This window comes from Gordionus sp. m RMFG-2023, chromosome 5 (genome assembly GCF_954871325.1).
Source record: "Gordionus sp. m RMFG-2023 chromosome 5, tfGorSpeb1-WG-v2, whole genome shotgun sequence".
NCBI lineage: Eukaryota > Metazoa > Nematomorpha > Gordioida > Chordodea > Parachordodidae > Gordionus > Gordionus sp. m RMFG-2023.
Genome location: NC_088779.1, coordinates 25,383,117 through 25,527,295, shown reverse-complemented (window position 1 = coordinate 25,527,295; position 144,179 = coordinate 25,383,117). Strand labels below are relative to the sequence as shown.

The following is a 144,179-nucleotide window of genomic DNA, read 5'->3' as shown; positions in this document are numbered from 1 at the left end:
GAATTTGATAATAACCAGTTTTTTATGCATAAAGTCTTTCTTATGGTTTCTACCTTCAAAGACATTCTATTTTTCGTTATCATATTTGTCCCCTGAAAATAACGGCTCACATGAAGCTGAAGATCCTTGAATGGACAATATATCAATTGCCATTTTCGACAACACGGGAAAATGATCCCCATGCAATCTCCACCATTCTAGGGGGCTCTTATTAGAAGTAATTCTTAATTCATTAAGATAAGTTTGAACTCGCATATTGGTAAGATGATATTTTGTTTAAGGATTCTATCTATATTTGACTATTATTGCGTTATCTGATGTTGTATTTATAGTGTATTTCACTTTGCGTTGTATACATCCTTGAATTTTTGTAATAGATTTATTGTATCTATTTTATATGATGTTGGTAATTGTTGAAAAAATTCTAATTTTAGTCTTGGATCTAATATCGTTGATATTATTGTTTCAATATTTGTTAACTTGTAATAGTTTTCTATTTTCTCAATCGCATTGAGGGTGTTTATAAAAGTGTGGTCAAATGAGTTTAAATGTTCAATTAACGAAAAATAAAATGGGATCACAAGATTTAAGGTGGGATATGTGTTACCACAGATATCTTCAGTAAAATCAAAAAAAGTCTTTAATTTTTCTTGTATATTTATCAAAGACATCCAATTATTCTGGTAAAAAATAAAAATAGTAAATAAACCAATTAAAATACTTCACTCAGTTGTCTTCTATATCATCATATATCTGAGTCACAACTTCATCGATGATTAGTGCAGAGGTGATTTTTTTCTTACACATTATTTCTACCTTGCAGATTTTACATTTGGCAGTTTCTACTTTAGAATCATAAAGATAATGATTCCATATTAAGGAATTTTTCCGCCTTGCATTAATGGGTTCAGCTTGATCAGATATTGATTGGATAGATATATCTAGAACTAGTTGAGGATTGGCTTTGTCCATCACCACCTCCTCCATCAAGATTTTCAAATTGATATAAATATATTTAAAATTATATAAAATCTAAGTTTACCATCCTTCCGGAAACAGATCGTTGATATATTAGCAGCTGAAAGAAAAAATATTTAAAACAACTTAAGAAACATAAATTAATTAAATCTTCCGAACATTAGTAATTTTTTTAACCCTTCACTACACAGGTGGGGTAAATACAATATAATCTTTGTAATACAAAACCTAGTAGATATTCTGACCTGATTTTTACATTAGTTTAATATTTGTAACAAGGAATACAACTTCCAAATTTCATGATTATTGATTTGACAGTTTTTGAGATATATGTAATTTGTCGAACTCTGGGTAAAATATTCCCCACACCACATGTGTAATTACATTCTTTTTTGTTACTAATTATGATTATATATGGCAGGTTAATATATAAAATTGAATTTTTTTTATTTATTTCTATATTTTGATTAATATACATGACTTAAATTTAACATATGATTTATAATTTAATTATTCTAATGAAAGTAATTCTATAGGTAATAGATTTTGAATCAAGTGATGATTACTTTTTATTAGATAGCAATCACAATTCGGAGATTGAGGAATCACAGAGATATGTTTGATAATTTTAATGAAAACTGTAATAACTCTTATAGTGTTGGACAATATGTTGCAATTGATGAAATGCTTCCATCTTTTAGAAGGAAAATCCCTTTAAGCAATACATGCCAAATAAGCCTTCAAAATAATTCATGCCCTAATGGATTCAAGAATATTTTAATCTTTATAAATAAAATTATATACTGGCAATTTTAAATTGAGTAATAAACCTTTTGATGTGCTTGAAATACTAATTCAACCAATTTCTAAGACTAATATATATGTCATCACAGATAACTAGTTTACCAGATATGAACTTGCTAAACATTTGTTATTGTTAAATTCCCATTCATTAACTATAGTAGAAACCCTTAAGAAAAAATAAAAAGCAGATTCCAACATCATTTAATCTTTAAAAAGAAAGATATTTATTCAAGCTTATTTGCCTTTCAAGATAATATGACATTAGTGTCTTACACATACCAAAAAAGTATAAGCATGTTATTATGCTTTCTACCCTTCACAAAGGATTTTTTTTTGAGCAACTTTAGTAAAAATATCATAACTTTATCGAAATATAGAAATTTTATATTTATTATCTCTAAAAATTTTACATTGTTTAAAATTTTAGGTCTTAAATTTTATTATTATCTGAGATCAGCGTTGTGCATTTGACAGGTCAAATAAGATTCGGTCAATTGACCGATATTTGACCGGTCAAATATGGTCAAATTCAAATAGTAAAATGTATGGATATTAAATTATTTTCTAATTTCTATAATGAATTCGCTCTTTATGGCTGAGCAGTGGCGTAGCTAGAAATTTTCCTTAGAGGGGGTCCATACATATAAAAGCACTGGGGGCTTCGCCCCCAGACCCCTTTTAACGGGCCTTCGGCCCTTTTGCCCATAACCATATCTTCGATAATATATAATAAATATATTTTTAAATGCATCAATAATTTGTTTTATAATTTAGTAGATTATTCTCAATGACTTTATAATAATACTATCCAGAATAATTTCAATAGTAATATAATATCCTTCCACAAACATCAAAACCAGAAAAATATAAATATTATTGATATTTATTTGATATAAAGTCACCACTTATAAGTCTTTAACGTATAATCTAAAAATAAATTTTTGCTCTGGGAGGGGTCCAAACCCGAAAACCACCCCCGTAGCTACGCCACTGTGGCTGAGCCTTATTCTAATTTATATTCAATTTTATCATTTTCTTTAACATTTTTGAATCTTAGGTTATGAGATACTCCTACCAACTTCTGGTTGTCGAGATCAGTGTTGTTAAACACTACTTTTAAAAGTAGCGCGCTACCGCTATCGTATATTTCTTTTTCACAAATATATAAATAAAATTAATTAAAATAATTTACTTTGTTGGGGCATCAAACAAAATATAACATATGATTAGGGAAAAAATAAAGTAAAATGAAATGGAATGCACTAGGAAAATTTAATTTTATTTATTATTTACTTACGATTTACGAATATTAACGAAAAAATAAAATATTTACGAAAAATTATGAATATTTACGAATATTTATAAATAATTTTGAATAATAAGAATAATTTCGATTAATACGAATATTTACGATTAATACGAATAATTTCGAATAACACGAATAATTTCGAATCGAATAATAAAAATTTACTATTCGACGAATACTTTTTCTAAATATTCATTTCGAATCGAATAATTGTGATATTCGTATTCGTAAAATACGAATCGAAACGAATTGAATCGAATTTCGAATAACAAATAATTCGTTTTAGGCGTAAGTGTAAACATGTTTAATTGAACTATCAGATAATATATAATCATAAAAGTGATGATGATAGTTATTAAACCTTTTCTTTTGCGGTAAATAGTTAAAAATATATATCGTTAACATGATCAATATTAATGAAGACGTAAAATAATAAAGTGAGAATTGTTATATTCATTATTTATTAAATTTAAACGTAAAATAGAACTGATGATGTATAAAAATATATATTGTAAACCAGGCTGTAGTAAGAGGTCACCATCTTCATTTAAATTAGTGCTACAGATCCAATTTTTTAAAATAATATGGGCTTAGCATTTTAGAATTTCGTAAAAGTAATGTTTTACTAATCTACAATAACACACCCTTTAGGAGTAATAAGGTAAAAATCAAATTTAATCATAAATCCCAATTTTTAAATATTGTTATAATTAAAAGAAATCAAAATAAGCCTCACAATAAAGATAATTTCTAACACAAAGATATATATGCTAATTTATAATTGATAAATCTTTTTTAATGATTTACATATATAACACTCTGAAAATTTCACCTCTCTTCTAGAATATATCTTTTGCCTAACCATTAATAGCAAAAGTAAATTCAAAATTATTTGTAAAACCTATGTCCTAACCCTAAATCTAAGTCCAATCATTACATTGCAATTGATCATTATAATAGAATTTGAACTGTTAATAAATTTTATTCGAATCTATATAAGAGTATTCGAACCTTTAAAAATTTGTTTTGATTATTAAATATGTTATGAAATCTTAGGGAGATATTATTATTTTTATTTCTTTTATCGATTTTTTGGATTGTTATTATTTTTATTTTCTTTTATCGATTTTTTTGAATTGTGACTAATTTATTTTGACCAATTCTTGGAATTGTATTTTTTTGAAAAAGATTTTGTTTTTTTGCTTGGAAAATGAAAATAAAAAGTTGTATGAAAAATAATAAAATTGAAGAAAGAAAATTCATTCAGTATTAAGGAAATCTAACATTATTTAAGATTACATAAATCTCGACTTAGAAATTCGGCGACTTAGAAATTCAACAAATAAGGAATCTAACACTGGCGACGAACAGAGGAAATAACTAAAATTCGATATAAAAGTATCTAAGATGACACCATCGAATCCCATAGGGTGATCCTTTCTCAACATTTCATATTAAATTAGAGGCGTATTTCATATTGAACGATATATCTGACAACGAGAAAAAAAGGGCAGCACTCGTATCTGTATCGTCCACCTACGACTTAAATAAAGTAATTTTAAAATTCTCTCCCAAATCTATTAATAAAATTTAATATGACGATATATTAGATTCTTTGATAGCTAACGAAAAAAAAATAGGACCATTGGAAAGTTTCCAATTTGTTAAACGTACCCAAAGAGAGGGATAAACTAATTTGAAATTTTTAAATTCGTTAAAGGCTTTAGCATTGAAATGCAACTTCAAAATTTAAAAATGCAGATAATCAACGGATTGGAGAGATAAGAGATCAAAACAAAGTTATTATTAGAAGAGGACATGGGAGTAGAGGAAATCGAAAATATCCTCCGAACTATGGATTTGATAGAGGAAAAAGAAAAAGCAAAAGATATATTTTATTGTCAAGATGGAAATGATCGAGGCGAAGATAAAATAGAAAGTAATAAAAAAAATTATATACAAGATAATCAAAAGCTCAATAGTAATAATAATAGCCAGGAACGATATAGTGACAATTATCCTTACAAGACAAGATTGGATAATAGATTTATTAGATATAATTATTATAACAACTCGAAGTATGGAAGGCATAATAATGATAACCCGCAGTACAATTATAATAATAATGATAACAATTATAATAATAATGATAACAATTATAATAATAATGTTAACAAATATAGTAATAATGATAACAAATACTATCGATATAATTGGTAAGATAACAATGAATTTTATCATAAAACCAAATATCAATATTCTGATAAGATTAGGGGAAAGTACAGCACTAACAATAATAACTATAAATACAATGACAATCAATTTTACCAGACAAAAAAAACTTGCTTCAAATGCGGTAGTAACAAACATTTGATTAAATCTTGCGATCAAAAAACAACGAGGAAGATATATCCTATATATACTCGATGGATATCAAATCTTGTAAGGAAAAATTCAAAGTCAATCTAAGTATAGAGGGTAAGAAAATAAACATGATCCTAGATACAGGAGCATCAGTATCAATTATTTCGTTGAAGACTTGGAATACTATCAACTCCGATAAAATGATTCATGATTCGGGCACAAAATTAAGGACGTACGAAGGTAACGAAATAGCCATTATAGGTAGCGTGGACATGAAAGTTCAAATAAAAGATATCATAAAAAATCTACCTTTGGTTATAGTGAAATCTGATGGACCATCATTGGTAGGCATTAACTGGCTGAAGGAATTTAGAGAATTGATATGGAAAGAATCATATTAGGAGGGACCGAAGTGGACGATAATAATATAATAATATATATTACGTGGGACAAGAATTGAAAGCAATAACGGAAAAATACATAACAATATTCGATAAAAAGTTAGGAAAATTGAACAATATGGAAGTCCATCTGAATATAAAAGACAATGCGACCCCAAATTTTTGTGCCCCTAGGAAAATTTCATATGCTTTAGAAGAAAAGGTTGATGAGGAACTAACAAAATGGATCGAAAACGACGTAATAGAACCTATAAAGTATTCGGAATGTGCCAATCGTCTGATAATTAAGCCCAACGGGAGTATAAGGCTTTGCGTAGACTACAAAATAACTATAAATCTATGGATGATAGCGGATATATACCCTATCCCTAGAATACAGGAAATATTTAATAAATTAAGAAAAGGGGAAAAGTTTTCAACCATTGACTTTTCAAATGCATACCACCAAATAGTAATAGATTCTGATTCGAGGAAGTATTTAGCTATTAACACTCATAAAGGTCTGTTTCAATTCAAAAGAATGTTATTTGGAATAACTCCGGCGTCAGCAATCCAAATGACTATGGACCTAATTTTTGGGAAAATGATAGGAGTAGCATACTATATTGACGATTTAATAATCACAGGTTCTTCGGATGAAGATCATCTAAATAATCTAGAAAAAGTATTCCAACGAATGTCGGAATTCGGTCTAATTATGAAAAGAGTAAATTTCTTAAAGAAAAAGTAAAATATCAAGGTCACATCATATCCAGTAGAGGTCTTATGCCCTCAGAGGAGAAACTAGAAGCCATAAAGTATGCAACTCGGAGCCAGTTAATAAATTGCAGTCGTTATTAGGCCTTATGAATTATTACCATCGATTCATAAAAAAAATTTCAACGATTGCGCCACCCCTCTATGATTTATTAAAGAAAGGTAACACTTTCCTATGGACGGAAGAATGCAGATCAAGTATGGAAATTGTAAAGAAATGTTTGACCAATCCTCCAATAATCGTTCATTTTGATCCAGATAAAGAGATCCAACTCACTACGGATGCATCTATAAAAGATGTAGGAGCCGTACTATCTCATACCGAAAAATGCATCCGAGAATCCCATAGGTTTTGCTTCACGGACACTATCAATAGCAGAAAAAAACTACTCAACTATCGAAAGGGAAGCATTAGGGCTCGTATTCGGAATAAATAAATTTTATGAATATTTAGTAGGTCAAACTTTTACAATATGGACTGACCATAAACCACTTATATATATATATTCGGTAGCAAAAGTTCGGCAAATATAACGTCACCACGATTGCTCAAATGGTCTACTAATGCTAGGAGGGTACAATTGCGAGATAAAATACAAGGCTGACAAGGAAAACAAAGTGGCAAACGGACTCTCAAGATGCCCAATGGAAGATAATACCAAAGATCATAATGAAGTAGTATATTTTATAAACGAGTATTCTATATCAGCAGATTCGGAAAAAACTAGAAAACGAACGTTAAAAAAGTTAAAGGAAAGTATAAAAACTCAATTCAAGGTAAAAAATGACAATATACTCAAACAATATGAAATGTGCAAAAACAATTTATGGGAACAGATGGATGTTTATATAAAGGGGAAAGAATAATAATTCCAACAGAATTGCGGGAAAAAAATACTAAACAAATTACATAGTGGTCATCAAGGAATCGTCAGAATGAAAAGCTTAGCCAGGCAATATGTATGGTGGCCCGGAATTGACCGTGAAATAGAATAACTATGCCTTCAATGCGAATCGTGTAATACATGGGCAAACAATCCTCCAAAACAAGATCACCATTGAGAGAAAACGACAAGACCGTGGCAAAGAGTCAATATAGATTTCGCAGGACCGTTCAAAAACACCATGTGGCTAATATTGGTAGACGCTTTTACCAAATGGGTTGAGGTAAAAGGAATGACGACCACCACATAAGAGAGAACCATGGGGGTATTAGGTGAAATATTTCCTAGATGGGGATATCCGGAATCGTTAGTATCGGATAACGGACAGCAATACTAGTCGTCATTCGAAGAATATTGCAAGAGACATAGAATAAACCACATACTGACCCCTCCTTATCACCCGAGCTCCAACGGAGAGGCGGAACGGATGGTGAGAACAGTTAAAACTGCCATGGAGAAAAATGCAACCAATAACAAGTACAATAATTTAAACGAATTCTTCTTTTTAGCTTATAGAAACACCCAGCATACGACTACGGGACAAATCCCCGCACAGATGATATTTGGACGGAATGCTCGGAATCATCTCGAAATGATTAAAGAAACACATTTGAGCAAACGAGACGATACGCACGCAGATCAAAGAGGTTCATTTTTCATGATAGCACAATCAGTATGGACGAAAACTTATAGTGACAAAGTAAAGTGGATCAAGGGGACTATAGTGGGCCGATCGGGGAAGTTCCTATATACTGTGGATACCGCTAAGGGCCAGTGGAAGAGACATAAGGATCAAATTAGAAAATCTTTTTAAAAAAGGGAGATGTTTAGAGAGATATTATTATTTTTATTTCTTTTATCAATTTTTTGGATTGTTATTATTTTTATTTTCTTTTATCGATTTTTTTAAACTGTGACTAATTTTTTTTGACCAATTCTTGGAATTGTATTTTTTTAAGAAAGATTTTGTTTTTTTTTCTTGGAAAATGAAAATAAAAAGTTGTATGTAAAATAATAAAATTGAAGAAAGAAAATCCATTCAGCATTAAGGAACTAACATTATTTACGTAATTCTCGACTTAGAAAGTCGGCAACTTAGAAATTCAACAAATAAGGAATCTAACAAAATATAAATAACTATTATATAGCTATTTTTAGTGATAACAACACATACCCAAGTTGTATAGAAATGTTCTCAGTCATAAAATTTATTTTATCTTATTTTCTAAATATTTATAATAATAATCTGTTTAAAAAATTATATTTTGAGAAGATCGATAATGTTACAACATTTTTTAATGTTCCTAGTCTTACCTTAACAACTTTATTTTGTGCTTCATTAATTGTCATTTCAAAAAGTATTCCTTAATTTTGTGATAACTTCATTAAAATCATATCATTTATTGAAATAAGACAATATATTTGCAGAGTTTAATAACTGAATAATTCAAAATCTTATATAAATAATGGAAGAGATTTAATTATTGTTTTATCAATCAGTTGTAAAGAGATATAGACGTTGATTTATAAAATATTTTCGATAAACAGGAGTTTATCTAATATCAAGGTATTGATTATAATATATGGTTTACATTATGATTATTGATTTTCATTTTTGTATTTTTATATTTTGAAGAATCAAATATTATTTTTGATTATAGAAAATTATATTGCTTAATTTAATATTAAAAAATAGAATAATTATATGAACCCAAAAATGGTTTTTAAGAAGAAAATAAATTTATAAAAATATTACAGTAAATATTCAAAAATATTATACATATTTTTTAATTACCCCTAATCTATTTTGCTGATTATATTTCTTTAGGCTCTTACAATTAATAATGATAACCTAAATTAGTCTTTTGTTTGGAACTATGTAGCTTAGTTAAATCAATTTGATTGCTATTCTACTTTTTTCCTTTCGTTTAAATATTTACCGACCCGTGGTAGCAGAGTTAATACTTTTAAACTGCTCGGTTAAATTCACGATGAATATTGAGAAAAACACACATGGTGAGCCATCGAAATACAATAAAAAGGACGATATTAAGCCAGCTAAACGTAAACGTTCCTCTAATGTTAAATATGTTGAAAAGGAGCCAGAAATACATACAAAAAAATGCGAAAAAACAGGCTGTAAAGTTCAAGTTCCAATATGCTTTGTTAGAGCTTCAGAGAAGTTTATTTAAACCCATGTACACTCTGTTTAATTCTTATATTCAGATGCGCTTTAAATGGGAATACTTCTCGATGGTATCATATATCATCTGGAGAGCATTTTTGCAATGAATGCTTTGAACATTTTTATCGAAAGTATGAAATTAAATGTTTTATTTTTAATAAAAAGTTGTCATTTATATATTATATATATAGATGATAACGAGGAATAATATTTATTTTATTTCAAATTTATTTGATTATATAATAATGAAAACATAACTTTTATAATCAACTTAATTTAAAGAATTTTCAATAATGCTTTGTCTATATTTTAATTATTTTTGCAAAGAAAATAATTTTATATGGATGGGTTTTAATTAAACATAACTTTAATCAATTTATTTTATTTGTAATATAGTACTAAATCAGGTCATTCTTTATACAATACATGGAAAGAAAAGTGGGTATCTAATGCATTAACCCAACCATCTATTCGAGCTTACATGGCAGATCAGATGCTTCCATATTGGATTCAATGTACATCTAATAATTGTCTCAAATGGAGACAAATATCAAGAGATTACAAAGTTACAAGTGACTTTATAAAAAATTACAAATGCGGATCTCACATACCTGTTAACAATAAGAAATTTATAGATCATTGTGCCACCCAAGAAGATAAAGTATGAATCTTAAAAAAAATTTATTAATCAAGTAGGTTCTAAAATTTTTTAAAAACAAAATTAATAAGGTTATCTTATTAAGCAATAGATGTGTACCCTTGAATTTTCCCTATTTTAATCTAGCCAGTTCTATTAAAATATTAGTTCATTTTTAAATTTAAACATATTTACTTAAATTATAAATTTAATGGGAGATTAATAAACATAGTATTCACTACACAAAAAAAAAGAAAATTGTATATTTTTTTTATAAATCTGAGAATTACAATTTCTATGCTTTTTAAGCTTAAGTTTGTATCTTGGTAAAATAATTTAGTTCACTTTTGTACCAATGTTTAAAAAAATGAATCTAATATTTTTAAAACAATGGGCATGGGGTGGTCAGGTACATTTGAAATATTGATTGAAAATGAGCACAACAATATTTTTCAAAATTTATTGCATATTTTATAAGTTTGCATGAAAATAAAATAAATAAAGAATCAAACCAACCAATAAAATAATTTTTCAACGCAGGTGGTTAAACAAAATTTTAATATCAATAAGTATGTGAGTGGGTGAATTTAAAAAAAACCATGCACAAGTGGGTGAGCAGGTTAAATCTTTTAAACGGGTGATAGTTTGGGTTAAGAACCCACCCATATTATACACATCGAATTAAATATAATGTCTTAATTACATTAAATTTTTGAAAAAAGATTATTATAAATAGGTAGAAAAGTAAGGCCATACAAACTGCAATAATTTTCAATAAATATTTATTTCCATTATTTTGCCATTGTTAAAGTACCACCTTACTATGTCCAAAATATAGATTGGTAATATCATCGTGGTCCTATACATTTTACATATCGATAACAAAAATATTAATATTTTTTGATCTTTATCTTGCATAATAGTTTATTTTCTAATTCGCCAAAACATTGTCCATGTTTTAAATGTGATGACCAAATTTTTTGAGAATAAAAAAATCAAAATATGCTTGATTAATACTCCAAATATCACCATGGTTAGATGGAAAATTTCATTACTTCATGTTTAGTACATTGTTTACAGTTAATTATTTTATTTATATAATTAGTCCAAGATATATGGTTGTCTGTTAAAATTAAATAATAGTATTTAGTATTGATCTTAACTTTTAAATATCTAGATATATAATTGTCACTAATTTATTCAATGGTATATTCTTTACAATAATATTTACCTAAAGGTATTTTTTGTACCTATATTAATCCAGTGCATGATTTTATAATGTGAATGCTTGGTCATATAAATTTTGTTATGGAGGTATTTAAAACATATTATTTTGCAAATATACCAACAATTTATATATATTCTGCTTATCATCCAAATTAATAAACCACTCCAAAACATTGTCCATGTTTTAAATGTGATGACCAAATTTTTTGAGAATAAAAAAATCAAAATATGCTTGATTAATACTCCAAATATCACCATGGTTAGATGGAAAATTTCATTACTTCATGTTTAGTACATTGTTTACAGTTAATTATTTTATTTATATAATTAGTCCAAGATATATGGTTGTCTGTTAAAATTAAATAATAGTATTTAGTATTGATCTTAACTTTTAAATATCTAGATATATAATTGTCACTAATTTATTCAATGGTATATTCTTTACAATAATATTTACCTAAAGGTATTTTTTGTACCTATATTAATCCAGTGCATGATTTTATAATGTGAATGCTTGGTCATATAAATTTTGTTATGGAGGTATTTAAAACATATTATTTTGCAAATATACCAACAATTTATATATATTCTGCTTATCATCCAAATTAATAAACCACTCTATGATATTCATCATCATATCCCATAAACTATTTATTCGATGACACAACTAGTAGATGGAAGGCTGACACATCTCCAAACACTCCTTTTCAATCAATCATCACCCACAAAAACCTTTTCACACCTTTAATATTCAATCAGTCCACATTTAGACTGTACTCAATTTCTCAAGTCAGAAGGCAGATTTGGTGATCACGAATAGCTAGACACACCACTTAGTCGTAATCTTAGTAATCTCTTATTAGATGAACAAAACCACCATCGTATTACGCCTTGGGTGTCAACCTTATACTTGTGTTTATACTCTAAATTAAAAATTAATTTTTAAAAGAAAGAGGTGATATCCAAGATGGATTAGGATCTATCGGAATAAATTTGCTGAACCCTCGGTATCTTAATATATGATTTTACTTGTGTCTAACTATTTCCTTCTACACCCAACATAAATTTCTTAATTTAAACTGAAACAAAAAAAGATTGAAAAAAAAATAGTCACCTCCACATACGGACATTTTTCGCCTAAAACTTTAAATTTTAAAAACCATCATCCACAAAATCAGACATTTTATCAACGAGGCTATGGAATTTCTTTTTATCCGACAAATAATTCAATTTGAAATATTCCGACACGTCTCCATTTTGGGAACGCAAATAATCTATATTTTTAATGAATTATTTTATAATATATTATTTTAAAATAAAATTTTCTGAGTAGATTGATTTCTAAGACTTTTTTTGTACTACAAGAGGAAAAAACCGCAAAGAAGCATGCCCGAGAACAAGCTGTTACGGCATTTTTGGATCTGGAAGAGCTTATTTGGAATGCCCTCTAGAGAAATATTAAAAAGGTCTGGATCTGATGTTTCATATAAAGCAGATACATTATTAGATTCAATACAATAGCCCATTTTTTTTTGCATTGGGATATACTAATAAATTATTTATTTAACCACAATTTTATGAATTTGGTTTTTTTCAAAAGATATTAATATTTCTGAAGGCCTATTAATTTCAGAATTTAAATCTTGGTATGAAAGATTGATTTTAGTAGATAATCCTCCAAAAATAGTAATATTTTAGAGTTTGTTTTTCCAAATATATTAAAATTACTATATATTTGCAACAATACCAATTATTACAAATTCAAATGAGGATCTTTATTTCATTGCGGCAAATAAAAACCTATCCCGAAAGTTCATCTTAAAATCAATTGAATGGACTAGCTTTACTTAATATACATAGGGATTTAATCTCCTTTTAGAACAAATTATTAAAAAATAGGCGCAATCGCATAGAAGGTTAAATTTCCATTTATGAACGATATTTTGTTTACTTTTTAAATCATCATAATTTTATAATTTACTGTGTAAACTATTTTAGCAATATTATATTCGTTCTTGAGTATTTTGTATTTTTCAATATTTTATTATCTGTATTCGAAATTTTTATTTTTAATATAATTGGTTATTATAAATTTTATATTGATTAGTTCTTATAAATTTTTAATGTTTCAAAAAAAAATATCCCCTATCTCCCCTTATATAAAATTCCTGGCTACGTTTCTGAAATAAAGATAGATAAAAATAAATGCTAGACCAACCATTGTATTTATATTTATTGTTACTAAAAAATATGATTGGGTGGATATTGGTGTAAAGAATACCAATGGATAAATATTGGGGTCAAAAATTTAATGACGATTATATTTCTAGATACTTACAAATTAAGATCACTACTTAATATTATTATTAGATTTTAACAGTCAAACAAGTTTTTATCAAAGGACACTTTCTCCTATATGAAATTTATTTAGCTATATGGAATACGCGTTCAGCTAGTAAGATAGAAGGAATATCATATTTAATAAAGAATTTGTTAAATATTGGGGAAATTATTAATTTGAATATACCCGTATTTGTTAATATCGATGAAATTTAAATAAACGTTTCTATCATTATATTTATACATATATATAGAATACAAATGAGGAAAATATACTTGTTTCGGTACCGTTGAACCCTTTTTTAATTTGTCGTTATCATTTTCTATATAAATTATCTTTAACAACTCTTTTTTTTTTCATATTAAAATTTTTTTATTCTACGAAAAATAGAGGGTAAGTGAAGCCATAGAAAGCTCTTGGTGGTCTACATTGAATACATTGTCATTGCTTAAAGACTGTCCTTCAGCCCCTTACCTTATGTCCTATTTTCCTGATGGAGTTGGGTTGAGTCCTCTTAGTAAAAATACTATTCCATCAGAGCAAAGTTTGATTTTTATTTTTTTTTACAAAAAACTTTTATATTACATTTTTTTTTTTTTAAAATTAATAATCACTTTAGTCATAATATATAAATTGAATTTTTGGTATTATCTTTTTTTTCAAGTTTAACTGTACTTCATTTTTTCATATTATTAGGAATATAAATTATGATTTCTAATAAAAATTCCTGAATTAGCAACTGATTTTTTAAAATATATATTTATTATTGTTTAGAGCCTGAGGTATTTGAAAATCCCTATTTTAAACCCTTCTACAATCCCAACGAAATGGCAAGGGCTCTTTGTGTTAGGCCTGACATTATGGAATACGACGAAGCTAAAGAATTTCCGCAATTTGTTAGGTATATAAATTATAATTATTTCCGTTAAATTATCGCTTTTTAAAATATTTAAAATTCTTCAGTTTCCCATCAACCTCTTTCTGATTTAATTTACCCACAATTTCCGATATGATTCGCTAAGCTTTTAATTATTGCAAATTTTTTATCCTATCAAATTTATACTAATTTTTGGTTAGTATAGGGAAATAGTCTATTTTTGTTTTTTTTTGATTATCGTGAAAAAGCCTTTCGAATAATCTTCAGCAAAATATATTTTTAACAACTATTACCTATATGTATGTATATCCTAAGGTTATCTAGCATGTATTAGCTGATGCCGTTGGTAGATACCGCTGAACAGCGGTTTAGAAAAATTTGATATATTAAGCTATCCCTTACTTCCTATTTAGATAAAAAAACAAAAGCTAAGCTTATACAATTTTATTATTTTTTTGGCGTTAAAATTGGTTTCTGTTTTAAAATTCTTTAATTGTTCTTAAGTTTTTTATAAAATAAAATGAAAAAAATTTTTGAAACAACTTTTACCCTGTATTCATAGTTAGCATGAATTCACATATTAGTATGCAAAATATGCTGTATTTTTATATACTTCGCTGCGAATTCGCGTTAACTGTTAGTGGAGGTTTAGACTGAAGCCTGTCATTATTTTTATTAACAAAAATTAGACTTATTAATTTTTAAATTTGAACTAGATTTCAATCATTTTCTAACATATAATCTTTCGAACCATAATAATTTGCGCGAAAAAAAGAATACAAAATAACCATAAAAATAATTGCAAATAAAAATAAATTAATTTTTGTGAATAAAAAAAACAATAATTACATGCTTCCCGCTTAATGATTGTTCAACTTAAATAGAATTAAATTATTCCTATACTTCTTGCTGATTGACACCACAATAATATCAAAATTTGAGTCATTTTCAAGGCCAATCTATTAGCCCAGCCCATCATCATTATAATATAGGCCTGGCCCATGGCCTGAAAATTAATAATGATATATGTGTGTCCTTCCTAAATTCTTCCCTTTTTGGCTTGATTGAATATTACAATTAAATGTATATACAAAAAGATAATATGGGAAATATTTACATTGCTATTAATTTCCGTCGTTAAATATAATAAAGTAGGAGTTTGAGATTTTCCTCTCGATGAGCTTTTGAAGAGTCTGTTCCTCCACTGGCCTGGCATGGATCTAAAAATACCATTTGATGTGGGCAGATTTGGGCCAAAGATGTTTAAGTTTGCGGGTCTCTAATTAGAATAATTATTCAGTGAAACTGGATTCCTTGATAGCTTAGACTAGGGCTATAAACCCAAATTATGGTTCAAAAATTTAAAATTAATTGGACATTTTGAGACCTCCGACCAAATGGTGACCCATTTATGGATAACTTATCTAACCATGGATGTGGATATGCGCTACAATTTAAAAAATTCAGGTTGTATTGGTCTCATACTTTTTTTTCCGTATCGACCAAAAAAAATAGTACCGAGAACTTTTGCTTATATAATTTTCATTATACTAATACCTAATTTGGGTTTAAGTTAACGTTTTTAAATATTTTGCCATTTTTTTTATTGTATAAGGGTGCCAGCTATTTACCTAGCTATAAGAAACCTACTTTTAGTGCTCTGGTATCGTGAACCAACTAAAGTTATTGTCTGGTCCGAGTTGTATACTCACGTGATTTGTAGAGGTCTGATGCGAGTTCATTTGGCGGGTCTTTCCTGTCGCATTTTGGAGTTCGCTACCCGAAAAGGACTCATAAATACGGGTTTACTGACCGCGGATAGGCCGTTGTTGAAGTTAGACGGGGTAAAATAAAATTCTTCATTAAATAGTTTTAATTTTTTTTTTCCCATTTTGAAAGATATATCTTCTTTATTAATTCAAATTAAATTAATCTTATTTTGAATCGGAACGCCTCTCCACTTTTTCTTATTTATTTATAGAAATTTATCATTATTACTACTACTACTTTGTGTGAGTTCAATTAAGAAAGAAGGACAGAAAGTACATTATTTGAGGTCAGCCTTAGCCTAAAAGCGTGCTCAGCTGGGAACCGGTAAATTTTTAGCAACCTATTTTAGCGCTCTGAGCTGAAAATCTTTTTCAAAAATTTGCTCTCGAACCGGTTGGGTGTCAAAATTAAGGACTACAAATCGTGCCCCATCCCCAACATATATTATTTTCCGATAGCTCGAAATTTATATATATTATATAAATATTTCAGAATGAACGTGTCGTCGTTATAGGGGCCGGTATTGCCGGACTAGCGGCCGCGCGTCAATTGCACAATTTTGGATACAAAGTTTAATGAAAAAAAATTATTTTTTCATTTTGCGATTCTGTTTTACACTTTAAGAATTAGAAATTCTTATTTTTTTAAAACGTGTCTTAAGTTCGACTTATTATTATATAGCCCGCTATTTAGTTAAAAAAGAAGAAGAAATTTTAAAAATAAAACGTCAATCACACCAATAAAACATGCAAACAAAATAGTGTCTTAGTTCAAAAAGTTTTTAGTCTATACTAAAAAAAATATTAAGTATTCAAATTAGGTCGAACCAGGACACGGCCTTAATGATTTTAGTTTGGCTTTGTTTTAAGAAGAATAAGAAGAAAAATTGGTTTAGAGAATGAAATTTAACATATCGTCTGCTGAATATTATATTATTCTATTCTTCCATATTTCACCAATAAATATAATTTTAGAATACTCCTTTATTTGTATTATAATGGTGCGATCTCATATCCATATCTATCTATTTAAAATACAAGAAATATATATTTTTTTGAATGCTCTCATGAAAAATTAATTTTTTTTATAGAACAATAATACTCAGACGATGTAGTGTTTTACCTTGAAAGTTCCAAAACTTTAAGTGTGCATCATTTTTAAATAATTAAATCGATAAAAATTGATACTCTTCAATTGTGAGTTAATATGGTCCAACTCAAGGAAAGTGTCGTTTAAATTTCTATTCGTCTATTAATTTACTTTATTAAAAACCATTTTTAATTACATCTTAACCCATATTCTTTCAAACCTTTAATTAACCCTAACCCCATATCTTATTTAACCTTTAATCCTACTCCTTACTTCAGATACTTATTTAAATATATTTTGTCCAATTAAAAAAATTTCCTATAGTTGAACATTCATTGAGTTGAGGTATTATCAAAATATACTTTATCCTAGGTAGAACTTTTAAAAAAAACTTTCTTCTTTTTTTAGGTTACGGTTTTGGAGGCGAGAGACTGTATCGGAGGAAGAATTTTGGACGATTCAAGCCTGACGCGAGATAAATCTATGCGTGAGTAGGATTCGATTTATTAATTTGTATAGTGAGGTGGAATATAAACATTTGCTTAAATGATCCTTGTATAAATATAAAAAAATTATCAATTTTTAAATGACAGCTGTAGTTTAGAAGATTAGATATCCGTTTACTGAGATTTAGCAGGATCTGGCGTTTATTTCCGGGAATACAATTTTTAATATTAGGGTAAGAAAGTTATAAAAGGCTGATATGGGGTTGGTTTAAATATATATTTTAAAAATGATTTTGTTAAGTAAATTTTTATATGTTGACCAACGCTATATATATCATTCATTACCCGTAAACATTAAAATTTCATTTAATTGATAAACTAATTAAATTTAGATATTAATTAAGCTGAGAAATTAATTAAATTACATTAAAAATTAACTATATAGAATTGTTTTATTGTAATCTTTAAAAAATCATACAAAAAAAATTGCATCATTTAATAATTAAACATAACAACCGTCTGATTTTTATACAAAATATTATAACTATTCAAATTTAAATTATAGAAAAACTTTATTTTAAAATGAATCAAAAAAAAAACTATAAACACTAAACTTTCAACAATAACTATTAAAATACAAATTATATAAAAAAAACTTTATTTTACAATATATAAAATAAGATAGACAATGACCCCTTGCCTTAGTTTTGCTAATATAAGTTCCTTATAATATGTCGAATAATATAATTAAAATTAACATTATAAATAGGTATAAACACAACTAATAATCAATTTCTACCCGAGAATAATTTTCCTGTTCCTATCAAATCCATATCATTTAACCGAGTACCATGTTGTTTATATGTTGCCGATTCCATATCAAACCAGTCAGTTACACCCATGGCATATTTATTGTTATCTCTTTCTATTGACTTGGCTATTTCTATAGTTTTCTCAGAAAGAACATTGCATCGATCTTGGATGGACTTGCTAGATTTAGCCATGTATTTCAAAAAATCAGAGGATCTAATTCCCTCTATTCTCCCACTGAACACAGACATACTACAAAGTTGTGAGGAAGAATCTGGTAAATATTTTGTTAAGCTGGCTCCCTCTCTTCCACTGAACACAGACATACTACTAAGTTGTGAGGAAGAATCTGATAAATATTTTCTAAAGCTGGCGCCGGATAAATTATAATAGTATTTATATGTGATAAGTTGAAATTTAAGTGTTGTTGCAGACCTATTCATTTCCCTAAAAGCTGGCCACATTTCGTTTCTGATATTCCAATTTTCAAAATGCGTTATTTGAGATAATATACTTAAATCTTCTTTGAAAGTTCCAAAAATTGAATGGAAAACCATTTGCTTCGCTACTTCAGCTTTCATATTACCATTTATTTTCCAATCAATTTTACATGCTTCTTTGTAAAACATAAATCCTCCATGCCCTGAAAAATTTACAAAATTGACCAGGTCTGTTGGTAAAGTTGGAAGTATTTCACCATTTTCTACTCTTGGATGCAAAAGGCAGCTAAATATATTTGGTGGAAAGAACATTCTTTTGGCTTTCCTTGTTGTTACTAAAAGTGAAAGGTCAGCCATGCAGGATATTAATTTCCAAACTTCTGTTGGGCGCTTTATCAAAACGGAAATAATAGCATCTATTTCTGGAAAATGAGCAAAATCCCTCTTAAAAGCTTTTTCCAACTCTTTAGAGTACTTTGCATCCGATCTCATATGACAAAGTAATCTGGTCATAGGTCCAATACTGTGAGCCATAGAACGCCTTTTTTCAGGTGGAAAAGTGGACATGATGACAACTTTTTAAACCATATTTTGAGACAGGAATGTATTTGTTTAATTCAGCTGTTTGACCTATTAGCATATTGCTTTGACCCATCCTCAGTTCTTTAAGTCTTAAGTCGAATCCTGCTAAAAAATCTAGGATAGGAGCGATTGTCCCATACCAATTGTCCTTGTCCCCTAGTTTAAAAGATTTGTATTCCAAACCAAAAAGACCTGCATTTCTCTTAACTTTGTCATTTATGATTTCTCGATATCATGGATTTGGGAGCCTATGCTTATATTACTCTTATCATATTCTTCTTTTAAGATAAGTAACCCAATAACTTGATGTATGGCAGCTATAAAATGAATGACTTTGATTTTCATCGCTTTATCCAAAGGTACATTAGCTTTTTTGTTTTCGGCCAGTTCCTCCATGTTATCAGGATCATAATCAAGATTTTTTCTTTCAACACTTTCTCCACTAGTTTGTGGTTTTAAATAATCATCAAGTTTATGTTTCTTAGCTTCTGGTTCAGACGAATTTTTTTCTCCAGGAATGGTAGACATTCTGTTCTATTTGATACTACGAATTATAAAAGTTAATAAATAAATTAAATTACACAAAATATTAACTATATAGAATTGTTTTAATGAAATTTTTAAAAATTAAAAAAAAAAATTTAAAATTATTACAAAAAAAAATATCATAACATAATTAAACATAATAATCGTCTGATTTTTTTAAAAAAAATTATCAATTTCTCATTGCATCATATAATAATTAAACATAAAAATCGTCTGATTACAAAAAATTATAACTATTCAAATTTAAATTATAAAAAAAAACTTTATTTTAAAATATCAAAAAAAACCAACAATAACTACTTTAAATATAAAAAACTATAAACAATGAACTCTCAGCACATTTCTTTCTCCAAAAGACGTCTTTTCGAAATAACGTTTTTTTAGAACACAATTATTAATTTGATCATTCTTAATTATATTATGGTATTTGTTAATCCCTCCTGTTGCCAAATTGATGGCAAAAAAAATATTCTAAGGGTTGGGAATTTGTCAGTAAAAGTATAAAGGCTCTAAGATACTCATTCTTAGATTCATTTTATCGTTTTGTTTACTTTGCGAAACCAAATTTAACATTTCTTGATTAATGAAATTTTATATTTGGAGTCTGGGTACTAAAATGGTTCCGGTTTCTACAATTTTTAAAATATGGTTCTATTTCCGGTTTATGAAGTTTTATCTAAAGGTTCAGGCTCAGGTTTCAAACCGTTAGCGAGCAATGAAAAAAGTTTCCAAGAATAAAAAAGAATTGAAAACAGATTTCTCCCGGGTTCAAGGATTCTGGTTTCAAACTCTTGATTTAGATAAATTTGATTTTTTAAAAAAATTAAAATCTTCTATCTAGTATTAAAAATTGAATTAATCGACTGTTGTTGTATTCCAGTGGAAAACCTATCTTAGATAGGGTTTCGTTAGATTCGAAAAATTTAGGTAATAACCCCCCCCCCCCTCCTATATTTTTTAAAAGCTATACAAACATAAAATTTTTAATTTTTATCTTAAAATATCATTTATGATTAGAATTATTTGAAATACCGAATTAATATATGATGATTCGTCCTTCGTTTAATTTTTCGTAATAAATAGGTTTATAATGTATTTATTGGCCAGACAATTTTAAGTATGGTAGACTATTTGCAATCCCGCAATTCAAATTAACCACCTTATATAATATAATATCTTAGATAAAATATCTACACGTAATATATATTTTTTTTTAAATTCCATTTGCTTTATCACCTTTAAACCGATATTTAAGTGGTCGCTAAAGGTGCTATGATTGTCACCGGTCTCGTGAATAACCCTTTCTCCCTCATGGCCCACCAACTGGGATCCGATATTGTTAGCTTCCATAAGATGGCTGAAAGATGCCAATTGCTCAAATCGTCTACCGATCATTCGGAGATGCTCTCAGAAAATTTGGAGAAAGAAGTGGAAAAGCATTTTAACTCCGTGTTAGAAGCGTTGTCGGAATGGAGGAAAGGGAAGGAAGGGATAGATCGCACGCAGGATATAAGTCTAATGGGTTTGTATGAATTTAAAGATTTTTATTCTGAATATTTTCTAACCTTCATATAAACAACCCACAATAAAAATTTTCCTTGCCTCATTTAAGGGTATAATCAGGCCACGGGAATTTGGAATCTCATAATTTAAACCATTTAATAAGGGTGATTTTTATGGGGAAAAAAAATATGATTAATAGGAAATGTATTTTTTTTAGCAAAAGAAAATCTTGATGGGTAATTTATTTAAAATTTATATATATTAAGTATAGTTCAAAAGTTTATAATAATATTGTCTGGAATTCATGGGGTAGGGCACTTTTCAACATGGCTGGAACATATTTTATTTCTTATAAATTCAGTTTTTTTGAAAATTTAACTCTTCCAAATCCCCCTCCGGAATCTCAAACGACATAAACACTATTGACAATTTTTATTTTATTTAAAATTGTTAGTATATTTTTTTTTGAAAAATTTTAAGCGATGACATATGATACTAACCTCTATCTGGACTGATGATTCATTTATTTAAAGGTGTACATTGGATTGAAGTCAGCTGTAAATAATGTCATAAGCTGAAATAGACCCAGTCGCCATTGTAACATTTCGTCTAAATGTCATTTCAATGGCGAACTTCACAATGTATATATCCACTTTTTAATGCATTTCAATGAATGAATCGTAAGTCTAGGTTTTTAGCAGAAAAAATATTGGTGACTGATTGGAAATATACTTACAAAAATTTAAGTCAAATAATTGATTCGTGTTTATATATAAATGGAATAATTCGTTCGAATAACAAATAATTTATTTTATATGTATGAGAGGTCTGTAATGGGAAAGTTTTTAACCCGAATACTTGCTAACCCATTTTTTAAAAAAAAGCCCGACTATTTTCAAAATTTTTTACCCGCCCTGCCCATTATAGGATAGTTCTGCTCGTTGTCCTGAATAATACCTCAAATTCATCCACCCATCCATTAATTTGAAAATATTTTTAATCCATCCACTAAACCATACAATGTTTAACATTTTTAGAGCCCCGGTTTATAGTGACAAGCGGGCTGGAGATTCGCCTGTTGATGAATAGCTAGCTGGCATTTTCATCTAGATTTTACCTTTGTTCAATATTTTTTTAAAACAACATTGTTAAAAAATAATTATTCCTTTTTAAAATAATTTTTTTAAAAAAAAGACAAACTCCTCCAAATTCATTCCAGCATTCTTTCTAACTCTTCTTCGCGTTCCCCTTCCACGAAAAGCACCAATCACTACGACCCAATACGCCAATCAATATTCGATTTTCACTTAAGGTTATATTAATATATAGAAAACACCTGAGATGTCATTTGACGTTTATTTTATTGGGAGGGGTGGGATGCGGGGTTTTAAAATTAGGTTTTTCAAAAATGATAAATACATTCTACATTTATTTTTGTTCTATTTAATAATTGCAACTCTGAACTCAGCTAAAAGTTTTAAATATTAGAAAGATGCCCAAACAGTTCTAATCACCCTCTTCTCTTCCTCATTTCTAATGCCACTGATATATAATAAAATGCATTTTATTGCTTAATAAAAGTTATTTAAATTAATGTAAGATAATAATATCGATTTTTGAACCTTAAAAATCTAGTAGTAGCCTTTGCCTTACAGACTTATTGAAATTATATATAAAGAGACACATTTTTTGAAATCACTCATAAAAACAAATAAACAGTATAAAAAAATGATTTATTTTAAATTGAATGGTATAAAGCCTTATCATATATTAAAAATTCAATAATACATTCTTAACGCAAAATCCGTATTAAGATTATTTATAAGTTTTTTTAGTTCCAAAACTATTTAAAGTGATTATAACGAAAGGTATAATAATGTGGTTTTAAAAAAAATATTTCTTGATTTTTTGAATCTCTGTTTGGATAATGAATTTCGGATGGGTTGCTGGCCACATAAACGTTAATACTTGTTAAATCTCAGGCTAATTCTCTGTCATTGAATGGGTATAATTTTTCCATCTGCTGAATTCCCTAAGTATTTCTAGCATGTGAACCCGCTTTGCTGATAATCTTACCTAATAGTTGTCATATTCTAAACTTTTACATAATATCTAAGTTCAAGATTAGTTTTATATTATATAAAAATTAATATTTTAGTTTTAATATATAAGAAATACTTTTATAACCTTTCAATATATTATGCAATTATTACCCTATTATATATGGTGAATTCCATTACAAACCAACATATTCAATCCGACTCCTAAGCTTTTTTAAATTTTTTTTACAAGTTTATAACTATAAAGAAAAGAAAATTTTAGCCTCCAACTATAAACAGCGACTGAGATACGGGCCTCTAGGGGTCAAAAAAATATGGAATTTTGGGCCAAATGCACTCTATGTTAAATTCACAATATAGCTATAAAAATAATGTATTAATTTTTGCATGTCTGATCCTTCTCCCTTTGCTGAATTTGCGATGGGCAGGATAATAGGCATTATACTTGGCTGTGGCTTAACATAAATTACAACGAAGGAGAAAACATTCGGACACTAAACGTAAACCTACAGATAGTCTGAATACCGCTGCGCTCAGATGAAGTTTCATATTCGTAATACAGATAACTTCAAGCTACTGAGCCATTTTTCAATCCGGTAAATACTAAATAGAACTCTTCGCTTCAGGTTGCAAGTTTATATTGAGAAGCAATGGAACGAGGAATTAAAGAAAGGTTTCAATATCCGAAACGCAACAAGTAATACATTATTAAGTAAGATTATCAAGTGGGTGTTTCATCTACACTAGAACCATGGAACTTAACTAATCAGATTTTAAAAAAACCAGTGGCATTGCACTTATTTATGCCATTCAAGGAAATCAGAGAATTAGCCTGTAATATCGGCTTTCTTCTACCGATTTTCTTCCAGATTCCATTATCCAAACGGAGATTTCATAAAAAAAACTAATTTCTTTTATTACCTTTCGTCACAACCATTTTAGGCGATTTTGGATTTGAATCAATAAATTTTTTAAAGATAAGGGTTGTAACATCTCATCGAAAACAGAATACCCCAACAAACGCCTTCATCATACACAACAAATATCCATAGCTACATTTAAATTCCAAAAATACTTCCTAAAAACGCAATTTTATTAACCTTTAAATATATGTTGTATTATTTATTTTTTTAAACTATAAGTAACTTGGAATATGCTTGTGGCTCAAACTTGCGGGGAGTATCGGGTCTTCAGTGGGATCAAAACGAGGCCTTCAGCCAATTGGAAGGCAGTAACGCTCTCATTTCACCCGGGTTTTTTTTAAAAAAGATATTACATCCTTAATATTCTTAATTTGTTCTTCTTCCTTCATCATTCTTCTTTTTTCTTTATTATTTTTTCGGTTTATTTCCTTTTTTCCTTATAACGCAATTGGATAAAAAATCCTGATATTTCTCTTCCTAGATTATTTAGCCATTTTATCTATTCCTCTTTTTGAATGTTGGATCAATGGAGGACAAGCATTCTAACCAATTAAATATATACAAGTTTTTTCGGACATGTGATCCATTTGTTTTTTGCTTTATTTCTCCTTTCTTTCTCTAATCGAATAATAAAATATTTCCGATTTTAACAATTTATATTATATTTTCGCGAAATATCCTAGGTACTCAACTATCGTCGATAAAATGGCCGAAGGAATCGATGTGTTGACGAATCACGTGGTTAGTACGACATTTTCTTTAAAGAATTTTTTTTAGGAATTGCACTCGTTTCTTCTTCTTTTTTTTGAGTTTTCGAGAAGTTTAAAAATTAAGTAATTTAAAAAATATGGAGAAATATAATGAGAGAAAATACAAGATTCCTTTCAATGTAGATATAAAATAGTTCTATTATATATTGGCAAACATACGGCTATTATAATTAATTAGCCAGGTGCCAACCGATTCGACTCATGGATTTAATAGAATCTATCTTGACTTGATCCAAATAAGCAATCATTCGAGGATTCGGGCTTGATATTTACAAGTAAATCCTCCAAATCTCGGCCTCTCGAAAACACTGTTACAGGCTTTATAATTTTGATTTTCTTATCTTGTATATATATATATAAAAGGTTAACAAAATAGATTATTCGAACAAATCTAAAATCGTGGTTCAGACACTCGCAGGTGAACGCTTCGAAGCCAATAAAGTATTATCCTTTTTTTTAATCTTTACTAAAATAAAAATTTTAAAAATGGCAAAATTAAACTGGAATATGCAAGATTGATGAAGAAATACATTTTTTCTATAAAATAAGGATCATTTTTATTGTCAGCTGTTCTTTGTAAACTATGGGTTTGATAAATCTTTTATGATCTCGCGAAATATTATAGCATGACAGATTTCTACATTATTTATTACTATTGATTTACCAGCCAGTCACTAAAGTTTTCTTCGGGTAATCGTTTTAATGTTTTAATAAATGACGTTCCATCGAACGATATTTTATCGACAATTTTTTTTGTTAAAGTTTAGTTTTAGCTGAGATAATCTAAAGATTTTTGTGCCCTAATTTTTTTTTAAATAAAGAAATTAAAATATAATCATTTACTGCCAGCTAAAATGTCTTGTTGGGATTCTGGATTAAGGCTTCCAGTTCGGAATGTTTCAAAATAATAAGTTTTGGTTCCCAAAAACACATATTTCATTTCCTGAATTTAGGACTTGATTCATAAAAATCTTAATATTACTTCTGGATTTGTCCCGATCACGAAGGCTTCCAAATTTCGAAATCAACCAACATAGTTTTTAATGGAAATTGGCAAAAAATATTATTTACTATTCAACATTTATTTTTTGGTTCTTTAATTAATACTGAAAAAGCGAGGATTTGATAAAAAATTATATTATATTTTACAAAAACTGTAAAACTAACTGACTTAAATTTTCAATTTAAAACACATAATTTGAATAATATAAAATAATAAAATTGTCAAGTTAATGAAATGAAAGTGAGGTTACTATAATTTTGAGTAAGTTATAATGAATGCATATCAACAAACGAATATTATATATTATTAAAAAAAATCATAGTATAGGATTTAGGCAATAGATCAAAACACTAAATATAACATAGCTGATAGTTTCAAAATACTTCAATGTCATATTTTTTTGTAAACAAAACAATAATTATTTTCTAGGTGCTCGTGGCGGTTCCGCTTTCCGTCCTGAAAGAAGAAAGCTTAGGTTTCGAGCCTCGTCTCGATGAGGTCAAGCGGAATGCTTTGGATCAATTAGGAAACGGAGTCATAGAAAAGGTTATTCTCGGAATAGTCATTTGTCAATTAGAATTATAACTAATGCGTTAACGATATTTTATATTTTATACACCAGAGCTGTACCGATATTATCGGATCGGCTCCGATATCGGACTTTTTAAAAAAATTTAGATCGATCGATTCTCTTCCTTATTGGAGGGTTTATAGGTTGGTTTCTTACCTTCTCTCGACAACGGCTGGAGGTTGATTAGATTACCCTCATAAGAGAAACTTATTGCCACATAAACTTGAGGCTCTTATCTTTACAAAGAAAAATGTTCAATATCATAATTTTAATTATTTTATTTTTCATTATTATTTTATTTAGGATTGTTAAAAAGCCACGTTTAGGTCGATTTTTAAAAGCGGCCCAATAAAGATTTTAGTCAAAATATTATGTAAGCCTAGAGATTTGGCAAATAGGGGTCTATACCTTTCTACGATTTTGGATAAAATCTTAATAGTGCCGTTTTTTAAAATAGACCTAAATCGGGCTTTTTAAACAACACTAATATTGATATTAATGATTTGTTTTTTTACTTTTATTTCAAATAAAGATAAATAGTTTCTTTGTGCTAGCATATATATTTATTCTCATTTGTATTAAGGCTAAAATAGTTAAGTGTAAATTCTGATCATCATTTAGATAATATGGAACTATACTATAAATAATATAAGACATTATTTATTATATATCTTATAAATAAAAAACCTTTCTACAAATTTAAAACATATTTTTAGAATTTTAAAGCTTTGAGATTTTTTTTGATTTTCGAGAGCTGGGATAAGTGAATTTTCTGATGAAAACGCCTTTAAAAAATAAATTTACACCGATTTTTATGAAAGAATTGGGAATCGATGCAGCCCTAATATTTCTAAGTCTAAATTGATTTATCCAACTATATTAAATTAGCACGAAATTAAAAATCTCAATTAAGATGGTTATTTCTCGTCAAATTTCGCTTATGATCTTTATTATTTTCTCTCGCCATTTTTTTTATTTACTACTGGCTATTATCTTTTACCTCATTTTTCTCCATTAAATAGAATATTTATCGTTTATTATCTGACTGACATCTCCACATTCTTTACTTCCGGTATAGAATTTGTCCAAAGGATCTCCATTAGATCTTTTGCTTTTCTTCTTCTCTCACTATGTATTAGAGGCCTGCAATAAATCCGGTTTTACCCAGTCCACTGTTTTTGAAAAGTTTTACCTTATTTCCCCTGAGGCCCGGATAATATATATCCCCCAAATACGTTCTCTACTAGCTTTTAGATATTTTTCCCAAATAGGATTTAAGATTTCTTCCATTATATTCTTTTTCCAATTTAATGATAACTAACACGTCCCTAGATACTGTAACTTCATGACATTGTTATCTACTGAAACTGTATGCTCATATCAATCACTATGTCCCTTCTCTCTATCCCTCATAGCTCTGACTAAACGCCCTTTTAATATTATCGGGCTAACCACCTTAACTTCTTCCAATTTTTTGCTCAATCCCTCAGCTTTTTTTAGGTTCAGCTCCTCCTCCAGGTCTTATCTGCATTCTCGAAAATTTATTCTTCCTATCTGTTTGGATGCAAACTTACTGTGAATATACCACAGGCCTCCTGATGTATTTGTCCAAGGAGGAAAACAAAGATTTAATATGTTCATCCAAATTGGGGAAATAGATCATACTGATCGTTAGTTTCAATTTGGAAATTTAATGTATAAGGAAGGATAACAGTTTTCTTGTGGGGGAATAGGATGGATATAGAGGGAGAATGAAGGGGGTGATACCTGGAAATTGTAGCCTAGATATTCCCAAAGTAAAAATGAGAAGATATCTTAAGTGAAAATATTTTTAAAAAAACAGGGAGCGATTGGTTGGACATTATAATGGAACCGGAAAGTTGGGGAAGATTAGAGTCCTGAAAGGGTCGGGCCGGTCAGGATAGGCTTTTAGCCCATAATGTTTTATTTCTTATTCTTTCCTTATTTGTCTGATTAAATATCACAATTATGAAAAAAATTTAAAGAAAATTATAAGATGAGAAATAATTACTATATATTTTCTCGTAATATTTTGTAATAAAATAGATAAACATCATTAAATTATAAGAAGTTATTGTTGAATATTTAAATTTAATGCATAACTTTAAAATAGAGAATTAAAGTAATATTTTGAATTTAAAATTTCTTTCTTATATTTTAATACGTGCCGGTCCTAGGTTGGATAGAATTGCCAAAGGACCGTGGGCCACCTTGGTCCAAAAAATATCGATTTGGCAAGTACCTAGAGGGGATAACGAATAAATGAGTTCACTGTAGGGGGAATGATGTGGGTAAAAATTTCTGGAGAGCGGTGAAATGGATGAAAAGGAGTGATTCTATAAGCGCGGGGAAGTAAGAAACTAAGGGGGACCTTAGAGATTATTTATTTTTAGTTATATTTTTTTCGTCATTTTATTTGAATTAACTTTATTTTTCAATTGTGATTTCAAATTCATGCTAATTTATTCTCTTTAAATCTAACGACAATTGAAATAAAATAGTTAATTAACCAAATTATTAATAAGTAAACTTAAACAAAATGATTAATCATTATAATACAAATCAGAAAAATTAAAATAAAATTTACAAAATAATTATATTATTATCCCCCGTATTTTTTGGAAATATTCATCAGAAAGAATGAATAATTTTTGTTGAGTTGCACTGCAGCCCGACCCCGATATTTTTTAAAAATTATTTTTAGTCCTTGCTCAGGCATTTAAAAAAATTTTTTTAGGCCCGGCTCTGTTATATTTTTTTTAAAACAGAGCCACTGCTCTTGTACTCGGACTTAGGGCCGCGCCTGCAGTTCTCTGATCTTTATAAACAATATATTTTGAATAATAGACTTTAATAACGTTCTATTTAATAAAAATAGATCGTCATAAATTTTCCTACCAAATTTTGGGCCAATAGAATAAAGGAACAACCCTGCTTCTTTGGTCGTGTCCGAAAATCCGACGAAAGTGATGCCGACGAAAGTAAGGATAGGGGTTTATTTTACGTTTTTTACGACATGTCCTCATCACCAGCTCCTAATTCCCGCTCATCTTTAAGTCGAACCCAAAGCGTAGATTCAAGTCGCGGTAATCGAGTGAAGAAGGATGTTAAAAATGTCGAAATAAATGAGAATGCCATGGAGGTAGACGAAACGATGGATATCGATGATAAAAAGGAGACGGTGGCAAAAAAAGACTCTTCAACAATCGCCAATCTTAATCAAACGGGTATGGCCAATGAACATAGTCTGACCGATATTGATAGTTCTTTCCCTGAGAATTATATTATTCTACAACCACTTTTTTGTCAAAAATTATTTTTTTTACATAGATTATTTTTAGTTATACTATTCTATTTACGCAAAAAAAATCGAAATATATATAAAATAAGTTAAATTATAGCCAATATAAAGTTATATATATCCTACTGAAAACAGTGGAAACTTAATTTTTAAAATTGCTCTTCTATAGAATTACAAAAAGTGAAGATGGGATGATCTAATTCTCAGGCGAAGAGTTATATAATCGCTTCTTAGATTTATATTTTTCATTGACTGACTTAAACCTATTTTTAACAAACGTTTTTGCATTTTATTCCAAAGAAGAAAAATGATAAATTAATTTTCAAAACTCTTCAGAGATAAATATTCGGTTTTGGACAGATGTACCAATACCAATAATGCTGGTATCCAGTATCGGCCGATACTTTGAATAGCTACTAGTCGATACCAATATATATTTTTTTAAAAAAATCGTTTATTTAAATTTTTTTTAAAATATATGTATAAATTTTCATTATTTAATTCTTTTGCTTTCTCAGATATCACAATAGATATCCTTATAATTTAGATTTATTTGTCTTGCTGCTGACATTTAATATTAACCATAACTGTTGATTTACTATACATATGTTGAAATCAGCTGATTTATTAGCTCTAGTAGGAGACACCGATTGATAGGCGTTTCGGCTAAATGTCTTTCAATTGGCGGAATTCAATTCATGCGTACTTTTTAATGTGCTTTAATGAATGACGCCAGTTGGCATCAATGTCATTGTCTGGCTGGTTCCAAGTGCTTACAAATATTTTAGTACACGTGTAAATCTTCTTTCTGATAATGTTGCCAAAATATTTTTAAAAATTTTTATACCTATTTCATTTATTTGACATAAATATATGTATAATATCGGTAACTCAAATTTCTTTTAGAAAATGAAGATCATTTATTGGTTTCTTTCGTCAGTGGTTCTGCCGTTGATGTTATAAACGATCCTGATATAAGTGAAGCATCCATACTTAAGATGTGTTTGCGAGAACTCAAGCTTATGTTTCCAGATGAAGTATTTTGCATTATTATAATATCTTTATTTACTTCTTTTTCTTAAAAAAAGAATAAATAAGAAAATATTTCTTTTTTTGAGTATCAGGGATTTCATTTTGTTGAATTTTGATTCAAAATTACATTTGAGATTATATATTTTATTATAGATAATTCCCGAACCAAAATCCTATTTCATAACTCATTGGCAAAAAGAGCCCCACATTAAAATGGCTTATAGCTACATTAAAGTGGGTGGTACGGGAAAGGCCTATGATACATTAGCAGAAGATATCGATGATCGAATATTTTTTGCTGGAGAAGTAATTCCAATTTTTTTGTCGTCGTTTATAGCTGCATTTTTAGTAAGCATTATTCCCTGTGAAATTATTCGCTAGCGAAAATGGCGGATTCATCACAGCGATGATACTTTTTGAAATATACTTGAACAGTTGTCGCGATTTCATGATTTTGCTAGTAGTATTTATTAGGACTCTACTTGTAACCCTCTAATTAATAAGCTACATTTTTTTTATGATTTAGATTAGAAAACATCGTATATTTTAAGGTGGTTGTATTTATTTATATTATTAAAAGTAACTCATCACTGAATCGAAGACTTAAACACTTAGATAGGTTTAACTCATCACTGAATCTAAGACTTAAAAAATAAGATAGGTTATCTATTATTCAAAATGTATATAATCGATTTCTCCACAAATCTGAATGTTTCTAAATAGAATTATTCCACTTTTGACATCATTTTAAAACTATTATTTTAATTTCATTTGTTATTTACCATTTGGCATACAGTGTACAAATAGACATTTTCCTCTTACAGTCACCGGAGCTTATCTTAGCGGAATATTACAGGCTAGTAGGATGGCATCACCTCCAGATATCATCTAATTTATAATTGAATTTCCCTATAATTACATTACCTTTTTTATAACCATTTTTCATGTTTCAATGTTGTTGATATATGTAATATTGTCAATTTTATTTGGAAAAAAAAACAATATTTTTTAATATATATTTAATATAGTATTAGTAAATAGTGTATAATCGCGAATAATAATTTCTCTTTTTAAAAATCTTGACCATTTTATTTATCGTAATAAATTATGAAGTATAATTTTTTATCATTTTGAAATTTTTTTTTATATCTTAATATGTTGGCACTGTGCAACTTTATATTATTCAAATACAAAAAAGGGCATGTTTAATAAAAATTCGAATAAATTGGAAATCATCCAAATTCGCCACCATTTTCTGGGTGGAAAAAATTCCCCGATATTTATCTCCCTACTCTCTAAAAAAAATTTTGTATCCTATCTCGTTGAACGACAACTCTCCTATAAAATATCTTGGGGTCAATACCGAATCTCCTCCAAAAAAAAAGAAATTTTACACTGCAATATTAATTTTAGATGCAAAAACTTTTATTCGATACTTTAAATTATAATTACCTATTAGACAAGATTGTGAAAATTAGTGATGTACCATTAAAGACATGTGTAATTAACGTTCATAAATAGTTATGCTCGGGAAAAATTAAATTATAAAAAAAAATCGTGAATTTTTCAGAAATAAATTTATACTAAAATATAGATTAAAAATTAAAATAAATTGGGAAAGTTTTAAATGATATAAATTTAATAAAATGTGGTTTAAGATTTATTTAAAAGGATAAATATGTGTAATTAAGGTGTAAGCAATAAAGTCAAAAGAAAAGTTAATATGGGATGTTGTTTCGGATTAAAAGATTTTAAAAAAAAGATAAATGGACTAGTATTAAATTATTTTAGAAAAACTTATGCAAATAAAAGAAGATAAAATCGGGGTTAAAATACTATAAAATAGACATTTTGAATAGAAAATTAAATGTTTTAAAAATAATAAAAGCAAGGTGTTTTATTTGTTCTAAATTAAATTGTTACAAAACATTTTAAAACTCGTAAATAGATAGATTACCATTAATAATTAATTAAGAATATCATTTTATATTTCAATAATATTAAAACAGTAAAAATAATTTTATACTCCAGAAGGCGTAAATATAGTTTATAAATATTTTATTATTAAAAAAAATAAAAATTAATTGACTAAAGGCCTAATAATTGTATACATTTGATATTAAAAAAAGGTGTAAGCATAAATTAAAAAAGTGTAAAGGAGAAAAAAACTGTTGTAAAGGTATAGGTATTAATACGTGGTGAGTAAATAATCACATATCGAATGATATAAATAACCTCATACAGCGTCTACCGCCAATTTATACAAGAACACTTAAGAAATGATGCAAGATCACATGTTCAACATTGTTCGGAGTACTTTGAGCTATAGGTTAAATATTCTATTAAATATTTGGAAAATTGAAAGTAGCAATGTCAGAAAATTTATTGGAGGCAAACCTTCTAAAAAAGTGATATTTCCACATATTAATTATAAGTTTTTAATTATAATTATAATCCTTTCTTATATTTACAAATAGTATATTAAATTATCAACATTCTACTATAAACTTTCAAAAAAATTAAAAAAATTTAATATGAATTAAATTAACCGCATAGTTTTATTCTCTAATTAATCGTACACACACCCCACCATCAGAGTTGTACAAAAGATCTTCTTTGAAGATTTTTGAGCGAGATCTAGCTCAAAAATTTGAGCAAAATCTTTGAAGATCGTAAAATTTGAAGATCCTTTATTTTTTAAAAATTTTGTGTAACGATCTTCAAAGATCTTCATGATATTTATTTTTTTACCCCTTTATTAAAAGCCCAGATGTTTTTCAATTTTCATCAAGGCAGGAGGAGAGGTATAAAACATAAAAGAAATATTATATTTAGTACAAACAATTTTAATATTAAGTAAATCCTATGCGTTTCAAAAAATTGCATATTTCAGTTTCTAAACCAACAACAAAATCTATGGGAATATATCTCTAAGATTATTCGGATGAAATAAATGTATTAAATTTAATATTATATGTTACAAAACATTTGTTTAGTTAAATATTATCCATAATAATGAATTAAATTTAAATTATAATGACTTTGATTTCCTTTTCAGGCAGTTAAGATTTTTTTGTCATATTAAACTTAGTAGCAACACACTAAACCAGCAAGATCCTTTTAGATAAGGATCATTATAAGTTATAACATTACGATATCAACATGCCAACTTTTGTTGAATTTATTAAATAAATCTGGGTCATTATCTAAACTAATTTGTAAAAAGATTTAATTATTATTAGGTATAATTTTGACCAAGTACTCGCGTAGAAAATTTATTCAGCCTAGGGATGCATATTTTGTAAGAGAAGCTAGCGCGTCTTTTAGACAGAAATTTTAAAAATAGTTGATTGTTAAAGTCAAATATAAATTTACTAAGTCCGAAATTTTATAAAAATAATCAGTGCAAATATATATTATTTTCTGATATTTTATTTTGGTGTAAGTGTATTCTGTTCTCCGGTATAGTTTCTTAAAACATCTTTGATTAAAATTTGTAAATCGTAAATATGATAAATTTTATTATATTAAATACAAAAAAAATGATTTTGTTATAATTTATTTATAATGTAATTGATTACTTTGGAAATATAACTATAACTAGTATCTAATTACATCTAAAAAAATGTAATATAGATTAACATTTTGTAGTTTTTAGCTGCAATTTTTATATAATATATATTTTCATAGTTTATTATAATTATTTTTTTGTATAATATTTACTTTATATAATTTCACTTAACAACTGCTTAGCTCATCAAATAGGATGAATATATAGATAAATTGATCTTTTATATGTAGTATTGTTAAAAAGCTTGATTTGCGTCCATTTATAAAAATGTAGATTATGATTTTTTATATAGCCAAGATAATATTACGTAAGTCTCGAGATTTGGGAAAGCTAAAAAAAATTGTTATCATTTAAAATGACTATTTATTTCTTTTGTGTCTGGACATCATCTTGCCATATCATAGTTATGCTACTGTTAACGTAAGGAAGCAAAGATAAATCTCGGCCCCCCTGAGAAATGTGCATGTTCTTGTGATGTGAATATCATTTTAGTTAATAGAAGATTCCCCTCCCTCATCTTCCATCCCCCAAATACAATATACTACTATAAATAATCCTTTGAGAGAAAAATAGATAAAGTTAATAATTTTATAAAATAATTACTATAATTGCAAACTTTCGGAAAAATCATTTTTATAAATAAAAAAAGTGAAAAAATGCAAAATAAATATTTACGTGATACGTGAGCGTTTTCGCCCTCTGGTTGTGGGTACAACAGAGCTACGCTAGGTTATCCTCAAAATCCATCAAACTGGATAGTTAATTAGGGGAAGAAAAATGAGGAGCCCTTCACACGTTTGTGGGCAAGGCGCACGTACTTGTAGGCGTAACATTTCGAAAAAAGTTGCTTAAACCTATATAGGCTTAGTAAAAAGGAATGGGGTAAAAAAAGAGCCTATACCCTAGAACTACAGTATAATTTAATTACTATAAAGGTGGGTGATGGCTGTTAAGTTCTTTAATGTAAGTTTTGATGATTACTATCACTATTGAGATTTCAAAATAAATATTTTAACTCTTAAAGTCCTGCGTGCTAGTTTGACCTCATCAACTTGCGTGTCATTTTATAAGCACTAAGAAGGCTAAATGATTTAATTTTACATTACAAAATAATTATATTATAATTTCACTCATATTTTATTAATTTTCAGTCTAACATAGGCATTTGCTTGTATTTCGTTTTAACTTTTCCTCATTTTTATGTTCCGATTATGGCAAATTATAAACATATTTCTTTTAGTTTTTATATCTTCTATTAATAGCGGATTACACATGGAATCATAATATTTACTATAATGCTAACTTTTTAGACCTCATTTATAGTAAATGCGTTATGTTCAAGCTTTGCTTTAACGCAGAGTTATTAAGGCCAATATAAATTATATAAAGCAATGAAAATTTGATAAACATATGGTTGTGATACCTTTAGAAAAAATATGTGATACGATTTTAAAAAATGATATCGATAAAAAGGTAAATGATAATTCTTAAATATTACATAAAATAATTAATATTTGGTTTTATCTTAAATAATCAAAACGGAATGAACTATAATAGTTCTAACACTTGAAGATAACGTGTTCAATATAGCGTTAAGAATATAATTTTTATATTTAGGTGCCCAGCCACATAGAATCATATTTTTTTGTATAAATATATTCAAAATAAATATAGAATTATTTTGAAAAAATTTTCTGACTTATTAAAATAAAGTTCAACTTGAAAGTGTTAAATATTCAATATAGTTAAAAGCTTGTGATAACCTTAAAAAGCTTAAATAAAATTTTTAGGGATAAACCAACCATTACTACCCCCTCCGCCTACCCCAAGAAAAATCCTAACGACATCATTATACCTATGCGTTGCGACAATACCCCCCTCACACCCCCCTCATACCCACCAGGCCTCTGTCCTCTATAGTGCCAACTGAAAATCTTTAGATAGGACTATATTCTCTTTTAATATATAAATGAAAGGTATAAAAAGAGTAACTAATCATAACCAAAATTGATAGGCATATTAAATAATTTCTATCATATGGTGAATGAATATCAAATTAAAAGTGTTGTGAAATGTTAGCCCAGTGATGTGAAATGATGGCTTTGACTCCATCAACGCATACTTCTGCTCACGTTATTCCTATAAATAGCCCTATATGCAGTATATGTCAAATTAATGAATCAGCTATCTGGAGAAAAATAAAAAATTATGGAATTATTTGTAATTCTTGTTATATCCTACAATATCTTGATAAACTGTCAAATAATCTAGCTCAGGATATAGCAAAAACATCATCTGGTATTTGCATTTTAAATAAATATATATAAATAAAAAAGATAGATAGCACAAATGTTAGAAAAAGTCAAAGAGTTAAAAATATGCAACAGAGAGTTTTATACCCTAATGCATTAAATAAAGGAAAGGGTCGAAGATCAATATTTTTCAAGCAAAACTCAGTATTATACATAATTTATTCTTATATAATATTTTTTAAATAGACAATTAAAACCTCTTCAGTTTTAAATAATATTAAGACCTCAAATTTTTTATACAACCAAGTATTAATAATTTTGAAAGACTTTATTAATATTTAAATTAGGGAATATTCTATCAAATTGGAGATATTGTTGCTTTGCTAGGAATGACTAATAAAACTTATTATGCTCAAATAAAGGGCTTTATGACAGATGCATACATGAACAAAAGTGCTTTGATACATTGGCTAATTCCGATTGAAGAATTGACATATAATGAGAAATTTGATCCATATAAATTTAAATTAGGTAGAGCTTTATATTTAGAACTAATAACTTAATGTAAACGTATTCATAATTTATATCAATATAAAAGATGATTGATAAAACTAACAAAAGAGTTCACATCAAAATTGTCTGAATTCACTATGTAGATACTCTATACACAATGGTATAGTCCTAAAATTTGCATTGGGGAAATGCTATTTAAAAAATAGAGCCCATATTTTTAACTACAATATTTTAATATTTATAATAATATTAATTGCTTCTTTCTTGATTTATTATTGTGTGCAGACTATGACTTGTCAGCCACTTTTTAATATATGGAGAAAAATTCCACTGCCTGAGAAGGGGTTCATTATTATATATCAATATATAATTTATTATAAAACTGGTAATCAAATCCGTTATAATGATCCATATGGTGAAAGCAGTGCTCAATACTATATGGAATTGTGTTAATTCAATTTTGAAATTCTTTCAAATCATGGGAGGCATTTATTACTTTTATTATTGTCATCAATATACTATTTATTGCAGATCCACAAGGATCAGTCAGAAATAAATTTGTTTATTTGATAAAAGTGGAATATCTAAATTCTTAGATGACAAAATATTAAATAAACATTCATTTTAAAATTATAAAAGAGATTTAGAACCTACCAGGCATAGTTTTTTGAATATGAATATTTTTGCTTTATTGATTTTTCAATGTTAAGTAAACTTTTTGCCTGTTAAAAACAGATTGGATAATTTAAATAGAATATCATCCATCAAAGCAAGATCTGATAATTATTGCTTTCTAACCTGGTGGACAGGCTGTTAAATTTTACACTGGTGCTAGAAATGGCTGAATTTTTGAAATGTATATACAAGATCTTACTCATAGTTTCCAATCTACCTTAACATTCGAAGACTTCTAGATGCCCATCATACATAAAGTTCCCTTCCAATCTTCAGCAACATGCCTAATTCAGATGCTATTTGATCCAACACCTTTTGATTTTTGCTAGACTGAATATATAAACTGTATAATGTGTCAATAAAAGACTTTAAAATGATTAACTGTAACATTACATTTGCCACAACCAATTCTAAAAGGTGATTTAAATGATGATAGAGTATGATCGTTGGATGCAGGTGCAAAGGCGCTTGCTACACAAGAGTTCTTTTCAGTCATGACATTGGCACAATTACTAACAGAGATCCATTTTTGTTAACACAGTGGATTTAAGATCCAAATGAACTATTTTCTCGACATCTTTTGATTCTAGTTCAATTAGGTCTAGAATTAAAAATAGGTTCTTCATCATAAGAGAACACCAATGCCTATTATACATAAATAATTGAGCTCGATTTATCTGACAACTTAGCAGATTTTTAATATCTTTCCAAATTGTAATATTATTTATAGTTATTATTTGTGTTTCCTTGGAATAAATTGTTAACTAGACAGAATATTTAGAATGTAAAATATGTCCCATATCTTAAATGTTGTGTTTTTGTAAATCTATCAGTGATTCAATCCATAAATGGATTGTTTGATTTGGCAAGATAGTATTCTTTATTAAATATTAACTTGGTTTTTTTATTAATGTTTTAAAACCATTTTTTATGCATACTCAATTTATTATAAAAATTTGTAATATTTTCATTTTTATTTAAACACATATGTGGCTAGTTAAAACTGATATAATGATATTCCCCTATTTCTATTGGATATTCCTTTTTAATAACATATTAAGATAGGGAAGGGTTCATTTTTAAAATTAAAAATGTGATTACATATACTACCATTTTTGTTTATAAAATATTTTATAATCATTATTTCAAAAATAATTAGAAAAATCTCCTCCCAGCCCTTACTTTTTGAACAATTCTGGCAGGGGCACTCTAAATTTTTTGAAATTTAAAAATCGGTCTAGGTGAATGATTTTAAAATGAGAGATTCCAAATCCCCATGAATTTCATATCCCAACACTTACATTTGAGATTACACTATAACTCAAAAGCCTCAGACTGTACCTGACTAAAAAAAACAAGGCTAGGCCTGATAATATGTGAGAAAATCTATCTTGGCAAGTCCTAAAAGAAAAAAATTGATAAGCCAGGCAAAAAAATATGTGGGCTGGATTATTGATAAATTCTGTTATTTGATAGAAGTGATAATCCATAAAGTGTAGTGTTTTTGTTTTAAACACTCCCCAATAATTGTTTATTTTGGTATTCAACTACATAAATTTTGGGCTATGCCTTGTATTTCAAAAGGCCAGGCCTGGCAAACAAAATTACAACTGGGCCAGGTCTGGAAATTTTGTAGCTCTATTACATATGTGGCATTCATACCCTGCCAATATAAATACAATGTATTCTCTAGCAGAGATTAAAAATATCAACAAATATAAAAACTTTAGTGATTTTATATTCTTGCCTTTGCTTTACCAATGGACTTTTCATGCACATCACCTTCAGTTTTCTAGCTCATAGAATAAAATTGCAAAAACTTGAACCTAAGGAATTCTTGTTCCTTGGGCAGAATATACAATTAAATATTTTTAAATTTAAGTATAGTTCCTTTTTAAAAACTCAATTATATTTTCAAATTATTTAAGTTCGTATTAAATATAATTTCATGCGATGTTATTTAGTTTTATACAACATGCTATATTTCTTATAAATATTAGAAACAAATATAAATAGAATAAAATAGATTACCACTATTTAAATTATCAAAGCTATGGCTGAATATTTAAATTAATACTTGATATTATAATAGAAAATAAAATAAATGTTAAGAGATTAAGTTCTTTATAAAATTTTTTTTAAAAAAAATTGGGTGATTTGTTTGTCACCAGGCTGTAAACGGGCTTGGGATATTTTTATCTTATTTTGCAGGACTCTAGCTCAAAGCCCACCTCTAAAACTGATGCTCATTATTATAATCATTAAATAGTTATTCTTAAATAGATTTATTTAAATAAATCTATTTGATTTTTATAAAATATACTTTCCCTAAAAATCAGAATCTGGTGCACCCTGGGCCAAATCCATAATTATAGAGTCAATATTAGTACTATTTACATTGTTTTCCATATTATTAAAATTATATATTTTAACCAGGGATGTAAACTTGGCAAAATTTTTGCCAGGATTGAGTTTAAGGATAAAAAAATAGGTGGGTTCTGTTCAGGGAAATATTTTTGATTGTGGGTTTGGTTCTGGGTTCAGCACGAATTTAACAATTTTTGAATTGATAAAAAAAATTCTATATTTAAATCATAATTGAAAAACTACACATAGATTTGGTATAAAAAATAAATTTTTTATTTTATTTATAGGCAAAATATAATTAAAAATACAAAGCATATTCATGTATCAATTTTAAAAATTTTATTTAGACGTATTTCTTTAAATTAACAATATCCAATATAAAAATTTTTACTTAGACTAGTTCTCTTTCATTTTCCTCTAATTAATAATCTTTGAGAATAGTTAAAAATTAAAAATAAATGGATTGTTTAAAATTTATTAATATTTCACTTTTTAATACAATTCACTGAACCCGGGCTCAGTTAAAATTCCTGGGTTTGGTTTGAAATTTTTTAAACAGGGTTCAGGTTTGGTTTCCCTGATTTTAACCAATCAATAGTTATTAAGAAAAAATTAAGATGCTAATAAAATTTAAATTATAATATATATTTATATTAATCAAAAACAAAAAGCTTACGAGGAAATCACACCAAGAAATATGAATTACATGGAATTTGTATGTAGATTACCTCCCAATTATTTTACCAGTTCTAGTCATAAGACATTAGATTTACATAATTTAACTAGCGCTGGCTACATTAATACAACTATACAAAATGTTTCTAAATATTCATATAATAATGCTACTATAAAATCTTCTGAAAATGAAATATTTTTAGGGATATAAAAATACTTGTAAAAATATTTATATTTTATGGATGTATTCGATTTATCACATATTTATTTTAAGATGCCTTAATAAAATAATTACAAGTTTTTTTATTAACCTGTGTTTTTATATATATCAAATATTTTAAACATTTTATGAGGGTAATAATTAGGTTAAGTTTATTTAGCATCTTTAAATTCCTTTTTTTAAAAATAAGCTTGTTTCCAAAATATCATTTAATATTATTAGCTTTTATGAATATAAATTATAATATAAACATCTACTTAAGTTAAATGTATGAATTTTGTAAATTTTATCTTTCATTTATTTTGCAAATTATTTAGGGAAATTGAAAAGAATAAAGATGTAGGATTTATATTATAATTTTAATTTTTCAACTGGTTAATTTTATATAATTTACATATGGGCCAGTTAAATTTTAACAAATGCAAGACCCATGGAAATATTTTTTTATAAACCTGAACCAGTTCAAAAAATTCAATTTATACGATTTTATGGCCATTCAGGGCTCTGATAAATCATTCAAATTTTGAAGTTATTTTAACTATTACATATAAGCCTTAATTGTTAGCATTATAAAACATGTATTTTTTAATGTTTTATTCTATATATATAAAAATAATTTATTCATATATTATATGAAACAATCATTATAAAATCCATATATACATAATAATTAAAATAAAATTATAAATTATTTAACCAATTTATTGCTTTAAGATTATCTAAAACAGGATCATTGTTTAATTCTACAAATTCAATTTTGTTTTTAATTTTATCGAATGAAAATATATCAGTATGTTTATAAAACAAGGCTCTAGGATGGCTTAAATTTCCTTGATTTGTCCTTTTTAGTATTTCAAATTCAGTTTCCAAAGTTGTTCTGATAGCTGTTGAATTTTTAGCAAGTGGTGAATCTTGTTTATGGCATATGATCAAAAAGGGGATTTGGTTAGTATAAATAACTTTATCATGAATAATATTGTACAAATAATTAGCAACATCTCTATAATTTTTAGAAAATTGTGAGCTATCAATAAAAAATATAACACCTAAAGCTGACGATTTGTATTTATCAATTAAGGGGTAAGTAATTGCTTCAAATCCAGGTATATCTATAATATCCAGTATTTGTTTGTTATTAGCGATATAAATTCCTTTATTTTCTTTAATGGATGTATAAGTGATCTTCTGCTTATTATGCAAAAGTAATGTAAAAAAATATGTCTTGCCTGCTCCACTAAGACCTAATAGCATTATAGATCGCCTTCTAATGGAATATCTTTTGATAATTGCATATAAAATAGGTATTAAAATTATAACAAAGGTTAATAATATAATTAAATAATTTTCTTGAAAATAATCAATCATGTTTGCAAACAACGTTTTAAAACGGTGTAACTAAACTGAGAATTAACAGGTAAACTGAGAATTGACAGGTAAACTGAGAATTGACAGGTAAAATTTATTTTTGTTTTATTGCCTATCAATTATTTTTAAATATATATATAAAATGTTTTTAAAGTAAAAATCAAATCTATCCAAAATTAAAATTATTTAAATATATAAATTAGAATATAGAAGATATTGTAGTCCATAAATTTATAATTTGTATAGAACAGATCTATTATATAGAAAATATAACACCAATAATATATTTTTTATATCATAATAAATATTCCGCTAGATGGCGTAATTTATTAAAATTTTTGTTTTTAATTAAAAATAATATGAATTATAGGAGCATAATTCTACGCTCTGGATTAATTGATTTGGTACCGACTTATATAAACATAAAATGAAAAAATTTTTAAGTTTCCATCATTATTTTTGGAGTTATGATGTGGATTCTCAGTTTAGTCAATTTTTTAATTTTTTTTAAAATTTTTGGGATTTTAAAAATATTTTATTTTTTTGACTCATTTGGTGTAAACTAACTTATATTAACATAAAATGAAAAAATTTTTAAGTTTCCATCATTATTTTTGGAGTTATGATGTGGATTCTCAGTTTAGTCAATTTTTTAATTTTTTTTTAGATTTTTGGGATTTTAAAAATATTTTATTTTTTTTGACTCATTTGATGTAAACTAACTTATATTAACATAAAATGAAAAAAATTTTAAGTTTCCATCATTATTTTTGGAGTTATGATGTGGATTCTCAGTTTAGTCAATTTTTTAATTTTTTTTAAAATTTTTGGGATTTTAAAAATATTTTATTTTTTTGACTCATTTGGTGTAAACTAACTTATATTAACATAAAATGAAAAAATTTTTAAGTTTCCATCATTATTTTTGGAGTTATGATGTGGATTCTCAGTTTAGTCAATTTTTTAATTTTTTTTTAGATTTTTGGGATTTTAAAAATATTTTATTTTTTTTGACTCATTTGATGTAAACTAACTTATATTAACATAAAATGAAAAAAATTTTAAGTTTCCATCATTATTTTTGGAGTTATGATGTGGATTCTCAGTTTAGTCAATTTTTTAATTTTTTTTAAAATTTTTGGGATTTTAAAAATATTTTATTTTTTTGACTCATTTGGTGTAAACTAACTTATATTAACATAAAATGAAAAAATTTTTAAGTTTCCATCATTATTTTTGGAGTTATGATGTGGATTCTCAGTTTAGTCAATTTTTTAATTTTTTTTTAGATTTTTGGGATTTTAAAAATATTTTATTTTTTTTGACTCATTTGATGTAAACTAACTTATATTAACATAAAATGAAAAAAATTTTAAGTTTCCATCATTATTTTTGGAGTTATGATGTGGATTCTCAGTTTAGTCAATTTTTTAATTTTTTTTAAAATTTTTGGGATTTTAAAAATATTTTATTTTTTTGACTCATTTGGTGTAAACTAACTTATATTAACATAAAATGAAAAAATTTTTAAGTTTCCATCATTATTTTTGGAGTTATGATGTGGATTCTCAGTTTAGTCAATTTTTTAATTTTTTTTTAGATTTTTGGGATTTTAAAAATATTTTATTTTTTTGACTCATTTGATGTAAACTAACTTATATTAACATAAAATGAAAAAAATTTTAAGTTTCCATCATTATTTTTGGAGTTATGATGTGGATTCTCAGTTTAGTCAATTTTTTAATTTTTTTTTAGATTTTTGGGATTTTAAAAATATTTTATTTTTTTGACTCATTTGGTGTAAACTAACTTATATTAACATAAAATGAAAAAATTTTTAAGTTTCCATCATTATTTTTGGAGTTATGATGTGGATTCTCAGTTTAGTCAATTTTTTAATTTTTTTTTAGATTTTTGGGATTTTAAAAATATTTTATTTTTTTTGACTCATTTGATGTAAACTAACTTATATTAACATAAAATGAAAAAAATTTTAAGTTTCCATCATTATTTTTGGAGTTATGATGTGGATTCTCAGTTTAGTCAATTTTTTAATTTTTTTTTAGATTTTTGGGATTTTAAAAATATTTTATTTTTTTTGACTCATTTGATGTAAACTAACTTATATTAACATAAAATGAAAAAAATTTTAAGTTTCCATCATTATTTTTGGAGTTATGATGTGGATTCTCAGTTTAGTCAATTTTTTAATTTTTTTTAAAATTTTTGGGATTTTAAAAATATTTTATTTTTTTGACTCATTTGGTGTAAACTAACTTATATTAACATAAAATGAAAAAATTTTTAAGTTTCCATCATTATTTTTGGAGTTATGATGTGGATTCTCAGTTTAGTCAATTTTTTAATTTTTTTTTAGATTTTTGGGATTTTAAAAATATTTTATTTTTTTTGACTCATTTGATGTAAACTAACTTATATTAACATAAAATGAAAAAAATTTTAAGTTTCCATCATTATTTTTGGAGTTATGATGTGGATTCTCAGTTTAGTCAATTTTTTAATTTTTTTTTAGATTTTTGGGATTTTAAAAATATTTTATTTTTTTTGACTCATTTGATGTAAACTAACTTATATTAACATAAAATGAAAAAAATTTTAAGTTTCCATCATTATTTTTGGAGTTATGATGTGGATTCTCAGTTTAGTCAATTTTTTAATTTTTTTTTAGATTTTTGGGATTTTAAAAATATTTTATTTTTTTTGACTCATTTGATGTAAACTAACTTATATTAACATAAAATGAAAAAAATCTTAAGTTTCCATCATTATTTTTGGAGTTATGACATATATTGTAAAACTAGTTTACTTCAATTAAAATTTATAGGCCCTTAAAAGGGCCGTTGGGTATTGGTCTTAAAAAAGACTGTTGGGTGTTGGTCTTAAAAAAGACTGTTGGGTATTGGTCTTAAAAAAAACTGTTGGGTGTTGGTCTTAAAAAAGACTGTTGGGCATTGGTCTTAAAAAAACTGTTGGGTGTTGGTCTTAAAAAAGACTGTTGGGCATTGGTCTTAAAAAAGATAGCTGGGTATTGGTCTTAAAAAAGACCGTTGGGTATTTATGTCATAAATAATCTAATAATCGTTTTAATAAAAGATTAAGGCTAACGAATTTTTTTCTTATTCACTCATTTTTTTCTTATTTATTCATTTTTTTATTATTTTGTATCTCTATAAATTTATATACAAAGTGTCGAACAAATCATTTTTTCTTCATACCTTCAAATGTTTTTGTATGAATCTTCCGGTCAAATTTAATTATTAATTTAGTTTAGATTAAACGACTTACATAATTATGTTGCACACCTGTGGTTATTAAATAAATTTAGTTGATAAATTAAACGTAAGTAGGACTTCAAGTTCAAATTTCAAAGTTTTAAAAAGAAAATTATTTTTATAAAATTAGTAAATATGTAATGTATATTACATAACACGGTACTCGAAATATCTTACATAAATAAAATATTATTCATAGCTTATAGATCTATTTTTTATTTTGAATTATTTATTAATTTCTATATAGAAAGATTTGAGACCGGTCAGAATTTTAAAAAAATTAGGGAATATTTTTAATTTATATTAAATTTTATAAAATATTATTCATAGCTTATAGATCTATTTTTTATTTTGAATTATTTATTAATTTCTATATAGAAAGATTTGAGACCGGTCAGAATTTTAAAAAAATTAGGGAATATTTTTAATTTATATTAAATTTTATAAAATATTATTCATAGCTTATAGATCTATTTTTTATTTTGAATTATTTATTAATTTCTATATAGAAAGATTTGAGACCGGTCAGAATTTTAAAAAAATTAGGGAATATTTTTAATTTATATTAAATTTTATAAAATATTATTCATAGCTTATAGATCTATTTTTTATTTTGAATTATTTATTAATTTCTATATAGAAAGATTTGAGACCGGTCAGAATTTTAAAAAAATTAGGGAATATTTTTAATTTATATTAAATTTTATAAAATATTATTCATAGCTTATAGATCTATTTTTTATTTTGAATTATTTATTAATTTCTATATAGAAAGATTTGAGACCGGTCAGAATTTTAAAAAAATTAGGGAATATTTTTAATTTATATTAAATTTTATAAAATATTATTCATAGCTTATAGATCTATTTTTTATTTTGAATTATTTATTAATTTCTATATAGAAAGATTTGAGACCGGTCAGAATTTTAAAAAAATTAGGGAATATTTTTAATTTATATTAAATTTTATAAAATATTATTCATAGCTTATAGATCTATTTTTTATTTTGAATTATTTATTAATTTCTATATAGAAAGATTTGAGACCGGTCAGAATTTTAAAAAAATTAGGGAATATTTTTAATTTATATTAAATTTTATAAAATATTATTCATAGCTTATAGATCTATTTTTTATTTTGAATTATTTATTAATTTCTATATAGAAAGATTTGAGACCGGTCAGAATTTTAAAAAAATTAGGGAATATTTTTAATTTATATTAAATTTTATAAAATATTATTCATAGCTTATAGATCTATTTTTTATTTTGAATTATTTATTAATTTCTATATAGAAAGATTTGAGACCGGTCAGAATTTTAAAAAAATTAGGGAATATTTTTAATTTATATTAAATTTTATAAAATATTATTCATAGCTTATAGATCTATTTTTTATTTTGAATTATTTATTAATTTCTATATAGAAAGATTTGAGACCGGTCAGAATTTTAAAAAAATTAGGGAATATTTTTAATTTATATTAAATTTTATAAAATATTATTCATAGCTTATAGATCTATTTTTTATTTTGAATTATTTATTAATTTCTTTATAGAAAGATTTGAGACCGGTTAAAATATATTTAAATTTATTAATTTTATGCTGAATTATTTATGTAAAATAAAAATATTTTATTTGTAGAAATAGACGACATATAAGATAATATATATTATTTTGAGTATAATTATAAAATTTAATTTCTATATTTAAATAAATTCGGGTAGGGCTGGCAAAACTCTTTTTAAAAAAATTTCGGGCCGTGCCTAGCTTGAAAAATTAGGCCAGTTGCAGATCACTACTATAAATATCAAGCTAAAATCTTTGTCGCCTTAAAAAAATAAAATTATACAATTAAATTTAATATATATTTATATTTATAATTCTGCACAATTTATATTAGTTATTATCCATGTCAGATATGTGTAATATTTGCAATGTGATTGTAGGAATGGACCAATCTGGGATTTTTTGCGATTTTTGTCGGAGATGGATTCATGCTAAATGCATCCCGAAATTAACTTCAAAGATGATGAAAGATTGGTCAGATTCTAATGATAATTATATATGTTCATTGTGTTATTTAATTGATGATGCTTTACCTAGGCTAATTAAGAATAGCAATATCAAAAACGCATTAAATGAGCTTAGATTTTTAGAAATTCATTATAAAGTTTCTGATAAATATTTAAAAAACAATTTAATAGGTAAGGAAGACATTATTTCATCTAAAATAATAAAAAATTTTCAACCCCAAATTTTAAATAATTACTCCCCGAGATTAGCCATTGGCGATGGTAACTGTTTCTATCGCTCAATGTCTTTAGCTCTTTATGGACACGAAGATGAACATTTATATATTCGTCTTCTAACAGCCATTGAAATCATAATAAATAAAAAATTTTATGATATAAATTCAAAATTTTATAATAATAATAAGACTATTATTGAAGAGCAAATTATATCTGGCAATTATGCAAAAATTTTGCGTGATGTTCTAAATATAAATGGATTTTCCCAGCTCTTGCATCTTTATGCAACGAGTGCAGCTTTAAAACTACCTTTCATGTCTTATTGCCCCCCAGGTGTTGGGATAGGATATAGTCCATACACCAAATTTATAAAAGGACATGATGTTAAACCATCTTCGAAGACTGATATTAATATCATGTGGACATGCATGACATACCCTAAGAATTTAGCAGCCTTTTTTCCAAATCATTTTTGTTATTTACAAAAGAAAACATCATCATCCAAATTTGAATATATAGATTTGGAAAGTCCAGTAAAATCTATAAATCTATCCTCTTCTAGAACACCTCATTCTTTAACACTTTCACATTCTCCACCTTCAGATCATATTTATAAACTGGAAAATAAAAACAAATCTCCCTCTAGAGCATTTCGTCTTTCTAGAACACCCTCTCCATCTAGAGTAATTTCTTTTTCTAGAAAATCTTCTCCCTCTAGAGCAATTTCTCTGTCTAGAACACCTTCTCCCTTTAAAACAAGTCCTCTGTCTAGAACACCTTCTCCCTTTAGAGAATTTCCTCTTTCTAGAACACCCTCTCCATCTAAAGTAATTTCTCTGTCTAGAACACCCTCTCCATCTAAAGTAATTTCTCTTTCTGGAACACCATCTCCATCTAGAGAATTTCCTCTTTCTAGAACACCCTCTCCCTCTAGAGAATTTCCTCTTTCTAGAACACCCTCTCCCTCTAGAGAATTTCCTCTTTCTAGAACACCCTCTCCCTCTAGAGAATTTCCTCTTTCTAGAACACCATCTCCATCTAGAGAATTTCCTCTTTCTAGAACACCCTCTCCATCTAAAGTAATTTCTCTGTCTGGAACACCATCTGCATCTAGAGTAATTTCTTTTTCTAGAAAATCTTCTCCATCTAGAGTAATTTCTTTTTCTAGAAAATCTTCTCCATCTAGAGTATTTCCTCTTTCTAGAACATCTTCTCCGTCTAGTGTATTTTCGCCTACTAATTTTGTATATGAAGAGTTAAAAAATCTAATCGAAGCCCAATCTAAATATTCTGACGAATATTTATATATACCCCTTTCTCCGTCCAATCAGCCTTCGACATCTATAGCACTTTATCCGTCTAAAATAGCTTTAGACATTAAAGCTACCACTATTCAAGAAGGTTCTATGGCAAGGGAAGGTTTTAATAATTTTGGTAAATATTTAACTACTGATGAATTAATGTCTTTATTCTTGCATCCTATAAAAGTATTAAATTTAATACCTACTGGGGTAAAAAATAATAAAGTCTTTGTAATTAATAATCAATTTAATATATTAAAAAATGTTGGCGTAAAATCAGCCTTTGAGGATGATTGCGGAGCCTGGACTGGAAAGCCAAGAGGATCGAATCATTCAATATACTGTTTCAAAAATTTTGATTTTTTTGGCCCATATATTCATAAAAATAATTTATTTTTTAAAAAAAAACAAATTAAAAATAATAAAAATTTAGAATTACTTGAGCCTCAGCCAAATATTGACGATATGGTAATTCTTCATCGTTACTATAGTGCGTTAAGAAATAGTGAAAAATATAAGAGAAGGATTTCTTATTTGGTTAATATGTCTTCATCAGTTAACCAATTACAAGATATTTTTATTGCCGAATATTTAGGTGAGTATCCTGGTAAAATAGCTCATGGCAATAAGAAAATATCTCAATCTATATATTCACGCACACCGCGTTGCGTTTACAAAACAATTGCTAATAAAGTAAAGTACCAAACACCTAGTAATATCTACCAAGAATTACTAATTGAAGATCTTGATATAATAGGACCTAGAAATGTAAAACAAATAGCTAATATTAAATATAATCTTTTAAGCAAAAATGAATCAGGATACTTGTCTAATTTTGCTGATCAAGCTCTTGATATTTTAAAAAACATGTATAAATACCCATTGGTACAAAAGGTTGATATCAGCCCCGATAAAGTAATATCTCTTATTTTATATACTCCCCTCCAGATAGATAACATTAAATATATCTGCTCAAATAATAATCCTAGCATTATAAGTATAGATAAAACTTATAATTTAGGAGAATTGTTTGTAACATGCATCGTTTTTAAACATAAATGTATAAAAACTCACCGTTTACACGATCATCCAATTTTCTTAGGACCTATATTTTTACACGGTAATTCGGATTATCAAACATTTAATAATTTTTTCTCTCACCTTGAATCAATTTTTAAAAAAAATCGTATACCCTTAAATAATTTAATTTTTGGGAGTGACGGAGAATTGGGGATGGTATCGGCCTTGCGTAGAAATTTTATAAATTCAACCCATCTTTTATGTACTAAACACATTAAAGAAAATGTAATTCATTTTTTAACTAATAACGAAGGAGTTGAAATAAAAATTAGAAACATAATTATAAATTTTATTTTCAATAAAGATGGAATAATATATTCATTAACCGATGAAATCTTTAAAAAAAATACAGATAATTTAAAAAAATTTTGCTTAAATAAAAATTATACAAAATTTGTAAAATATTTAGATAATCATTTGATAGATAAATTATATAATATGGTATATTTACCTTTAAAAAATAAAATAATTTTAACACCCTACACCAACAATAATTGTGAAAGTATAAATCATGTATTAAAAACAAAATTTGATTGGAAAAAAACTCCTTTACATATAATGATAAATAAAATAAATGATATAATTTTAATACAGGAAAAAGACTTCGAGAGAGCCATATGTGGGTTGGGCCCTTATTATCTAACAAAGGCATTAGATATATCATCCATGCATCAGAGCTGGGCTGAGATGACAGATGCTGAACATAAGGCAATTCTGTTGAAAATATTAAAAGAAAATAGTAATGGAAAACTAATTACATCAACATGTGGTCAATTAGCTATAGTGAAACCTTTAGGATCAAAAAAACCTAATCAAGCCAAAAGAGCCAAAGCGGAAAGAACGAAAACAATAAGGCCATAATTTATTTGTTTTTATGAGAAATATTTAATTTCCAACATTTAATATATATAATAATTAACTAAATAATCTATATTTTAAAAAAATAATTTATATATTTTTAACAATTACCGATCCTCTTGGCTTTTATAAATTTAATATTTGTAAGTTTAATTATGTGCTCTTATCTTCTTATGAAACTTTATAATGAGTTTCTATTTATTTTTCTTTATAAAATTATATATAATAAGATTTGAGGAATATTGCTATTTTTAATTGGTTTAAAGAATGATATTTACTATTAAATCTTTATTTATAAAAAATGTCTTTTTTAAGACATAAATACCCAACGGTCTTTTTTAAGACCAACGAATACCCAAAGGTCTTTTTTAAGACCAACGAATACCCAACGGCCCTTTTAAGGGCCCCTAAATTTTAATTGAAGTAAACTAGTTCTACACATGTCATAACTCAAAAAATAATGATGGAAACTTAAATTTTTTTTCATTTTATGTTTATATGAGTAAGTTTACACAAAATGAGTCAAAAAAAATAAAATATTTTTAAAATCCCAAAAATCTAAAAAAAAATTAAAAAATTGACTAAACTGAGAATCCACATCATAACTCCAAATATAATGATGGAAACTTATAAATTTTTTCATTTTATGTTAATATAAGTTAGTTTACACCAAATGAGTCAAAAAAATAAAATATTTTTAAAATCCCAAAAATCTAAAAAAAAATTAAAAAATTGACTAAACTGAGAATCCACATCATAACTCCAAAAATAATGATGGAAACTTAAAAATTTTTTCATTTTATGTTAATATAAGTTAGTTTACACCAAATGAGTCAAAAAAATAAAATATTTTTAAAATCCCAAAAATCTAAAAAAAAATTAAAAAATTGACTAAACTGAGAATCCACATCATAACTCCAAAAATAATGATGGAAACTTAAAATTTTTTTCATTTTATGTTAATATAAGTTAGTTTACATCAAATGAGTCAAAAAAAATAAAATATTTTTAAAATCCCAAAAATCTAAAAAAAAATTAAAAAATTGACTAAACTGAGAATCCACATCATAACTCCAAAAATAATGATGGAAACTTAAAATTTTTTTCATTTTATGTTAATATAAGTTAGTTTACATCAAATGAGTCAAAAAAAATAAAATATTTTTAAAATCCCAAAAATCTAAAAAAAAATTAAAAAATTGACTAAACTGAGAATCCACATCATAACTCCAAAAATAATGATGGAAACTTAAAATTTTTTTCATTTTATGTTAATATAAGTTAGTTTACATCAAATGAGTCAAAAAAAATAAAATATTTTTAAAATCCCAAAAATCTAAAAAAAAATTAAAAAATTGACTAAACTGAGAATCCACATCATAACTCCAAAAATAATGATGGAAACTTAAAAATTTTTTCATTTTATGTTAATATAAGTTAGTTTACACCAAATGAGTCAAAAAAATAAAATATTTTTAAAATCCCAAAAATCTAAAAAAAAATTAAAAAATTGACTAAACTGAGAATCCACATCATAACTCCAAAAATAATGATGGAAACTTAAAATTTTTTTCATTTTATGTTAATATAAGTTAGTTTACATCAAATGAGTCAAAAAAAATAAAATATTTTTAAAATCCCAAAAATCTAAAAAAAAATTAAAAAATTGACTAAACTGAGAATCCACATCATAACTCCAAAAATAATGATGGAAACTTAAAAATTTTTTCATTTTATGTTAATATAAGTTAGTTTACACCAAATGAGTCAAAAAAATAAAATATTTTTAAAATCCCAAAAATTTTAAAAAAAATTAAAAAATTGACTAAACTGAGAATCCACATCATAACTCCAAAAATAATGATGGAAACTTAAAATTTTTTTCATTTTATGTTAATATAAGTTAGTTTACATCAAATGAGTCAAAAAAAATAAAATATTTTTAAAATCCCAAAAATCTAAAAAAAAATTAAAAAATTGACTAAACTGAGAATCCACATCATAACTCCAAAAATAATGATGGAAACTTAAAAATTTTTTCATTTTATGTTAATATAAGTTAGTTTACACCAAATGAGTCAAAAAAATAAAATATTTTTAAAATCCCAAAAATTTTAAAAAAAATTAAAAAATTGACTAAACTGAGAATCCACATCATAACTCCAAAAATAATGATGGAAACTTAAAAATTTTTTCATTTTATGTTTATATAAGTCGGTACCAAATCAATTAATCCAGAGCGTAGAATTATGCTTATATAATTCATATTATTTTTAATTAAAAACTAAAATTTTAATAATTTACGCCATCTAGCGGAATTTATTTTATGATATATAAAATATTATGGGTGTTTTATTTTCTATATAATAGATCTGTTATACATATTATAAATTTCTAAACTACAATATCTTTTCTATTCTAATTTATATATTTAAATAATTTTAATTTTGGATAAATTAAATTTTTATAATAAAAACCTTTTTTTTTCAAGTTTTTAAAATATAATTGATAGGCCATAAATAAATTTTACCTGTTAATTCTCAGTTTACCTGTTAATTCTCAGTTTAGTTACACCCATTTAAAATTTTAAGTCGATTGATCGATTTTTAATGTAATGACAATTTTGCTACACGTCATGTTTATTGTTACTTTAAAATGTCGTTAAATGCTAGATTATGTTTGTCAAAATATCATTATCTAACCCTTAAGATATGGTAGATAACTTTGTATATACTGTTTATGGTATAATTTTGATATAACATAACTGTTTTAATATTTTTAACCTTGTACAAAAAAATATTATATTTATTGAGTAAATACATGTAGATGATTTAATATTACGATTAGTAGTTTTATTTCTTAAAATTTTTACCCTGCCTTGTCTTCTTTGGAAAAAATATTTATTTATTTAACTATTATTTAGAGTAAATTATTAGAAAAATATTTGCAAGTAGACAATATATCTGACAACCAAAATTAGAAGTAGACATTCCATGTCCCACATATAGACATAAAAAATAATAAAATTAAAAAAATGAAAATTAGCAATACATTCCTATTAAATGAATATAAATCTTTATATGAGAAGTTTTCAAGTTTGTATAAATAATAATTATTTTTTAAAAAAAGTATTTGTTTGCTCACGATCAATGGTTATTAGCAAGATCAAGAAAAAGATCTGTTGATTCAGTATTATATTTAAAACTGATCATGATAGTATAGTCATTGCTTCAAAATTTAAAAAATATAAAATAAAATTTGTTATGGATTGATTCTAAGTTTGGACAGTATTATCGTAAATCTTTTTGTAATTAGTAGAGCTAAGTATGTAGAAAATGTGCCATCTGTATATAGATATCTCTTTATGTATCTAGACACTATTTTAGAGGTATCTATATCTATTTTTAGGTACTTTTATTTTGATATATTATTTTATTTTACCTTTTTTATATTAAGAATAATATTTAAAATAAATTTATTCATTTTGTTCAAGTTTATTTCATTGTAAAAACAAATAGATTACGTAATGGATGACGACAATGGTAAATTTTTTTTACAAATTTATTTATATTACTTTAAAAAAATATATATCATAATTGGAATAAGCCTAGATTGGAGTGTTATTAAAAGGCCTGATTAAACCTGGAGATTTTGTTCACAGATGCCATAAAGATGTCCATTCAAAAAAGAAAGGTCCCAATAGGAAAAGTGTCAATCATAAAAGGAACAGAACATAAAAGTAAAAGTGCCAACCATGAAAGGAAAAGAGAGAAAAAAGTCCAATTAAAAAAGATAAAATGTCAATCAAAAAAGAAAAAGTTACCAAGCTTAGGAAAATGTCTTGGTCATTAAATATTATGTGGAAAAGATTCGACCTACATTGTGATAATAGTAGCTCTGTGTAAACTAAAACGGGAGTTTCCCGCTGATGAGGAAAGACTTTGCAACCCTGTCCACAACCCAATTAGCGTATTCTTAGCAAATCTCAATATTTGATTCTCTAACCCTTTTACTATACCTAAATTCAGATAGTAAACTTAATACCGTATTCTTTAATAATTTAACATAACATTTTTAAGAATTAATAAAATCAATTATACATTCTTCCTGCTTTTGATTTAGTTTTTTGCATGCATGTAAGCCTCCTCTAGATATTATATTTTTGTTCCCTTTTTGATTTAAGAGTTATAATTATCACAATTTATAGCTTACTTTACTTTCATAATCATATATTTTTAATCTATTAACGTGTCAATTATTAGAGCTTTTGTCGCACAATCAATATTTGTTACTATTATATCTTCACCATATTATTTTTTAATCACAAGAAAAGATTGAATGCTTAAATAAATACTAATTTTTAAAGATAGATATTATTATACTAATTTACTTATCGTTTGACATTATAGTTCAAATTTATTTTACTTTAAAAAGTATACACTATTACCAAACGATTAATATAATTGAGTAAATTGTAACAATTTCAATGTGTAGAAATTTTTTTTATTAGATAGAAAATTTTAAATTCAAAATTTATTTGATATATGTGGGCGCATTACAAAAATAATTTTCTTAAGAATAAAAATTATTAGCATTATAATAATTATTATTTGATTCAATATGCAATCAAATAGTAATAGTAAGTTAGAAAGTTTAACATAAAAAACTAAAAGAAATATAAACGTTTGTAATTTGGCAAAAATCGTAACATAAAAATGACGAAAAATAATAAAATATAAGCAAAATCCTATATTAAGCCCTGAGATTTAATTAAATAATATTGAATTTAATATCAAATTAAATCATTCCGCGTTCATGATGGTTATAAAATAGAAAGTTGATGATGTCAAATTAGCTCGCAGGACTATAAAGGGTTTAAAAAGAGATCGCCAAAAAGATAGAAATAAGAAAGAAAAATTGACAACAAAAGAAAATTAAATTTTTTTTAAAATATCTTAAAATACGATTTTCTTTTTTTGATCTTTTCCTCTTTTAACTGGACCGTTACCTTTTTTAAGAGGCACTTTTTCTTTCTGATTAGGCTTTAAGCTTTTGTTACTATTCTTGTTTTTGATTGACACTTTTCCTTTTTTAATCTAATCTTTTGATCTTATGATAGACACTTTTCCTTATTTGAATGTAAAACCCTGTAAGTTGTATATTATTTATCAATATTTATCAGAGACATGCAGAGAACCTTTGCAAGGCCGGGATTTTTAAAAAATAAATAAATTTCGGCCCGAATTATTTAAACCTTTAAATTATTTGGCCCTGACCGGGTTTTATATTTTCAGGCTCTGCGCGGCCCGGCCCGTATTATTTTTTATAAAAAAAAATCGGCCTGGCCTAAGTGTAAAATATATTTTATGAAATTAGGTTTTTTTAAAAAAACATTTCGAACCGATAAGATATATTAATTCGTCATTTTTATGATTCTTTTTCAGCTAATATAAATCATCTAATATCGAATAACTTTTAAAATTATCCTTATTCTAACAGTGTTATTAAACGGCTTAATTTTCAAAAAGGGCTAACTCAATATTTTAGATAAAAAAATATATAATGTAACCCTCAAGATTTCGTTTAGATATATTAACCTTTCTGCCATCTATGAGCAAATTTTCCAGGCATGCGCAACATTTTTTGGCTAAAATATCTGGTTAGTCGTTTATAAAAAATCTAGCCGTTTAACAACAATAGATTCTAAGATATATTATTTCCTAAATACCAAAAAAAAGAGTACATTTGTGTTCATTTTTGGGGAAATGTATTTTATTTTGTAATGTTGTATATTTGATTGTCTTAAAATAAAAAAAAATTATAAGGATTAGTCTCATAAATTAATTATAAAAATTTGCAATAGGCATAATTTTCATCAAATTTGCCAAATTTTTAATAAAGCAGAAAATATTATTGATTCAGGATTTATTATAGTGAAAATTAAGAGTCAATTCTAAGAATATTAATTAATTTTATAAAATTATTAAATAATTAGAGGTTGTAAAAAAACTATTGATTGGGGTTTTTGGTATATGTTTAAATGTATATTATTTACAGATAATGTGCATAATATAAGTTACTTTTATACAACTTGTTTTTAAGAGTTGAGCAGTAATTTCAGTCTGCCACAGTTATCCCCGTCAACTTTTAAACTGAAAATTAGTAAAATTTCCATGTAGTTAAAGGAACGGCAATAAAACCCTCTGTTAATAGTGAGGACCTTCGGTCTTTCTATACTAGATTTGAGGTGTTCTTGGCTACCGCCTCTTCGCTAATATCGTAGATAAAGATATCCTCCAGGTACACTGAGAATGCTGATTTCGATGCTGCCTTTGCGCAAAGATCCAATATATGACATTTTGTAAAGCGCGTAGAGAGAAGGATGCTCTGGTAGCTTTTTATAAAATATTTGTTGGATCCTATTATGAAGCTTGAGAACCTCTGACAGGAGACTGCGAGAGGGATTGCGCAAAAGGCGGATATATAATCAATCTTTCATCCCTATGACGAAATGGATAACTCGTCAGCGATGGAGAGAAATGAATATTAAAGCCCTTCAGAGGTCCCAATGCACGGCTTAGGATTTTATAAAAAAAATTCGGCCCGGCCCGGATTACATAAATTTTTATATTTTTAGGCCCGGCCAAGGCAAAATAGATTCTATAGAAAAAAATTTGGTCAGGCCCAGGGGTATAAAATATTTTTAATGTAATAGGTTTAATTTTGGCTCGATAAAATATACCAATTCCATATTTTGCAATTCGTTATTCAGCTAATATAAAGCATTTAATTTCTAATTTTAAAATTATCTTTATTCTAAAATGAAGATTATTGGCTAAAAATAAAAATTGTAATTTTTAGTCTCCTATAATCACTATTTTATTCACCTAATATACTAAGAATTATAATTATTACCCAAAAATAAAAATTATAATGATTAATGAAAAATTAGAAAGAAAATTTTAGTTTTCTCTTATTTACTATTAAAGTATTTTCTAACGAGAGACATATATGGTTTTGAAATGGAAATTAGAATATTAGAAGTGAATAAATGTGATATATCATTCTCTATACAATTTTTATATATAATATATTGTATTTAAACTATTTGGCCCGGTCCGGGTGTAAGGAAAAATAAAATTTCGGCCTGTTCAAGGTATTGAAAAAAAATTGCTTTGGTCCGGGCCTGCACTGCTAGTCTCTAATATATAGAGTATATTAATTATAAAGAACATTAATAATTTTTTTCTTTTATCAATCTCGCATTTCATCAAAGAGATGCAAGCCTGAGATAAATCCCAATCAGGTAGTTGAATGTTGACCTAAGACCCGTTCTTTAAGAATTCAAGTGAATAATGCGATACTCATCCTCCCATAATACCTTCGATTTTCTTTGCTAGGAAGTCGTCTAAACCTTATTACTCAGAATAAACATAAATGGTACTTATTCTGTCCCATTATAATTTTAATATTTTTGTTACTTCCCTAAACTCACTAAATTTTAGTAAAGAAATTTACGCAACATTATTAGAAAAATTCATGAAATTTTTATAATAATTCTCAAAATGTATTATATCAAAAATTTTTTAAATTTACAAAATTTTTGTAAATCTGAAAATATTAATGATTCAAAATTTGTAGGAAAGATTTAGTGTTAAATCCTTAAATTAAATTCCATTTTATCATATGATTCTCGTATAATTACCAAAAGGTGCGCATATTGGGCCAAAATATTTTAAGGATTATTATCAATCAATAATTTTGATTCTTCCTTATATAGATATTTATTTGATGGAAGAAAATCATTAAAATATTTGTACGGTGGCAATAGTAATTTTTTAGAAAAATAATCTAAATAATTATTTAAATAATATACTATTATATTTTTGAATCTCGACACCAATATTATTGTTATCTAAATAATTAAATTTCCTATTGAATGAGAATTCATCATCTTAAAATTTCTAGGAAAGCAAGATTTTTTTTCCCCAAAGGTAATTACTATTTCATTGTGAAATTGATCTTATTTATATTTTACTATAATTATAAATTTTTTAAATATATAATACGAAAAAAACAATTAAAGAATATGTTGCGGAGATTTCCAGAAAACATACCCAACCTGAATGATTTGATTAACCATCAGAACAAATTTCACAATGCATTTAAAAAAGTAGATATGGTTATTTATTGCGGCATATGGAAAAATTTGATTCCCACCGACAGGCGTCTTAAAATTATTTTTATATGCTTATCTCCTGTCCTGCTTATTATAAGCATAATAGGTAATGGGACAGGATTGTATGCTGCGTTGAAAAACAAACATTTATACATTACGGTACAATTGAGCAGAGCATTTTATGCAATCAACATCGTAAATTGCTTTTTTATGCTTCTCTACCCTATCTTGGATACTGTGGCAGAATTTCATATGGCTACATTTTGGTTAGAGAGACCTTGGAAAGAATACCTGTCAAGTTATCATTTTCCATTGGCGAAAACCTTTGTAAATTTTTCCTTTATGATATACCTTTTTCTCGCCTTATCGCAGATGATGGTCACCGTGTATCCACATTTATTTAGACGTTATTTTACTGTATTTAGAGTGAGAGTACTATTGTGCATGAGCTTTTCTTATCTCCTGCTTTGGTTTTTACCTTCAGGATGGTGGTTTGATAATATTAAGATCAATTATATTTGCGAACCCCACAATTTCACAATCTACACTAGGCAATTTGCATTTTACACTCCTGCCGCCAAATGGCGCTGGATTAAATATGGATTTATTCGAGAATTTTTTACCAAATTCATACCCGTTTGTACGATAATAATTTTTAGTTACTATTCTCTCAAGCGCCAAAAGTCCTTATCAAATTGGAGAATGAGAATGGTTAATTCGCCTTCTCTTCCGACTGTATCAAATACAACAAGAGTGGTAGCTGTTAACGCAATAAAAAGTGATAATGCTGTACAAAAAGAATTAAAGGCTTCTGAAATTATGGAATTATATTCGCCTAACATTCAAAATAAAAATAAAATGATGACTATATCCAAACTAATCAACACACATTTGGTATACAATTTAATTCTTCAAGCACAATTGCCTTACAACTCTATTACGAGTAAGTTAGAAAAGAAACGCAAAGATATCAACATAGGTCTTAACCTGCTGTTTATTTTGGTGCTGGAATTTGTTATTTTTTTGCTACCGGTTTCGATCTATATAACAACTGTAGACTTATATGATCATTTATTCTCAACTATAGATTTTGATATCGCTTTCGCTGCCTGTACACTCTTAGAGTATATGTATGTATCTTTAGCCTTCTACCTTAACGTAATAATAAATCCTGTTTATAAGGAAGAAGTGATTAAGGTTTTAAAACGCTCCCTACTATATAAATATCTTTGTAAACTTGTAAAAAAATTTGTCCCCAATAATAGAACTTCACCATGAACAAATGGAAATTTTTTTTAAATGTAAACATAGTATAATATATTTTAATTTGTATAATTAATTTTATGTTAAATGTTGTATTAATTAGAAAATAAATGTTGTAAATCTCTAAATTTTTTTACTGTCTCATGTCTATAATTAAATAAATAGCGTATACATATTACTAAATGTTTTTATATAAGATAAACCAATGAAAATAATAATATAACATGAGGGTTGTTACTAATATTTTATAAATGATATAGATATTTTATAGATATAAAAATATTGTTGTCAAAGGGGCAAAAAATTTAATAAACTATTCATAAAAACATTTAGCTATCTTATTGATCTTGGCTTACATAAAAAACGAGATGCTTAATTTAGAAAACACATAATACAATCATGTCCATAATTTTATAATTTACCAACCTAAAGAAAAAATATTAAAGATAAGTTTGAAAAAGAAAACAATCCAAATACATGTGCTGTCACTGCACTGCTGATTATTTATTGGATTCCCAATATAAGAGGAGCATCTTACTTTAGTTTGATGAAGCAAATGACATAATACAAAAATTAGTCGTTTCATAGAGAGATGATCATCAAAATATTTTAAGTGATACCATAAATTTCAGAAGTAAAAGTGTCGTATTTAATAGCCAAAATATGTGGAAACCAGTAACTTTCATAAAAAACAATCAGATTTCGGGCTCAAGTTGTTGGAATGGGCTTTGTTCACCTTGAATATTAAGAGAAGTGACTAAGAAATCTGATTGAAGATCTCGATAACCAAAAAATTGGTAGGAGTATATTATAATCTAAGATCCATTAAAAAATGTTAAAGAAAATGATAAGATTGAATAAATTAGCACAAGGCTCTGCCATGGAGAACGAAACATTAATTATAGAATTTAGAAAATAATTTAATATTGAATGAGTGGTAAGTATAAACCAAAAGATGTTACTCGTTGAGTAAAAAAAATATTTTACATTTTCTTTCAATCGGCATCCAAAATCTCTATTTTAAACTTTTGGAAATTTTGCTCAGCCGCTTGTAACTAGTCTATTCATTTTATTCTGTCAAATTATATCTCTGAGGAGAAAAAATAAAGTTTATGATTGAGTATACTTTCATATGTTAAATTGGAGAGCTGTGGCATCTTCATATAGCAATACACAAACATATCTAAATATGGCTACTGATATTACACCAGTCAATATATGAAGTTTTAATCAGTTTTCACGGACCTTTTTAAATGACTGACGCAGTTCGGGTGACAAGATTTTTGATACTTCAAAGTCTTAGTTCTATAAATAATGACGGTTATTACCGATTTTTTAGATTCGGTTGTTTATCTATCTCGTCTTAAATTCCTAATGACAAATATAATCAGTTTTTATTCTATAAAACTTTATGTTATCTGATAGAAGGCGGTTTAAGCCCTTTCATTTATAATTTATGTATCTCAACTTAACTTTGAGAAAACAAAATTAAAGAAATGTTAAGAAATTTTCTGCTGAAGTTTAGGGTTAAAAAAAGGAATAAAATATTTTGATCATGCATCCCCATCAAAGTTATCTATATTTGCGACAAAATTTTACTCTCTAAAATTTAGTATTTTTTAAATAAAATAGAGTGTTCTGACGTACCCATGTTCCGTTTTGCCCCGGCCTCCTCTCCTCTATATTAGCTGGAAAAAATTCTTTAAAAATAATTTTCAAAAACTGAAAAATATGTGCTATATAAGATTTAGGTTTGAATTTTATAAATCCCTAGATTACGTATCACATCTTTTTAAAATTATATTTCTTACTTTCTAAAATAAAGTTCACCCCAGGTTAGGAAAATTTTGGCTGTGAACAATTTTAGAAAAAAGGGTGGCGAGTGTGCTTGATTTTTAATTTTATTAGAAGAGATGGGTGGGAGGGGGATGTAATAATATTTATTAAAAGCGATTTAAAACTTCCCTAGTTACTATTGGCAAAATTTTTATAAATAAATTTTAATAAATTCAAAAATTTTTAGCAAAATCCACAAAAATAAAATTTTCTAAATTTTTGTAAATCAATATTTATGTTTATAATGATTATTTAGTAATTATTTAATATTAATGATACGATTCCATTTTATAACTTATTATTCCATGTAACTTTTTATTTACCTATTAAAATGAAAACCCAATAATTCAAATGGTTTTAACCATTAAATTACTTAATCTAAACTATACTAAACCGTATTTTAAAAAAATCACTAGAACCTCTAAAAAGTAAGCATATCAATAACCTTTACTATCAATCAATTTTTGATTGGACAATAACAATCATTATTTTAGATAGTTCTGAGTTTAGATACAATACTTGACGATGCCAGCTATCCTTTTTTATCATGTTCAAGTTTTTTCAACAATAAAGTTTCTTTCTCCATTTACTTATAATTTGATAAAAAACCATCTTGGAGTAATTTTTTTGAAAATAATTTAAAATATTTATATTGTATAAAATCTGATTTTTTGGAGCGCGACACCAATATTATTGTTATTTCAATAATTACATTTCCTATTTTTATTGAAAATTTATTTGACAATATATTAAAATAAAATCTAAAGGGAAATCAAGATTTTTTTTTCTCAAGGTTATAAAATATTTCATTGTTGAAATTAATATTTATATTTTTACCATAATTTTAATTTTAATTAAAATTATATAACGATATAATATCAAAATACAATTAAACAATATGTTGTTGAGATTTTCTACAAATATTTGCCAAAATGATTTTTAGCCTAACAACTTTCACAATGTGTTAAGAAGGAAATATCGATATTAATTGCACCATGCCATGTGCAAGATTTGACTTTTACTGATAAGCGACTTTTATATTTAAATGTGCATCTTCAATCCTGCGCAAATTATAAGCATAGACTAATCCTTTGAATATCACAGTATAGTTTACATTCACGCAAGCAATTTAAGTTTCAAAAATTCATTAGGACTTGTGACTATAAAATATAGGCGATTTCTAATAAACAAATTCAAATATAAAATTTAAAAAATTAAATGTATATATTCTGCTCATGAATCCCTATAAAATAAATGTCTCGTAGAGGAACTTTGTAAAAAAACATAAATTTTTTAAACATTTAAAATTTTATATAAATTTAAATTATATATAAGAAAAAATGAATGTTGGAAATATAGTTTAATTAATGCACAAAATTATTCTTAAGAATTATTGTATGTAAAACTTACAAAATATTCAAGAATAAATTAAGGTATATTAAGAAATGGGAAAATAATAATTAAGAAGCATAATAGAATGCGAAATTTAATCTTCTTTGGGACTAAGCATTAGTGCTGGGTAAAACTTCCCTATGTACATTGAGGAGAGCCTCCCATACCCATTCAACCTATTTTCAAAGGAGGCCTATATGATGGTGGTTCACCAATTGCTACTGCCAAATTATATAAAACCTATAAATATTCTCAATTAGAAAACATTTTTTTACATTGTTACTTACCACATTAAGAAACTTGGTGAAGAAGCTATCCTCTTTTTAAAATCATTAGGTAAAAACTAAGGACAGTCCCTGGAAAGAGAATTTATACCTTAGACAAAGAATATCTCTTAAGATATGCAAATCCAATTTTATTTCCATCCTCGGTTCTATGCCACAAAATACAAGTTGATCTATTTTTGTTAAACTTAGCGATGGAGGCCATTAAATGAAGGCAGAATAAAAATAAGGAAAAAAGGTGATTAGAAAAGAAAAAAAAGAAGAAAAAAAAGGAAAGGAAAGAAATACAAGAATAGGAAAGAAAACAAGAAAAAACTAACTGAAGAATGCTGTAGGAGTTTTTTATGTTTAATGCAAGATTAAATGAAAAATATATTAAATTATCACACTACATAAAAATTTAAAGTTTTAATTCAATGTTTGTAACGTTTATTATTAGCTTGGAAACTTTGACAAGTATTAAAAAATATTTTTAAGTAGTTTGAAATATGCTTCTCTTCTTTTTCTTTTCTTTTCTTCTTCTCCTCTCTTCCTTTTTCTTTTATCATTAAAACATTTTATAATCATTTTTTATTATAATTCTTCAAAAAAAAAGAAAAATATTAGCCTCAACAAATTTACTGATATTATTTAATAAAAAATCCATCAATTTTTAAATAATATTTTGATATTATGATGACCTTACATTGACTTTTTCTCTTCTCTTTTTTTAGGTAAAATTAAATTTTTATAATATATATAAATTAATTTTTATTGTAGTAAACATATTTGTTGAGTTTAAATAAAAAATCAAAAGAAGTTGAGCGTACTAAATAAAATCATGTAATATAATAAAATAAAATATTTTCTTAATTTTTGCATGCGTTTTAATTGGTATCGCGTCATTACAGAGAAACCATTACAGAGAAAACAATTATAGAGAAACTTTTACAGAGATTATAGAGAATGTCGATTATAGAGAATGTCGATTATAGAGAATGTCGATTATAGAGAATGTCGATTATAGAGAATTATTTTATAGAGAATGTATTTTACAGAGAATTTTTTATAGAGAAAACAATTATAGAGAATTTCGTATATAGAGAATGATCTTACAGAGAATTATTTTATAGAGAATGATTTTATAGAGAATAATTTTATAGAGAATGATTTTACAGAGAATGATTTAATAGAGAATGATTTTATAGAGAATAGTTTTATAGAGATGATTTTACAGATAATGATTTTATAGAGAATTTATTATAAAGAATGTATTTTATAGAGAATTATTTTATAAAGGTATTTTTTATTTTATAAAGAATGTATTTTATTGAGAATTATTTTATAAAGAATTTTACTTAAAGATATGATTATTTTATAAAAAATGTTATATATAGTCATAGGAAAAAAAAATTACAGTATTTTACTTAATTTTAAATATTAGAATTACTTTATATAAGCGAGGTTTTTCCATTATTAGATGAATTAATGGTAGAATAAAATTTTGACATGATTTGTAAGGAATTTTACGAAATTTATTTTTAAAGATAAGTACATATAAAATAGATAGTGTTGTTAAAAGTTACTTTGGCAATGTAATGCAACTAGTTAAGTTAGTAGTTAAATTTGGGAAAATATAACAAGTTACAGTTAATAGATTTCTTTTTTTAAATATAACTAGCCACTAGTTACAATTATTTTTAGTGGATATTAGATTCAAGGCTAACCGGATCGATTAAATTACGTTAAATCGAATATATTTATATTAATATAAATTCATTGGCTAAGATTTAAATCATATAGTAAAAGAATATTAAAAAAATTTACAAATTTAAATTTATTATTTAATTATATTTATTGAAATATATATATAAATTAAGTAACCAGTTACTTTTGCGCGGATGCCTGTTTCATATGTCCTAATGCATATGGCGCATGGTTCAAAAAAATCCGCTAATTTGCAATGCCTACAAAACCGAAACAAATTTTGCTATGTACATTAAAATGTTAATGTCACTGGCATATGTACCAATTGAGGATGTAATTCATAGATTCGAGGAATTATGTGCCTCTAAATTTTATCAAGAAAATAGGGATATTCTCTCCCCCTTGATAGAATACTTGGAAGAGACGTGGATTAGAAAAATGATAGCGATGGAGAGGAAGTCGCTAATATTTAGCATTTCTCTATGAAATTGCCACGAATCGACACTATCTTGTGGACCGAATACAAATAATTCAGTAGAGGACTGGCATAGAAGTTTTTCGTCTCATATAAGTTCCCATCATCCAACGATCTGGAAATTTATAAAGAGAGTAATTATATTATATTATAAATTTTAGCATTTTAATTTTTAGCTCTCAAAGACGAAGATAGCCTGAATTGTTACAAAGTGGAACAATATTCTTTAGGACTATTGGCTCCGCTGTCAAAGAAAGAATATCGCAAAAGATCCAATAGGATTTTTCTAATTGTTGAAGATTTTTATTCAAGAACCATGCTGGATTATTTAAGGGCTTTATCCCATAATTTAAATTTAAATGTTTAATTTAATCATATAATTGTATTTTTTATATTGGTATATTATTTATACTATGTTTATTTGGATTTTTTATGAATAAAAATTTATTTGAAATTTCGAAATGAATATTGCTAAGCTCAGTATATTATCAATGTTTATCTTATAAAAACTTCATATACAAATAGTATTAAACATATTCTTTAAGTCACATTGCTAAAGTAACTTTTAACAACACTATATATTTTATTTTTGTATTCTTATCTTTAAAAATAAATTTAGTAAAATTTCTCATAGGAATGGATTATCGGTGTGTCCCCTCTATAATTGAAAATTTTTAGGAAGAATAATAATATAAGTAAGAACTAAATAAATTTTTCTGAAGATAAAAAAAGCTTATAAATAAAAATCTCTACATTAGTTTTGTCAAATTAAGTGGTTACCATTAACTAGCTACACTTTAGCTAAAAAATATTTATAACTAGTTACATTTACAAAATCGTAACTGTAGCTGGCTACATTTTTTAGAAAGTAACGGCCAAAAGTAACTAGTTACTTAATTTAAATAAATATAATTAAATAATAAATTTAAATTTGTAAAAAATTTTTATATTCTTTTACTATATGATTTTCCTTACAAATCATGTCAAAATTTTGTTCTACCATTAATTCATCTAATAATCGAAAAGCCTTGTGCAAAGAAAAACAAATAATTTTCTGTACCGATTGTAATAATTCAAAAACTACCCAATTATTCTTTTATATAAGGTAATTCTAATATATAATATTTTGTCAAATACTGTAATTTTTTTCCCTATGACTATATATAACATTTTTTATAAAATAATCATATTCTTAAATAAAATTCTTTATAAAATAATTCTCTATAAAATAATATTCTTTATAAAATAATGCTATAAAATACATTCATTATAAGATAATTCTCTATAAAATAATTCCCTATAAAATACATTCTTTATAAAATAATTCTATAAAATACATTCATTATAAAATATTCTCTATAAAATACATTTTCTATAAATTATTCTCTGTAAAATCATTCTCTGTAAAATCATTCTCTGTAAAATCATTCTCTATAAAATCATTCTCTATAAAATTATTCTCTAAAAAATTATTCTCTATAAAATTATTCTCTAAAAAATTATTCTCTATAAAATTATTCTCTATAAAATTATTCTCTATAAAATTATTCTCTATAAACGACATTCTCTACATTTGTTTTCTCTATAAGTGCATTCTCTATAAACGTCATTCTCTATATAAAACTTTCACTATAAAATTTTCTCTATAAACGATATTTTCTATAATTGTTTTCTCTATAAGTGCATTCTCTATTTTTGTTTTCTCTACAAAAGTTTCTCTGTAAAATACATTCTCTGTAATGGTTTCTCTGTAATGACGTGGAACAGTTTTAATTTATACCTAATATGATATGTAATGAATAATAATATTTTAATGAATATCATAAGGAGTTTTTTAAATTAGCCTTCCCATTTAATTCGATAGAATTTTTTATCAACTGGACACCTTGTTAGTTTGGACAAAATTAATTACTAGATCTAAGATTAAAGATATCTTAAATATGCCAATGGCTCTATGTACAGCAGAAGTTTTCCCCAGGTATAGTTCATTCCCCCAATTTTTCCCAAAAATATTCATATCATGTTAATGTATAATAACATAAAGCCAAAATATATTTATTTACAAGTGTATCAAAATTTGGAAGCCAAGGTGCGTGATAATTTGATTCATGCATAATATTTTTCTGGATAAAATATTGAATTACTAAAATCGCCTGAAATCGAACTGTTGAACACTGATTCCTGTGAGATAATGAGAATAATTGTATTAATTTCGAATTAATAATTTTTTAATAGAAGTGTATTGGAATTTCTGCATTAACAAAATTTTCGTGCGAAGGGTGGAAAGAGAGGACATCCCAAACTCAAATTTTTCTTTTACTCAGCCTTCGGTGATGTCAATCTTATATTAATTTTTAATAAGAGATTTTTTTTGAAAATATTTATTCATTTATTATTTTTATTCTGCTTTTTCGGAGGGGATGATAGTTATAATAAAACATACTTGTAAACGTTAAAATCATTAGTGGAAACGACAAGGATATCGACTATTATCTTGGCAATCTTTCTCATCATACGTATCTAGTGATATTAATTTATATTACATTGTATTTTAATCATTTTCATTTAATTTCTTAAATGTATTTTTTCCAAAATACTTTGATATCACATTCATAATGCAACTTCGAGATTGGATCCCATTTTTAAGTTAAATTTATAGATTGAACTATCTGTTTAGGCTTGACTTTGAAGTGTAATCCCCCTTCTATTTAAGCCTACCTTACAAAGTTTCTTTTTATGGCTTAAGCTCGTGGTTGAATCTTAATAATTTTGATAATAAATTTGTGGTTGAGATCCATTTTATTCTTAAAATTAAAAAAAAAAATTAAGCTCAGGCATTGTCTCTTAGTACATGTTTTATTCAAAATAAATTCGTTTTTCTCGAAAGGGCCTGTTAGGCACTATATTCATTTTATCTGCCTCCTGTATTTTTCCTGGTATGAGAGGTCATTGGCCTTACCGGTTTGCTAGCACCAATGGATTGCTAGCGTTAAAATTCTACGCCTTTCAGTGGCGGTGTCACAAATAACCATGCCTGAACCTTCTAGCATTCGCATGACGATTCTTTTGATATATTTTAATTCGTGGGGATTCCTTTCATTGGTTTTACATTTTGGTACTATAAGGTCACTCATTAATCACCTCCACAGATTCATTAATTTATAAACTTTTTGTGTGGGGTAAGCATTTGAGCTACCATTGGTTGGAGTTAGCGCTATTTGAAACCTGGCATGTGACATGGATGATGTACTTTCCAGTTCGCCATGGAGGAGACTTTCGTCACTTTCCGAGTCGGAGGAAATTGGGTGGTCCGTTGGTTCCGAGAGAGATGATCGCGATATAGAAACAGACCGAGGAAGGCAAGAGCGTCTAGTTGTTGCCTCGTTGTTTGATTTGTTTATTTACATTATATATACTCTTCGCTATTTTCTATATTGGTTTATTTATTAAAATCGGCGAAAACCACCATACCCGTTTAAGAATTTTTGAAATTAATAAATCTACATAAGAATATTATATGTTTCTAACCAATGGATCTAAATTTAATCAAAGTCAAAGCTTTAGTAACAGTCTTGAGAACTCGAACCCTTGAGATTTAACTGAACGTGAACCCTAACATGGTTCAGGAATTTTTAGCTGAACACTTTTATTTGGAACGACGGTCCACAGCCCTGCTTGATAAAATTTTCAAACTGCTCACCTAGAAAATATTACTCAAACCTAAAAATTTTGCTCATAGAAGGCACAAAGGCTTAAATGCTTGGTATAATATCAAAAATTTAGAGAAGCTTAAAATTTGAATATTATAAGAAAATGTTTTGGGAAGTGTTAAATTAGTAATAAAATGATATACAGCACAAGTTGTATATCAGAGTTGTTAAAGTAGCGCGCTACTTAGCGCGCTATCTTTTTTGGTAGCTATAGCTAATAGCCGCTACTTTTTTTAAAATTATTTAATTTTTTAGAGCGCTACTTCGCTACTTTTAAAAAATATAATGAATGTAAGTATAAACATGAAAATTTAAATATAATATCATAATTAATTATAATTTTTATAATTTATTATTTAATTTTGAAATTTAAATATATTTTCAATTTTTAATTTATATTTTCAATCTGTGTTAATAATCTAAAATGGCATCGCCCATGGATATCCAAGTCCTTGAAAGTGATTCAGACATGGAAGATTCAATGGAAGAAAATGTACTTAATAGCTCTAATAACGATTTCCCATTCCCTAGATTTGAAAAAATTTTTTAAATAAATATTAAAACAAAATGGATTCAAATTCCTGTGCTTAAAATGTAAAAAAAATATATCATCAAATCAATCGAGTAGCTATAACCTGAAGAAACACCTAAAGGTAAATTGTTATTTTTACATTATAATATTATTTATTTTATTAGACTGTTCACGCCAATTGCTATAAGGAAATAGAGAAACATATTAAAATTTTTGGTATAGGAGAATCTTCATTCAAAAAGACAAATACTATCCAAACCAAATTAACTGATAATAAACATGCCAATATTTCACAAAAATTGGCTGATGAAGTAATTGTTGATTTTATTATTGACACAGTTCAGCCATTGTCCTTGGTTGATAATCCATCATTTACTATGATGATTAAAACTTTATCCCCTGGCACAACAGTTTTATGTCTCCAGACACTTATGAATAAAATATCCGACAACTTCAAAGTGATGAAAGATGCTCTAATAGTAGAGTTATCAGATATATCTTATGTATGTACCACGGCAGATAGTTGGACACATAACAGAAGATAAAAACTTATTTATATTTATAAATTGCTCTGATTAAATATTTTTAGAGCTTATTTGGGAATCACAGGCCATTGGTTAGACCCTAGGACTTTAAAAAGAAGATCTGTAGCCTTAGCCCTTAAAAGGATTATAGGATGCCAGACATATGACGTACTTGCAAATAAAATTATTGACATCCACAAGTCTTTTAGGATTCATAATAAAGTTTGCAAGATGGTTACTGACAATGGGTCTAACTACCTGAAGGCATTTAGGTTATATCACAAATTTATTTATAATATTTATTTTAAGTTATGATTTTTTGGGCAGTAAATTAATCAGAATGGAATGGTTATTATTTAATCTATAAAATATTTAGTATTTTAATATTTCACATTATTTATAGAATTTTTATTAACTAAATACACACATATTTTAGTAATATTCTGATTATCATAATTTATATCAAATTATAAATAAAATTAGTGAAATTAACTAATAAAATATAAAACAGAGGTGGATTATTTCATTAATTTTTATTGTACAGTGTCATTGAGATAATCTAACATTTAATAAGATATGGTTATTGAATATTTCATGGATGATTAGATTTTTACTCTATTTATTTCTTATTGATTAATTGCCATCAATTTATATACAGTGGGAATTCATTCAATGTATTCATTTGATAAAATATTTTTGCTTAGTTACATTATAATTCCTGAGGTTCAAAATTTAGAATACTAAGAAATGATTTTTCCACTCCATTTTTGATAGATATTACTAGACATTTCTATTAAAACTGGATGAATAATTTAATTTGTCCTATTTAATATGAATATAGAAGATAATGCTGAAGATGAGATACAGAATGATAGTCAACATGTATTGGAAGAGGAGGAAATAGGTGTTGATGCCAATGATATTAATGAAATCTTAGAAGAAGGTTTAAATTATTTTATAATTCATGTTAATCTAATCAATATTATGTTACCCAGCCATCAGAGATGCTCCTATCATAATTTAAATTTGATAGCAACAGTAGATGCTGAAGGAGCTTTAAATGATGAAGATTTTAAAAGGGTGTCAAGATCGACATTTTATAAATGTCAAACTTTATGGACTAAGCAAAACAAATCTCCTAAAAGTTCTGACATGTTTAAAAAAATTAGGGAGGTATTTATTAACCCCTAATCGTACAAGATGGAATTCTGTATACCAAGCAATAAAACTTATCGCTTTTTTTCTGGAGGAAAGATAATTAGAGATTAATTATCTCTATCTTGTTGAAATTGAATATATTAACGATGAAGAGCATACTTTTATAAAAGAGTATACAGAAGTAATTCTAATTAATAATGATTCATTTCCATATCATTTTAATTTTTTAGGTTATGCAATATGTTGCTGTTTCCCTTGAAATTTTGGAAGGTGAGGATAATATGGAGATGGGGTATTATGTTCCAACTGTAAGTATCCTAAATACCAAATTAAAGAGATTGAATAATCTAATCTTATGCCAGCCCCTAGTAGACTCTCTGTTAAAAGGCATTGAGAGAAGGTAAATAAAATTTATATTGTTTTGATTTTGACTGAAGATTTATTCTAACTAAATGTTTAAAGCTAAAAAATTTATAAAATTTTATGATTAAGATATATTTAAAATACTCTATTTTTGTAACTTTTAGATTCCCAAACTTATACAATGATGACAATGTCTTAGCGGCAATGGTTCATCCAAAGTTTAAACTAAACTGGCCATATATAAATTCCGATGATGCCAAACATCAACGCGATAGGCTAATGGCGAAGCTGAATAATCTTACTCCAACAAACATAGATTGCCGAGTATCTACCACGAAGACATCCTCAAATAATTTTTTTGAAATTAAAGATGATTTAATAGAAAATCCAATTGATCTTTTTTTTCAATCAAAAAATATTGAAATGAATATTTTTGATAATTTTTCATATATTAAAAATTTATATATAAAATTAAATTCCCCCTTGCCCTCAAGTGCTAGTGTCGAGAGATTATTTAGTAAAGCAAAGCTTATACTTTCTGATCGTCGCTCTAGACTTGGGGATGATAATATTGAAATGATATTATTATTAAAATGCAACAAATTAAAATAAATATTTATTTATATTGCTTATTTTTTTATAATCTAAACTAACTATATTTTTATATTTATAAATGTTGATTTTTATATATTATTTATTATACATTTACATTATAAGCAAAAAATAAATAAAAAAGTAGCTAATAGCGCGCTACTTTTTTTGACAAATAGCGAAAGCGGTAGCGCGCTACTTTTAAAAATAGCGAAAGCGGTAGCGCGCTACTTTTAAAAATAGCGTTTAACAACTCTGATTTCGTCAATCTAATGGCGGATTTTTTATTTCGATATTAATTTAATTAAATTTTAAATCATTCAATGACAAATAATAATTTTTAGTATACAGTTTGAATTTATATACACTTGTTACTATTTTTTAGATTACGTTTTAACTAGTTTTGATTATCATCAACTAATGCTTATTTGCTATTCCTTGTTTAAATTAGGATTATTGTTTGAATTACGAATATTGTTCCTTGTGATAAGATTTGTTTACTATTATGAGTAGACGAATATAGCAGGTAAATGGCATGATAATTTTTCTAGAAGAATATGGGGGAGAAGAGTCTGCATCCAACAAATTCACTTTCATGATATCGCATCAATATATCTTGAGGGCTATCATCAGGCGCGTACGCAGGAATTTGGTCTGGGGGGGGGGGATAATAAATTTTTTTAAGAAATAATATTTTTAAAAAATACTAAGTATAAATTTATTAGGATTAATAACTTTTCTAATACACAATTTTAAACTAATGTGAATTAAAAAAATTATATATATAAACCGGCATTTAAATGTGAATCATAAAATATAAAGTGAATATAACCCACGATATGAATCACCTAAATGACCCAAAATTGAAATTTGAATTTTTTGAGCTTTTAAAATATAAAGTATAAAAAATTTAAATGTTGTAAATATAAATTAATACACAAAAAGTTTCTTAGGAATAATTGTATTTTGTATGTTTTGAGCTAATTTTTCAATTATCAATCCTTGCTTGGCGTTAAATGTCTATGAATATTCAAAAGATCCAAATCATTCAATCTACTTTCAGATGTTGTATTTCATAGGTATGTTTTTCACAGACTTGCAGGCCCGGCCCCTGAGCCGGACCGTATTTTAATTTTTTTAAATATACCCGGGCCGGGCTCGTAATTTTTTTTTTTAAAAACACCCGGGCTGGGCCTAAAAATTTTTTAAGAAAAAATATCCGAGCCGAGTTGTATATTCTAAAACCAAATATGAAATCGCCATTATTAGCTATAAATATCAAAAATAAATATAATTTATTTTAAAAAATTCGGGCTAAGCCAGCCGGACCGGGCCTGAAAATTTTTTTAAAAAAAACCCGGGCCGGAAAAAATTTTAAAATAAAATCTGGGCCTGGTCCTGCAAATGGTACCTCTGCAAGGCTCTGTTATTCTTCTTAAAAAAGTGAATGTTCTCTCATTAGTTTACTAAAGAGCTGCTAATATATATATAACCATTTTAATAATTGGGAGTATAATCTAAAATGTGTTTGAAATAAAAAGCATCCATAGCATTTTTTGGGACTGTATCAACCATAGTTAATCTTTTAATCATAGTTATTCAGCTAATAAGGCATCATAAGATATCTTAACATCTTCATGATAAAAATATAACAAATATTTATATTTTTTTTCTATCACCATATGAAAAAGGTTGGGAGAGGGGACATTTGTTTTATAATACTCTTCTACTGATCCTATATTAATGTTTTGATGATGAGCTTACTTGCTGCAAGTCGAGGGGGACAAATATTTAACATATAGCTCTGCTTTTGACTCAACAATAACATATAAAATATGAAATTCTTCAACAACACTAGCTCTATTTCCTTGAGTTCTAATAAAATGCTCTCCGCTATTCTCATCTTCTTAATCAAGTCAATGTTATGTTTTTAAAAGTATTACATAAAATAGTTGTATAATTAAATAATACATTCTAATGAGAAAAAAATTTGGAATAAGTATTGAATCCAATAATTTTCTTGCTTCTGAGGAAATATTTCTTTCAAGCCATTGTGATATTTCAGTAATAGCATTAATAATCAGCTCTTCTAACTCCAAAATAGCTGTTACTGTGGCGGAGACTCGATCTCGTTGGACAAGCTTGCAATTTTTTTCTCCCTGTTGGACAAGGAGTTTCAGAGATAATTATTATTATATTAGAAATTTAGATAAATATTACGCCACTAAAATTTGAAAATAATAGGTAAATTACGCCAAGGAAAACTTGAAATTGAAATTGATTGATAAAATAACTTAGTAGATGAATGTGATAAATAAAATATATATATATATATATATGTGTATATATGAGATAAGAATAAATATTAACAAATATAAATTAATATTAACAATAATATTTTTGAAAAATATAATCCGGCATCTGCATTTTTTGGCTTTGGGGGGGGGGGGGGATTTGTCCCCCTGTCCCCCCCCCCGCTGCGTACGCGCCTGGCTATCATTTAGATATTGTGATTTTTTTAAAAAAATTTAAAAATAATTTTGCGTTTAAATGAAAATTAAGTTTTGATTAATTTACATTTTTATACTTTATGTTACTGTATATAATTAGTAATAAATAGTTTGATAGCTGATCAGTAGTTAAATCCTTGATTGAGAATATGTTCAGATTTAAAACTTTAAATTATACATTTTTTGTGAAAATTTGATTTTATCTTCAAAATAAATATTTAAATATTTATCAGCTTCAAAAATGATAGAAGATGCCAAGTCATCTCTATCTTTGAATCTTTGATAACATTCACATTTAAAGCTATAAGAATGGCAACAATTGTAATTAAAGGCTTTTTGATTTAAATTCAGATAGATGGCATTTGGGTACAAAATAAAATGAAATAGAATAAGTCGAATGAGAATGAGAATATACAGTTATGAATGCAAAGATGAATGGACGCAGATCTTATTGACCTCTACAACATCTACTATATGACTGAAGGAAAGGGGGGATAGGAATGCCTCCAAAATATTCAAGGACGTTTAGTGGCATGTATTGTCAGAGGTAAGATATTAATTTGGGTAGTAGGATTGATTGGAGATGGGGGTGGGGGGGGGGGTATGTATTAAATTTGATTATGACTTTTTTTGTTAGTATAGCCCAAGAATTGTAATTATAATTAAGATAATTATAATCTTTTTAAATCTAATAATTGATAAGATAATAAAATATGATTTTTGTCGTTGATTTTTTTTCTAATATTGTTAAACGACTTAATTTAGTCAGTTAAGTCGACCTAAAAGATTCTTATTCTTATTATTCCTTAACCAATTTTTTGCAATTACAATGATATCTGCTTAAGTGACCGCTTAATAATGAGTAACCACTTTAAAAAGGTTTTCATTAATTTAAAAAAAAAATTTAATTAGATTTTCGGCGGTTTTTTTTTGTAATTATAACTCCTAAATTGCTCGATAAAGTAAGAGGTGACCATTTTGAATAATATTTTGTAGGGAAAAATTTATATTATATTTTAAGCTGATGTTTTTTTTTGTAAAGATAACTCCTGATTTCTGTATTGAGATAACGCAGCACTTGGCATGTGCTTATCTTTTTTTTTATAAAACGGATATGTTTATGAAATAAGATTACCCCGTTCAAAATTCCGAAAATAATGTCCAAATTTTTATCTAAGAAAGATATCGGCATTTTGTTTATTTGACATAGGCAAATCGCGACCCCGGCCCAAAGTTCGGGGTCTTTTTTTTCGACCTCTACCCGAGTTCAAGCCGAAAAAAACGATCTCGACCCAAAATATGGGTCTTTTTTTACGTCGCAGACTTGAAGTTTGGTCGTTTTTTTCGACTCAGACTTAAAGTTTGGTCATTTTTTTCGACTCAGACTTGAAGTTTATTTTTTAAGGCAAATATGTAAAAATATATTTTGCAAACATGTTAAATTAAAATTTCATTGAAGATGTACCATAGGAAAGTGACAATTGTCATAATCGTCATTTTTGAACTTTTTTGAATTTTTTTAAGGCAAATGGGTAAAAATTATTTTGTAAACTTGTTAAATTAAAATTTCATTGAAGATGTACCATAGGAAAGTGACAATTGTCATAATCGTCATTTTTGAACAATTTTGAATTTTTTTAAGGCAAATGGGTAAAAATATATTTTTAAACACGTTGAATTAAAATTTCATTGAAGATGTACCATAGGAAAGTGACAATTGTCATAATCGTCATTTTTGAACTTTTTTGAATTTAATTGAAGCAGATAGATAAAAATATATACTGTAAACATGTTAAATCAATTTTTCAATGATGGAAAATCTTGAAAAAATTATAATAGCCATGTTGATAATTTTTTTTTAATATTTTGAAGAAAATGATTAAAATATAAATTATAAACTAATAAATTAAAATTTTAATAAAAGCCATAGAAAAGTGATAAAAGTCAAAATTATTTTTAAACTATATTTAATCAAATAGTTAAAATCTTATTTGTAAAACATGTTATACTAATATTTTAGTGTAGAAGAACCCGAGAAAAAGATTCATGGTGGCAAACTATCTCATATAAATACTTATTTATTTTTGTAAAACTGATTTTATTTATAATTAGTATTTCGAAGCCTGTTTTTATAAGAGTGTCCGCTATTTTTTCAATAAAGTAGCGTCTTATTAACCACTTTTTACAATACTTCGAATTTTTTTTATTTTCTTCAAAATATTCCAAAAAAATTACCAACATGGCTATTTTAATTTTTTCAAGGTTTTTCATCACTGAAAAATTGATTTAACATGTTTACAGTATATATTTTTATCTATATGCTTCAATTAAATTCAAAAAAGTTCAAAAATGACGATTATGACAATTGTTACTTTCCTATGGTACATCTTCAATGAAATTTTAATTTAACATGTTTACTATATTTTTACCCATTTGCCTTAAAAAATTCAAAAAGTTCAAAAATGACGATTATGACAATTGTCACTTTCCTATGGTACATCTTCAATGAAATTTTAATTTCATGTTTACAAAATATATTTTTACTCATTTGCCTTAAAAAAATTCAAAAAAGTTCAAAAATAAATTATGACAATTGTCACTACTTTCCTATGGTACATCTTCAATGAAATTTTAATTTAACATGTTTACAAAATATATTTTTACCCATTTGCCTTAAAAAAATTCAAAAAAGTCCAAAAATGACGATTATGATAATTGTCACTTTCCTATGGTACATCTTCAACGAAATTTTATTTTAACTTGCTACCCATTTGTCTAAAAAAAATTAAAAAAAGTTCAAAAATGACGATTATGACAATTGTCACTTTCCTATGGTACATCTTCACTGAAATTTTAATTTAACATGTTTGCAAAATATATTTTTACACATTGGCCTTAAAAAATAAACTTCAAGTCTGAGTCGAAAAAAACAACCAAGCTTCAAGTCTGAGTCGAAAAAAACAACCAAACTTCAAGTCTGAGTCGAAAAAAACGACCCATATTTTGGGTCGAGGTCGTTTTTTTCGGCTTGAACTCGGGTCGAGGTCGAAAAAAACCCAAAATTTGGGTCAGCTCTGTTCGAGCCGACTCGGCTAAGCCAATTAACATCACTAGTTGTAACCAGGGCATTTTCCTTTAAAACTCTTTATTAATTTTCCACAGAAGTAAAAAAAAACATTAGTTGCTTGCAAAAGAGGACTTTGTAAATATTTCATCATAATTTGATTTTTTTATTGGTATAATTACTAATTAGAAAAGATTTAATACTAGATCATTTACTTATTAATTTTTAGGTTGGCCAGATTTATTATCATAAGATATAAATGAAGTGTTGTATGTTATTTGAAAGATAATGCACCCTAAAGCGAGTAGAAGGTTTCATTATGATTTATTTCCTCCATCCGATTTTTAACGACTACAAATATCATTACTTTGATAATATATTTTTTAAGATTAGTGGTCAGATTTGTTAAGGATGTCTATACCAAGACCGGAAACAAATATTTCAGCTGTTTATAAATGTTTAGGGGATATATTTAATCATAATAAATTTTTTGACATTACATTTAACAGGTTAATATAATTTCCTTCCATTGATTAATACCGGTTAAAAAATGATTATCTAAAATCCGTCCCCAAGGTCGTCGGAAAAATAGGGAACTTGCTCAAGCCTGGATAATTGAATATAAATTTACTTCTGCCAATTCTAATTTTAAGTGGGCATCTTTCAGATAAATATATTGATCCTTTGGAACACGTGATATATCATCAACCTGATTTAAAGAATCGATTCATATATTATAATTTAAACTGCGGGTTTAATTTAGTAATTAAAATTCAATAACAAAATTGTTTAATTAATTAAAGAACTCCCTAAATTTTGTTTATCACTTAGGTAAATGTACGAAATTTTTAGGTTGTTTTACTAAACTATTTTGTTGTTATATTTTTGTGTCATTATTACATATTTTATTTATTCATATCCTATGAGGTTAATTAAAATACATTTTTCTTTAAATTATTTAAAATCATTTACCAAATCTTAAATTGGTGGAAGACACAACTTTCCCAATTTAAGTGTTTGGGCTTTTGAAATCCTGGATATCCCTGCTTCCTCGGGTAGCAGCGAAAGAGCGCTTCCAGTGGCTAATAGGGCCTCGAAAGGGACTTGTTTAAAGCCTGATGATTCGATCCTCATTATTTATATATCTCAATTATTCACTATATTATACTAATGATAATGATATTGATATATCTTATTATATCATGCACATTAATTGCAATAATTTTTGAATTCGATTTGTATTTCAACTTTTTTAATATTTAAACTGAATTAGATGTATATGTTTCCAATTTTAATAAAATGCAACTTATATCGATTATATTATGGCTGTCAACTAAACTTTTGTTTAAGGTAGTACACCCAATTTTTGATTGTTTTTTGGATATTATAATTTTTACACTCAAATTTAAAAAAAATTAGTTGAGTTCGGGTGGGGTTGAAAAAAAAGTTTTAAATTCGGGCTCGGGCCGAGTTAGGATAAAAAAATTTATAATTCGGGCTCTAGCTGCGAAAAAATTATTTTCAGACCTCTAATAGAGGTCATTTATAAATATAAATTATTGTTTTTTTATACTAATTTCATATATAAAAGATTGATAGTTTTTACTAAAAATTTGTTTTGAAATAATATCCAAGGTCAAATAAACCAAAATTTCTGAAAAATAATAATATGTATATACAGTTTAGGTAAATAAAAGACAAAATCTAAAATAAAAATAGTCTAGCCTAATTTGTTATTGGATATGTAAAATTAATATAAGCAAAAAATATTTCTTAAATTTTATAGAATTTTTTTTTTTGAAAAAATATTATTTTATAAATTAATTATAATTCCTTAAAGGATCCAATTTAAAATGATGCAAATAGTACGATTAATATTTTGCCTATTCCTGGTGTTAATGCTAAATTATGGATCGCAAATTAATGGTAATAACTAGTAAAAAAACAATATAATATTGATATAAAATATTTTTAACCTATCATATAAATTTAATATTTAATTCTGTAAAATCAATATGATGAAAAATGGTTATTAATTTTGTAATTTATTTTTTGGCCCACTCCTCCATCATAGATAAATTGGCTTATAAATTTTTATTTATTTTCTTTGCAAAAATAAATTCGAGGTTTCCCAGCGTACGAAGATCAACCAAATGATGAACCAAATGATGATATCCTAGAGGATATAGTGGGTTTGTCCTTCTGCAAATATAATGCCACACTAAAGCGAGATATATGCAACAAGATATTTTGATTAGCAAATCAATAATTTAGATTTTTTTTTTCTAATAAAAATCAAATCTTGTAAGCAACATTTTTTATTAATATTATTCATTTTGTATTTGATTATTTTGTGATTTTTTTTTAAAAAATAACTATTAAATTATATTGTCAAAAAACTGAATTAAATTTGAAAGCAATCATTGGAATATATTTGGGGTTAGGTAAATGGGCTCGGGGTTTTTACTATTTTTTAAATTTAAATTATTTGTAGCGTGGAGCTTTTTTTTTTCAATTTTGAAAATATCCGTCGGGGTAATTTCTGAATTTCGAAAAATTCAAAATAAAATTTTTTTTTCCTGTATTTTTAATTTATGATAAATCTATATTATATAAAACGAAATATTGATTCCCTTTTTTTCGCTTAGCTTCTGATAAACTAGGTTTGTTTTTTAGGTGAACACTGAACAGCGTGAACCTTATTTATCATAAAATATATTATAAAAAATAAAGGGTTTAGTAAATTAAATAAAATTGATTTAAATCAACTCACAATTATGATTTAAAAATAATAGAGAATTAATGTCAGAATTTTAACGCGTTCTTTCTGTTTCAAGTAAAAAACATGACCATGCATGAGTTTAAAAAAATTTTTGACAATAATTTCTAAAAAAAAAGAAGAAGACGTTATATCTAATAGTTTTTTGGCTACTTATTACCATTCAGCTTCAATATTAGGAAAAAATCTTTAAAGATCTTGCTCTTTTGAAGATCAAAAAATGTGAAGATCTTTGAGCAAAATACTCCTATGATTTTCCCTGATCCCTTTTTTAAAAATATTTCCGAGATGTTTTTTTAAACAAAATAGCATACATCCAATTTTTTTGACCTTCAAATATCATTTAAAATTTTTTGTTAAACCCTGGTTAGTAGTAACTTTTTTTGTAAATTAATTAGAAATCAGGCCAGGTTACACCTGTTTTAAAAGTATGTTTTATTTTCATTTATTTCATTCGTTTTATATATTACTGCAGAAATTAAGAATTTACTCATGCCACACGTATAAATCAAAATTTATATTTAATAAGTTCTTTAGTTGGGTTTGACTTCCACTATCGGCTATGGAAAATAATCACCATTTCACTGAAAACTGAACCAGTTTAGGGTGATAAAATCTTTCCGGCTAATTTCCTAAAAAAAAATTTTTGTAGTTTCCTAATTAAGGAGAGAGAAAAAAAAACATGTATTTAAATATTCCTTAATTTTTACATGATATCCTTAAATTTTCACACTCAAAATCAGGACTATCCCCAAAGAAACAATATAATATTGCTCAATTTGACATGATATCGTCCTCAAATTTTTATACTAAAAATTAAGACTATTATCCTTAAAAGATCAAAAAGAGATAATTTATTAATACTTATTTTTTTTTATACAATCTTACATTTGAAAATATAAAATTATATTAGAAAAAAAAAATTGATTTTAATACAGTAAAACTGTCTATAATGGGCTTGATAATTCGGGCAATTCACTAATTTGACCAAAATTTGGACCCATCTTCTACAGCTAATATTAGAAAGTAAAAATTTCAGATAAATTAGACAACTGCCTTTAGGAAAATATCTTGGTCTTAACCCAAATTAGACATCTTTTACTGTATTTTTAAAATTTTTTGAGGTGGAAATGGGTATTTATTAATCCCTTCATTGGCTACAATCCTTCTAATTTTCAATAGCTTATTTGATAGAGGGAACAATTTTAAATTTAGGCCATTCTCATAAGAAATATAGGATAAATTTAAGAATAGCTATATCCCCCCCCCTTTCCCATCAAATAATTTCTGGCATATTTTTGAATTTATTTTACGAATGAATAAATGTTATTTAAAATAATAGTTATGATGTATTGAAGGACTAAGGTCTTTTTAGAGTGTGCTATTCAATCACGCTTCCTATATTGGTCTATCTTCTCATTAGGAAATGTAAAAATACTACACTCTTACAGCTATGTGTTGTTATGTGTTTTAATTTTTTAAAAATTGAGTACAACACGAGCAAGAGCTCATCACCCAATCTTTTTGACTGAAGCAAATTTCATTTACGTTTGATGCATAAATTGATCAAAATCCATGTTTTTGAAATTCTTCGGTGTGAATTTGCTTCATAATAATATGAAAGAAAGAATATGATCAAAAATGTGTAATGGTGCTTAGTGATAATAAAAAAATTAAATTTTTAATAAAAAAATAATGTTTTTTATTTATTACTTCTGTCCTAATATTTAAAACAGGGATGTGAATCCTTCAACAAAAAAACAGGTCCGGGTACAGTAATAAAATTTAAAAAGGGTCGGTGGGGGGGGGGAGTCCGGGTTCAGGGAACCTAAATAAAATGACTCAAAATAAGACTTTTTTTAAAATTCATTTATTTTAATATGGTCTTTAGCCATTTGTTTTTGTTCAATACTCAATAAAACTTGATATCGAGGGTCTAAATATATAGAAGCGTACAACACTATTTTGCAAATATTGTTGCTCTCGAATTTTCATGTTTTCTAATATTTCATATGAAAAAGGACTAGAAAATCTTTCTAAATCTAATAGGCATCTAATCCATATGCCATAAAAATCAGATAAACATTTGTTCTGCTGATTGTAATCTTAATGTTGTTATTTTTAGAACTAATACACTAGTAAGGTCTTATTTGGCACCAATCATCTTCCGACTAAATGACTTCACATGCTCCTATAATAAAATCATTACAGAAATCTTTCCAACTTAATCGTTCTAGCATCATACAAATTGAGGGCCAACGTGCTGTGCAATCTAATATTGCCATTGACCTTTTCATTGATTTAATATTTTTACAATTGTGGGAGTTCTTAAATATTTTGCAACATCCCTTGCTTTATCAATGATAGTTTTAGAGTGATTATTTTTTAGACAATCATTAATAGTCAATTGTAGAGTATGAGGTGCATATCTGATGCAATTAATAAATTTGTGGGGAAATCTTTTAAATTTATATAATAATTTATGATATCAATCACTAAATAAAATGGAAGTCCATTAAGAAAATCGAAAGAAAAACGCGAAGATAAAATAAATGATTCCACGAAAAAAATTAATAAAATTTAATTTATATTTTTTTATAAAAAATATTTTTATTTTTAAATTTTTTTATAACACCTAGAACCTCCACTTTCAAAAAGGGTCTGGGTACCGCCAAAATAAGAGAGTTCAGGGTCCGGGTTCACATCACTGATTTAAAACACTATAATATTAAAACACTAAAATTAAAAATATAATTTCATAAATTTGCTTTCAAAAAGGATTCATAACTATAACTTAAAATTCCTTTCTAAATTTTTTGAAATCAGTTAGGTTTTCCCGCACAGGTTCGAATCCTATCGATTGCGTCATTTTACTATAGTGAAAACAATGAATAATTTTATTATATCTTTGTAATTAATTTCGCCAGTTTATATATCTTTTAAAAATCAATATAAATATATCAATAAATCATAATACACAATTAACAAATATATTTGAATAACAATTAATCCTATTACCAATTGCCTTTATTTTCAAGGCTAATTGATCCTATTACAGTATTAAATACCTAACGTCGAAAACAAGTTTTTTTTTACTATTAATAAATTTTGTTTTTCATAAAGCAACCTTAAATTTTAATATTTATAAAATTTAATTATAAAATTTAATTACCACTTTGTTTAAAAAATATAAAAGCAAAGATGTTTATTTTTTAGAATTCAAATTTTCCGTGATTCATGCAAAATTCATATTCGCCCCTAAATCCCCCTCTATGGTTTTTTTTAAAAAAAAACCCCTAATCACGGATAAAAATTTATTCACAACCGCAAGGTGACCCATCACTTCAAGGGGATGGTCACGATCTGAACTCACCTCTAAGCGGTTATAACTAAAAAAAACAGAGATGCAGAAGCTCAATTTTAACGGTCTTTACATTAAATCTTAACTGATATTCTAAAATAACAACCTTATTCTGTTATGATATTAACCGGTTTTGTAAAATTTATAATGGTATCGCTTAGGATTTTTTTTCAATTTTCCTTGAAAATTTCTTTACTTATAACACCCCCCCCCCCCCCCACCCATATTCCTTTTTGGCTTTATATTTATTTCTACTCATTATAAATTTCATAAATGATAAATAAAATCTTTATTTTATTCTAGTATATAATAATTTAGGTGTCGGTTAAGCAAGGTAGAAATCTGCAAAAGCAGAGCTAACAAGCCGGTCTGGCCAAAAAATTATTAGACCGGGTTGGACAACTTGAGCAAAAATTCTTAGCGGACCGAAGTGGGTCGGGTTTTGCAGATATAAAACAAGAAGTATTTGAAAATCGAGATATTTACTTTTATAGCTTCTGCTATAATTTACATAAATAAATTTTTTGTCGATAAGGAGAGAATGCTGGGTATTGTTATAATTCATTAATCAAAATGATATTTGTTAAAATATGAAGAAAAATAAATTGCATTTGTTATGGGAGATTGCTCCTCCCCCAATATATTATTGCAATAATTTTTTTTTAAAAAAACAAGACGTTCACTCACTCAGAGACCGTATATACCTCTCAAATTTGAGAGCGAATTTGTGTCTCATATCGTATTATGATTTTTTTTCTCTAAAACACAATAATATAAATAAAAATTTATAATACAAAGTTTATAAGTGACGAATTTATACGATCAATACATTAAAATATTCATTATATTATATAATAAATTAATCAGAGGAGAGTGATTCTTTGTAGTAAGTTTCGAGTTTCTTGACATTGCTAATAAAATCGGTGTCGGTTGACTCGGTCTTGTCTATCATGTCTTGAACAAATCCTTCCCAATTATTGGCCCTTTCTTTCCTTCTTTGATTCAGCTTTTCTTTGTAACCACCGCCTTCTCTACCCAGTAATTTTAGACATTGCTGATTTACTAAATCAACTTTTTTTTTTAAAAAGAAAGTAATATTAACAACTTAACAAGTTATAAAAGCGATAGGTTCTATATCGCTAAAAAAAAAATTGGGAATTGCTTTTATCTCCTAGAAAATTTTTAAGTAAATTTGAAATTAATTTTTTAAAAAAATAAATGAAATACATAATTGTTCAGCGAGATTCTCAATTTTTAGCAATTTAGAACGGGGACCTTATAAAATGTGATGGAGGCGTAGATAAACTTTAAATTTTAATTGGGGATCGAGTCCTCAAGAGCCTCTTGTCACAGTTAGTGAGGATTTGAGTTTCAAATGTAATCAGGATTAGTCACGATTTATATATTATATTTATAAATTTCGATTTTTGTGAAATCATTCTGTATTTTGATTTTTGAGTTATTTGTATAGCTTTATTTTTGGTGATTGATTTTTCAGCATGATTTTTTTGTTTATAATTTTAAAGAAAAGTATTTTTAAATTGTTATTTTTTTACAATTAGTTTAATTATTTTGGATTCATATTTTGGAAATAATTGGAATTAATTTTGCGTTGAAATTTGATTGGCATTCCTTCTAGATAAATTTTATCTTCAAATAAGCGATTACTGATATATATTTTAAAAGGACGTTATTTGTATATTATATTATTATAACTTTCCAACATTTAATATTTATATTATCGAGGTTAATCAAATTGCATATATTTAGAAGTTAAATTGGATAATTATATAAATGTATATATACAGAAGAATTACAAATAAAATTCATTATTGTTTTTAAACAGTAATCGATATAATATTTGGCGACGAGGTAAAAAAAAGTCGCGCGGTTTTTCGGTCTTCGGTCAAGTTAAATGTTAAAAGTTATAAAAAAAAAATTCTGTTTATAAAAAAATAATAATAATAGATTTTAGAAATTATGGATAAAAGATATGAATGTTCTATTGACGACTATAGACACATAAAATATATACTAATAGATTTTAAAAATTATGGATAAAAGATGAATGTTCTATAGACGACTATAGAGACATAAAATATATACTAATAGATTTTAGAAATTATGGATAAAAGATGAATGTGACGACTATAGACACATAAAATATATACTAATAGATTTTAGAAATGGATAATAGATGAATGTTCTATTGAAGACTATAGACACATAAAATATATACTGAATATTAAAAATATTCCTCAATGACGACTAGACACAAAAATATATACTGAATGTTAAAAATATTCCTCAAACTGATCACTTAGAAAAAATTATTTATAGCTTATGGAGGAATAAATATTATAACTGATATAAAAAAAAATTACTCTTCCAAAAAAAATATGGACAGATATACAAAATTGCAAAACAACTTTATAAAGATGAAAGAACTGTTTTGGCATCTGCGGGCCCCTACTGTATGCGTAATGAGCTATTTAAAAAATATAAAGGAGCTAGCCCGAAGATGCGAATTTGAAGATAATGTAGAACTAAGAATTCGCGATCAATTAATCGCCGGACTAAAGATGTCACAACTAGATAAAGAACTACGTTTAAGATACCCAGATACTAAAGAGGAAGACCAACCGTTAAGCTTAAACAAAGTTGTAGAATAACGATGAAACGGGCTGACTTAGAAATAAATAACCAAAATGATTGATGCAGCCCTATTTAGATTTCCGTGGATTAGGCACTATCAAAATGAGTGATACAGCCTATTTGGATTTCCGTGGATTATAGAATTTGACCAACAAATGTAAATATCAATATGATCAATAATAGATATAAATATAATGATAATGGTAACGTAATAGATCCATCAACAACAAGAGTAACTGGAGTACTCCAATGGTAGTGGTACGTAGTGAAAGTCAACGGTCCGGTCTTATCGGTCTTAGACCGGGACCGATCTTTTTTGAGGACCGTGGTCCGGACCGGTCTTTTTATTTTTTACGGTCCGGACCGGTCTTTTATTATTATTAAAGTTTGCTTTACTATTCAATTAATATAATTTTTTTGTATATTTTATTTTATGATATTTTTCTAGATGAGTTATTTTAGATTTTGTTAATTTTTATTTTACAATATGAAAACCATAAGTTTGTCCAAGAAACATTTTACTTATAGTCCCAATAAAAAACATAAAGTATGTGTTCACTGCAGTACCAAATTTAATGTATCGTCAGCAACAAGTAACAAAATAATTGTTTATAATTTTTTAAGCAATAAATTAATCAAAATAAGCAGTATTATTATTAAAATATTTTGATTATTATTTATATAGTTCTATTTTTTCTTAAGAAACTGTCTGAATAATTCATTGTCAAATTAACTTAACCTTATTCTTAATAAAATAATTAGGTACATTAAGCAGACATCTGATAAAACATAAAATATATACTTCTAATGATGAAAATGAAAATATCTCAAAAACACAATATACTCTTAATATAAATATTCCCTCCACAAGCACAAAATCACTTTCTTCAATACCATTGGATAAATTTTATTGTTTATATAATACTCTTATATTTATTAAAACAAATTAAATTAGGTTAAAAAAAATATGTTTTTTAAACAAATAAAAAGATCGGTCCTGGACCGGTCTTTTTATTTAGGACCACGGTCTGAATCGATCTTTTTAATACTGTGGTCCGGTCCGAGGATATCGGTCCAGTCGGGACCAAAGACCGGACCGTGACCTTCACTAGTGGTAAGTAAAATACAGGTGAACTACGATTATGTGGAGATTTCAAAATCTCAAAGATGCATATCTACAAATAGCATTGACGATGAATCGCAAGAATTATAACCAAAGATACAGCAGTTTATTGTTATAAACACAGGGAAAAATGATAAAAAGATTAGTAGACGCCTTAACTTGGTGGGAAAGAAGATATGTTATATTTGAATATATATTTTAAAAGGACGTTATTTGTATATTATATTATTATAACTTTCCGACATTTAATATTATATTATCGAGGTTAATCAAATTGCATATTATTAGAAGTTAAATTGGATAATTATATAAATGTATCTATACAAAAGAATTACAAATAAAATTCATTATTGTTTTTCCCTCTCTCTAGTGAGACCACTGGAATATATATTTAGCAAATTATAGAAAAATAATTCCATGACTTGTAAATTTATAAGCAATTCATATTACATATTTCAAGGGGGAAGGGGGGGGGAGTGGTCAAGCGTGAATGTCGTTGTAAGAAGTGAAACGGGTTTTAAAATGGGGCGTATAAAAATGGGAGGCTAAATATAAAGGTAGCGGGAGGTTATAAAGGTATAAAATCAAGGTTTTCCAAATGAACCAAGAGAATATCATATTGTTTAAAAAAAGTACAAATAGAAACTCGTAAACAGAGAAGTAATAATCAAAGTTAATACTTTATAATAGTTAAAGGTGCCAAGATAGCAAGCTTCATTTCTATATCAGCTCATTCCCAAAGTTAAAAGAATCTTTTCTTTAATCTATAGTTAAATGAGAGAAATGATGAAATCATATTTACTATTAAAAAATTATATTATATATAACCAACCCCAAATCATATCAATTTTTTTTAAAAAAATTATATTTAAATATGCAATAAACTATTGAAAAATTAAAGGTGACTATAACTATTCAATTTGAGTAACTGTGGTAACTAGTTGCATTTTGAATATATAATTATGCTATTTACCTAGTTAAATTTTGGACAAGGTATCTTTTTAATATAATTAATTATTTGAGGAATGTTACTTTAACAGTACTTGGATTTAGTATGTTAGTTTTTGGCCCATTCCAAATGGGGTCTGAAGGTCTTTGACATTAAATATCATTAATCTGTCCAATAAAAACTTACATGATTAAATGTCAGAACATAAAATTTACAACAAAAAGGATGTCTGCATTTTTTTTTCTTTTATAGATTTCACCTTGTCAGGTTATATATAGGCTCCTATATTTTATATTGTTCATACAGTCCATTTTATCAAAATTATATTTTACGATATTGACTCAATTACTATTGAGCCCATTAGAGTTGGTCCACCTCTCTTCCATTTACCCCTCAATTATAAATATAACCATGATTCCTATTATTTTTTGGGAATTCTCATCATATGTTTATAGTACACATGTCTGTAGGCATTGATCTTTGGTTTAATGGGTACTATTTATCTGATTCTTTTTTGATATCACAGTTCTCTTCAGAATGACCATCATCATTGTCTTATTCCTTTCTTGCCATGTTGCCAAATTACATAAGATAATTGGCTATACTGTATATATTACCCTTTATATGGATGAATATATTTTCAAAAATCACTTTTATACAAAAGTTTTATAAAATAAAAAGAACTTTTCATAATGTGAAAAAAAAAACTTTTTATATTAAAAAAAATGAAACTCGTTCATATCCATAACAATTTGATTTTGATTAATTCCTTATACAATTTTGCCAGATGGCATAAACCAAAATTACTTTTAAAAATTATTAAGCAATGATTGAAGAAATAAATTTAATGCAATTTTGGGTTTGTTTTTATAAAAATAAAAAATTTATCTGAAGAAAAAAAATCCAAATAATAATTTTTAGAAAATAATTCCCTGGCATATTTTTCTAAATTATAATTAATATTAATTGTAGATACAATAATAAAAAATATTGAAATCTTGCCTTTGATAAATTTTTTTTATTTTAAATGAATAAAAAATATACATATTTTTTTATTTAAATATAAAAACCTTTATTATTTAATTCTGCCACCTCCAGATCATATTTGGGAACAAAATCCTCAATTTTAATCAATGACTGGTTAATTATATTGCCTACATTTGTTATAATTTTTTCTGTATTTTCCAAATCATGATTTTTCTAAAATTAAATTAAACATCAAATAAAAATTGATAAGTTTTACATCAAATTCTCTGATTAAATAAAGAATTTCTTGTTCAATTATATCTCTTTGATCATATATTTCATTGTGAATATTGGATATTTCTAAAATTATCATGTTTATATATTTATTAGAAAAATAAAATTTTGAATTTAAAGCATAAATTTTTTTTATTGAGATTTTGACATAATTGATAATAACTTTAAATGTTGTATGTATAAATATTTTGGCTAATCATTTATACCAATGTTTAGAAAAACATATAGCATATACAGACTAATGGTCTTCATAATAAAAAAATTCAATAAATATAATTGATCAATATTGTATAAGGAAAATATTTAAAAGGTATGCTTACTTTTTATTATAGAATTTATATTCATTTAAATATATTGTATCGATGCATAACCGATTCAAATTAAAGGGTGAAATGTTGACGTTGACATGAAGTTTAGATTTACTAATATGTCTTTTAATGAATCACAACTTTTAAAGTTTATATTATATTATTATAAATTTTCCTGGTTATCAATATGCAAGACTATACTATTAATATCAATAAGATTGGTTCCAATAAAACTTTTTTATGATAAATAAATTATAATTGCGTTGATATTTTTCGATTGGATTTAATGTTACTATTTTTTTCTAACACATGGAAGATCATATGTTAAAAGCTAAGGATTTTATAAATTTTGTTAATTCAAGTCCTTCCCCTTGGCATAGTAATAATATAAACGAATGCAATAAAAACAATCAATTTCAGCTGTTGATTCGACGATTAAAAAGCTAGTAAAATGTGGTTTTGAAGAAATTAAGAATAATGAAATATGGAATTTAAAAAGACTTGGAAAATATTATATAACCAAAAATAGATCCACAATAATTGCCTTTACTATAGGCAATAAATATAAATCTGGAAATGGATTCAGCATTATAGCAGCTCATACAGATAGTCCATCTTTAAGAGTCTAGAATATCTTTATAAACATTTTTAACCTTTTTTATAGCTGAAACCTGTTGCTAAAAAGTGTAAATTAAATTATCAACAATTAGGAGTTCAATTATATGGAGGTGGTATATGGTACACATGGTTTGATAGGGATCTAACATTGGCTGGCAGGGTTATAATTAAAGTTTGTATTATTTACTATTCTTAATATTAAGTACTTATTATTAGATTAACAATAACTTAGAACATAGACTATTTAATGCAGAAAGACCTCTACTTAAAATTCCGACAATAGCTATTCATCTGCATAATGAATATTTTGAAAAATTTGCAATTAACAAAGAAACCCATTTGTATATATTCTTGAAAAAATAAAAATGTTTTATTTATATTTAGGACACCAATTTTGGGATTAAAGCCTATAAATAATATAATTAATAAGGACACCAATAATAAAGACAAAGAGGACAATACAACAGAGACTGTTAATAAGAAATACTTTTCAGATGGCCATAATCAAGATTTGATGAAATTAATAGCTAATGACTTAAAACTACCATCAATTAATAATATAGTAGATATGGAATTATGTTTGGCAGATACTCAACCAGCAGTAATTTATAACAAATTATATAATTTATAATTCATACACAATCACTAATACCAAATAGTTTTATACCTATTTTTATCTTCACTTCTTTTTGTAAACTTATTTGCAATTATAAAAAATCCTTTAAAATAATTAGGTTGCAAGGAGGTTAATTAAGAAAAATAATTTACATAAGTTGGTGAAAAATGAATTTTTGCCCTTGTTTGTTATAAGGATGAAGTACAGCAACGTTGTTCAAATGATACATAAAGTTATGTTATATGACTATGCTATCATTTAGCAATGAATTATGCATTACTTGGGTTGTAGCTTGATATTTCATGCTTAATTTAAATAAGGCCTTATCATATCAATTGATTTTAGATCTATCACTTTGAAAATTCTATTGCTGAAGAATTTATGCCTAACTCCTTCTTTATTTATACTAACTGAAAATAATATGACATTGTTTTGCATTAAAAGATACTTCTTATGCTACTTTAAAATTTATGTATATATTTTCACAAATAAAAAATATTGGTATAAAAATATGACTATAATTTTTAATATATATATATAATTATTTTTTTTATTGAATTTCAATAATAATGACATTTTTTTTACTGTCATCCCCAAGTCTAGAGCGACAATCATTAAATATAAGTTTTACCATACTAATCGTTCATTACGATAAATTGAGAACAGTATTAAATTTAATATAAATATTTTTTTATATATAAGAAAATCATCAAAAATATACATTTTGAGTATTTTTAGATTTAAAAAATGCATCTATAATATTAAATCGGTAAAAATTTAAAAAATGATAATGAATTTTATTTGTAATTCTTTTGTATATATACATATATATAATTATCCAATTTAACTTCTAATAATATGCAATTTGATTAACCTCGATAATATAATATTACATATCGGAAAGTTATAATATAATATACAAATAACGACCTTTTAAAATAGATAACGTGACCTTTTAAAATTTATCTTAACCTTTACAATAATAAATATTCAGATGTAACATATAAGATTTTCAATAGTTTATTATTTATAAATTATCAATAGTAGGTGGCGTTTTTGATCTAGTTTGAGTATCCTGATTTGGTATAGTATTATTTGACGTTACTATTAGCTTATTAAGATGCCCATCGGATTCAATCAAATTATTATTTGGCCAATACTAGTCTTGTTAAACTGTCCGATTTGGGTCGATTTTAAAAAATGGCCCGATTAAGATTTTAGCCATAATAATATTATGTAAGACTGGAGATTTTGCTCATAGATAAGTTTGGATTTCTGTTTGTCAAATATCAAGACTCACATAACATTATTTTGGCCGGGCCTATTTTAAAAATAGGCAATCAAGCTGGCCCTTTAACAATACTAACCAATTCAATTTGAAACTAGAATATTCTATATCAGCTATGTTTAACATCCAGATAATAATTCATAAAAATTATTAAATAGACGAGTCTGATAATAAAATGACATGTTAATATTTTTATTGTAATTTTTAATTTACAATATAATACTAAATAATATCTTATGGCCAGTTGAAAATTACCATGTTTTTACTGGACCAGAAAAACGTAATCCCATCTAGCTCAAAAAATATTATAGACATAGATACTGCTTTGATTAAAATTTTATTTTAAAGAATAAGGATTAAGCTACTTATTGAATTTGTTAGACATATTACCTTTAAATGTTTTCTCAAGTTGAAGTTATTAGTCTTGTTTGATGATAAAACCTTCTGGCACATCTTACGACGAATTTTTTTACCCTATGTTAATTTTTTTTATCGAGATTAAAACATTTTGCGAATTCAGAAAAAGAAAATTCCATAATATCATCATCTTCCAGGGATATTACTAATGTGGATATTATCTATACAAAAATTATCTTCAATATCAATCTCTTTTGTCGACATTTTAAATTATTTTGGAAATTAAATTTATTATGCCTATTTTTAAATAAAAATTTCAATTTCAAAACTAAAAAAGATTATGATTTTAGAAAATTATAAATATATCTTAATAATTTTTATGTATTTATTATATAAAATTATAATTAGTAGCGAGTCTCTGCTATCGTTATTTTTTTTTAAATATAGTGCGCTAAAGCTACCGCTACTGAAAAAATAGCGAAACAAAATATATATACATTGCATTGCCTATAAAATGAAATTTATTAGATAAAATTTATTTAATCATGATTTGTAGACTTTAGGAGGCATCAATAATGAGTTCATATTTTCTCCCAGGCTCGATAATCTGTTGGGCTCTTTCACCGCTTTGGAAGTAAAATATTAACTTCTATGATTAATATTTTAACCATATTTCGCAGGGTTTTATTGAATCCTTAGATCTGAAATCAATTTCTGAAGAAAAAAATATCCGGGTTTTAGCGCTTTACGATAATGAAGAAGTTTTTTATAATTATTTTATCACTTCTTAAAAATTTGCATAAGAGATATCAAGATGAATGTTAATGAAATGAGTAAAAAATAATATTATCCTTTGAATTAGAGAGATATGACGATCCATTATCATTAATTTTTTCATCGATCGGAAATACATCTAAAATCGGCATACCTTCGTTTATAAATCTATCATAACTTATTCTCCGAACCAAACACTTTCGTTTTTTTTAACGGGTTCTAATTATTGTAGAAAGATTGAGTATTTTTAGAATTAAGAAGTGTATATATCTTATTGGGATATGGAATCCATATGGATTAGAAAGCAATTTTTAAATTTGTAAAGTTTGATTTGACCGGATTCTATTCTAGCATATGTAGAGTAAATTTTCTGAGTATTAGATAAATTTTTGCCATTAAATTTTATGTGTTTCAATCAAAATGAAGATAAATTAAGTGTGGCTCAAACGCCGCAAAATTGTTTGAAATTCGCAGCCAGTTCATACTCTATACGTACTGGAATACATTTCCGGTCAAATCACGTGTTTAAAATATAATAGTCGGCTTCTGTGATTCATTTAAAATCGAGATTCCGAATTCTCTCGGATTCCATATCTCAATACGGCATATACATATTTAACATTGTGACTTTTTACCCCTAAAATAAGAATAAATTGTAAATAAAATATTTTTTTTAAAGCAATCTGGCTACGTCCTAGCCTGTCATAATTTTTGCTTTTGATAGAACATTCCATTCAGAAAAATATTTAGGACACCTTATTTTTGGGTTTGTTAGTAGATTTTGACTCCAGGGATGCTTAAAAAAATACGATTAAAACATTCTATTCGGGGCTAGTTTGAATAGAGAAGAAAGATTTAATTTATTACGGTTATAACTTTTTTTATGTAAGTCTATTTAAAATTATCTCAGGTAGGCTCTCAAAGCACCCAAGGGGCTGCTTCGGCTTTCACGCATTCAATTCTGAAAAGGCTAGTTCATTTCCAATTTGAAAATGAATCATCAAACTTGGACGCCTTCGAAACGGCTATTGCCAACTCATTTTTGGTCAGCTCAGATCAAGCGCATGCTATTAATCCCAATTATTGGTAAATTAAAAAAAAATAAATCTAATTTTTTTAAAAAAACCCCATTTTCTGTTACAAAAAATTATAACTTAAATATTGCCCGAAAATTATATAATAATTTTAATTTTATTTTAAGAAGATCAATACAAATGTTTATATAAAAAAAATTTTTGTTAGTGAAAAACACGAAGAAAACCATCAAGTAAAACTGGATAAAGGATTCGTTATTAAACATAACGCCAATCAAAAGTACGCCACCACAGCTATCACTTCTGCTATCTTAAAGGAGATCGCACAAAAACAGGATATCCCTCTTCAAGTACTAATTATGAATTATTATACAATAAATTTAATTGAAATATTGTAAGGATTTAATTTTCCTTCATTTCTATATTGCTATTTAACTTCTTTTGTATTTTTTTTTGTTAAGACCAGTTTGAAATCCGCTTCAAAATGAATCTCCAAAGATATAGTCTCAAAAGATTTTTTTTAAGAATGCTCAGAATTAAATTTTACGTAAATTTCCGAAAAAATTATTTGTGAGAAAGTATTGTAATTTTTATGCATAAAAAATTTTTTTTTTAAACCTCTGGTTAAGTTATATAGTTTTATTTTTATATGAAAATAAAAATTTTAAAAATATAATTAGGAATTTGTTATAAGGAACGATTCTAGTTGCGGTAGTACTATAGGCCCAATTCAATCCGCCTTGCTGGGTATACAAACGGTCGACGTAGGGGGCCCTCAACTTTCGATGCATAGCATAAGGGAGACCTGCGCCGCCATCAGCGTCTCTCACGGAATACGACTGTTTAAGGTAACTATTAACATATTTTTGTTAATGAGCCGAGGCTAAAGAATTTGGTCAGATCGATTCTCTGAATTTGATTATTTGGGTAGAGGCAAAGTTTTTCTGACATACATTAACCGGGTAAAAACAGCTGTCAATTTAGATCGGATTAATTTAATTGAAAAAAAATAAAATAACTAAATTCCATTTGGTTTCATAACACATAATCTGTAGCTGCTGACTACTTTTTTAAATTTTTTTTATGGATTATTGGGCGATCTAAATCGAGGTTGTTTTCCGTTTATTTTAATATAAAAAAATTGACACTAATTAATAATTATTTTTTTTAGGCATTTTATGAAAATTTTTCAAAATTGGATTTGTCAAAACTTGTTTGAACGAAATGTCGAGATATTAATCAAATTAATAATATTAAATATTATTAATATCAACATTATGGAATCTAGAATTACATGTTATATTCTTTTATTTTATGTTATTTATTGACGTTTATCAATGTAGTATAAAAAAACACTGGAAATTTATATTCGTTTTGAAAAAAAAAGGTTTTATATATACTTATGCCAACCACAAACTATGCTAATTAATACCATTTAGGAAATTGACATTCCGCAATAGTTGTGAATTAATGTAATTTTTAGGCTTAATTGTGTTGGCCGTCAAAAGCAGCTTAATATCGCATAGTTTGAAGTAAATCTTAGGCAATATGGATGTGAGGTCTGCGAAGAACGAGTTTTTAGCGCTCCAAATCTACGGATAACCAGGCAAGCAAGTTCAAAAATTTAAGCATTAAACGAGTGAGCGGGCGAGTTAGAAAAAAGAATTATTTTATAACAGTGGCCGATGGAATTTGAAATATTTTTTGTGCGAAATATACAGAACAGATTTTTTTAAATTGAAAATTATTTTTATAATTTTAAGTAAAACAGGGATCCAAACCGAAACAAATATCGGTTCGGATAAAAATAACTGTTCAGGTTCAGTTCGTAATATAAATTTATCGGTTCGGTTCGAACCTCTAAAAACCGGTTTGAACATTTTTGTATTCAAATCTACATTCGAATTATATATAGGGAGGTATATTTTTTTATTTCATCATTAAAATGAAAAACATATACATAAAACCTTTATTTTTATTAATTGCAGATTATAAAATAATATTTTAATTATAAATAATACAAATAAATATCAATTTTAATGTGGGCAATATTTAACTGTGAATAATATTTAACTTTTTAAAATTAATATATTTTCAGATTCGCCTCACTCAAATTACATCTATAAAGAGATAGTATAAATTTAATTGTTGAAAAACACCTTTACACACTAACTTGGGTAGCTGGCAATGCCAGTATGATATCAAACAATTTACATAATTCTGGGCATCGATTACTCTGATTTCTACAATAGTTTAAAATATTCATAGTTTTATTTAACCTAGGTTATTTAGAAAAATTAACTACAATATTTATTTCTTTGATTATATTTTACCAAATACTTAAGGCTTATTCTGCAACATTAGATTGAATATTTTGAGATTTAATTTTACCCACGTCTTCTAATATAGGATCAAGAATTTTTTTAAAACCGTATCATCGATTAATTTGAATGGTCTGCCATTAAAAGTGACCAACTCAATTCAAGCATCGATTATTATTATTTTTTTATTTAATTTTACTGTTAGTTTGTTCTATTAATGCTTCTTCTATCGTCCGTTGGCTTGATGACATCTTATACTTTTTTATTGGCTTTTGTTGTGATATTTTGTTAATTTTATCTAATTCTAGATGGTAGTTTTTTTTTATGTGACGCTCAAGATTTATGATGGTCTCATATTTATTTGACAATCAGTAATATCACATTTTGATGTGTCATTTATAATACTATAAGTAAATTATTTATATATTGGATTTAATTTTCTCTAGGCATTATAATTTATGAACTTAAAATATTTAAAAAATGCTATAAAATGGCAATATACTAAAGTTTATAAAAATTATGACGGACACTTATCGATCAAGTGTGATTGATAATATAATTATAATTTTTGCAATATACTAATAACTTACATATTATTTTATAGGTATATTCATGAGGCTCGAACCGGTTCAAAGGCATTTTAGTGGTCCGGTTCAAATTAGGCTTGAAATTATTTTAGCGGTTTAGGTTCGATAAAAAAACCAGTTTTTAACGGTTCAGGTTCGGTTTGGATTCCTGGTAAAAATACATTTAAAAAAACCAAACCAACTTATAATTTTTTTAAACATTTAGCAGGTAGGTTTAACAATTTAAAATAAAATAAGCAGACGGTCTGGTAAACTTTTGAAAAAAAAACCATGGCGGGCGAGTTAATTCTTTTAAACAATGGGTGCATTTGGATTAAAAACCCGCCCCGGACTTTTAATATGGACGATATAAGCTATACATTTTTTTAAAAAAATAATGTTTACAAAAGAATTAAGACGGTTATATATATATACACAGATTGCAATTGACTAATTCTCTTGCCCGCTATTTGTTTTGGTTTTATTTATTTTAATGCATATATTTTTTAAGCTGTTAAAATGTGCATTACTATGGACTAGTGTTGAGCCCGATTCGAGTCTATTTTAAAAAACGACCCGATTGATTATAACCAAAATAACTTTAAGTATGCTTAAAGATTTTGCTCATAGCTGGCAGAAATGCTTAGACATCTATTTGCCAAATCTCAATATGAATTTAGCTAAAATCTTAATCGGGCTGTTTTGAAAATCGGTTTATTAAACACTATTCGAGCCTAACATATATTTTTTTAAATTGGGCTAGGTATGATATTCAATTTTGTGAAATGAATTGATATAATTTAGGCCAGAGATCTTCATAGGCCAGGTCCAGGCCCGCAGTAAAAAAAATTGGCCCAAGCCCGGCCCATATTTAATGTAAAAAACAATTCCCAAGCCCATAATAAGTTTCACAAAAATTTCCCAAGCCCATATACAAAAATTTAATTTTTTTTTTATTCAATTAAGATTAACAATATTTAAATATATTTAGGCAATCATTTTGACACTACTGAAATTTATTATTAGAAGAAAAAAGGGCAATATTTCATTAAATTAGCAAATTTTTTAAATCTAAATTTAACAATTTTAGGCCCAAGCCCATTAAAAAATTTTAAAAAAACCAGGCCCAGCCCAGACCCGCTTGAAAATGATATTAGGCCCACAGGCCGGCTCATGAAGGTCTCTGGTTCAGGCCGGACAAATTTTTTAAAATAAATTTAGGGCAAGACCGGGCTTGAAAAATAAGGTAGATGTAGATCACTCCTATGAAATAAAAAATAATCTCTTACCCATTCCGCCATTAAAATATTTAAAAATTCCCTGTACGTTTGTGCCCATCTGTAAGAGAATTTTATAGTAAATTTTCGAGCCTCAATTTGGGAAAAATTTTTCTGAAACCCACTTTCTCTTGCAGAAATCTTAGGAAAGAATGGAGTTAAAGGCCTATATAGTTTAGGGCTAATATTTAAAAAATTAGCCGATTTTGATCAATGAGTTAATTTATAATTAATTTTAAAACTGTGAGACTAATTATTTCAAAAAGACGCATTTAAACATACCCGTTCACTAATTGCTTAATTACTATGAAAACACTCGGTAAATCTCTGATACACATTCTAACTCCTAGTATAGATAATAGTAAATATCAGGGTCCATAACACTTAGAATGAAAATTTTTAAAAAATATGGATCAAATCAAAACATTTTTTCTATTCTTACACGTTATATTTTCTTTTTGAAACCATAAATAGATAAAAATTACGAATTAACAAATTTTACGATCCCGAATGCCAATCGTAATTTTTTTAAAGATAATTTCCCCCTCTCCTAAAAATAATTTGGAAAAAATTGTTCATGTAATTATTTTTAAGAAAAACTCTTGTATTTGAATTAGAGACGCGGTGTGCTTGTCGATATAATAGGTTAGAATATTAGTAAATGAGATAATAGGTGGTTTTCGAAATATTTGACGGGTGGGATGATAAGTTTGATACTGGAAAAGAGTAGATATTATCTGCATGGTTTTGTCCAAAAAACATTTCCTATTAATAGGCCAAGGTTAATGTGTGGAAAAATTTTGTTAGTTCTACCTATTATTATGCCATTAAAATTTTGGGACGTCAAATCCACCAAGTTTTTTATAACGGTACCTATCCAGGGTTAGGCGGCTGGTAACAACACTTACAAAAATAAGAGCATGTGGAGATAATTTTTTATAAATCATGGGAATTAGCCTGTTACACACTTCTAGACGATAATTTAAATCTTTTATATTTTGGATGAACTTTTAAAATTCTTAGACCAGACTCAGACCTAAGCAAAAAATGGTAAATTATTTTGTTTTCATGATGCTTCTACAAGTTTCATTTTTCTAGACAAAATAATATTATAAAAACAATTTAATCATCATTTTTTTCGTTTTCCGTCAAGAAATAGATGTAAAATTTTTAATAATTTTGTTTGTGTGATTGATTGGATTAAAATGTATTTTAAGTAGGACCTTCAAAAAATAATCCTGGCAGGTTGAATAAATATCATTCTAAGACCTGACTGGACCTTAAAAAAATAATTGGAATAACATTAATTTCTATATTGGAATTTGTTTCTCTTTGAATAGTAAATAAGTAAGTGAATATGAATGATTATTATTTTAAAAGGTGAAATAAAATTTTTATATTTATTCGTAAAATTTTTTATTGATTTTTTTTATAATGCATAAATATCGACTTAGAGTAACTAATTATCAAAAAAAGCCAATATAAAATTCAATCCACCGTACCATCATGAGCTAACAAGCCGGGATTGACTTCCCAAAAATCATCATTTATCAAATCAACGTGCAGAGCCAAAAACCCTTTGGTAATATCTTGTCCCGTATTATTTGCTTCAGAATTTTTCTTTTTATTTCTAATATCAAATGTATCCATGGCTTCGTGGGCGTTGCTATCGCTACCATCAAACTGTGCATAATAGTCGAAACGTTTATTACGCCCAGCTCCCTTAAACCTCTCCCAGATTCCTCCCTTGCCTATATTAGCTAAGTAAGATTGGCTGAGATCGGAAGCGCGAACTATAAGGGAACCTTTCCTATACATCTGAGGCTCATCATTATAGTTTATACCAAAACGAGAAAACATCAATTCGTGCTTGTCCGATGATAAGCTTCCTTCCAAAATTTCTTGTGCCTGGGTGTTTGAACAATTTCCTCGCTGAACTAAAGCCCAAAAAGCTGTATTGTAGAGGTTATTAATGTGGCAATCCACTTGTCTCCAACTTATGTAATCTCTTAGGTTATGATCGGTAGGATAAAGAACTACTCTTCCGTCGAAAGCGGGTAACATGCATTCAGTTGTTTGAGAGGGGGAACTTAATGAACTTGATAATATGGGAGCATCCTTTGGGCTAGAAATAGTTAAATCTCTGGGCATGAATCGGGGCCAGTATAGAACATAAGCAGAGGTAAATAGACTTACTATATGAGTAAGTATTTTGGAAGTCCGACGAGAGGCGTAACGAGTGGTGGAGGGTAAGAAAAAACTAAACTCATCGCTTTGACCATAAGCCATCTTGACATCGCCTACCAATTCCATCACAGCAATGGCTGCACGATTCATGAGCTTAAGGGCTCGAGAATCATTCGGTTTGGCGAAGGAGTGGATGTCAGAAAATTTGTGAAAGCTTTTTCCGTCTATCCGACAAACGATGTGACAGTTAGGCAACAGCCGGTCCTCGAGTTCAAAGGCACGAACGTAGTCATACTTTTTGTTGTAGAAAGAGTTTGTGCTAATAAGAGTGTTAGCTGAAAAATGGGATGATAATGATGTAATGTTTATGACTTGTTTAGGAGGTCTTATGTCTTTTTTGCAAGCAATTTGAGTTATTGGGGATCTATCATTGAATTCAGGTTCAAGCAAGCTTGTTTCTTTTTGTATTAAGGGAGAGGAATTCGTTTCGATAGTGTTAAAATCGGCAAAAAATGAGTTAGATGAAGGTGGAGAGCGCATACGAAACAAATGCTTAATAAGGCCAATTTTCAATTCTAATTGGGAAAATATTGCAGATATCAATAAATTATGGTAGATGATATTAATCTTGAAGTGTAGGGTTATATAATTGTTCAATAAAATATATGTTTGATAATTTAAAAAAAAGATAATTATGTGAATTTTTGTTGTTGAAATATTATTATTCTTTATCAGATGTTTGTGATGGGCCAAGTTTGCTCTCTAATTTTTCAGAAATAAATTGTAAATCTTTTTCAATGGAAATAGACCAATTTTCTATATCACCAATTTCCTACAAAAAAAATAATTACAAAACAAAAGTTTAAAAAATAAAAAATACTTTTAAAGATTTGTGAAAATTTTCCATTAAGCTAAGCCATTGATTGGTATTTTTAATATATTGATTTATTTGGATTTGTAATTTCTTTGAGGCATTTTCAATTTGTTTTTGGTTTATATATGCACGTGCTACACTAAATATTAGTAAAAAAAAATGATTTTAATTTAAATAGATCGGCCCATACAGGTTTTTCACAGATATTTTAAAATTTCAGGCAACGCAGGGTTGGGTTTAAATTTTTAAATATTATATTATTACATTTTGTCAAATAAATTGATATATTTTAAAATTCTTTCAAGAAACTAGGTGCTAATATTTTTTATTTGTAGAATATTTTACAATCATAAAATTAATTTTTATATAAATAAATTCGAGCAGGGCTTGGTGGACAAATAATTTTCATTTTGAGTGGGGCTTTTTGAAACAAATAAAAAAAAAATTTCCAGGCTGGTATTGAAAAATTAGTGTATAAATTTTGGAAATGAATGGGGGAGGGGGTTGGTGATAAATTTTTTTTAGTTGATTTACAAGAATTAGGAAATTTTCTAGGTAAACATCTACTGCAGAGCCAGTGGTAACATCTTCAATAAATATAGGGCCATGATTAAATATAAAATTAAAGTTTTTAAAAAAATTAGGTAAGGACTATTTACTATTCATTTTAATATCCTATTCTCTAAGGCTGTATAGATATTTTTGCATAAGCATTTTGGAATATGAATATAACCCAAAATTATTTAAAGTAAGTATTTAAAAATTTTTCAAAATTGTATCAGTTTTTTTGATCCAAAACATAGGCATATTTTATTTGCCTCTACAGCCCTTCCTTAATATATTTTCATTTGATAACATATTTTTAAGTGTAATTAAATTTCCAAGAAATATCTCTCAATTTTATGCCAATTTTAAAATATGCATATATATATATTTATATAACAAGGCCATTTTTATATCTGAAAAAAAATTGGTGAAGTCAAGCCCAATTATTTTTTATAAACAATTATCAAAGTTAATAACAAATATTTTAAGTCTATGCATAACAAAGTAAAGAATAAAATAACTTTTATGAGTTCTATATTTCTACCCTGTAAGGGTATTTAAAAATTTAGGCATCAGGCATATTCAAAAATTTATAATTTTGCAGCTCTCTATAAACCTGTCCCTTCCCATTTATGCCAATATTAAAAAAACTAGAATTAATGACCTGATGGACACACTTATTAATAGGTATCAAGAAAAAGTATTTTAGTCTACTGTATATTTTTATGGCAACCCTATATGTTTAAATTCAATGATAATTTAGCATGTCGGTTTTTATAAAAGTAAAAACATTATCTATTAATTAGGTTTATTATAAAATTAAAATAGGGCTATTTATAAATAAATAATTACCTTTCATTAACATTATCTACAATTGTGGAAACTAAATTTTTAGAAGCTTCTATGGCTTCAAGTTTTTTCTTGTCTATCATTTATAAACAAATATATATATCTAAAATAAATGCAATCTTACTACAATCTTCTTTATACTTATGAATTTCATTTTGATGTTCTTTTAGCAAATTAGATAACATTTACAGGTTTTCTTCACTACCATATGCAAAGTTAATCATATGTCATCGGTCACAGTCACGACATCTCAAAGATTGACATACAAAAAAAGAATGATATAAATAAATATATCTCCGCCACAGTTGGTGTCCCAGTGAAAAATAATTATTGGAGTCCTCTCTCGTTTCTATTACTAACAGAGAAGACACCATAGATTGTAAGATCATCAAGCATTGAAGATTATATAAATATTTTTTAGATATTTTGTAAATTGAAAGAAAAGTAAGATCTGCTAATTCTTTTTGAGGTTTCATATAAGTTTTTGTTTTATAAATCGTAATAATAAAATGTATAATCTTATTTACTAAATTACAAGAGTTATATATATTTTATAAAAGTATGGACTTTGGTATAAAACAAGTTTGTCTAAATTTTTTCGCATTTAACAATTTTAAAGAAATGAAATTTTGTTAATATTCAAAAATAAAAATAAAATACTTTTCTTAAGTATATATAAATGTTTTTTCTTGTTTGTATTTTTTTTAAAAAGTATTGTAATTATCAACAAATTAATAAATAAATAAATTCTTGAAAAAAATCTTATTTGGTAAAGATGGGGTTGGCGTTTGAGTTCAGTAAATTTCGAAGATTATAAGGGTTCGGTCTTAAACCCTGATTTTAACAACCAGGTTATCTATCTCTAAATGAGAATATTGTCGCAATTAGTAAGATTTTACAATAGTGTTCACTAGGGCTGGGAACCAATATTAAAAACCCAATATAAACAAAATATTGTATAGGTATTGGTTTAAACAATATTTTCTATTTCTTGTATTGGTATTGCTATTGGTATTGGTTTATATTGGTATATATTGGTTTATATTGGTATTGGTTTAAATTCAGATTACTAATTAAAAGAATAGAAATAGTGATTATAAAACTCTTAATTTCTAGTTTTAAATAAACATGGAAAAAAAAATCATGAAGCATTACCATAAAAACAAGGCTAAGAACCAACTCCCAAAATTTTACTAAATCCAAATTCTTTTTTTTAAACTAATATATTTTTGAAATCAACAAACCAATCAAATAATAAACGTATATTTTGAAACTTTTTATTTAGCACAAAGAATATAGCAAAATGAATACACTAAAAATGTAACATAATTGTCTATTTATATAAAATATAGTGCAAAAGATTGTAATATAAAGAAAAAAATTTATGTATTTAAGAAGAATCCTTCATGCGCATCCAACTTTTTAAGCACATGCAAGCTTGGATAGTATGCTCAGCTAGTGAACAACGTTGATCTGTTATAAGATACCTTTCTTCTGAAAAAGCCCTTTCAGAGCTAGATGAAGAAGCTGGAATTGCAAGATAATCTCTGGCAATTTTTGATAATATTGGATATCTATTTTTATTTAATTTCCACCAGTCTAATGGATTTGTATCATTATAAATTGTGGCTTCATCCACATATTTGCTTATTTTTAAGTTATTATTGTTGTGACTAGGTTTAACCTGATATATTTTGTCAAAAAAGGATAATTTTTTGTTATTTTGTGTTTCATTTGTAGGTTCAGCTGAATTGTAATTATTTGTTTTATAAATATTATATTCATTGGTTAGACATCCAATAAGAGTTTCTATAATATTATGCTTTAATAAGTGACTTGATAGTTTGGGTCAATCATTGTTGAAATAATATATAGGTGTTTATTAAAATTATAGTATTTATTAAGTTTTGTCAAGACAGCTAATGAAGCTGTCTTTAAAATAGCATTAGGATTATTATCATAACTCTCAACGTGCTCAAAAATACTGGAATATAAAAGAATGATTGTTGAAACTGATGGAGTATTAGCACATGAGGCCATCTCTGTAGCAAAATTAAATGGTTCTAAAAATTCTCGGTATATTTCAATATTATTCCAAGCTAAGGCACTAATATAATATTCTTCATTAGTATTTTGTTGATGATTGGTATATATTGTGAGATAAGGTTTGAGCAATATAGCCCTTTCGAGCATTTGGTACGTTGAATTCCAACGTGTTGGTATATCCAAAATAGGGTGAGGAAATTTTAAATTTGGATTTTTTTCAAGATATGTTTTTTCAAGTTTATTAAATTTAGATATAAAAAGTTTAAAAATTTTTAAAAAATTTCTTATTTTTTTTAAAGTTGGATTTATAGGTTCCAATGCAGCCATGACAGATAAATGGATAATATGGCAAAAACATTTGCACACATTATCAAAATTGTCTTTTAGTTTTAAAATTTTTAAAAATGCTAAATTATTACTAGCATTATCTAATGTAATACAAAAAAAATCAATTTCAAATTTTACTTTTAATACAGAATTAAAAATATTATAAATATTAATAGCATTATGTGCTGATTTAAAAGGAATAAAATCTAATAAATGATTAATTAATTTAAAATCATTATCAATATAATGAATGGTTATGCCCATAAAGGGTATTTTATTTGGAGAGGACCAAATGTCCATTGTTAAAGAAAATTTAGAAGTAATTTTAGAAAGTACAGATTTTAAATTGATAAAAGAACTATGATAATGTTTCATAATTTCTTTTTTGAGTGTTTTTCTAGAAATTAATGTTAATGAGGGGTTGCAAAAGCTTATTAAATTTTTAAATGACTCATTTTCAACCATTGAAAAGGCTAAATTATTTTGAATAAAAAAGTCCATAATTAAATTATTTAAATTAGCTTTATTATTTACATTATTAATTAAAAATGATTTTATGGTGTTAATTTTTTTACTGCCATTATTTATTTGTTCACATTTCTTATATAAAGTTGGGTGGATGGATTTAAGATGTGTCCATAATCCTGAGGTTCCAAAATTGGGAATAGATAATTCTTTTTTACATTTATTACAAATAGCCTTTTTTTTGTTATCACAACTAGTATAAAATTCCCAGATTTTTGCTGTATTTCGTCTTTTATTAGATATCGTTGATTCTTCTTGTTCATTATCGCTATTATTATTAGTATCAACATCATTATCTATATTTATTAACTCGATTTGGTTTTCATTCATTATAATATCCTAAATGAATTAATAGATAAAATTGATAGATATCATATAGAAAACTTACTTCCATAATAAAAATAAACTATAATTATAAATAACACCAATATTGATATCACAGGAATATTTGGAAGAAATAACAGATGTAATATGTTTATGAATGAAAGTAAAAAAATATACCACGATATAATTATCCACGATAAAACCAAATAATTTTATGTATTTATCTATTTTAAATTTTTAATATTGGTATTAGTATTGGTTAAAATTGTATTTAAACAATATTTCAAAACCAATATATTTAGGTAATTGGTATTGGTTGTAAAAACAATACCAATATTTAATTATATATTGGTTTATATTGGTATTGTAAACCAATATTATATTGGTATTGGTCCCACCCCTAGTGTTCACTATATTCGATAAGGTTTAATATTAATTTTGTTCACACACCAAGTTATTATATATGAGTTCAATTAACAGAAATAAAAATAAGGAAAAAAGAAACGAATTATATCTAATAAAAAATATTAATCTAAAATTTCTAGCTATATGATAAAATATTATTTATAATAAACTTTATATAATATCATTTTATTTGACTTATTTACTATCATTAAAAGAAGAATAAATATGCATTTTTTTAAATAATAAAAAAGTATAAATCACAAAATATTTTATGCGAATTTGAAACATTTAGTATTGGGTAAAATATATAGGCTAAATGTAACTCTATATAAATATTATTTATATAAAATCTTAATGTTTAAAATAAAACTAATAGGATTATAGCTTAATTTCTATGATCTATACCAAAAGTATATTTTACTAAATGGACCTCTTTTATTCCAGTGGTCGATTATCCTTATCTTGACAAAAATGAAGTCAACATTTTCGTACTCAGAAAAATCGAGCTCCAAAGAATTAATTAGAATATCGTTTTTAACTTCATAAACTGTCCATGATTTATTATGGCCCTTCATAAATGAATAGTGTATTTCGAAAGTTTTTAAACACGCAATTTTATTTTTATCCTCGTTATCGTATATCAAAAGATCCCATTTAAGAAGGAAAAAGAGCGATAATATAGGTTGAATGAAAATGTTGAACGGAACAATTGTATTGATTCTCCTAAATAACGGATTATAAAAGCAAACATGATAAAGAACTAGACCAGGGCAAGAATATCCTTCTGTTATGGTTAGATTTTTAAATATATAACGAAAAATTGAAGAAGAAATCTCTATATAATTATTTTCTTGTAACAATAATTTAGATAAGGATACTTTTTTTGTAACCAGTTTTATCCTCCGATGACCTTCCACTTTTCTTAATTCCGTGATTTGCTCATGACTAAGTACAGTTGGTCTCTGCATTTGCATCCAGGTTGAATAAGGGTTAGTTAAATTATCATTCACTACATAAATGGCTAGAGAAACATATAAAACGAGTTTTACTTGTGGTAGTATATACTCTCTAATGAATGGTAATTTATTTGAAGGTGTGTAACTCAATGCATTTGTGAGAATAGTGGACAAAATATGAAAAGGTTCATTTTGAAGGTAAACGTTGATAACGTCATGTTTTAAACAACCGTATAACAAGGCAATTTGAAATAAGATATTTTGTGATTGATTAGATTCATCAGAAACAAGGTAAACTGATATTGTTGGGAGAATAAAAAAATCATCCTTTTCATCTAACCTCGTAGCATGTTTTTTAAAGGAATAATTATAATTGATCATTTCAACTTCATTCAGATGTATGCCGTGAGATATTGCGTCCCATCCATGATTTAATGAGAAAGCGCTATTTGCACTTTCTGATATGGGTGGACTAAAGAATATAGTATTACCCAAATAAGATAACAAACAAAATGCTCCGTAAACTGGTTTCTTAATGAAAACTGGCATCGATATATTATTGCGAGAAATCTGATATTGGGCTATAAATCCAGCTAAGAGAGTTCTTTGTTCGAAATAAAATGGAGGCTGATTCAAGAAAGCGTTATCATTACTCAATAGTAAAAAATTTTTGAATGGTCCTCCATTTAATTTGGATTCTATAATCGCGATTATATGATCGTGGATGATCTAAGAAATATATTTTATTTATTACAACAAAAAAAAACATTGTAAGTAGAACATGTAAAAATTGAGTGATTATAACCAGGGTTACCAGATCTCCCACCCTTGGCGTAATTTCACGATTTTTTTTACTTTAGTTTACGCCCACGCCGTCTATTTATTTAAGCTTTCTCCCGTTTTTTACGCTTTTATCTCGATTTTCCTAAAAAAAATTAAATATTAAAAATAGCTCAACCACAAATTTACGCTACCATTTTTTATTTTACTTCAATCATACATTTTAAAAGGTATTTTGTTTTTGTTTATTTCATCCATATTTGAGATTGGAAAAAACAAAGAATTCTAAAAAAAAATAATAATATTATTTTCTATCTTCAATTTAAAATATATTAATATTTAATATCATTTAATTTTAAAATAAATTGCTATGATAAATCATATAATATTTACTTCCTTTGATTGTGATTCTAATTATAAAAATTATTCATATGTAAATGTGTAGTAAATATTTTGTATATTTTAGAAATCAATCTAAATAAAATAATATTTTATAAATAAGCAATTTATTATTTAATTTTAACAGTTTTATATAGCCTAATAATATTTTTTGATTAATTAAATAAAGTTTACTCTATTTCATTTTTTTTCAATTTTATTCCATTAATTTAAATTATATATAAATTACATTTTAAAGGCAGTTAACATCCAAAAAAAATGTAAATCGCAATATCAAAATAACTTGAATTCCATTTATCCATATATCAGAGAAGATAAAGAAGGTGGCTTTAATGCAATTTGTATAGTATGCAATAATCAGCTATGGATGAGTCCATGATGTAAAAAAGTATTTAACAAGGCAAAAACATATTTCTAATTTAAAAAATAAGGAATCATCAAATAGTATTCAACCATAATCCAAAAACAGTAATTTATGTGATGATAATACTGCAATAATCGAAGCGACAATTCATTTATCACAGGATAAAACATTCGCTTAGTTATTTATCTACCGATTGCGCTACAAACTTGCCCATACTATTTCCTGATTCAAAAATAGCTAAAAATATAAAATGTAGCAGAACAAAAACTTCAAAAATAGTTTTAAATACCCAAGGTCCTGAAACTAAAAAACACATCTTAGAGAATTTGAAGAATAATCATCCATTTTCTCTATTAACTGGTGCATTAAATAATGGAAATACTAAAACATTCCCAATAATGCTGTGATATTTTAATAAAAAAAGAGATATATCGAAAAATTTTCAACGGACTTGGAAATATCCAAGGATATTTTGTCTTTGCTGGTGCAGAGCCTTGAAAAATGTAACCTTTCACTATCAAATAAAACAACATTTTGTGCCGATAACTCAAGTAAAAATTTTGGAAAAAAACAAAGTGTAATGACTGAATTATTAGTTTTGAATTAAAATATTATCCCAATTGGTTGCCCGTGCCATATAATTCACAATGTAGGAAGAAAGGGGCTTGCTTCATTATAAATAGATATAGAAATAATTGCTATGAAATGTTATGCCTAATTCAGCAGATCCATAAACAAGGTACTGTTTTAAACAAAATTATGGGTATTTTTTGAAATGTGCTGGCCTAGGCTTATTTAAGTCTAAGACAAAATATTATAAAATGTGATAATCATGATAAAGTCATATCGTAATTGTGAAAAGCGCTATTTCAAAAAAAATCTATAATTAATGTGTTAATTTTATATTTGTTTTAATGAAGTTATATTCTAAAAAATATTTAATTTTAATTATCAAATTTATTTTTCTGCAAAATCATTTCCTGCATTTTACTTAAAAATTTTTTTTTAATAAATTGTTATATTTGTTATTTTTTTTACAATTATGAACTTCCCTATAAAAAGGTGAGCTAATTGATATGGTAAATTCATTATATCTTTTTAAATTGAAATTATTGTACGTTTTTATGTAGATGTCCATTTTAAATAAGTGACAACCAATTGTTTTATATTATTATATATTTCCTCCGCTTATTCTTTTTAATTCTTTTTTTTTATAAATTTTTAAAAACTTTTATTATTATTCCTAATGTTTTTTCTATCAAGTTTTCCTCATTCTTTATATATATTTTTTCTTTCTTTTAAAATAATTTATTTACATTATTTTCAATAATCTTGTTTTTTAATATAATTTTGATTATTTATTCTATCCACGTCATTTTTAAATATTTTCCTGCTAACTATGACGTGGGATACGTCGCGATGTAACAGCTGATTAGTGTTGTTAAACATCTCAATTTTTATAAGCTAACACAATATTTTCGCTAAAAAATAGTATGCAATCTGGAGATTTTGCTCATAGATGGCAGAAAGGTTTGATAAACAGTTTCAAAAATAAGTTGAACCAGGACACAGCCTAAATAAAAATAAAATTTAATTATTAATAAAGAAAAATTGATCTTATTAAAATAAAGCGATCAGATGGTTTCATAATAACAAAATGTAGCATAAAGCAGTGATGTCACGCTATATTTTGTTAAATGATAATATGCGGTGAGGCCAAATTTATATCATGCAGGAAAATAGAGCAATATGGCCCTCTTCGTGATTGATTAATTAATTTTAATATCTATTCGATATGAATAACGTTATTTTTCCGCTTTCTTGTGGATTTCAACCGCCCGTTAAACCGGTATTATTTATTGAACCTAAACGGTAAAAAAATTTTCACCCGAACCATGAATGTTAACTTTATCTGAACATAAATCTGAACCGATTAGTTACGGTTTAGATCCCTGGCTATTATAAATTTCTAAGACTCATTGTCAGTTTATTACAACTGTCCTCAATTTCGTTTTCTGATCGTAAATGATATCTTTAATCCAAGAATCATTTCAAATGCCAATCTATAAAAACGGTATATCATACGCCAGTCAACATAACACTAGAAAAAATGCTAAACACAGTTCCTAACCCAAAGAAATATCACAATATGGTACACGATGCCATCACGTGGCTTTACACATATAAAGGGAATCAGTGCACATGCACAAGTACAAATCGCTGTGGTACTACAAAACCATTAAAGATGTGATGGAATTTTATCAAACTAAACAACTGCAAAAGACATCATCAGAGGGCAAAACGCTATATATCCCATATATATTATCGATAATCAACATACTTTAGCCATTGTGTAAGCATAATAACAAGTAGCCCTCCATATTTGTGGTCTCCACCATCCAATTAAAAGATCTCCTTCATCATTATAAAGAGGTAGCGATAGTTTTGGATAATGGATTTGGCGATAATTTATAAAATCCATCTCTTCCATTATTATGCTTGATATTGATAAATTCAGCCCTTAAAATGGTTCTACAAAATATTAATTTTGAATTACCTTTTTTATGAATAGAGATAAAATGTATAAAGTTGTCAGATTTATTGAAGGAATAAATATGGTCCATAAATGCCCAACATAATGGCGATTTAGGGGGTAAATGACATGATGTTGCAGGTCCTCCTAGCTCTAAATTATATTCTCTAAACTGTCTCAAACTATAAATACATAGATCAACATAATGAAGATAGCCTTAATTTATAATTTGTATAAAATTATTTTGTAAAATGTTTACTATTAATGGTAAAATTTAGTATATTATATTCTGAATGATCTGGCTCATTCCATAATTCAAATTTCCATTTTTTTATATAAGTTAATCCAAACCTATGTATAATCCTTGAAATTGTTTGTGTAATAAGTGAGATAAATAGTTTTGATTGCTTTGTGTCATATAAGTCATTAAAAATATTGGATGGGTTTCCCATTATTTCAAAAATCAAATAAAAATCTATTATATTTTAGCATTGCAATTTTACAAGATACCTAGTTGATAAATTTTGTCCATAAATTTATCAAAATTTGAATAATTAAATGAGTCTTTGTCATAATATATAAGGTCTAGCAACCAATGAATCCTTATATAATTAATTCCATTGTTTGGAACACTCTTAATATATATCATATTTAAAATGTTTTCAGGAATAAGCAAATTATTATCATGAGGTATATTAGGACTATATCCCGTACTTTTCCATATTTCTGGCAATGGATACAAAGATAAACTGATACTTTGGAAACTTATAAAGAGTATTAAAATTAGTAAAATCAAGTAAAGACTCATGTTGTAAACAGGGTAATGATACATGGCGTCGAACGTTGTTTTAATAAAAATTTTAGAAATAGTTGCCGATTACGCTGAAAATGTCGCCGTTTAAGAAAATCACGCCGGCGCGCCGCCGATTTTCTTGTCGGCGGCGCAGGGCCGCAGAAATTTCTTTCATATTTTATACCTTTTTATTCTAATAATTGGTCAACATCACTCTTGTAATTTTTTAATGTCAATCAGAATTTTGATGAATTTTTATTTTCTACTATTTTAAAATCATAATTATATTGACTCATTATAGAATTCAACCAATCAAAAATCTAAAATTCCAAAAGTTACCATAATTTTACATATTTTTAAAATGGATGTATCTATATTTAATAATTCTATAAATAATTTTAGTATCCTAACTCTGGATAATATAAAATCCATAGTCTGCAAATTTTTTGCAAAAGAATAAGAGAAATTATCACTGTTCTAAGATATAAAACTGCAGAAGTTGAATTTGAATTCGAGGAATATCAAAGAAAATGTCTAAGTACATTAGATTTAACATCAGACATGTTAGATCTTGACAGCATTGATCCATACTCGAGTACCCGGTTTTAAATTGGCAATTCCAATGATAATAATAACAATAATTCCACGTATATGAAAACCTTAAAATTCAATGTCCCAAGCCCAACACGTTGGCATAAAATATTAATTATGCTAGAAAGCATATCAGGATTAAATAAGGATTTAATTAATAATGTTTTGAAAAGAATTGGAAAGCACTTTCTCAAATTATCTGATCTGGTAGAAGAACTATTAGCATTTCTTTCAAAATTTAAAGAAACTGTAGAATTTCTTTCAGTACAAAAAGGGCCTACTTTAAACTTGGCGTTACCTTTTAGTAGTGAAATTGAAACACATTTAATAGTAAATGATAGTGATATTCTGAAATTATTTCACTTAAGGAAAATATACTAAAAAAACTTGCGCTACGATTTCCGGTTTGTAATATGCAAATATATTATATAAGTATATTCTTTTATTTTTTATTTAAAATTATCTAGGTATTGGCTTTTCTTTTAGATCATCCAAGATTTCAAAAATTGACAATTGTGTCATAGTATTTAATAGAGCAAAATTGCTCAGCTTCAGAATTTATAATAAAAACTTATAAAGAATGATGATAATCAAGTAGTAAACATAGCTAATGAGGTTGAAGATGAATTATTAAATTCAAGTTATTTGACAAAATTGGCAAATAAACATTCAACAAATATAAATTATGATTCCAAGTTAGGTGACTTAGAACAAGAATGTCACAGTTTTCTTGGAAAACGACATTCACAAGATATGGACGTTCTAAATTTTTGGAGAGAAAAGAAGAGTGAACTTCCTAATCTTTCCAGGCTCGCCAAAAAAATTATTTGCATTCCGGCCACCAGTACACCTAGTGAAAGAGTTTTCTCTACCGCTGGATTGACGTTAAATTCAAGGAGATCATCATTATGTCCCGAAAATTTAAATAAAATAATTTATATACAAGATATTATAAAATTACGAAATCGATTTTGGATATAATAAGTTTTCTATTAAATGAATATTAAAAAATATGCCGAGATATCTGTAGAATAGTGTATATTTTTATTTGTTTTTTTTAAAAAAATGAATAAGCAATTAAAAAAATTTATGTTATAAAAATTTATACTGCGCCGATTTTATTGACGGCGGCTAAAAATCGGGGCGCCACCAGCCATCGATTAGATTTTTGAAAATTGTGCCGGCCGCCGATATTTTTGTCGGCGCACAGGTCTAGAAATAGTAAAATATCTTAAAAATTTCATTTATAAATTTATTTTTTCTTCAGTTCTTACTATAATTTTTTTTTGGATTTTTTTTTTATATGCAAGTGAACGCTACAAATGCAAATAATAGAATATCAAGGTTAAAATGATTTACCGAATTTTTTTAGCCATGAAATCGAACTAGAATATAAAAATTAAACATCTTATTTTACCAGAATTTAAATAATATATATTAAATTTTTTCTTTAAGGATAAATCGAATTAAAATTTATATGAAGATTAAATCTCTAAATATCGATAGTAATCATTTAAGACTTACACCAAAGGGAATTGAAACCTAAATCAGCCACCCCCCCCCCTTCACCCTTAAAGTAATTAAATTATACTGAAGAAGTTATCAGGTAGAGGCTTTTGGTTTGCCCTCCTCTTCTTTTCTTAGCCTATGGACGTTTAAATAACAGTTCTTGAACTGTTTTGCATATAAGTAGGTGCGGCTTTTCAGCAAACGTGTAGAAGGCTCCTCATTTTAAATTCATCCAACTTAATTTAATTCAGTTAGAAATGAGGAATACCTAACATGGCACTATTGTACCTTCAATCGTAATATATAATTTGGGGTTCGGTTTTCCAGTGTAAAAAATAAAGAGGATTTCAATGAAATAGTAAAGATTAAGGTTGCATTCAAAGTGGAGATGGATCCGTTTTTTACATCCGTTGCTTCAAAAGTCAACCTCATAAAATGATATATATATTTTCATTTTTAAAAAATTATAAGTAACGTTATAATGCTCTATAAAATTTGCTGGATCAAAAAGTGAAAATGTTTTGACTTCAAAATTTGCCCGTTTTTAAGACGGAAGGTATCGGAACGTAAGCACTATGAACATATATACCATTTTTAAGGAGATTGACTTTTGACGGAACGGATGTAAAAAACGGATCCATATTTCCACTTTGAATGCAGCCCAAGAAGTTATTAATTATTTATTTAATTATGTTTTAGATAGTTAACACGACTAAATTTATTCATAATGCTAACGGAACCAACGGAATTTTCTTATTTAATATAATCATTTGAATTAAAATCAGTCCTTCCCCTACCCAATAAAGTAAATATATCACAAACTTGTAAAGGGCTCTTCATTTACAATTTGTTCACCCCACTTAATTTATTCGAGTTAAATGGAGATGAGGAATACCTAAAGCAGCTCTGTTGAACTACAACGGTAGAGGGTAAAAGCGTTATAAAACCCACACATGATTTTCTAATGGGAGTGTATGGTAGAGACCTCTATTGTAAGAGTAAATTTCTACCTCGGTTCGTATCAAGGGGTACTAGTTAACTAAGATATTCCCACCTCCAATTTACAACGATTTTAAATTTTATTTAATAAACTTTCATTTGAATTTTTTTTATCTTAAATTGCTTGGAATATATTAATTAATAGAATCCTATAGTTTTTTTTGGTATAGATTTAAAAACTAATCGCATAAGACGCGAATTGGCACATTTTTACACCCTGAGAAGGTGCAAGACGATAAAATCCGACTTTGAATCATAATTTCTTCCAACATATTTTGGGATTGGTCTACTTTTTTAATGATAAAAATCTGGATCCCCAATTTGACCAGCAGTAATTTAAGTCTTTAATGCTGCAAACATTTTCTTGCTTGTTTTAGTATCTTTAACCCGCATTTCTTTAACTATTCTAGACTTGTCACATAATGATTTGCAATCACTCATTTATTTTTTCATATTTCTAGCTATTTTTATTGATTACCACGAGGAAAGCAAAAATAAACTGGGTCGGTCAGATTTAAATAATAAAATGCAACTAAAAAGAATTCATTAGTAAAATTCTGAAAGACATAATTAGATTTTAAAAAAATTATAAAACACTCAAAAATGGTTAGAAAAAATATATAATGTATGAAGGTTTAAAAAAAAGTTAAATTTAATTTATAAATATAATAAGCGGAAAAATTTCAAAAATAGAAGGAAATGAGAGAAAAAGCTAAAAAATGATTAAAACGGGTTAAAAATGTATATTAGATAAAAAGTGGGAAAAATTACGTTAATTATTTTTTTAAATAGTAAAGTACTTAAAAATGAGTAGAAAAAAAAATACAATTTCCTCGTTTTGCAATGGCTTCGTTATGTTTTCTCATCGTTTTGTCAACAAAATCAAGCAAACAGAATGATTAGCCAAACGAAACAAAATCAAACCTTAGGTCTGGTGCGACTTGATAAGCCAATAAAAGTCCGCAATACTCCTCTAAACTTCCGGGCTCAGATTGCGTGGCATAAACCCGTAACATTATAGATACAATTCAATTCAATGCAAAAAATAATTCCCTATCTATCGAGATTCGATCCGTTCGTTTAAGCTTAAAATCAAAGGTTCAACTTTAATAACTGTACACATGTAAATATGATGTTAGATAAATGAATATAAATATCTTTTCAATACAAATTATAATATTATATTATAAGTTTTAAATATTAAATTAAATGTCATCCAATTATTTAATATAAATAATAATAATAAATATAGTTATATTTATATATATAAAAAAAATTATTCAAAAAAAAACTTATCATTTTATAAAATTAAATAAATGAAAATCTATGTGCATATTATATTTTCGAAATATTATTTATATGCATTTTTTTCAAAAAAATAGCAATTTAATAATGATTGAATATAAATTTTCTAGTTTATATTTAGCAAATGAAATAAAAATAATTAAATTGACGATTTATAGCAATAACTTAAAACTAAAAATTGCACTATTTATAAATAATATTTTTTTTAAAGATATAATATGTTTAAAAATAATAAACGAATTAAAGATACATTTCAAAAAAAGTGATACGTGAGTATATTAAACATTGATGATTAATGTGAGGTTATCTTGTTCACAATTTAAGTCCCATTTCCTAAAAGCAGGTGGATGGATAAAAAATTTGCTTGAAAAGATTTGTCATAAGAAGAAAAAAACCACTCTGAAGATTTATTATTAAGATACCAGTTTAATAATTATATAATTTTCAAATGTAAATTAAAATAAAATTTTGCTAGTAATCGTAATATATAACTCATAATTCCATCAATTTGGTTTCTAAGAGAATATTCAAAAAAAAAGAAGAAAATTCTAAAAATATAATTTAAATATATTGTTATAAACTCATGAAAGTTCAAGGCTAATAAAAGAGAAAGAAAAATTTCAATGTTTCTTTAGGTAATATACGATAAATATCTGGCTTATGGAAAATAAAAGAGTGACAATTAGCACTTCTTTATGACGTTCCCAAAATCTTCTGTATACTGTTTTATGGCCATTAGCATTTGAGATATTTGAAGTCAATAAATTCCGGTTCACGCTGGCATCGTTTTTATTCACCATTCGTTTTTTGATAGAATTTTCGTTATTATCGGTGCCAGATTTCGAAGGATTTGGCGAATCAAAATTTGGGGCTTTAAAAATTCAAAATTTAATTTATTTATTCTCTCTAAATTATAAAAAGTTTATAAAATTAAATCATTTTATTTAAGAAAATTTGGCAAATAGGTAAAAAAATGAAGGGACAAATCACGTGTTCATTTTATAAACTTTGACGTGGTCTAAAAATAGTATATAAGAGATGACTGAGTGCCGCCAATTTCATAATAAATAATGGTAGTCACCATGTTATCTCTAAATTTTATACGCTTACGCGCATTTACAAACAAGTCCTATCAAATATTTTTAAAATTATTTTGTTAATTTTTTATAACCCTTGTAATTATACTATAAATCAGAGTGTCGAACCGAACCTCCAAAACCTTTATAATTAACCTAAACATTTTTGAATTTTTTTTTGAAGAGCTAACTGAAATTTTAAAAGCTTTTATGAACTAGATAAACAGGTTTAAACGGGTTCATATAGGTTTTTATTTTATAAGTAATAATTAATGGAATTTAAAAAATTACATAATTTTTTATTATTTTTATCATTTAATAATGACTAAAAATGTCACACGATTAGTCAAATTTAACCTAGTTTTATAAATTTGAAGAATTTCCGTCTATTCGATCTTCCTTCCTTATCTCGATTTAAATAAACTTTCACTAGGCCTAAGGTGATTTCCAGAATTTCTTTTAAAGCGGTTTCTAGGCCATGTATTCAGCATTTTTTTAAAAAATTAATTTCCAAACTGTCATATCTGTATTTAAATATTGTTAACATAATATCTTATGTTAAAGCATTTTAGTTTTAATATTTCAAAATGATATATAAATTTGAATATTATAAATACTTTTATAACCTTTCAGTATATATATATATGCAATCAATACCTAATTATAAAACAAATATATATATCGCTAGTTCTTGTATTAAAAACACGATAAATAATAATTAGTTAATAGAAATGAATTCAAATGGAAACTTGAAGTTATAAAAGGATACTAATTTGTGGAATTATTATTTTTTTTTGTATAATGTAAAAAAATTAGTCGTTGTCGAATTTAACATAATAGTCAATTATTTTTGTATTATACATTAGTGATCTGCAATGGGCCTAACATTTCAAGCACGGCCAGGCCCGAAATTTTTAAAAAAAAATTTATCCTACCCAGCACGGTTTCGAAATAATTTTTTATTTTGATTTGTCCCGAAAAGCCTGGTCCGAATTTAAAAAATATAATTTATCAGCCAAGCTAGGCCTGGCTCAAATTTATTTAAATTTTTTTTTTTTATTGTAAAAAAAATATTAGCGCCTTCTTGTTTCTTGCAAGAATTTTTAAAATATATCTATTTATCTGACAAAATGAAATATCATATTAAAAAATTTAACTCCAACGTAACGCGACCCGATATTTTTTAAAAAAATATTAGGCCCGATCTAGCCCGAACCGAAATTATTTTTCTCGGGCCGGGATGTTAATTATAAAAAATTAATTCGACAAATAAGCTTTTTGTTTGGAAATAAATTTTAAAAATCTGCTGGAAACATGCTAGAATATCTCTTGGAAAAAATTTACTGTCTGGAAATGGCTCAAGATGTTTATTCTTGTTTTTTAGATTCTTAGAACTTAGTTATCAAAGAATCTTCCTTTTTTTTAAAAAAATTAACCGTTTTTTTTCAGCTTTAATACGCTTTTGTTAAAAAAAAAATTCAATACAGTTTTTATGTAATGTTTTAAATATGTTATTTTTTTAATAAATCATATATTTTTTTTCTGATAGTTAAACACTAAAAAACAGAGCTACAAATATTCTCACCAGGATTTTTAACAGGGGACCTATAATCAATCGAAGCGACATCCTGCTCGGTCAAGAAGTTATCGTTGGAGGTCGAAAAGGTTTTTCGGGAAAATTGTTTCGATGTTCTATAAGCGAGTTTTTCCTTCCCGTTAACATAACTCCTTTCGGTTTGAATAAGAGATAATTTAGGAAGTGGACGTTGTTTGTGCAAGGTTTTGGTGAGTATTTCGAAAGCCTTTTCGTATTGATAAAGATCATTGTGAGGGTCCCATGGTCTGAGACTTTTTTTTTTAATTTTAAAAATGAGTTAATTGGATGTAAAAACGAGACTGCCATTTTAAACAGGTGGAATTTGTTTTTTTAAAAAGTAAAAATTCTTTTAATGCAATTTAATATGCAGTAAATTGTTTAAAAAAAAATCAACGAACATTAACTTAATTTAGGCGTTACCAACTTTTTGTAAATAGTATATAAATATTTATCACCTAATTCATCTTCTAAAATAAAATATGATAATAAACTAGAAATAAAAATTTAAAGAATTCTAAAACAAACGAAATTATATATATAAAAAACAAATTTTCTCCCAATATTTTTTTAAAAGTAAAAATAAACGGTAAGACTAGTAGCTGTGTCCTGGTTCGACTTAATTTAGACATTTAATTGATTTAAAATCTTTTGAGCTAAGACACCCTATTTTGGCTTGTTTTAAGTATATTGTGGCATTGTTATTTTTAGTATTTTATTCGTAATTTCTTTCAAATCGACCTAGGACACTCTAGAAGGTGATAACAAAATAACTTTAACTAATTTTTATTATTTTTGCATAGTTTAATAAAAAAATTAAGGAAATGGTTGAATACATTCCAATCTAAAAATTATCGACGTCCCATTTTCAAAAAAAAAACTGAAAATATTAGTTGTTTTATTTGATTTGGCATTACTCGCAATATTTATAGATCCAATCTCCACGATCATTTCTCTCACCCTCTGTGTTGACATTACCGGCATTAGCTACGTTCTCATCTCTACTATTCTTATTTTCCTTCCCCGATAAATCGTCTTTTAAATTTGTGATATCCTCGAAAAGGTATGGTTGATAAGGAGAGTTTTGGGCATTTAAAATTTTTTCCCTCTGGGCCGTTTCAATCGCGGTTTTGGCGACCGTAGCGGCCTGTTGGTCTTCGTCTAGAAGGGCCTGACTTACCCCTGACCAGAGGAGAGCACTTTCGAAAGGGGATTGATTTTTCAAAGGAACCAAGAACCGAGTTTGGCGAGTGGAAAGAAGAAGCGATATATTGGTGGCGTCCCAAAAAACACTGCGGGAGGACGGTGAGCGGTCCAGCTTTTATAAGGTGATAGAAGAAAGTTGCAAAAATCAGTTTAAGTGATCAATATTGATATTTTTTAAAAAATTATTCAGATTTTATTGAGAAATAATATATATATATATATACCTCATTTTCCATTTCTTTGATAAATATTTTCCCATCCCAATGTCCATCTATCTTAGCCAGAGTATTATTTTCGCCAAACTTAATTCTTCCGGTTATGGCATTCGCAGAATCAGCGCTTCCAAACATTGGCTGAAATTTAATTTTAATATTTTAATAAGCGTAAAGTTGTTTCTATTTTTTAAAAATTAGAGTTAACAAGAAAAGTATATCTCTTCCACTAGAATCTTAATCTTCATTTATCCCGATGACAGCATTCTATTTGAGTAAAAATTATAGTACAAAATATTTGTATTCTAACAAATGGAGTAATCAGCTCCTCTCCAAAACAAATTGAGATTTATTCCAAATAATTAAAAATTATAATTGTACAACGTAGTTTCACGATATATATATATCATTTCCACGTAATGTACTAATATTTTAAACGATTCGTTATTTGAACAGAAAACCCCAAAGATACACCGATGCTTTAAAATGTCAACAGATACTCTAATAAATGCAAGTATACATCATTATTATGGCATCGTGGCATCTAATAGTGACTTTGAATAGATATCGTTATTTTATGAGTTCGATAACCGACTTTGATTGCTAACACTTGAAAAGTTAAAAATTGGAAGGAAATATTAGGCGAGATAAATTAATTTTTGCTCTAAACGTTCCCTTAAAAAAGAATTGTTTTGATTGATTGTACATCATTATATTTAAATAAATTCAAAAAAATGGGAAGCAAGCCTAAATAGTAAATACTTTGAGTTTGAATTCAAGGAGAGACGAATACCCCGTGAGTTCGCAAGTTATCGAAACCTTCCCACCCAACTCCATCGTCAGATTTCCCATGAGGATACCCTTGCAGTGAGCGTATGGCATAGTTATAACGTAGCACTCGCCTCGTGGAAGTAAAGTTATCTTGGCCGACCCATCCAAGATGGCGGATATGGAGTTGCCTTATTTTTTTTAAAAAAATAATAGGGCTCATCAATTTTTCGTAAAGTTCCTTATCATCCTATTCTCTAACTACCTTATTATACCTTCTGTGATAAACAAAGTTAGCTGTATTAAATACATTTTCATGCATATTTAAAATAATAATGAATAGTACAATTAATTTTACAAAAAAAAGAAGAGTGATATTATTCTCTAAATAAATCCTATTATTTATTTAGGTTAGTGTTATTGAAAATCCCGATTTGAGCCGATTTTTAAAGATTTTAGTCACGTGCTTCGAGATTTGGCAAGTCCAAACTGTTCTGCCATCTATGAGCAAAATCTCCGGGCTTATACGATATTATTTGAGGCTAAAATCTTAAACGAGCGGTAAAAAAAATCGACCCTAAATCGGGCTTTTTAACAACACTAATTTTGGGTTAGTAAAATAGAATCTATAAAAACCATAAAATTTTGAACGCGTCAGAATGGCTCCGGATATGCAGTAGCCATCTTTTCTGTTGGTGACGTAGAATGCCGATATAGGTGGATGATGTGATACCTGAAAAAACATTCAAAATTATTATAACTAAAACCGATCCATTAATAAAAAGTTAAAGTCGAATTATTATATATAAAAAAAAAGAAGGTGTAGTATACCTGTTCAGCCATATAGAAAGTACTACTATCGTTTTTGGGATTTTTCCACATGCACCTAAAAACTTCTCCGAGCACCGGATTATACGGCTTTTTCAAACCCTTACATAAAAAATAATTAAAATAAATATCAGATTTACAATGTAGTATTTTTTTAAATGGAATCATGTTATTATAATTTTTACAGGAGAGCAATTTTTTAAAAAAAAATTACGTTTCGATTGTTTTCAATAAGTTTCTTATATTGGTCTTATAATTTGACTTGTATATATTTAGGTATTTATCATGTGAATAGAAATATAATTATCAGAGACCTGCAGAGGCACCATTTGCACGGCCCGGCCCGGTTTTAAATTTTTTAGGCCCGGCCCGGCCTGTATATTTTTTAAAAAAATTTTTTACGGCCCGGCCCGGATTTAAAAATTTAAGGCCCGGCCCGGCTCGGAATTTTTTAAAATTATATTCGACCTGGTATATACAAAAATTCACCTATGAGGTATTTTACCATATTTTTCAGCGAGTATTATCGCTTATTATTTAAAAAATACATGTAAAAAGCTAATATTTTAAGAATATTATATTGAATTTATAAAAATTATAAAACTGTTATTTATAAAAATGGATATTTTGAGCATATACTATATTTTATATTGCATTTATAAAAATAAAACTAATATTCATAAAAATGGTAATAATATTTTGAGCATATACTATATTTTATATTGCATTTAAAAAAAATAAAACTAATATTTAATTTATAAAAATGGAAAATATTTTGAGAATATAATATATTGTATTTAATTTACTATTTAATTTATAAAATAAAAATAAATCGCTATTTAAAAAAAATGCATGTATAATATATAGTATTTTGAAAATATAATCTTATTGCACAATATTAATATAATTTATTTTATAATATAAATTTTTAACAAAAGAAGATAATTGTATTATATAATATTGTAAAAAAAAATAATGAAAAATGTTGGATTAAAAACTTTCATGACTCAAGGTAAAATATAATAAATGCAATAAATATTTGACAGTTTGCAAAGTAAAAAACCAGCATGATTGATGAAACATTATAGTCAAGAAAGATATTAAAAATTCACAAATTATCATGAAGAAAGAGAAGCATATCTACCTTTTCAGGTTGAAGATTACTTCTTTTTTCTTCAAGAATTCTCGTAATGGAAAAATTCCGCTCACAGCTTGCACTTGAAGCAGGAATTGCTAATTTTGCTAAAATTGGAAATTCGCTTTGATGAGCCGCCCACCACTCTAACAAATTATCCACCTTAAATGTTTCATCTATTTTTTTATTTATGTAATTACAATATTCATCATCGGGTATTGACATATTACCAGAATTACCATCGCCCCATTTGTCATAAAACGATTCAGTTTGTTTAACAACAGTCGTAATTTGACTGGTCGATGGTATTTCATTTACTTCCTGAGCCTCTTGTAATTTAATATGATCTTTTATATAGTTTTCCGTCATCTTGCGATCTGTCTCTGACAACATACGTATGAATTTGGGACAGAGAAAAAGAGAAATAAAATGATACATGTGTAAAACAAATTTTTCAATTAAAAAATGTTTTATATTAAGTAAAATCAAGTTTATTTCTCCTTTTTCGCTTTGAAAGGTATTACAAACTTCAGTTCATAATACCAAATTACCACTTTAAAAAGAGTACAAGAGTCCGACTGTAACTCACCAATAGCTGTTAAAATCCTCAAGAATTTTGACTAGATCCTGAAGGATCGGAAAGTCTATAATATAATACTTTTCCGATCCCCATGTTCTTGAAGAACTTTTATAATTTCTTCATTTTGAGAATAAACAAAATTGAGCATATTGTATTTAGAGTTCCAGCGGACTTCTATATCCTGATAAAGGGCTTTCAAATGCTGGCATTTATTACTTTGTTTTAAATGCCCCACTAATATTTTAGTATTATCTATTGTTGATTTTATTAATGGGGCATTACTTTCCAAATATTTGAAGTTAAATGAATTTCTTAAAATTGTATTTAATATATGACAAGAACAATTTAATCGTTCATTTAACTACAATGCTTTTGAATTTGCAGGAAATTAATAATTAGATCGATCTGTGGGTTGTTAGGTAGTGTTAACCATCACCCAATATTATATTAATCATAACTATAATATAATATAATCTTATAACCATTAACTAATAATGTAAAAATTTTTATAAAAAATATCAAGGCCCGGCCCGGGTTTAACAATCTTAGGCCCGGCCCGGATATATTTTAAAAAAAAATTTTTAGGCCCGGCCCGGATATGTTTAAAAAAAATTTTTTTTGGTATGGCCCGGCCCGGGTATATTTAAAAAATTTAAAATACGGCCGGGCTTAGGGCCGGGCTTGCAGGTCTCTGATAATTATATATATAAAAAATTGATTTATGTAAAAAAAGTCATTTTTGACAGGATATGAAATAACCTAATTTTCAAGCGACGATACACATATATACTAAAGTAATGTTTGATCAATTTTAAAAAATAATACTTTAGGTTTTTTGTAAAAGCCGGACATATACCATTTGGTGACGATTTTGATCCTAGAATAAGGGTCAGACATATCTTGAGCTCTGTGATATTATAAGTTTAATATTTATATTACAATAATACGGGTTATTAAAACCCTAAACAAAATATCATTGATATTAGTTCTCTATTAGGATACAACATTATGTCACCGAAGAGGGCAGGAAAAAAAGCGTTAAACATGAACCCTGCCTATAACAAAGACTTTTTAGCAGAGCGATGCCGGCGATATAAGTGATCTAAGGATATCTATGTCCATGATAGAGATTTACCGGCTTAAAAAAAATTGTTCAAAAATTTAATGTCTATAAGTTAAGACTTACTGAGCTAAAATGTCACTGTGATAATAATAATCGGTGAGCTTGTCCAAAAAGGATCGAGGCTCTAGAATGAAGGTAGGCAGCGTTACCTTCGATAAATCCATCCCTGGTTTCATCTAGTTTTTAATTATAAGAAATTATTATAGAATAAACGAATAATAAAAGAAAAATGAATAGTTTTCCAATGTGTATTGTATTTAATCATTGATAATCAAAATTCTGCTTTTACAAAACTCCATATAGCATTCTAAGAGAAGGTTTTGAAAGATCTGTTTTAAGTTAACTTTAGTTCCAGATAATTTAAAAGAGTTAACAAATTATTTTAGCTATAAAAATTATCTTTGAACTCTATATTTCTAAAACTAATCTCATTGATATATTTTTTTCTCAGCAAATGCATCAATTTTATTTGAAGAAATATGTAAAATCATTATTTAATGAAGCTCAGTAAAAGGATAGAATTCTTTAATTAAATTATTAAAAATATCTTACTTTAGCTGCATTTATTTTCTTAAATATGCATAAATTATTTTTTTTAAAGATAATTGTGAGATATATTGAAATATAAATTTTCAGTGCTAGTTGGAAAATAGAATAGTTTAGAATGCAAAGCGAGTATATGACTTTTACCTGCTTAATCAAAGCCCAGATAAGGCTCTTGTTTTCATCGGGCAGAGTTTCCTCTATAATTCTTCGAGTCGCTTCGCCTGTTCCGCCCTCTTCTTTGTCGGTTTCCCCGTCGTTGTCCTCTTCTACGTAGACCGTCGACTCCTTTTCTTCCTCAGCATTGTAACTCTCGGCGGGGGACACGCCTCTGGAAGATGGCGTCGATGATGAGGTGGCTACGATAGACGAACGCGAAGAAGAATGATCCGACCAACCAGAAACTTCCATGCTCTGATCATCACGTGTCGGAGGAGAAAGTAATGGAGAAGAAGCCGTTAAATGGTCTAAACAAAAGGATGACGTGGAAGCTGGTTGAGGAAAAATATATAATGGGGAAATGGATTAATAAAACTTGCAAAATGACAAAATAATTTTATTTTTTGAAGTACGATTCAAAAGATCGAACTGGGATTCAAGAGAACTCTCGGAACCTGGACAAATTTAGGCACTCCACTTTTTAAATAATTTATAGGAAACGGAACCATATCCAATTTTATCTGGAACCATAAATATTTAGAACCCTAAGGCTTTTTTAGTCGGTCTAATGATATTAAGAACAATGCCTTTTAAACCCTAACCACATCTACGTAACACTTTATTTGGGAACAGGGTGAGAGTACTGCAGATTCAGGTGACGAGGCAAGCTATTTTGATCGGGGTTCGATTCCCCATGGAATTCATTTTTACCCAACCTCTTGGGTCAGGCGAGCCGGGGTAAAAAAAATTTGGGGGGCAACTTGTGCAATTTTTTTTACTATTCCTCTTGACTGAAGAGATATCCATCATTTACGCCCTGGTCAGGACCACTAATAAAAAATCCATTTTGCTATAAGAGCAAGATTTTAAGATTCAGGGCGGGGTATCCCTAAAATAGCTTAATAAAAATAAAACACCATAAATTGAAAACCATGATCTAGCGTATCGACATCATGATCTCCGGGACCTCTGAGAGTTGATAATGGCTCGGAAATTTTCTTGGACCTAATTTTTTTGACATTGAAGGTGTCATCGACGTGTCTCATTTTGCCGCTTTCACTTTGTATCGTATTATATTCCTCCCGTTCAAACACTTGGTTATCGTCACTGTTCAGCAAGTCGGGAATAAGGGGATCGAGATTTGGTTGTTTATATTTATCGACTGAGGAAAGAGAAGAAGTCTTCATCGATCTCATGAGAAGGCTAGAAAATTTAGTGGCCAAGTTTATGGCATCCATCCAGCATTTTCCTGGAATATAAAATTGTATTGCGGTTGAAAAAATTTTTTTTTAAAGTGATTAAGACGTTAGCGAGTCTTAGATATTAAAAAAAAAAATTCGCATGCACACTCACATTAGTCCCATTCGTTTTTTAAGTAATTTTGTTACCGTTAAAGGTATAACTTTTTTGACAACAATTATTTATTAACATTGATTAATTGTATTATTATTTTTAAAGGAAAAGTTTAAATTAAATAAATAATTGATTTGATATTAAATAGCGTCCTGGATTCTCGAAAAATTTTAGCAATTCCATGATTAATAGAAAATATTTTTTAAGTATTATAGCCTTTCCTCAAAACTGTTATGGCTGCTGAACTCTTAGAGAAAGACACAATTTATATAGCAGATTGTGTAAGGGCGAATCCTTATGCATAGCCATTGCAATTTCTTGATACAACGAGCTTTAAACACGACTTAAATACCTGCAATTCGTGAACCACCAGGGCTTTTTAGATTCGTTAGGGCCTAACGGAATTATCCTGATTCCACTTGAAATGGAGCCAATTTCTCGTTCAGGTCTATTTTTGTATAGATTGATTAGCCCTATCCAACTAACCTCAAAACGTATTCGAGCTAAATGAAAATCTTAAAATTTCCAAATATTCAGAAATTTCAGAAAATATATCCACAATCTTAACTTTCTTCCGTAAGCTTGCATTATCCATCTTCAAAGATTTCTCACATCTGCAAACTTACTCGCGATCCTCGAGAAGGCTTTTTCCTCGTATAAAGTCTGGCCGTAGCTATCCTTTATTAAGCTTCAATGACAGTCTTCTCTCCATAGACTTCGCTAGACTTACTCTTCCTTCCTTATTCTTCACATTTTACGCTATATTATCTTTATTTATTTTTTTTAATTTTGGATTTGTTTCTTTTTTTGTATATGGACAATTATTTATTTATTTTTTAACATAAATATTGCATATTTTAAATATTTAAAAAATACTCCATCTTGTGGAATTTATATATATAAATATATTGTTTTCCTATTATATATTATTATTCTAAAAATTGTTTAATAGGTATAAAAAATATATTTTTTAAATAAAAAGTTATATTTTTTTTCTTATAAACAATTGTAAAAGGATTGGAAACGTTAGAAGGAAGGGTTTGAAAGACCCTGCAGCTTGTAAAATATAAAATTGCTAAAATAATAACAATTTAAAATGGCATATTAAAAATTACGAATCCATGATTGTTACATAACCCATTTCAACACGATCTAAAATACATAATGGTTATTTATTTTCTTAAATTGATAAGATAAATTATTTTACCCGTCTAAATTAGTTTTCGAAATTTTGATCACATTTTATTTTTTTTAATCAGCTGATAATTAAAAAGCAAGAATTTACATTTGCATGTCGGAAAAAGTTGGATATAAAAAAATAATATAAAAATAACCTGCTTCTTCGTTGGGCGCGCGGAAAATGAGAGAGGAGGAGGGTAACGGAATTGTTATAGCTCCTAAATTTTCACCCTTGGGTCCCTATTTTTTTAAAAAATAAAATTGAATATTATAAATTATAATATTTTCTGTTTAATTTTAAATTATTACAACAAAGACAAGATTATATTTTATATTCAAAAATGAATAGAATTGAGTTATTCGCAATAAGAATCATATTTCGCATTCTTCTCGAAATGGTAGACGTAGATTTATTCCATAATAATCTTGTAAAGAAAGAAAAAACAAGATTTGATTTAACAGAGTTTGAAACCGTGGAACCCCCTTTTTTCAAATTTTTTAAAAATCAAAACTATTTTTTTTAAAAAATACATATTCAAAACCGGAAATATTCTTTAGTTCCGGTTCGAAACTGATTTTTAAGAACACATATTGGTGAAATATTCTTCTATGTTACGAAAATTTTAGAAGGTGTTCCAGAATTAATCTGGGTCATTAAAACGTTCCAGCTTTCTCTTAAAATGTATCGAATATTTAAAAAAAATATAATAGCCAACGAAAACATTTTAATATAAGAGGAAAATAAAAACGTATTATTTCCAGAACGTTCCAAGCTTCTAGATCCCTGGTGACTAATTTGAATAATTATTATTTTCAAATACTAATTTTTAGAGTGGAGTTATTAATTCATATTTAAAAATACGAATTTTGAAAAAAAAGGTATCCATAATGTTGAATCTATGGGGATGCATTTTTTTTATTTATTATAGCCAATTCAAAACTTTCCTATAAAAAAAAATCGATTTAAATGAAAAAAAATTTATTATTCATCGTCTGAGTAATAAAAATAGCCTGGGCATAACATTTCTCTAAGAAATTGAAATGTTTTTTTTTTCAAAAAAGTGTTATAAACTTAGATCAAAATTTTATATATAAGGTTCCGGAGGCCCAAAATAGAAGCCGGGAAATTATTACGATATTGCGCGTGAGCACTAGGCCCATTCAAAAAAAAAAGAATTAAAATTCGAATATAATAAAATATTCGTATCCGATCCTTTCGAACATATCGGTATTCGTACGAATAGTAGAATATACTATTCTTATTCGGATTTAAAAGAATCGAGTAAAATTTATTATTATCCGTTTTTGAATAAGACTAGTGAGCATTGTATTGAATCCACCTAATTCCCCGATTCATAATGAATATAAGGACGACTCACTTATTGATTTTTTGAGAGGGGAAGGAAGCTAAATTTAATATATATATATTTTTAAAAAAAAATTAATTTAAATTTATTCATAAAAGATAAATTTATAAATTGATATTAAAGATTTTAAAATTATTTTATTTATAAGATATTTTTGGCTTTCTTAACCAAAAAATAATAATAAAAATTACTTTCGTAGGAAAAAAAAACGAAATAATTAAAATCCGGTTTAATTAGAATTTTTTTATTTTTTAAAAAAAGTTTAACTTAAATACTAATTAAAAATAATTATAATAAGTTCCCGTTTTCCTGTAAAGATATCGTAAAATTTATATTTTGAGTATTTTTTTTTATAAAAAATAAATAGATTTTTAATATGCCACGCCACCCAATCGCAAATAGTGTTGTTATAGATTATATACACCAAAAATTTAATATAAGATATGGATACATCAAAAATAATAATATAATATATTATAGAAATGGATTTGAAACGCAAATCCATTAACGGAGAGCGAATTACAATGAATGAGTCTCGCTAGATTCGCGCGTGTCATAAATTTTGTACGCTTGGCGATATCGTTTATAAATTTTAAACGCCACGAAAAACACCTAACTCCTAATTTATTAGGGATGAAAAAATAAATGTTGTAAATTAATAAAAGACGTTTGCTTTGTCGCCCTATGTAAGAATGAGATGACTGATCCTGAAAGATTGAAGACTTGCAGATGCAGAAACACCAATTTATGTGCAGTTCTTCTACGATATTCTTAAGAAGAGTGAGTGGGAAAGGGGGCGGTGCATATCTATTGTGGAAAAATACAGATTTTTAATGTGGGTTATATCCTGTTAACATAAATTTAAAGTGCGCAATATATATAAATATATTAAAATAATAATGTAATTAATCAATTACCGCGACACCAACGATACAATTTATAATTGCTTGTTTTAAAAAGAAATAAAACTACGTTTCATTTTATAAAGTTAGTCTCATTTTATTATGGTAACATTTTGATTATCTAAGGAATTTGTAATAAAAGGAATAATAAAATTGAATCAATAAAATATGTAGAATATTAATTGTATAGAAGAAAAAAATAAAATGATAACGAACTATTATATTGAGTATATATAAAAAAATAGATTTTATCAATTATACCATTAACATTATATAATCTCAAAAAAAAAATGTCAAAGACCTGAAGTCAGGTCTAAAACCAGGTTTTTTATACGGCCAAATAGGTCCGCTAAAATATTTCAACGGGTGGGGGGGGGGGAGATTAGTCATTTTTTAAATCGAATATGGCAAAAAAAATTGTCACAAAAAAATAAAAATATTGCCTTTTAAAATAATTATATATTAATAAGGTGTAAGAGGTCAATCGATAAAAATAATATAATTCATTTTGTTATAATATTAAAAAGAGCCATTTTTTATGAATATATTTTTCGAATCATGATTAAGTGTTGTTAAAAAGGCTCGATTTGACAAATTTCAAATCACATTTTAGCCAAAAATAATATAACGCACGCCTCAAGATTTCGTTAATAGATGTCCTGCTATCAAATGGAAAAAATCTCCCGATCTGCGTAATAAGTTTTGGTTAAAATATTGTGTTTTTCCGCCGTTTAACAAGACTAATATGTGTTAGGTCTCATTCATAGTAAGCGGGCATCGCTGGATATTTTTCAAATTAACATTTTAGCCAAAAATAATATAACGCACGCCTCAAGATTTCGTTAATAGATGTCCTGCTATCAAATGGACAAAATCTCCCGATCTGCGTAATAATTTTGGTTAAAATATTGTGTTCTTCCGCGTTTAACAAGACTAATATGTGTTAGGCCTCATTCATAGTAAGCGGGCATCGCTGGATATTTTTCAAAAACAAGCCAAATAATAAATAAAATTTATAATGACTGCCCGATGTGATGAAATGAATTACCATCGCTATAGAATTATACATTTTTACCTAATATTTTCTCGTTTTGAAAAAAATAGCCAGCTATTGCGACGAGACCTTGGTTAACCCTTATTTTTTAAATTTAAATTCAATAATATTATAAAAACAAAATATCTATAATTATTTGAGCCCTTATTTTAATAATATATTGATTTAATATTTGGCTAACTTATAATTAATTCGGATGTAGTTTATATAACACATGTTTAGATTTAATTTAAGCAAAACATCAAAAATTAAAATTTAATTTTTTTTAAAAAAAATTATAAATTATATATTTGTTATATATAAATAATAAATTTTTTTAATTTATAAATATGGATATATTTGTGGTAATGTATTTATATGACAAAATACTTTTTAGTCAATTCAATATTGCTAAATTTAAGTTTATTTATATATTCCACCAGGAAAATTGGACGAGGAGTTATTTTTCTTCCAGGGTATATTTTTTTTTTATAAATAAAATTAGATTTCGATTTTTATAAAATAAAATAATGATTATTGCCAATCCTATTTCTGACACTTCCTTTTTTCTTAAACCAATAAAAAAAATTGAAATTTGGTTAAAATTAGTGCTAGCGAGCTGTCATTCATTTCCATGGCTTTTACAAAGGATCATATACTTATTATCAATGTATTATAACCAGTGAAAAGTGCTTGGTTTTTTTTTTGTTTTTGGGTTTATATGATTTTATCCTGTTATTTTTAATGCCAGGTAAAATCTAAACATTTTAAAAGTAATTTTACCGGGTGATTTGGTATTTTTAAGGTCAACCGAGCAAAAAAAAGAGTTTCAGCAAGATTTTTGCATGATTTATTTCAAGATGATATATGACTAGTATTTTTATTTTATCGAATGGTTTAAGTTTAATAGCTTACAAAAAAAAATCAATATTTTTTTTAATACCAATTATCATTATTAATATTTTAAAAATAAATTCCAGTAATGGGAGATTAAAAAAAATATAAAAAAAATTAAAGAAGGAAAATTTTAAAAATCGTAAAAAATTTAAAATTATTTCCCATTTTTGATTAATTTAGATATCGATGGCGATGTGTAGTGTCGCTTATCAATCATATATAATTGTATCAATCAAAGACTTTTAATATTTTTTTTTAAAATGTGAACATTTGGCGGTATGACTGGTTGTTTTAAATAATTATGGTTGTATTTTGTATGAGCAGTAGATGAATGCTAAAACGGTAGATTATATGATTTTCCAACTTATTAATTGATATAAATTTAATTTCATTAATTTTTAAAATCGGTCCGGCGAGAGTTTTTTGTAAGTCAGCTGGATCCGGATTTTAAAATTATACCATTTTAATCCGGGACGTGTTTCGGGCCGGGTTCTGTCTACAGGTCTCTGACATTGAGAAGCTGCACGAGCGATCCGATCCGAACTTGGATCGGTTATTAAACAAATTCTTTAACTCGGTCGGGTCGGGTATTGATTTTATAAATTTTCATCTGGACCATACCAGATTTGGAAATCGCTATATTTTAATTTTTTTTTCCTACAAATGCTTAAACATTCTTTTCAAGAATATCATCAATTTTTTCCCATCTATGGCGCTAATTTTATTCGACTTCCAAGATTGATCGTACAAGGGATTAGTTTGTGATATATTTGTCTTCATTCATATGTTTTGGGGGACAAATCTATTTTTTTTATGGCGCGTAATGACTAGGTATCCTAGTTATATATTTAATTTTATGTTGAGTCATTATTTAGCAAAATTAACATTTCATATTTGAATTATAGAATATATATATTTTGCTTATTTAGGTTTGTTCTGTAGTATATTAAAAATTCGATTGTTTAATTTTCAAAGTTTTGACTACCACTTGAGTCGTTAACCACCCTTAACCCCTTCGTATTCCATTTTAAATAAGCATCCATCACGAGTATATATATTTAATTTTCAAAGTTAACTATGTGGGAGAAAGAGGTTGCTAAATTTGCAACATTATTGCCCATGTTCCAGATACATTGCTGGCCAGGTGGGCTCATACCAGTCTTAGGAATATCAGCTCATACTTCAACCCCTACAATAAATCTGTTGCGATGCTGAGGGCGGCAAGGAATACCTCAACTGGTTCGATGCTCATAGAGCCAGAATGATAACTGCTGTTAAGTCTTTAACTAGTATGTATCAAGACACACCAAACAGCTACAGAGGAAATAATCCAATAACTAAGTGCCTCCAAGTTTGTGCATATGCAAGATACAATACCTCTCATAGCGGAGGGAGACTCCTCTGGAGAATCGGCTATTTAGCATGAAACGTTGACATACCCCCCTATGAAAGTTCCACTAATATTCTATAGGCAGATATGAGCTGAAAACGGAAACTGAGAGGCTTACTCACCCCATATCTTTTTTCCCCAATACCATCAACTGTGTGAAGATAAATGCATCTGGGCAGACAACATCTTGAGATGACCTGTATCCTATTTGGTAAGTTGCTATCATTAATGAAATTATGGCACATCTCAAGATTGTCAAACCTAACAGTTTTAGCATAGCAGCAGTAAATGCGATTCTTGGCCATATTTTTCACCGTACATTCCACTTAGATGGAAGTTAACCATCAAATTGATCATCAGTTAATAAAAATCTTCCAACAAAGAATAAACATTAATTGAAAGTCTTTATTATTTCTGAAGCTATGGCTCGTGTCTTCCAAACTTGATGTTGCTCGCTAGTGTTGCCCCTATAAAGTTCCATGGAAAGTTCTACATAAGCGATTTAAGTGGGATGTATAATTTTCAGATTATTCCTTTGCTTATCGCAGTGGTATGAACTCATTAGTTTATGAATAAAGGGATGCTAATTTGCTAAGGCTGCGGTATATTATAATTTCGATTAATTATTACATTTTTATTAATATATTATTTTTATTGAAGTCATATTATTTTTATTATTGTGAATTTTCTTTTTTTTTAGAAAAAAAAAGGATTATTAATAGTATTATAAATATTATTTTAAAAGAATTATTTTTTCGCGATTAGGAAATAAAAACCAAAAAAAAAGGTTAAAAATAATTATTTTTATATTTTATATTGCTTAAATTATATATATTCTTACTTCATTTAGTGTTAATAAACCAAAAATAAATATTATTATAGTGTCTCGAACTTGTGTTAAATATTTAAAAGGAGAAAAGAAGTTAAAGAATTTAAAACACAGTGCAATCATAAAAGTATGCTCCTTTTTTTTCGTTCACGTCTAAATGAACACTAGGATATAAACAACACGCGTATAAAGGTTTTTTCAACGCATAACCCGTGTTTTGATTCAACGGGTGTTAAATGGCACTTTTTATAAAAAAATAATTTGCCATTTAAATGATAAATAGGCCCGTTTTACCCTTATAAAATGAAGCATAAAAGAAATTTTTATTTACCTTGGAAGTCCAAATAGATTCTCCGAGAGGATTAAAAATTTTGAAACAAAATCCGATCTTTTTTGAAGTTCTTTCGATCAGTCGGCAACAGGATAGCAATATGGTTCCAACCCATTTCCCGTACTACAAAAAAAAATATTTTTTAAAAGGTAAGGCTTATCATAACAATTGATTATGTATTCGTATCTCTTTGGATTAAGGCCGGGGATTTAGACTAGGGGTCAGTAACGGGCACGTTTCTAATAAAAATTAAAAATTTGGCGGGCGGGTTAAATATATAATTAAAACCAGGAGGGAGCGGGTTATCTTGAAATTATAAGAAAATGAGCAGGAAGGGCCTAAGTTTATTAAGAAATTAATTTATACCTCAGAAGTTAAAAGTAAAAAAAATTAATGAAGAGTAATTTTCAAATATTTGGCGGAAGTGGGATGGTCTGCCCATTTTATACCTCTAATTCGGATATATAAGATTCGATATGTAATCTTGTTAAATTTACAAGTGGCAGCACCTATGACGATAATATCAGCGTAACATACATTTAAAGGTCAGCTGTAAGTGTGCCGTTGGTTGTAGTAGATGCCATTAAAGAGTATTTTGTTTAAAGTGCCCCTTAATAATATTTCGTCTAAATGGCTTTCCATGTCGGAACTCAATATATGTACACTTTTTAATTCCTTTTAATAAATGAATCGTCAGTCTATGTTAGTATTAATGCCATTAGGCAGCATCAAATTTTTGGTAACAAGATTTAGAGGGGGGAGGGGGGATTAGGCAAATCAAAAACATGTTTTACTATTTAGAAAAACTATATTTTTTAAATTATGCAAAATCCCTCTTATTTTGCGTTTCAGGAATAGATTTCTTGTTTTTGATGCGAATCCTATCACAAACAAAGTTCTGGCATGATGTTATTTCCTTAAGGGCAGTAATATATAGGGGTTATATTCATCTTACATCCCCTTTTGGCCTGGTTATGACACTCACTATAATATATATCGTATTTTCCATTATAATTTACCAATTTATTATCTTTTAATTTTATCTTCCTTTTTTATTGATAATTATTTAATCTAATTTTACGGTCTCAATCAAAAGTTTACGCTTCGTATCCTAATAAAGTCTGTTTTTTCTTTAAAAAAAATTTTTTTTCCAATTATTTTTCATATACGAGCTACAAATACATACCGTTTTTAATTTATTTTTTATATTTTCCCTTTGCCCATTTTTTTAAAAAAAATATTGATTTTAATTTTTAAATTTAAACAAATTTCTTCTTTTTTAAAAAAAATTAAAAGTGTAAAATATAATTATTAGAACTTTTTAAAAAAATCTAAAATTTTGATTCAAAAATTACGTGTAATTTAAAATTTACCACTTTTCGTGATTATAAATTAATTTAAACAAGCATCATTAGGAAAAAAAACAATGAATAAATTCTTATTTTGCTATGGAATTTTTTTTACTTTCAAAAATTAAACAAAAAACAAAATTAGGTAGCCTAATATTTTAGCCAAAAAATATATTACGCGAGCCTGGAGATCGTGCTATAGATAGCAGAAATGCTTGGACATAGGGTAATATTATTTTGGCTAAATTCTTAATTTAAAAACGACTAAATCTACCCGTTTAACTATACCACTAGTAGGGGGGGGGGGAGGATCTAAAATTTATTTTCATATAAACCTAAAATCGTAGTTACGAATTCGCGAAGATTTGTGATGCATAGTAAATATATATATTTTTAAAAAAATGCTTCATTTTTGGCAGTTTGAACAAAATAAAAAAAATCTTTGAATCACAAAATTCAAATTTTTTTCTTGTAACATGATCAATTTTCTTGTGCATAAAAAATCACATCACAAAATATTTACCTTACAAATTAAAAATGAATTGGAATTTTAAGGTTTTTTAATTTTGTCAAAAAATCACGTTAGAGCTACCTTAAAAAAATTATCCGAATTTTTTTTTCTATCTTTGAAGTGTATTTCGAATTCTGATTTTCGGCGGTTTTCGCCAAATTTTAGCAGATCTTTTTTTTCAAAAAAAAACGTTTTACAAAATCTACTAAATTTTGAGCTTTTCTTTTCATTGTCGATATATATGGCTCAATGAAGAAGCACAATAAATATTATCAACTCTTGCCATCAATTCTTAGCGAATTTTCTTACGTGCGCTCTTGTAGACTGGACCTAATTAGCCGATTCGTAGCTACCACCCAACATATTTCAATAATACATATGGATTTTAACTAGTTGTTAAACGTATCGATTTAGCAAATTTCAAAATTAAAATTTTTATCCAAAGTAATAATACATTTTAGGCCTCGAGATTTCGTTAATACATGTCTAAACTTTTCTGCTAACTATGAATGCGTAATATTTTTTTGCCTAAAATATTGGGCTAATCGTTTATTAAAAATCGATCCGTTTAGCAACACTAGATTTGAATGGCAAAATCATTTTTGAGATTAGGTTTAATTTTTTTTTTGCAAAAATAAGATTTTTTGACATTTTCTTATCCCTTACATTAAGTATTTTTTGTTTTATAATTCCAAATTATTATACATCTGGAAGTACTCTCTGGATAGCAATTAAATAGTTTAGTATAACTGTAATAATAAATTTAAAATTATACCTATTATCTAATTTTTTTTTTAAAAAAAAATAAGCGCGATAAAATATAATCTTAAGAAACGTTGTCGTCCTCATCCTAACAAGCAAAGTTGCGTCATTCTTTTTATTCGTACCTAACATTTTTTTTCCAATGGAAAATGGATGCTTTTTTGCGAAATAATATCGCGTGATTATTTTAACTTTGCTGTTTGCTATACTTTTACATGAGAATAAAATTCGCAATTTTGATCGCTTACTAGGATGTAGGTTTAGGAACAAAAAAAATAAAAAGATAATTCGCTAACCTTTTCAGTCTTATCACTAGTATAAAGAATCAGGAGTCCGGGCTTAAGGACGCAAAACAGCTTGGTCCATCCTTTCAAACTACCCCTGACTTTGAGCCAATCAGAGAGAATAAGAACGGATGGGTCGTCCAGTAATTTGAGAAACTGTTGGGCAGCTTTCCTTTTTTCCATGGTACAAATTATGTTTACGATTTCTGTTTCTAGAATATTTTATGATTATTATTATTATATATTAAATCTAGTAAGAAAAAATTATAAAATTCATATTATTCTTCTAAACCAATCTTTATTTTAGCCATATGAAGTTGATATACTTGCATATGCATGGTGTCGCTTATATTGTTTCAAGCTAGCTTTCAGATTTGTTGCCAAGTTTACTCGAATCAGATATAAGCTACTCTTCGAAATGCCTTGTCGACATCATGCTTCTTATTTTGCTCATATAACTCATTTCCTAATGGTTCTGTTGAGTAAGTTCTTTGAAGCACAATAAGGACAAACATAATAATATTTAACCAAGAGATATTTCACGACTTTTATGTTTTGTGATAATGACAACTCTCTGTTGGTTTAGTTTCCAAATGTCATTGACATATTGTAGACACCAAATATGCTCCCAGTTGGCCACTTAATAAATAAATCCACTTATAATTAATTTGGTGCCAAATAGAGGCAATAAATTAAGCAATAATAATATTGACATGAATTATGATTTGTGTTTCAGGTTATTTTTGGCAAATTTACAGAAATATCGTTAATTTTTTAAACATACTAAAAGTTTTATGTTAGATACCGAAATAAGAATGGTTCAAAAAATTAGAAACCAGCTCTGCCCACAATATTCTCTGAACCAGTAAATAAATTTGTAAAAGCTGACCAGCCTTTAATAAATTTTTGGGTTGAAAAAATAATCATAAATTTGTATTTAGGAATCATTTATAACCATAGACCTATATTAACATGGACTCAACTCCCAATTGGACGATGTATTCAAAAACATCATTTTTTTGGACGCCATGTTTAAAATATCAGGTTTCCATTATCATATGCTTAACTTAAGATTTAAAAATCTTTCATCAAAAAAAAACAATTAAAAAAGATGTAAATATATTTCATGCAATTATTACCATATATACTAAGATATTATATGAGAACAATCCTTTATCAATATTGAAAATTATTTTGCTCATATAAAATCTTAAATTTCATTTAAAAAAACTATTCTATGAAAACAATCCTCTATCATTGATATTGTAAATTATTTTAATTAATTTCAAGGTATTCTCCTAATTTATCTTTATAAAATATTATTGAGCAAATTTCATAACAATAGAGGTTTAAGGAATAAAGATGTATATATCATATGTAAATTTATTTAAACTTTAAAACAAAATTGAATCAAAGCTAGTTTTTTTAAAAATTTAATATATTTAAAAATCTAATTATACACATTATTATCATAATATTTTTAATAATTTTACTATTATCAATGCACAAAAATATGAGAAATTTGCCTAATTATACACATTATCTTATTTATTTTAAATAATTTAACTACTACTAACAAACAAAAGTATGAGAAAGTTTTGTAATATATAGCACATTCTTATCAGTATATTCATTTAATCTTTCTTCTTGCTTTTTAAATATTTCTTTCAAATAATATATGCTTATATATTTTTTTAATTTACTGACATGTTGTTAATGTCAATAACTTGTTATTTTTTATTATTAAATTTATTCTTATCACTTTATGGTTATATTTAAATGTGGCCTAATGATAAAAATAATTATTTGAATTGTTTCAATAATTTGAATGCTCTATTTTTAACCAAACAAAAAATGTATAACCTGATTTTTCAAAAAAGAGGTAAAAACAATTTTTTGGACATAAATTAATTTTTTATGTTAAATGAATTATTTTAATTATTTTATATTTTTTTCATTTTGTAATTTTTAAATTTATTCCTCCAAAACTTTTTAAATTTTTTAATAAATAATTAATTAATTATTTTTATATTATATCTTTTTGAAAAATGTTAATCTTGCTATTTATAATATGTGATTTAAATATAATTAAGAAAATTCTTATAAATATCTAAAATGTTTAAACTTAATATTAATAAAAGCATACTTATTAAAAAAAATAAAGGATGCAAGTTCAAAATGGGAATATTTTTAGTTACATTATGTTTAATCATTGAGCAGTCAATATCAATATAAGTCAACATTTATAAAACCCAAAATAGTGATATAACAGCATAATGCTACAAAATAATGTTTAATAACACAGCTATGGCATTGTTTAACCATCCTGACAGTTGTTATAAATGATGTTATATTCTTATCTTAAAAAAACAAAACTTTAAGCAGACTAGGCCCAAGAAATTTTTACAAAAACTTCCAAGCTAAAATTTTTTAGACTTTATGCTCGACTATATAATCTCTGCTATGCATGATATCACTTAAACATATTTGACAAAATGATTTAATGGTAAACATGAAAAGGTAATCAACTAAATATAATCATCTTTAGCAAGTTGATTAAAATATATATTAATACCTAGTAATATAAACAACTTTAAATCCAAACCAAAAATTATGAAATTAAGCATTAAAAGGTCAAAAAATAATGGTCAAATATGTGCCATTCTAATATTAAGTGTATATCAATTGAGGTGAGTTTAGGATTGAGTTATAACTAAAAATGTTAAAAACTTAAGTGAAATATACCCAAAAGTTGGGAGAAGATTGTGTATAAATATCTACAACTTATGAATGTATAAGAAAGCTGCATTTGATAGAAGACTTTAAAGATCCCATGCTGTAAAACAAAACATATACTTTGTAAAAAGGATACGTCTCAAACCCGATGATGATGATTATGATAGAACAGACATTAAAAAGATGTTATTTTAAAAAAACCATCTGGGTTAAAAAAAATATATATATAAAATTGTAATAATTTAATGATATCAAAATTGTTTATAAAAACAAAAAACTTTATTGATCGTTTATGAATAGCCTTGTCATTATTGCCTTTAGAAAGTAAGCTTTAATCTGGAAGATATTTTTCGATAGATCTTCTATCATAATCAGCTGAAATAATGAATGAAATAATTATTTTATAGTAACAAAAGAGGTTTAGTGCTATACATTACCTCAAATAAAATAGCAATTTAAAGCTAATATAATTTTAAATACAATTAAGTTGATAAAGGTTTGAACATCTAGATTTGATTGTTTGGAGACGAATGAATGTTGTATTTTAGAGATCTGGAATAGTTTTCACTCAAACGAAGATAACAAATTAAATAATAAAAATTATATAATACTTTTTTAGATAATATATTATCAGTCTAGATATTTCTAATAATACATGAAAAAAAATCAATATTGACCTGTAAAATTACTTTTTAATGAAACAGGAAAATTTCTTCAATTATAGTTTCCCAGGAAATGCCCATTACTGATCCAGACCAT

General features: G+C 26.8%; 8 protein-coding genes across 16 annotated transcripts in view; 3 read left to right on the top strand and 5 right to left on the bottom strand.

The window, feature by feature from the left end:
* Positions 1-32,765, top strand: part of LOC135930291 (uncharacterized) — a 41,901-nt gene extending 9,136 nt beyond the window's left edge. The window contains exons 11-33 of the mRNA XM_065467072.1: positions 4,518-4,640; positions 5,491-5,766; positions 5,954-6,559; positions 6,768-6,958; positions 7,959-8,253; positions 9,488-9,735; positions 9,780-9,869; positions 10,135-10,399; positions 14,334-14,487; positions 14,718-14,844; positions 16,436-16,664; positions 17,083-17,160; positions 18,088-18,166; positions 21,759-22,025; positions 23,201-23,318; positions 25,209-25,319; positions 25,673-25,730; positions 26,123-26,200; positions 27,192-27,308; positions 30,233-30,581; positions 31,562-31,692; positions 31,841-31,993; positions 32,484-32,765. Coding sequence (XP_065323144.1) covers positions 4,518-4,640; positions 5,491-5,766; positions 5,954-6,559; positions 6,768-6,958; positions 7,959-8,253; positions 9,488-9,735; positions 9,780-9,869; positions 10,135-10,399; positions 14,334-14,487; positions 14,718-14,844; positions 16,436-16,664; positions 17,083-17,160; positions 18,088-18,166; positions 21,759-22,025; positions 23,201-23,318; positions 25,209-25,319; positions 25,673-25,730; positions 26,123-26,200; positions 27,192-27,308; positions 30,233-30,581; positions 31,562-31,692; positions 31,841-31,993; positions 32,484-32,579 — 4,239 coding nt within the window. The 3' untranslated portion in view covers positions 32,580-32,765. The remainder of the gene's footprint in view (positions 1-4,517; positions 4,641-5,490; positions 5,767-5,953; positions 6,560-6,767; positions 6,959-7,958; positions 8,254-9,487; positions 9,736-9,779; positions 9,870-10,134; positions 10,400-14,333; positions 14,488-14,717; positions 14,845-16,435; positions 16,665-17,082; positions 17,161-18,087; positions 18,167-21,758; positions 22,026-23,200; positions 23,319-25,208; positions 25,320-25,672; positions 25,731-26,122; positions 26,201-27,191; positions 27,309-30,232; positions 30,582-31,561; positions 31,693-31,840; positions 31,994-32,483) is intronic.
* A 4,393-nt stretch (positions 32,766-37,158) lies between these two features.
* On the top strand, positions 37,159-42,340 carry LOC135929847 (GATA zinc finger domain-containing protein 1-like). Its single transcript, XM_065466576.1, has 6 exons — positions 37,159-37,234; positions 37,273-37,556; positions 37,599-37,714; positions 37,757-37,816; positions 37,858-38,041; positions 41,737-42,340. The coding sequence occupies exons 2-6, from the start codon at positions 37,352-37,354 to the stop codon at positions 41,949-41,951; spliced, it is 780 nt and encodes a 259-aa protein (XP_065322648.1). The 5' UTR covers positions 37,159-37,234; positions 37,273-37,351; the 3' UTR covers positions 41,952-42,340.
* A 301-nt stretch (positions 42,341-42,641) lies between these two features.
* On the bottom strand, positions 42,642-43,344 carry LOC135930290 (signal recognition particle receptor subunit beta-like). Its single transcript, XM_065467071.1, has one exon. It carries the CDS (start codon positions 43,323-43,325, stop codon positions 42,642-42,644), a length of 684 nt encoding a protein of 227 aa, XP_065323143.1. The 5' UTR covers positions 43,326-43,344.
* A 43,233-nt stretch (positions 43,345-86,577) lies between these two features.
* On the bottom strand, positions 86,578-103,828 carry LOC135929282 (uncharacterized). Of its 2 annotated transcripts, none has more exons than XM_065465792.1 (2): positions 102,464-103,828; positions 86,578-86,886 (listed from the first exon to the last, which is right to left on the bottom strand). In XM_065465792.1, the coding sequence occupies exons 1-2, from the start codon at positions 103,686-103,688 to the stop codon at positions 86,675-86,677; spliced, it is 1,437 nt and encodes a 478-aa protein (XP_065321864.1). In that variant the 5' UTR covers positions 103,689-103,828; the 3' UTR covers positions 86,578-86,674. The 2 variants fall into 2 exon arrangements, with proteins under 2 accessions (XP_065321864.1, XP_065321865.1); XM_065465793.1 differs by lacking the exon at positions 86,578-86,886 and adding an exon at positions 102,209-102,240 and having other exon boundaries at positions 102,464-103,826.
* Positions 92,392-98,148, top strand: LOC135929283 (aspartyl aminopeptidase-like). Its single transcript, XM_065465794.1, has 11 exons — positions 92,392-92,489; positions 92,531-92,733; positions 92,775-92,900; positions 92,945-93,069; positions 93,113-93,329; positions 95,546-95,623; positions 95,670-95,750; positions 96,674-96,849; positions 97,006-97,147; positions 97,478-97,645; positions 97,969-98,148. The coding sequence occupies exons 1-11, from the start codon at positions 92,420-92,422 to the stop codon at positions 98,014-98,016; spliced, it is 1,434 nt and encodes a 477-aa protein (XP_065321866.1). The 5' UTR covers positions 92,392-92,419; the 3' UTR covers positions 98,017-98,148.
* On the bottom strand, positions 103,828-105,662 carry LOC135929284 (biogenesis of lysosome-related organelles complex 1 subunit 1-like). Its single transcript, XM_065465795.1, has 4 exons — positions 105,542-105,662; positions 105,421-105,493; positions 104,029-104,161; positions 103,828-103,980 (listed from the first exon to the last, which is right to left on the bottom strand). Exons 1-4 carry the CDS (start codon positions 105,600-105,602, stop codon positions 103,870-103,872), a joined length of 378 nt encoding a protein of 125 aa, XP_065321867.1. The 5' UTR covers positions 105,603-105,662; the 3' UTR covers positions 103,828-103,869.
* Positions 105,663-109,425: 3,763 nt separating this feature from the next.
* Positions 109,426-114,878, bottom strand: LOC135929632 (uncharacterized). 8 transcript variants are annotated; one of them, XM_065466304.1, is made up of 6 exons: positions 114,336-114,460; positions 114,101-114,292; positions 113,885-114,063; positions 109,923-110,729; positions 109,811-109,879; positions 109,716-109,767 (listed from the first exon to the last, which is right to left on the bottom strand). In XM_065466304.1, exons 2-5 carry the CDS (start codon positions 114,165-114,167, stop codon positions 109,838-109,840), a joined length of 1,095 nt encoding a protein of 364 aa, XP_065322376.1. In that variant the 5' UTR covers positions 114,168-114,292; positions 114,336-114,460; the 3' UTR covers positions 109,716-109,767; positions 109,811-109,837. The 8 variants fall into 8 exon arrangements, with proteins under 8 accessions (XP_065322370.1, XP_065322371.1, XP_065322374.1 ...); XM_065466300.1 differs by having other exon boundaries at positions 109,555-109,767; positions 109,811-110,729; XM_065466301.1 differs by having other exon boundaries at positions 109,572-109,767; positions 109,806-110,729.
* Positions 114,879-119,388: 4,510 nt separating this feature from the next.
* LOC135929339 (oxysterol-binding protein-related protein 5-like) lies at positions 119,389-143,821 on the bottom strand. The gene is made up of 15 exons (XM_065465873.1): positions 143,699-143,821; positions 140,697-140,896; positions 137,779-137,901; positions 131,185-131,269; positions 129,429-129,746; positions 128,486-128,829; positions 127,859-127,971; positions 127,498-127,579; positions 124,961-125,059; positions 124,766-124,862; positions 124,124-124,320; positions 123,374-123,502; positions 122,861-123,261; positions 121,935-122,197; positions 119,389-120,144 (listed from the first exon to the last, which is right to left on the bottom strand). The coding sequence occupies exons 2-15, from the start codon at positions 140,865-140,867 to the stop codon at positions 119,894-119,896; spliced, it is 2,673 nt and encodes an 890-aa protein (XP_065321945.1). The 5' UTR covers positions 140,868-140,896; positions 143,699-143,821; the 3' UTR covers positions 119,389-119,893.
* Between the last annotated feature and the right edge of the window lie 358 nt (positions 143,822-144,179).

Excerpts from the sequence above, each read along its gene's own strand:
- LOC135929847 (XM_065466576.1), top strand. The coding sequence starts at position 37,352 with ATGATGGCTTTGACTCCATCAACGCATACTTCTGCTCACGTTATTCCT. Across the intron at positions 37,817-37,857 it reads CAAATTTTTTATACAACCAA|GGAATATTCTATCAAATTGG; the intron begins GTATTAATAATT and ends TATTTAAATTAG. Across the intron at positions 38,042-41,736 it reads TCCATATAAATTTAAATTAG|CTTACGAGGAAATCACACCA; the intron begins GTAGAGCTTTAT and ends AAAAACAAAAAG.
- LOC135930290 (XM_065467071.1), bottom strand. The coding sequence starts at position 43,325 with ATGATTGATTATTTTCAAGAAAATTATTTAATTATATTATTAACCTTT.
- LOC135929283 (XM_065465794.1), top strand. The coding sequence starts at position 92,420 with ATGGAAGATCATATGTTAAAAGCTAAGGATTTTATAAATTTTGTTAAT. Across the intron at positions 92,901-92,944 it reads CTGGCAGGGTTATAATTAAA|ATTAACAATAACTTAGAACA; the intron begins GTTTGTATTATT and ends ACTTATTATTAG. Across the intron at positions 93,330-95,545 it reads TGGCAGATACTCAACCAGCA|ACTTTAGGAGGCATCAATAA; the intron begins GTAATTTATAAC and ends CATGATTTGTAG.
- LOC135929282 (XM_065465792.1), bottom strand. The coding sequence starts at position 103,688 with ATGCGCTCTCCACCTTCATCTAACTCATTTTTTGCCGATTTTAACACT. Across the intron at positions 86,887-102,463 it reads CGGCTTGTTAGCTCATGATG|TTGATTTAGTAAATCAGCAA; the intron begins GTACGGTGGATT and ends TAAAAAAAAAAG.
- LOC135929284 (XM_065465795.1), bottom strand. The coding sequence starts at position 105,602 with ATGTTATCTAATTTGCTAAAAGAACATCAAAATGAAATTCATAAGTAT. Across the intron at positions 104,162-105,420 it reads GTAGATAATGTTAATGAAAG|TGTAGCACGTGCATATATAA; the intron begins GTAATTATTTAT and ends ACTAATATTTAG. Across the intron at positions 103,981-104,028 it reads ATTTTCACAAATCTTTAAAA|GAAATTGGTGATATAGAAAA; the intron begins GTATTTTTTATT and ends TTTTTTTTGTAG.
- LOC135929632 (XM_065466298.1), bottom strand. The coding sequence starts at position 114,167 with ATGGACCATATTTATTCCTTCAATAAATCTGACAACTTTATACATTTT. Across the intron at positions 114,064-114,100 it reads TATCTCTATTCATAAAAAAG|GGCTGAATTTATCAATATCA; the intron begins GTAATTCAAAAT and ends AACCATTTTAAG. Across the intron at positions 110,730-113,884 it reads ATGCTTACACAATGGCTAAA|ATCATCCACGATCATATAAT; the intron begins GTATGTTGATTA and ends TATATTTCTTAG.
- LOC135929339 (XM_065465873.1), bottom strand. The coding sequence starts at position 140,867 with ATGGAAAAAAGGAAAGCTGCCCAACAGTTTCTCAAATTACTGGACGAC. Across the intron at positions 131,270-137,778 it reads AATCTATTTGGACTTCCAAG|GGACCCAAGGGTGAAAATTT; the intron begins GTAAATAAAAAT and ends TTAAAAAAATAG. Across the intron at positions 124,863-124,960 it reads CTTTCTATATGGCTGAACAG|GTATCACATCATCCACCTAT; the intron begins GTATACTACACC and ends ATGTTTTTTCAG.